Below are 144,179 nucleotides of genomic sequence, written 5' to 3'. Positions count from 1 at the left end.
AATTAAAAACTGCAATTGACATCAAAAATCTAAACAAAAGTGTGTTCCAGATAAGGACTGAATAAGAACTGAGAACTGAAGTCCTTGGTTTTCAAAAGAAGGTTAGAAAAGTGCACATTTTCAGAACAAAATATCTTCAAAGAAACAATATTTTTATGACTTTTCATCTAGTTGCTTTGAATAGCTTAAATTGTTGCATTTCTTTCTAATGATCCTCCTGACATCTTGCATGGTGGTGTCGGGGAACTTCGCCTGGGCATAGGCTGTGAGTACAAAAACAAATATACAAACAAAACATTACTTATTGGTAAATTTCTTTACTATCCACATCTAACACACATGTCAAACAGCCATAAAATAATGTTTTTTCACGTATATGTTTGGAACTTAAATATAATCTATAATATACAGAAACTGCAAAGAAGAAAGATGTTGTTAACAAAGTTCAATTCAGCTTATTTATATAGCGCCAATTCAAAAGGGAAGTTATCTCAAGGCACTTTACAAAGACAATTCAATCATATCATACAGACAAATTGTTAAATATTTTTTATCTCCTGATAGCATTCAGTGATGGACTTTGTAGTATTCACTCCTCCAGAAAGTCCAGAATACCATTTTTACACAGATTCTGAAACTAGTGCCTCTCAAGTGCAGACTCAGGGTCAATCAGAATATCTGAAATTGGTAAGGCCCTATAGTCACACAATATTATAGGTAAGTCAAAATGGTTTAGCACTTGTTGACATAAATACTGTCAAACACGTTTCTTCCTTTTTAATAGCAGCAGGTGTCCTTTCATGCTTGCTCAGTATGAGGGATTGCTGCAAAGCCATGGACAATGCAGACGACTCCATGTGGCTCTACGCTTCTTCAGGAGTGATGCTGCTTTTAGAGACTTTGATGCAATCAAATGGTTCCCTTATTTAGGAATTTTTTTTACCAATCTGTATAATCTGACCCAATCTGTATAATCTGATTGATTTTTTAAAAGTACCTTGAGATGACATGTTTCATGAATTGCCGCTATATAAATAAAATAAAATTGAATTGAGTGTGATGTGCTTTGATCCCTCATAAGTCTCCATCAAAAATGGCCCTTGTTTGGTTTAAAATATGGCGCACACACTTTCTCGATTGTAGCATCAGTAAATAACTGATATGCCTCATGGCCTCTTAAAGAAAGAAAAATGTGCATTTACCTGAAATGCTTAAGCTTTGTAAAACAGAAAAGGCCAGGATGGAATGAACACACTGTGAAACAGCCTACTGTAACTCTACTGGCATTAAAACTAATATTAACTGAATTAATATATAATCACCAATATTACAGAACACCAAACATTACAGTCATTTGCTCATAAAAGAAGGAGAAAACAGCACGTATTAATTTTTTTTAAGGATGGTTTTTATCCTAAATTAAATGCACTTACCAAGTAAAGCGTCAAGTTTTGTGTTGTCCAGTTGTAGCTTCGACTCCACATTTTTGTGAGCTCCTGACTGCCTCCCAGTCAAACTTCAGTTGGCCAGTGTTTCTCTACCATAGACGAGCACCGCCAGATCCCCAATGTACAGTGCTGAACTTGTAGTACGCACTGAGTATAATAAACCATGTGGACAGTTAATAAACCGGAAAATTGTAAACCAAACACTTTCATATATGTGTCAGGAACATATAGTATCCATGAATTTTGAGGTAAATACCATATCATTATGGTCAGGCACAACTTGGGGAGAGATGGGTAGAGAAACTGGTGGCTCTACAGATGTTGTTGACAATGGTTGTTGATTGGGGATTCTTTTAACCACATCTTTCAGCTGTGTCATCACTGCTGGAAGCTCTAAAAACAAATGAAAACAAGGGAGGAAACAAGGAAACAAAAGCTTAGTGTCATTTGTATTGATACCATTTTAGAAAATTGAATTGGTCATTTGTGTAATGAAGAGTGGGATAAAGGCTGGGGTGATTAATGGGGCTTTCAGAAAGGAAGCAACGTTCACACCGCTGTGCAGTGTGAACCTTTGACTTAGTGATGGGTCGGGCAACACCGATGCGTTGGCGCATGTGTCGGTCTCACAGAGCGAAACCTGTGTCGACGTGTGTATCGCTACGGAAAAGTCACGTGACCGAAACAGTTCCTGTATCGGTCACGTGACCGATGTTTCGAACTGATTGACAAGCCTTTATAACGAAGCGCATCTGCCAAAACAATCTTGCGTGTTTTGCGAATATAAAATTCATCAAAAATTATGGAGCTTCCTCAAGCAAAAAGAAAGGTTTCTGCTGTGTGGAACCACTTTGATGTCATTTCGGAAAATAAGGTATTTGTTTTAATTTCCTTGTTTCATCCTGTTCCTCTCAGAGTTTCCACTTGATTTTCTGAGTAGAAATTAATTTCAAAGTGACCTTTAGTTTACTGTTCGTGTTATTTTCTGCAGGTTAAATGTCGCAATTACTCAACAGAGCTTGCATATTTAAATAACAGCACCTCCTCAATGCTGAGGCATTATAGGGCCAAGCATGAGAGTGAAATCCATGATACACCCATGATGAACTCAGGTATACAGGTATACAACTTACTGACTTTGTTTTATTGATAATTCTGAATAATTTACACTTTCTCATTTTTAACCATCAAGCTTCCAGGAAGCAGATGCTTGATGAGGCTGTGCTTAATTTCATTGTAAAGGACCGCCAGCCCCTCGCTGTTGTGGAGAATGAAGGGTTCAGGGAGCTGGTTCAGCTCCTTGAGCCCTCATATGTTTTGCCAACCAGAAAGGTTTGTGTGGAAATTATCTAAAGTGGTAGTTTATTCATCAAATTTATTTTAAATATATTGATTTTCTTCTGGTTTGACTTGGTGTGGTTTTCAGACCATCAAACAACTGTTGGCCAAAAAGTACGAGGAGGAACGGGAACGAGTGTAAATGGAAGTACAGCAGGCTGCGGACAGAATGTGCCTCAATAGTTGGAAGCTCAAATGAGCCCCAGCCGGGAACATCTTCACAACAGCTGTCTGCCCCCACTCCAGGCATGATATTGAGCATCATTTCTTTGTTGTTTGTAAATCATGTACTAAAATACTTTTTTTTTTTTTTAAGATGACCTTTGGGAACATTTTGATCTCGAAGTGGGGAGGCAGACCAAAAGTGCTACAGCTGATGCCATCCTTGAGGTGCAGAGATACATGGTAGAGGGCAATATTGCGAGGTCCCAGGATCCTCTTGTATATTGGAAAAACCAAAGGACGGTTTATCCAAACCTCTTCTGCCTGGCCTTAAAATTTTTGTGCACTCCAGCTTCATCTGTGCCGTGTGAGCGGGTGTTTTCCACAGCTGGAGAACTAATATCAAAAAAGCGCAACAGACTGAATTTCAAAACGTTGCAACAACTTATTTTTTTGAATAAAAAATACCAGTGAACAAGCATCTTCATTTACTACATGTTTACTTAGAGATTATTACATTATGATGCAGGTTCTCATTATTCATTGACTGTGTCTAAAATATCAAATATGTTTTAATAATAATACAATGCATCATACAATGAATTGCATCATATTAGTGTATATAATAGGTCATCAAATCAGTGTCAGTTGACTGTCAACTAGGTTGCCTGTAGGGATTTTTAATGTCCAGCAGGTGTCAGTATTCAGTGACACAGTATCGACACAGTATCAATACAGTTTGGTAATGTGTCGAAACGTTTCATGACGCCTCATCAACCCATCACTAGTACCAACATCACTTACAAAAGAATAATATCAGAAGACTCAATAAGAGCTTTAAGAAACGATTTACAATCACAGAACTGGAAAGTGCTGTATGAAGAAAAAAATATTGATAAGGCTTTTGAGATATTTATCAAAATATTTAAAGCATTTTATAATAAAAACTGTCCAACTGTACCTTGTAATTACAGGCAAAAAAACCCAAATATAAGCCATGGATTACTAAAGGATTACAAAATGCATGTAAGAAAAAGAATAATCTATACAAACAATTTATAAAATATAAAACGATTGAAGCAGAGCAAAAATATAAAACGTATAAAAATAAATTAACTATTATTATGAGAAAATTTAAAAAAAGATTATTATTCTAAAATATTAGAAAATAATAAACAAAACATTAAAGGGATATGGAAAACTTTACACAGCTTAATAAGAAAGAATTCTTCTAACACTACTCACCCCAACTATATTACTTATAATGACAAAAACCTGAATGAAACAGTTGAGATAGTAAATGGATTTAATGAATATTTTGTAAATGTAGGGCCTAAGTTAGCAGAACAAATTGTTGGGATCTGGAGATCTGCCACCTGTCTCCAGCAGAGAGCACTGTGGGCTTCGTGAGCTGGAGTCGTCAGCACACCTGAGGATCATCAGCTCATCAGAAGACCTCCCTTCATAAGCAGCAGTCAGACCTTCCTTCGACGCCGCAGTGTTGACCAAGTTTGGTTAGCGAACCTGAGCCTCCGATAACTTAGTGGAAACTTGTAGACTCTTGAGAGAAACAAGCGTTCTAATCTGCCTCTGTCTTCTTTGCTCACAGGAAAACCTGACCGACGTCTGAAGCTCTGGATGAGCTTAATCAGAAAGCCTGCCTGCCTGTCCAAGTAAGCCAAACCTGAAGATCTCAATCTGGATTCCTCCATCAGCTCTCAGAGAAGAGCTAGGAAACAAACCCAAGTCTGAAAACTCTCCAGCTCGAAGCTAGACGCTGCTGCTGCTGAACTCTCTGCTTTCCCACTGTCTCTGGACCCAACCGGTTCCCCCTCTCAAAGGATCTGTCAGAACCTCTTCAAGGTATATTCAGAATTCAACTCTCTCATCAAGCCATCAAACTGCAAAGCTAATCAAACTCTCATCTCTCCAGATAAGAAGTGAAACCAGTCCCGGACCTGCACCTGAACCAGTCTTTATATACTCTGTGTGTTTCTCATAATAAACATTGTTAAACTTTTATTCAGTCTCCAGTAGTGTTCTGCGTGTGGGTTAAGTCCTTTAAGCCCATCATGACAGAACACTGCGGCCAAACACAAAACCCAGCAGAGCACCTCCGGAGGAGGCTTGAGGAACAGGATGCCCAAATCCAAGGACAAGCTCAAACCCTTCGTGAGTTAAATGCTTATGTTGAACATCAGAATCAGATTTTACAAGGATACGCTGGCTATATGAGAACCGCTAACACCGCACCAGCAGTGCTTCCTGTTTCCGAACAACGTCCGCCTCAAAGGTCAGAGACGATCTGAAAACAGTTTTTCATGCACCTTTTCTGAATTTTTGACTGAATTTTCTCAAGTTTTTAACCAGGATTCAGATCAAACAATTGATTCTCGAGCCTTGCTTAATCTGAAACAGGGTAATCTGACGGTGGCAGAGTTCTCCATCGACTTCCGGGTTAAAGCCGCTGCTTCCGGCTGGAACGAATGCGCGCTTAAAAGTGCTTTTTTCAAGGCTTTAAACGATAACATCAAGGATGAACTAGCCACAATTGACGAGTCAACTAGTTTGGAAGATCTAATTCGATTAACCATAAGATTGGATAACAGACTCCGAATCAGAAATAACTCTAGGCAAAGAAACCTAGTAATGTCTGCTTCCGCTCCTGCATCTAACCACACTCCTGTTTCTGTTAGATTCCCAGAGTCCAGTACCAGACCAAGAGCTAAGAATCAGCCCCCCCCAGTTCCTGCTCAGATCATTCAATTTTCCTCTTCAGCTGCAGAAGGAGCGGAGCTTGAACCCATGCAGATTGGGCATACAAGACTGTCACCTGAAGAGAGACAACGGAGATTCAAGGGGAATCTTTGCCTGTACTGTGGTGAGCCTGGACACTTTATTGCTTCCTGCCCGGTTAAATCAAAAGCCGGGGTTCGTCAGAGGATGTGAGGAGTCTGACGGACTATCTAAAGACTGATAAATCTCCTCACTTACTGTTACCTGCAACCCTGTTTGTCTCTAACCAGACTCTAACTTTATCAGCCTTCATTGATTCTGGTTGCGAGAAGAACCTCATAGATTCGGATCTGGTCCAGCAACTGAGGATTCAAACTGTCCCCTTGGAAAGGCCCCTCAGAGTTGCTGCTATTGATGGAAAGAGACTACACCAAGTCACTCATCAGACTCAGCCATTAGAGCTTCTCATCTCTGGAAACCATCGCGAGACTCTAACTTTTTTTGTTTTTCCCTCAGCGTGTTCTTCCCTGGTGCTCGGATTCGAGTGGTTGGAACGTCACAATTCCCACATCAACTGGGTTGAACGCCACATTGAGTCTTGGTCTACTTCCTGTCACAAGTCATGCCTTCGTTCTGCAGCTCCTGCTGTTCAGTCCCCTGGAGGTATGGGGGAGATGGATTCTCCTAATCACGATCATGATCTGGCACCAGTCTTCAGTAAGGTCAGTGCGACGTCTCTTCCACCCCACAAACCATATGACTGTGCCATAGACTTTTACCAGGAGCTCCTCTTCCCAGCAGTAGATTATTTAACATCTCCAAACCTGAACGTGAAACAATGGAGAAATACATAAATGTGTCTCTAGCTGCTGGTATTATCAGACCATCTTCATCTCCTCTCGTTGCTGGGTTTTTTTTCGTGGGAAAAAAGGACGGTTCCCTTCGACCCTGTATTGACTACAGAGGACTGAATCAGATAACCGTCAAAAATAAGTATCCACTACCACTACTGGCATCAGCTTTAGAACCAGTTCAAGGAGCTACTGTGTTCACCAAGCTTGATTTAAGAAACACCTACCATCTCCTTAGGATAAGAGAAGGAGATGAATGGAAAACAGCCTTTAAGACCCCCAATGGCGAATTTGAGTATTTGGTCATGCCTTTTGGTCTTACTAACGCTCCTGCCTTTTTCCAAGCCCTTGTCAATGACGTCCTCAGAGATTTTCTAAATGTTTTTGTTTTTGTTTACATCGATGACATTCTGATCTATTCCAGGAACCTCTCTGATCACAAGAAACACATCCGCCTGGTCCTTCAGAGGCTGCTCGAAAACAAGCTCTTCGTTAAGGCTGAGAAATGTTAATTTCACCAACCATCTGTTACATTTATTGGGTTTGTGCTTGAAGGCGTGCAGGTGAAGAAATCAGAAGAGAAAATAAAGGCAGTTCTGGATTGGCCAACTCCTGAAAACCGTAAGCAGCTTCAAAGGTTCCTGGGATTTGCTAATTTCTACAGACGCTTCATTAGAAATTATAGCCAAACTGCTCTACCCCTCACAGCCTTGACTTCGGTGAAGAAGACCTTCCAATGGACACCTGAGGCTGAAACAGCAATTAAAAAACGTAAGACTCTTTTTTCCAGTGCACCCATCCTAGTCCAGCCTGATCCCTCTAAGCAGTTCATCCTAGAGGTGGATGCATCTGACTCCGGTGTTGGAGCAGTTCTTTCACAACAATCTGATTCTGACCAAAAAACTCACCCCTGTGCATTTTTTTTATGCAGACTCTCCCCGGCTGAGCAAAATTATGATGTCGGGGACAGAGAACTACTGGCCATTAAACTCGCCTTGGAAGAATGGAGACACTGGCTCGAAGGTGCCGAGCATCCAGTATTAGCTTGGACTGATCACAAGAACCTGGCATATCTTCAATCAGCCAAGAGATCCAATCCTCGTCACTCCAGATGGTCTCTGTTTTTCTCCCGCTTCAATCTTATCATCTCCTACAGACCCGGTTCCAAGAATGTCAAATCTGATTCTCTCTCTCGTCTGTACTCCTCTGATCGACCTGAAACACCTGAGCCTGTTCTTCCCTCTTCATGTACGGTTGGAGTCGTTTCCTGGGAGATCACCGATCTCATCAACTTAGCCCTGGCCTCTGAACCTGACCCAGGAAACGGTCCTCCAAACAAAACATATGTTCCTTCCTCAGTGAGATCCCGCCTCATCCAGTGGATGCACACATCCAAATTCTCAGCTCATCCTGGTGTGAGCAGAACAATTGCTCTTATCACACGTCGTTTTTGGTGGCCGTCCGTTTACAAAGACGTGAAGGAGTACGTGCTGGCCTGTCCCATCTGCGCCAGAAACAAATCCACCCATCAACCACCCTCTGGACTGCTACGTCCTCTACCTGTTCCAACCCGCCCATGGTCCCACATAGCTGTGGATTTTGTTACCGGTCTTCCCATATCCAGAGATATGTCCACCATTCTCACCATTGTTGACCGTTTTTCCAAAGCCTGCCATCTGATTCCCCTCAGGAAGTTACCTACAGCATTCCAGACAGCCCAGCTTCTAGTAAAACATGTCTTCCGGCTCCACGGCATACCCCAAGAAATTCTCTCCGATCGTGGTCCCCAGTTCATCTCTCAGGTCTGGAAAGCTTTCTGTGCAGCTCTCAATTGCAAGGTCTCCCTCGCTTCAGGTTATCATCCTCAAACCAATGGGCAGACGGAGAGGATGAACCAGCAGCTTGAGTCCACTCTCCGCTGTTTGACATTAAATAACCCTACTGACTGGAGTCAGTTTCTGACTTGGATCGAATACGCCCATAACACGCAAAAATCTGCTGAAACGGTCTGTCTCCTTTTCAGGTGTCTTTAGGTTACCAACCCCCACTCTTTCCTGCAGACGTGAGGGAGATATCAGTCAGGTCTGTTCACCATCACATCCGCCGCTGTCACCGAACCTGGAACGAGACCATCACCGCTCTCAACCATTCTTCTGCCACTAACAAGAGGTTTGCTGACTCTAGGCGTCGCCCTGCTACCGACTATACCCCTGGGCAAGAGGTATGGTTATCCACCAGAGACATTCCATTGAAATCTATGTCAAGAAAACTTTTCCCAAGGTTCATCGGTCCGTTCAAGATAGCCCAGATAATCAATCCATCTGCTGTCCGCCTGCACCTGCCATCATCTCTTCGCATCCACCCTACCCTCCACATCTCACAAATCAAACCTGTTATCACCAGTCCACTTTGCCCGCCATCCGACTCCCCTCCACCCGCCCTGGACATTGACGGCCATCCGGCCTACACAGTCCGCCGGATCGTGGACTCCCGTCGGCGAGGTCGCGGTTGGCAGTACCTCGTCGACTGGGAGGGCTACGGTCCGGAGGACCGCACCTGGGTTCCTGGTTCATTCATCCTCGATCCATCCCTCATCGAGGACTACGAGAGGTCCCTCCCTTCCACGTCTTCTGGACCGCCAAGAGGCGGTCGTTGAGAGGGGGGTACTGTTGGGATCTGGAGATCTGCCACCTGTCTCCAGCAGAGAGCGCTGTGGGCTTCCTGAGCTGGAGTCCTCAGCACACCTGAGGATCAGCGGCTCATCAGAAGACCTCCCTTCATAAGCAGCAGTCAGACCTTCCTTCGACGCCGCAGTGTTGACTAAGTTTGGTTAGCGAACCTGAGCCTCCGATATCTTAGTGGAAACTTGTAGACTCTTGAGAGAAACAAGCGTTCTAATCTGCCTCTGTCTTCTTTGCTCACAGGAAAACCCGACCGACGTCTGAAGCTCTGGATGAGCTTAATCAGAAAGCCTGCCTGCCTGCCCAAGTAAGCCAAACCTGAAGATCTCAATCTGGATTCCTCCATCAGCTCTCAGAGAAAAGCTAGGAAACAAACCCAAGTCTGAAAACTCTCCAGCTCGAAGCTAGACGCTTCTGCTGCTGAACTCTCTGCTTTCCCACTGTCTCTGGACCCAACCGGTTCCCCCTCTCAAAGGATCTGTCAGAACCTCTTCAAGGTATATTCAGAATTCAACTCTCTCATCAAGCCATCAAACTGCAAAGCTAATCAAACTCTCATCTCTCCAGATAAGAAGTGAAACCAGTCCCGGACCTGCACCTGAACCAGTCTTTATATACTCTGTGTTTCTCATAATACACATTGTTAAACTTTTATTCAGACTCCAGTAGTGTTCTGCGTGTGGGTTAAGTCCTTTAAGCCCATCATGACACAAATAAATAAATCAAATCCACTGGATGTGGACACACTGGAAATTTGTACTAAACAAAATGCATCATCTATGTACCTGAAACCAGTACATAAAATAGAAATTAAGGACATAGTTAATCAATGCAACAATAAAAAATCAATGGACTGGAATGAAATTAGCATTTCAATTTGCAAAAATACTAGAAAAAGTGTTTAGTAAAAGGTTAGATAATTTCATTGAAAAACAAAACATTTTGACAGATTGCCAATATGAAAACCGATCCACTTCAATGGCACTGATGGCATTAACAGAAGAAATTACAGACAATATGGATAAAAAGAAATTTGCAATTGGTGTATTTCTGGATCTCAAAAAAGCTTTTGATACCATCAATCATGACATGTTAATAAAAAAACTGGAAAGGTTTGGAATTAGAGGGGTGGCATTAAACTGGCTTAGGAGCTACATTGGAGAAAGGAAACAATTTGTAGAAATAGATGGTCAGAAATCAGATCTACTAAAAATAACTTGTGGAGTTCCGCAGGGATCAGTTTTGGGACCCAAACTGTTCAATCTGTATATAAACGACATAGTTAAAATATCAAACATTATAAAGTACATTCTATTTGCTGATGATACAAGTATCTTCTGTACTGGAGAAAACCTTCAACTACTTTCAGAATTGGTCAACACAGAAATGGAAAAATTACAGCATTGGCTCAAAAACAATAAATTATCAGTAAATTTAGATAAAACCAAATTCATGATATTCGGAAACAATAAAGCACAGGAAAATAAACCAATTAAAATATCATTTGAAAGTGTTGATTTAGAACAAGTACATGAAATAAAATTCTTGGCTGTCATATTAGACAATAGGTTTAGCTGGAAACCTCAGATCAGACTAGTAAAATCTAAAATAGCCAAAAGTGTTGCTGTTATAAGAAGAATTAGTTTCGTCCTGGACTGCAAGTCTTTGTTTATTCTGTACAGCACTCTCATTGTACCACATTTAACATATTGTGTGAAAGTTTGGGGGAATACATACAAAACAAATTTACAGCCATTATACGTTTTACAAAAGAAATCAATCCGAATACTACATAAAGTGGGATACTGGGAACACACAAACCAGTTATTTATCAAATCAAATATACTGAAATTCTGGGACCTGGTAATATTTAGAACTTCACAATTCATGTTTAAGGTCCAAAATCAAAAACTTCCACACAATATACAGGAAATGTTTGGTGACAGAGATGGGGGTTATGATCTAAGAGGTGAAGGATACTTTAAAAAACAACACTTTAGAACAACCAGGAAGAGTTTTTGTTTATCTGTGTGTGGAGTAAATGTCTGGAATAGATTGAATGACGAGTTTAAAAAAATTAAAAATGCAAACCAATTTAATAAACTGATTAAAACCGAGCTCATTTCAAAATACACTATATAAGATGACTGTTTAATAGACTATAATGTAATTGATGACATAAAGAGAACTTAAAATAATTGTACATGGCTAAACATCATGTGGAATGGAAAGTGTTTTTTGTTTTTTTGATGTTTTGACATTTAATTGAGGATAAATTGACAAGTAGGAAAGGGGCAGGACATTATAAGATGTATCTTCTACCTGCTCCTTTTCGAACAGAAAATATAAAATTTACACGTTTCAAAATAATTAGTTTTATATTTTCATTCTTAAGTTTTTTTCATTCACATTTTATTTTCTTTCTTGATTGTTTTTACTGTCTGTTCGAAATAAATAAAAAAAATAAATAAAAAAATAACGTTCCTGGCACTGGAGCTGCTGATTGCAATCAGCGCACCTGTTCTACTCCACCCTACCTGCTTAAAGGCTCCATCCCTCCAGCCTCCAGTGCCAGAACGTCTCTTGCCTAACGGTGAGAACTCCCAGCCAAATCTGTACGTCCATCTGCCTGTCTGAACATCGACCTGTTTTTGCCCCTGTTTTTGAGCCAGCCTGACCCCTTTCTGGATTTTTGTCTGCCTGCCTGTGCCCTGCTCATCAGCCTCAGTGATCTGGACTGACTACCCGTGTTTCTGACCCAGCCTGTCTGTGAGTAACGGAGATTGCCTGCCCTTTGAACTGTCTGTGCTTTTTGGATTTTGGAACTGGATCTGACCTTGGAACCTCCCCTGGATTCTCCCTTGGATACCTCAGCTGGATTAACGGACCCCCCCTCGTCAAGACCCGGACCGAACCTGGACAAAGAACCTTGGATTACCCCAGCACGGACTCTGTCCTTTCCTGAAACCAGACTGTGCCTAACCGAGTCTTCCCGTGGCCAGGTTAGTGACCAAGCTCCTTACTTACACATCTGTCTGCCTCCACTGGTCACTAACCACCACTCTGTCTGTAGGAGCTGCCAGTCGCTGATCCTGACCGCACTTCCAGGGAGTCCGTGCCACCCTCTAACTTTAATAAAGACTGTTAAAGTTTCACTGACCTGTTTGCGGGTTGTGTTTGGGTCCATCCTAATTCATTTCACTACTTTCTATTTTCTAATGTTAGACACAATGTGAATGGCTAACTTAGTCAGTCAGACTAATGTTACGCTACATACTATACTATGGGATACATTGGCATATATATGGATTTTCTTGGTTAGTACATCCATTGACCGTGAAATTACCTGTGAATTGTCTTCCCACAGCAGGCAAACAGCTTGTTTTGGCAGCCAAATGCTACACACGTAAGCATTTTTACTGCGCATCTCCGTCGGAGACGGGAGTACCAATATGGCGGACGGTGGCTTCATTTTTTTCCGACTATCAGCAATCCAGTGAATAAATACAGATCAGTGTGTTAAATATGAAGCTCACTAGAGTGAAACGCGCTGCATTGGCAATTTGTGCAATTTTGTGCTGAAAGCCCTAAAAAGAAAAGGCGACGACATATTTGGACAAAGACATGGCTGAGCAAACGTGGCTACTACAGTCTGTTAATTTTACAGAAAGGATTCCATTTCACTCACACCCCCGCCATGCTTCTGTGCTTCTGTGCTGAAAGAAGGAGAAGAATCCTTGTTTGCACACTGACCCCACAACCACCTTACGACAACCTACCGGATTTCAAACATGTTTGATTTTCTCCTGACCTTAGACAAGATGTCTATGTGGGAGATAAAATATATCAATAGAGTTCTTATCAAGTCATCTTAAAGTTCAAAATTCAAAATGATCAGAGCAGAACGGTTGCTCTGACCATGGTTTGATCTGAGAACCTGAAGGAATGAGTTAGGGATTCATTAATTTAAGGGAAGGCTTGGCTATGCTGGTCCAGAATGTAAAATTCACACTTTAATTTGAATAAGAAGCAAGCTATAAGCTCACAAATGTTAAAATAGCCATGTGAGAACATCTGTGTACAGTTAGGCTTTGGAGCAACTAAAGGTCATTGAGATCATTTTGAATCACAAGAATTTGTGCATTGTTAATGTGAATTTAAAGCTGTGGAAAAAAGTCCCACCTCTATTAATTGTAGAGTAGAAGAACACAAATTATGTTCAGTGAGTCAAATTTAAAGACCTATTGCATTCTCAGTTTTGCTCCAATTGATCCAAAACTGTTGTTGCAAATAAAATTCAAACACTTGTATGAAAATCTTTGCATCTTATTTTTCCTTAACACAACTACTAATCAGTGAATGCAACTGGTAAAAACTGCTTCCATGAGAAGTAAACTCAACTTTACAAGTAACACTTTTTCACTTTTGCTACAACTGCAATGCTGGAGAAGAGCAAATATGATCTGTGACTGTGTGTAGTAAACAAAGATAAACAGCAGAGGGCACTATATTCCATCAACTGGCACCGAACAGGGAATCAATATTTGGCCTACTGCCATTGAACAAGATAAACATTAAAGGAATAGTACACCCAAAACATGATTAGCCTTCATTTTCTACTGACCCCCATGCTGAACAACACTCTGGAGTACTTTTTTGATATCTCAAATGCATCTGGAGATCTGGGAGGCTTCTTACTGTCTGCTGACATTCAAATAATGGAGGTCTATGGCGCCCGAGGCAGAAAGGTGCATAAAAGTCCACAGAAACGTGTCAATATTCCTCCATACTGCTCGTCCAATGTATTCCAAGTGTCCTAAGTGGGTAGCGTCCATAATTTACTCGAAACGAAGTCATTTAGAATGTTTTTAGAGCATAAACAGTAGTGTATAGGATTTCCTAAAAGCGCGCACCTGCGAGTTCATGAGTCTACGGAAACCGCGGCAGACCAAACCAGATAAAAGTGCGCATTCAGCGTCTGCTCTGCCGATAATGCAAGCATAGAAGAAGAAATGTGCTGTTTACCTGTGCAAAGAAAGAAACAAAAGAAAAATGTCTGAGGACTTCAGTGTTGAGGAAGAGCATTATCGGCAGAGCAGACGCTGAATGTGCACTTTCATCTGGTTTGGTCTGCCGCGGTTTCGTCCGTAGACTCATGAACTCGCAGACCGTTCGTTCATATAAACATACCACAAAATTTGAATTCATGTTTTCTTTATTTGGTTTAATTGAATAAAGATTGTCCGCCATCAATCTGCATTAGTTTATGCTGACCTGTGTAGATATTAATATGGCTCTATTATAGGTTTACTTGCTCAGTAAATCACTCTGCATTGTCTGGCATTGCAGCAATCTCTCTTTTGTGGCAACAATGACTCTAGATATTTATGATTGTCAGTTTACATCTTTTAGAAGGACTAAAAAAGATGCTAAAATTGCATCTGTAGTTGAGTTTCTGATTTTGAAAATCCCTTTGCATGTGTTAAACATTAACATTTCCACATTCTCCATCCATTATAGCAGTTAATTCATTAGTATATGATGCATATTGATGAAGGCAAACAGGCACACGCTGCCTGCTTAATTGCAAATCCCTTTCCACCTTCTCTGAAGATCCAATCTGCGTGTACAAAATACGTTTGTACCTGTTTTAACAGGTGCAAAACTTATGAAGATCAGGGCCTATGTCTAAAAACCCAATCAAATTAGTAAAAAAAAAAAAAATCTGTCAGATTTATCTTGGCATTTGAACCAGAGAGAATAAGGCAAGGCTGCATTATGTTCATTTTTTAACCCCAGGGCACGAATAATTAAAATCGCAAACGTTACATAAAATTTAATCTGATTGTTAGCGTGTGGGAAAATTCTGCTTATTTCATGTTTCACAACTTCAGAACTCGAATTCACCCTAATCATTAAGTTGTTTTTTGGAAAACATCTTATCAGCTTCTGCTTCCTTCCAGCATATCATTAGAATCGTATTTCTTGTCTGATTATTAATGCCTGTGGTGATTCTCTGTGAATTTGTAACACTAAAGTGCTCCTGCAAACAATAAAATTCACAAAATAGTGAATTTTAAATGATGATTTCTCCAGTGAATTTCCATTTCTTCCAACTTCTATGTTAAGCCAACATCCATAATTTTCCTTAAAAACTCAAAGGAAGGTTCTAGTTAAGATTTCAAGTCTTGTTAGTTCTGCTGCTCCAATATACCCGGTTGGGACCTGTGCTAACTTTGGGGTTGATAAATATAGTTGATATATAATTGATAAAGTAAGCAGGACATACATTCCATTAGAGAATGCCAAAGCACATCACCAGGAGTGAGCACCTGATTCAAAGGAGTGCAGCACCTCCTCAGCTGCCATCGAGTGCTGCAGAAGCCTGATTTAAGTCAGGCCTGTAGCAACTGAGAGAAACATGAGGAGCCACAAGTATAACTAATTTCCAAATGCATATCAATGTAATCTAACAGGTTCTCCCTCATCTGCTGTATAGGCCACCAGTCAATGTAGGAACATTTAGCTACACAGCAAATACAGAATCGATGACCTCTGCTGTTTTGGACCACTTAGTAGAATCGTGTGAAACAGACCGTGTGAATAAGAAGTTTCTGGGAAGATAAGAGCCAGCGGAAGAACACACACATTTTCTTATCAGCTTATCAGAAAGGCTATGAGTAGATTAAAATATTAGTTTAATATATTTTTTAACAACACATTGCATGCTTTATGATTATTCCCATTAATCTGACTCTGATAGGGGATGCCTATGTGCAGCATCATGGAGCAAGAAGTAAAGAGACCTAAGGTGCTCACGGTGGATCTCATTCATCCCTGAAGCCTTACCACTGCAAAGTTTTTCACCACCTCAGTGAGTTCTGCCTGGGTGATGAACAAGTCAGAACAAGTGAGAATCCAAGCACCTGGACTTAAAGTATTCCTTACATTATTCAACAATTCCTTACATTATTCATTGTTAGCACAGCACCTCTGGAGGAGCTGGACGGTTTAACAGAATCATTTTGAGGCCAACCGATCTTTCTTCATGGTTTCTTTTTCCAAGATGCAACTAGAAAGTTCATGATTAACCTCCAGCCTAGGGTGTCCTGGTGCCAAGTGCACCGATGGACATCCCTAAGCTTGAACATGATGTTCAGTATGGACAATACAGGACTTACACATACACTATATTGCCAAAAGTATTTGCTCACCCATCCAAATTATTGGAATCAGGTGTTCCAATCACTTCCATGGCCACAGGTGTATAAATTCAAGCACCTAGGCATGCAGACTGTTTTTACAAACATTTGTGAAAGAATGGGTCGCTCTCAGGAGCTCAGTGAATTCCAGCGTGGAACTGTGATAGGATGCCACCTGTGCAACAAATCCAGTCGTGAAATTTCCTCGCTCCTAAATATTCCACAGTCAACTGTCAGCTGTATTATAAGAAAATGGAAGTGTTTGGGAACGACAGCAACTCAGCCACGAAGAGGTAGGCCACGTAAACTGACGGAGCGGGGTCAGCGGATGCTGACGCGCATAGTGCGAAGAGGTCGCCAACTTTCTGCAGAGTCAATCACTACAGACCTCCAAACTTCATGTGGCCTTCAGATTAGCTCAAGAACAGTGCGCAGAGAGCTTCATGGAATGGGTTTCCATGGTCGAGCAGCTGCATCCAAGCCATACATCACCAAGTGCAATGCAAAGCGTCGGATGCGGTGGTGTAAAGCACGCCGCCACTGGACTCTAGAGCAGTGGAGACGCGTTCTCTGGAGTGACGAATCGCGCTTCTCCATCTGGCAATCTGATGGACGGGTCTGGGTTTGGCGGTTGCCAGGAGAACGGTACTTGTCTGACTGCATTGTGCCAAGTGTAAAGTTTGGTGGAGGGGGGATTATGGTGTGAGGTTGTTTTTCAGGAGCTGGGCTTGGCCCCTTAGTTCCAGTGAAAGGAACTCTGAATGCTTCAGCATACCAAGACATTTTGGACAATTCCATGCTCCCAACTTTGTGGGAACAGTTTGGAGCTGGCCCCTTCCTCTTCCAACATGACTGTGCACCAGTGCACAAAGCAAGGTCCATAAAGACATGGATGACAGAGTCTGGTGTGGATGAACTTGACTGGCCTGCACAGAGTCCTGACCTCAACCCGATAGAACACCTTTGGGATGAATTAGAGCGGAGACTGAGAGCCAGGCCTTCTCGTCCAACATCAGTGTGCGACCTCACAAATGCGCTTCTGGAAGAATGGTCAAAAATTCCCATAAACACACTCCTAAACCTTGTGGACAGCCTTCCCAGAAGAGTTGAAGCTGTTCTAGCTGCAAAGGGTGGACCGACGTCATATTGAACCCTATGGATTAGGAACGGGATGTCACTTAAGCTCATATGTGAGTCAAGGCAGGTGAGCAAATACTTTTGGCAATATAGTGTAAGTCCAAAAAGAAAGACTCGGGTTCTGGGCTATAGCCCCTTTCCTTCCCATCACATCCCTCACTTGCTATTTACCAAAAGGACAGTAGAATGATGGAATCACTGGAAGGGGCTATATTATGCACCACCACAAGGGACGCTAAGAAGGCCTGGGACTGTGTACCATTGATCATCATCCTAAAGGGCATTTGAACCACTCTTTATTTGACCAGTCATTCAGAGCCTATTTGTCTTGGGAGACCCTCTGAGGGGTAATTTAGTCCCGATGAGATAACTAAGGGTATCGAATGAGCATTGAGACCTCTTCATCATGTTGAGGGGATTGCTTACAATGCCTGCCAAAAACAGTTGTGCTTGAAAATTTACATACCTTCTAATTAAAGAAAATGCTAAATTCACACTAGTAATTCAAATAAGCCACAACACTGAAACAAATGATAAATACAAAATTTCTAAATGATAATTCAGTAAAATAAAATTTTGTTTTTATATATTTTTTAAAGGTTATACTAAAAATCGTCCCAGACAAATTAAAATACCTTACCCCGAACATTTATTTATATATACTTATGTATTTGTAAATATCTTCAAAACCATTCTATGCAAACATGATTTCCTTTTTTTTTTCATTTAGTATCACTTTTGTCAATTATGATTTATTTTACTGGCAGCTGATTTTTTTCAGTTCTTAATAGAAGGGTACTGGTAGATAAACTTTTAAGCAAAACTGTATGTCACATCTTAGTATGAATCAAGATAATGAAGATTTACAATCATTGCATTATCACTTGACTCACAGTTTGAAGAAAGCATTTTGTTGTCATAATCGTTACACTCTTTGAGTCACGATCAAATAAATGCAACACAGAGCTTTATTATGCAGTATGTTAATAATGGCAATTGTATACAGTGGCAGAGACATATTTGATTCATACAATTATGTTCTTCATAGCAAATAAAATTACAAAAAAGAAATATGAAATGTTTCCTTTTTTCTTAAGATGCCCTTGATGTCATGGAAAGCAGTTGTCTCTGAAGCATAAGTATATTAAAAGACAGTAGCTTTAAATGGATTCACTTCCTGTGTTTAGCTTTTTTTAAAGGTGTTAACAGGACAGAATCATCGACTGCAGTTAGGATTAAAAGTGATCAGGTTTCAGAGTGGTCAAAGTGTACAGGTAAGTCATCGCGGCAGACCACAACTATAATTCTATTAGTATGAAGGGTGCCCTTATAATCACACCTATGTTTCATTTCATTTTCATTTTTTAAAGTACAAACAACAACTCTAAATCTATTTTTACTAAATGTCTTTCCATTTTTTTGGCCTTTACAAATGGATTTGACCTTCTTTGGAGCAGCAAGAATAAACGTGTTTATCTGCTTACACCTATTGTCACTGTCATAAATCCCTTTCTGATTCATCTCAGCTGTACATTTTTTTTCCGTCATTTTTTTATCTATATGCTGTCTTTTAAACTTCTGATAAGATGTTTCTTCATTATTCTCATTTATAGACACAGAGGCGCTGGCCTGCAGAGGCAGCAAAAGGACAAGCAAGCAAAATGGCAGGATCTTCATAATCATCTGTTGAAGGGATAAAGAAGAGAGTTATTTATTAGTTTGTGAAAGGAGTTTTAGAAAAAAGAATTGAATAGAGGGTGCTTTGGTCAGAGTATCAAAGCTAAGAATAAAGGGAAACTAATAATGCATATTATTGTGGCCAAGGTGTCAAATAATCGTGGTAAACACAAAAATTAAACTAACAATACCCGTTGGTCGCCTTTTCGGTATTGTTAGTTTGTGTGGATTCTGTTGCTCCAGTTCCAGGCTTTTAAGGGTCTTTTAATGTGGAAATAAGGACATAATTATCCTGGACTCGAGGTGTCTCTGTTTTATTAGTTTTACTGAGTTTTTATTTTTTAAAGAAAACAATTTTATTATATTTTTAGCCTCTTTTTAAGAAACTATTTATGGAAAATAAAAGCTCTGTATTCAAACCTGATCTGTTCTCTGTTCCCTGGGTTTTGATTCACTAGCTCCCTCTAATTGTTAAGGGACCTATTGTACCAACATGGTGCTTACACACTGTGGTATGATCTGATGTCTTTGTTTGTTGGTTTTCTGTAAGTTTTTCCAGTGTTCCCGACTGCTTAAAACATAGTGACCAGCAGCTGATTTGAATGTGTCGCTCTGAACCTAATGACACCTATGGCAAAGTTTTCCTTTAAAACGTATAGGGAAGAACATGCACAACTATATCTGAATATAAAAACAAAATTTTGTTAGAATTTTCATGAAAAGGTTCTTGTCCGAATACTTTAAGAAGGCCCTGTATAAACAAAGATAGGATTGATTATTTTCACTATATATTGATTAATGGTTTCATCAACAGACATATTTCTTCTAATGGTCTTGGCTAAAGGTTGCTGGTGATCATCTTTTTTTTTGTGTTCACCACTTACTGTCTTGCTTGCTCTTTCTAAACATTGATGTTAATTAAAAGAAGTCAGGAGCAAACATGTCAAATGCAAACATTTGAAGAAGGGTACACCTACCTTTTCTTGTTCTACACCAAAATCAGTTACCGGTTTCACTGCTCTGCAATAATACCAGTATAGGATGTTCAGAAGTTGCAACCCTGCACCTGGAAAGTCTAGAGGAGAAAGAGTATCAGGACTAAAGTGGAAGTCTTAAGGGATTTCTAGAGCATGTAATGGTCAGAAATGTAAACAGATACATATGATACCTGAATAACACATCGGACCACAATAGAAACCCATAACAGGTTTTGATACAGTCTGAATTTGCTTTGGCTCTGTTGATCCTGTGCACCACTATCAGTACAACAGTAGTTCTCTTTTTAAAAGGCATAATTTACCTGAACAAAAGGGAGTGAAGAACCTTCCTCAAATGATCCGGAGCTAAAAGAAGAGGATGTTGAGCCTGTAAGATTTCTGAAGCTAGGTGTGCATCAGCAATCAGAAATGTCCCAAAGTGGGCCTCTTTTCAGTTTATATTACTTTTAGAAGAGGAGTTTCTGAATACCGCCCCCCCATACACACACCCACAAACGCACACACACAGCTTTTTTTTCATGACATATGGAAACATTTCATTGCATCTATTTCATATGGCCTAACCAAGACCTTTACTCTTACCCTATTACCAACATATACCTAACCTAAACTAAATTCACACCTTAGTCCTAAACCTACCCCCAACTTCACCACTTGAATGTCCCCATATGTGAAGAAAAAGTTGAGAGAAAATGTTTTGTTATAGAATTAATAAAAGATCGACTGACATTTAGAACATGATTTCCAATGGAAAAAAAAGCTCTCCCAAAGATATATTTTTACTCTCAAAAAAGGCTTTTTGCAGTCAAAGTGAAAACTTTTTCTCTCAAAAATATAGATAGAACTTCATTGACTTTATTGATCTCACAATGGACAAATTCACTTGATTTAATAATTAACTTAGTCAGACATCCAAAAATACAAAGAACCAAAAAAAAAAACAGAAAACATCAGGGAAAATTCACAGAGAGGAGGAAGCAACTAACAATAACAACGAACCAGGACTGAGTGACTGCAGAGGTGGGGTAAATAAGGGGAACAGAACAAAGGGTGGGCTAATGAGCTGAACGAGAGGGTTGCCTCCCTCCACATACATGGGTATAGAAGGTCCGTTGGATAGTCGAATCTCGGATTCAGGATGAGCAGTGTGGTATTTGCCCTGGACTTGGAACACTGGCTCAGCTCTATACGCTCAGCAGGATTCTGGAGGGTGCATGGGAGTTTGCCCAACCAGTCTACATGTGTTTTGTGGATCTGGAGAAGGCATTCGACCGTGTCCCTCAGGGGGTCCTGTCAGGGGTACTTCGGGAGTATGGAGTACCGGGCCCTTTAATAGGGGCTGTTAGGTCTCTGTATGACCAGTGTCAGAGCCTGGTCCGCATTGCCGGCAGTAAGTTGGACTCGTTTCCGTTGAGGTTTGGACCATAAAGAATACATTATGAACAGTTTAGTTTGTGCCTTCAACTCGTTGCCCTTTGTCATCGATTCTGTTCATAACTTTTATGGACAGAATTTCTAGGGACAGCCAAGGTGTAGAGGGGATCTGTCTTGGTGGCCTTAGGATTGCATCTCTGTTATTCGCAGATGATGTGATTCTGTTGGCTTCATCAGGGCGTGATCTACAGCTCTCACTGGAGCGGTTCACAGCCGAGCGGATCAGTGCCTCAAAATCCGAGACCATAGATCATAGACCGTAGATATTTATGATTGAAGCCTGACTAACATGGAAAGCTGCCCACATAGAGAAGATAAAAGCCTTCTGAGAGGAGTTGTCATTCGGAGCTCATTTGGCCATAATGACAAGAAAAATATTTGCAAAAGTCAGGGGAATTTTAGTTTTTTAAATATTAGAATGAGAAAATCATAAAGCATGGTGGTGGAGGCATCTGACTACAGGTCCATGTAGCTCCCACTGGTTATGGTTGATTGGACAAAGTAGATAAAATGAACAAAATCTCAAACATTTCCAAACTACATAAACTGATCACTCAGACTGTTCTTCATAGAAACACACCACAACATTTGAATTCATGTTTTCTTTATTTGTTCTGTAAAAGTTCAAAAAAATTCAAAAAATATCCACTGGACTTGGTTTCCAAGATTTAAAGACTTTTCGCCACCTCTCCAGTAAGCTTTCTCAATTCAAATGACTAGATCCGCAGTGAGTAGAGTCTTATATAGAAAAGGTCCTGTATTGCTTGGAAACATGCAAATGGTAACCGATGAGTGGGTCGTTTGGTTCCATTGTTAGCCTGTAATATCTAAAACCTGTTTATGATTCTGAATGTCTGTCGTTAAAGGGGGGGATTGTCGTTAAAGAGGGGGGATTGTCTCCTGTAATACCTGAAACCTGTCTATGATTGTTAAGGGTCGCTTGTTAAGGAGGTGTTGTTCACCGGCTGGAGCGGGTTTTCTTTATTTGGTTTGATTGTATAAAGATTGTCGGCCATCAATCTGCATTAGTTTGTGCTCACCATTGTAGATGTTTCTTCTTTATTAATATGGCTCTATTATAGGTTTACATGCTCAATAAATCACTCTGCATTGTCTGGCATTGCAGCAATCTCTCTTTTGTGGCAACAATGACTGTAGATATTTATGAGTGTCAGTTTACATCTTTTAGAAGGACTAAAAAAGATGCTAAAATTGCATCTGTAGTTGAGTTTTTGATTTTGAAATTCCCTTTGCATGTGGTAAACATTAACATTTCCACATTCTCCATCCATTATAGCAGTTAATTCATTAGTATATGATGCATATTAATGAAGGCAAACAGGCACACGCTGTCTGCTTAATTGCAAATCCCTTTCCACCTATCCTGAAGATCCAATCTGTGTGTACAAAATACGTTTGTACCTGTTTTAACAGGTGCAAAACTTATGAAGATCAGGGCTTGGGTCTAAAAACCCAATCAAATTGCTAAAAAAAAAAAAATCTGTCAGATTTATCTTGGCATTTGAATCAGAGAGAAGAAGGCAAAGCTGCATTTTCTTCATTTGTTAACCCCAGGGCACGAATAATTAAAATCATAAACTTTAATCTGATTGTTAGTATGTAGGAAAATTCTGCTTATTTCATGTTTCACAACTTCAGAACTCGAATTCACCCTAATCATTACCGGTAAGTTGTTTTTTTGGAAAACATCTTATCAGCTTTTGCTTCCTTCCAGCGTATCATTAGAATCGTATTTCTTGTCTGATTATTAATGCCTGTGGTGATTCTCTGTGAATTTGTAACACTAAAGTGCTCCTGCAAACAATAAAATTCACAAAATACTGAATTTTAAATGATGATTTCTCCAGTGAATTTCCATTTCTTCCAACTTCTATGTTAAGCCAACATCCATAATTTTCCTTAAAAACTCAAAGGAAGGTTCTAGTTAAGATTTCATGTTATACAGGTGCTCATCTGTCTTGTTAGTTCTGCTGCTCCAATATACCCGGTTGGGACCTGTGCTAACTTTGGGGTTGATAAATATAGTTGATATATAATTGATAAAGTAAGCAGGACATACATTCCTTTAGAGAATGCCAAAGCACATCACCAGGAGTGAGCACCTGATTCAAAGGAGTGCAGCACCTCCTCAGCTGCCATCGAGTGCTGCAGAAGCCTGATTTAAGTCAGGCCTGTAGCAACTGAGAGAAACATGAGGAGCCACAAGTATAACTAATTTCCAAATGCATATCAATGTAATCTAACAGGTTCTCCCTCATCTGCTGTATAGGCCACCAGTCAATGTAGGAACATTTAGCTACAGATTGTCAGGAGATACAGAATCAACGACCTCTGCTGTTTTGGACCACTTAGTAGAATCGTGTGAAACAGACCGTGTGAATAAGAAGTTTCTGGGAAGATAAGAGCCAGCGGAAGAACACACACATTTTCTTATCAGCTTATCAGAAAGGCTATGAGTAGATTAAAATATTAGTTTGATATATTTTTAACAACACATTGCATGCTTTATGATTATTTCCATTAATCTGACTCTGATAGGGGATGCCTATGTGCAGCATCATGGAGCAAGAGGTAAAGAGACCTAAGGTGCTCACGGTGGATCTCATTCATCCCTGAAGCCTTACCACTGGGAACTTTTTGACCTCCTCAGTGAGTTCTGCCTGGGTGATTAACAAGTCAGAACAAGTCCGATTCCAAGCACCTGGACTTAAAGTATTCCTTATACCATTCAACAATTCCTTACAGTATTCAGTTTTCCTATTGAAAAGTGTGTTAGCACAGCACCTCTGGAGGTGCTGGACGGTTTAACAGAATAATTTTGAGGTCATGGTTTCTTTCACCAAGATGCAACTACAAAGTCCATCATTAACCTCCAGCCTAGGGTGTCCTGGTGCCAAGTGCACCAATGGACATCCCTAAGCTTGAACATGGTGTGTATGGACAATACAGGACTTGCACATAAGTCCAAAAAAGAAAGACAACTCGGGTTCTGGGCTATAGGTCCTTTCCTCCCCATCTCATCCTTCACCTGTTAAATCTCAAAAGGACAGCAGAATGATGGAATCACTGGAAGGGGCTATATTATGCACCACCACAAGGGACGCTAAGAAGGCCTGGGACTGTGTACCACTGATCATCATCATAAAGAGCATTTGAACAACTCTTTCTTTGACCAGTCATTCGGAGCCTATTTGTCTTGGGAGACCCTACGAGGGGCAATTTAGCCCCGATGAGATAACTAAGGGTATCGTATGAGCATTGAGACCTCTTCATCATGTTGAGGGGATTGCTTACAATGCCTGCCAAAAACAGTTGTGCTTGAAAGTTTAAATACCTTCTAATTAAAGAAAATGCTAAATTCACACTAGTAATTCAAATAAGCCACAACACTGAAACAAATGATAAATACAAAATTTCTAAATGATAATTCAGTAACATAAAATTTTGTTTTTATATATTTTTTAAAGGTTATACTAAAAATCGGCCCAGACAAATGAAAATACCTTACCCCGAACATTTATTAATATATACTTATGTATTGATGAAGGCAAACAGGCACACGCTGTCTGCTTAATTGCAAATCCCTTTCCACCTATCCTGAAGATCCAATCTGTGTGTACAAAATACGTTTGTACCTGTTTTAACAGGTGCAAAACTTATGAAGATCAGGGCTTGGGTCTAAAAACCCAATCAAATTGCTAAAACTGTCAGATTTATCTTGGCATTTGAATCAGAGAGAAGAAGGCAAAGCTGCATTTTGTTCATTTTTTAACCCCAGGGTATGAATGATTAAAATTGCAAACGTTACATTAACTTTAATCTGATTGTTAGCGTGAGGGAAAATTCTGCTTGTTTCATGTTTCACAACTTCAGATCTCGAATTCACCCTAATCATTAAGTTGTTTTTTTGGAAAACATCTTATCAGCTTCTGCTTCCTTCCAGCGTATCATTAGAATCGTATTTCTTGTCTGATTATTAATGCCTGTGGTGATTCTCTGTGAATTTGTAACACTAAAGTGCTCCTGCAAACAATAAAATTCACAAAATACTGAATTTTAAATGATGATTTCTCCAGTGAATTTCCATTTCTTCCAACTTCTATATTAAGACAGCATCCATAATTTTCCTTAAAAACTCAAAGGAAGGTTTTAGTTAAGATTTCAAGTTATACAGACGCTCGCCTGTCTTGTTAGTTCTGCTGCTCCAATATACCCGGTTGGGACCTGTGCTAATGTTGGGGTTTATAAATATAGTTGTGATATAATTGATAAAGTAAGCAGGACATACATTCCTTTAGAGAATGCCAAAGCACATCACCAGGAGTGAGCACCTGATTCAAAGGAGTGCAGCACCTCCTTAGCTGCCATCGAGTGCTGCAGAAGCCTGATTTAAGTCAGGCCTGTAGCAACTGAGAGAAACATGAGGAGCCACAAGTGTAACTAATTTCCAAATGCATATCAGTGTAATCTAACAGGTTCTCCCTCATCTGCTGTATAGGCCACCAGTCAATGTAGCCTTACCACTGCAAAGGTTTTGACCACCTCAGTGAGTTCTGCCTGGGTGATGAACAAGTCAGAACAAGTCAGATTCCAAGTACCTGGACTCAAAGTTTTCCTTATACTATTCAACAATTCCTTACATTATTCAGTTTTCCTATTGAAAAGTGTGTTAGCACAGCACCTCTGGAGGAGCTGGATGGGTTAACAGAATAATTTTGAGGTTAACCGATAGTCTTTCTTCATGGTTTCTTTTTCCAAGATACAACTACAAAGTTCATCATTAACCTCCAGCCTAGGGTGTCCTGGTGCCAAGTGCACCGATGGACATCCCTAAGCTTGAACACGGTGTTCAGTATGGACAATAAAGGACTTACACATAAGTCCAAAAAAGAAAGACAACTCGAGTTCCGGGCTATAGCTCCTTTCCTGCCCATCACATCCCTCACCAGCTATTTTCCAAAAGGACAGTAGAATGATGGAATCACTGGAAGGGGCTATATTATGCACCACCACAAGGGACGCTAAGAAGGCCTGGGACTGTGTACCATTGATCATCATCATAAAGAGCATTTGAACAACTCTTTATTTGACCAGTCATTCGGAGCCTTCACCACGATGAGGGCTACCCATTGTATTAGTTTGGCTAGCTAATCTGAATCGTTCAATTCCATTTCGAGAGCGAGATCATCTGTGGTAGTAGCACTAGACATCTTCCAGGCATGTGAGGAAAACTAGCAGCAGTTCAGCAGACAGGATGAATGAATTGTAGCCGGCATGCGGATGACGTCATTCACACTCCGCTCTGTTTTAAAAAAATATAAATATAAAAAATATAACCACGGATGTCTGGGGGACAGTGATTCGCCTACATGTTATGAATGCTGGCGTACCATAAAGAATAAATTGTGAACAGTTTAATTTGTGCCTTCAACTCATTGACCATAGGAAGACGTTACTTGGATATTACCTAACTGAATATCTTCAGAACAGCTCCAAATGACACAAAACTCATATGGGAAAGTGGAACATAATGTAATAACGTAAAATCAAGGGCCCAATGTAAAAAAAACGGCATTCCCTTTAAGTCTGAAGGGTATGCATACCTCTGAGAGGCACTGTAAAGACCCCCTATGGACTAGTTTTGTTCACCTTTTTCTTCTCTCTTCCTGATGAGATCAAATTGCCAATTTTTATACATGGTTAAATGGTTTCTTTCACTATGTTTTTTGAACCTTTCTTGTTTTTCTCTATTACTTCCTACTTTTATGAAAAATCATAAAAATGTGCCATGATAGAAAATCTATACATTCTTAATTCACTTTTACTGATATTGTATTTAAATTGGAATGTTTTGCTTGTTCTCACCTGAATTTTATGTAATAAAAAAAGGGGCCAAAAAAGGACTTATTTAATATATGTATTATTATGCTTTAAACCAAACTGTCACATCTGTTTTATTAAATAAAAACTATTTCTGGAACACCCACTATCTCTATTAGGATCTTCTCTTTTCTGATTAGAAATAGTTGAGAAATCCAATTATCCTCTCAACTATTTAGAATGAATGTGAAGATTTTGCGTCGCCACATCAACGGTGATCACAGAATGGACCCCGGAGTCAAAACCTTCATTTCAAAACGTTGTGGGGATTCCTGAACTGATAGTAGTCCTTTTTAAAGAGGTTTAGTGAAATAGAAACCCTTCTTGGCTATTTTACAATATAACTGTTGATTCTTTGTCATCTTATTTAGAACTGCATCTTTTTCAATAGTTTCATATTTTCTGAGATGGGGTTAAAAAAAATGGCAACAGATAAAGTAATTAAAAAAGGTGCAGAGAAGACGTCAGAATTCAAGTCATAAAACTGACGATAAATAAAGAGTAATATTATAAATAGTAAAATTTCATGTTTTTATATATATATATATTTCATCTGATTTGCACTTTTTTATTGCTCAACAAGCTGCAGTTTTTGTGTTGCACACTTGTTGTGATAGGAGTGTGTCAATTTTTATGTCAGGATATTGTTTTCTTAGACATGGGATTTTCTTTTGCTGCAGAGTCGATTTATATTTTGTTTTATTTCATTTATTACAACGTTTGTCCACCAGAGGGAGCCAAGATACACAAAAATGCAGGCTGTAGTTTGACAGGCTTTATTATGAAAAAATAAAAAAAGTGTAAATCCCTTCATTGTCCCACAATGTGGAAATTCACTCTCTGCATTTAACCCATCCCCTTGGGGAGCAGTGTGGGTCTTGCTCAGGGACCCAGAGTGTAGCCCTTGGGCACCGAACCGGGTAATTTCAGCCTTATCTAACCTGCTCTAACCACTAGGCCAACACTCCCCTAAGACATTTAAAAGGATATAATTACATTTTCTTATTTCAGAAACATCAAGCAGGTTCTTGAGTGCAGCTTTTCTTGCAAATCAAGAAACGGAAGAGATACTAAAATAAACAACATGCTAAAGAAATAACTCAGTCTGTTTTATTACTTTATGCTTATTTGGTTTCTACTCAAATATTCTCTTAGATAAATTACAAAAAAAACAAAACAAGCTTGACCTAAAAGTGAGAGCTGTGAGCATCAACCATAAGAGTAAAATGAAACGGTAAGTTGCAGTAGATATATAATAAAGAAAAAGGTAGGAATAAATTGTAACATTTAACTTTAAGAAAGTTCAAAGATTTTTCCAACTGATATCAAGAACTGTTAGTGGTCAGATAACCAAACTCAAGCAAGACATGATTTGCATGATTTCCTTCCTCCGTTTGTGCATATATGAGGCTCAGACCACGTGGGATAAAAGTTTGAAATAGGCTAAACGTAAGAATAAAGCTAAGAAGATAAATAATAACAGCCCCCAAAAGCAGCACAGTGTTGTTTGAGCAGTAGTTCAGTCTGATATGCTGAAGACCCAAGAAACTGTTGGTTCCTGGTTCAAGCCCCTCAGATGTTTATCAGTCTGAGCAAGGAACATTTTGAAATGCTTTTTGTTATGTATCAGTTTCACTTAATCTTCCATAACTTAAAAACAAATAATAATAATTCTTCCGCTTATTCAGGGCCGGGTTGCCGAGGCAACAGTCTAAGCAAAGATGGCTAGACTTCCTAATCCATAAACAGCTCCTCCAGCTGCTCTCTGTAGGGACCCCGAGGCAACACCAGGCCAGCCCAGAAACATAGTCCCTCCAGCATGTTCTGGGCCTTCCACAGGCCTCCTCCCAATAGGAGAAGCCTGTAACACCTCCAAGTTGGACTCCAGAGGCACCCAGGGGGAATCCAGAATAGATGCCTGAGCCACGTCAGCTGAGCTCCTCACCCGATCTTGAAGGGTGCACCCAGCCACCCTGCAAAGGAAAGTTATTTCCATTAATTATTATTATTAAACTAATTTTTGTCTGTTAGTTTAGATTTTCAAAATGAAATTTTGAATACATAGGGCAGGAATTTCCCTTTTTATTATCTCTATGTCACATTGAGCTAATGCAAATAACACAAGAAGCCTTTCTAAGTATGTAGAATTGTCTCTCTAAAATTCCTGGACATAATTTGCAAAAGGCTCATATTTTTGCAGCCAAAAAGTTTTTTCATTGGTCTGTTGCAGTTTTAGAAACTAAATTTGGGGTTTTCTAAGATAATTATAAAATTAAGAAATGTGCATCTTTGTTTGTAATGATTTTTCTATTAATGCCCTTCATTTGTTTGAAACGAGTTTGATGAACATTACTTTTGTTTACATTGTGTTACCAAGAATTATTTATTATTATCTTTGTTGGATCCCAACTCAGTTACTTTTTGCAACAATAAATCTGTCCACTAGAGGTAGCAAAGCTACTTCCACAAAGATACATTCAGTGGTTTAACCAACTCTATTAAAACACTTATAAAGAAAAATATAAATCTCTGTTACACTTAAATGTTCCTCTTATGTTAGGAGTATCAAAAAGTTTATTGTCTTCAATTATGAATTAATAGGAAGATAAGCTACGAAAAAATACTACAGCAAGGAAAATGCTAAGTTAAAACCTCTTCTGCTTTAATACTTAATGGTTATTTATTTCCCACTGAAGTATTTGTTGTTAAGTAAATTACAAACAACAAAACATTTCCAAACCTAACCTTACGGTTAGATCTGTGAGAAAAGGTATTAAAAAAAAACACAGAGTTACAATAAAAATGTTGGCCAAAATTTGATATATATGACCTGTTACTTAACAAATCTTTTGCTTCATGGTTTATATGCTCAGATTTTCAATGGGTCAAGTATATATTTTTAAAACTTTCTGGTCATTTATTAGTTTTGCTTAAGTTTTGCTTAATCTTCCGTCAATTAAAAATTTGGTTCAATATAAACTTCAGATGAAATTACTTCAAAGGCAGTTCAGAGATCATGACTAAAATATTTATCAGTTGTTGTAGTAGAATTTGTTGTTAATGATAGCTCAAGCTATCCACTTAGTGGTCATAAAGCTGAAGGTTGTGGGATTGCGACCAATAATAAATTTTTCTATTTAAACAAGCCTAACCTTAACCCTTTCAGGAAAATGGAAGGAAGCCAATGTGAAAAAGAAAGGCCAGTAGAACCATCATCCCTATCAGTGACTTGACTGGGTTGGAGAGAACACACAGCAAAAGCTTTAAAAGAAAAATCAAGTCCAGTTTTCATTCGTTTGTCAGTTTTCTAAGTTTTGGAGCTGTCCATGGTCCTGAAATGCGGACCAGTGCCCATCTTTTTCCTTCCTATGCCACTGCTTTGGATTTCATGCCTGGGGTAGTCACTGCCTAGGACATTTCTGCATGGAGGGTTTGGAAAAGGTTTTATAACCTGTGATCACAACTCTACTGGAAATGTATGTACATCCACCAATAATCAAACCAGAAATGGTAAGCAAACGTGCAGGAAAAATAACAAAGTACTTACTTAAAACTACTTACTTAACTCTACACAAATATCAGATCATAATGTTTAAAGGGAACATTAAACACAACATCCAAAGACCTAAGTTAGTCAGAGGGGAACTCATTCACCCCTGAAGCCTTGGCACCGTAGAGTTTTTGAGCGCCTCAGTGGCTTCAGTCTGGGTGAGGAACAAGTCAGACTCCGAGCACCTGATCTCAAAGTATTCCTTACAAACTTCAACAATGTCCTCAGTTAAGGTTAGCAGCTCCTTGTCATACTGAAAACAGTCATAGCACAGCACCTCTGGAGGTGCTGGATGGTTCACCAGAATCATTTTGAGGCCAAATGATAGTCTTTCTCCATGGCTTCTCCAAACTCCTCTCAGACTCTTGGTATTTGCCTTTATAATCTCCCAGGAAGAAACATGCTCAGCCTTAATGGTACCTGCTCACTGCCTGAGACTCCTTCTTCAGCTTGATATTGTCTGCTACTGTTTTTGGGGGTTGTCACAACGAGAGGCTCTGCAGACCTTATGGCCACAGCGGTTGTCAGAGAATAAGGCTCAGTGAGGCTAAATGTCTTCAGCCTCCCCCGGAATCTGAGAGAAGCTTTCCGAGAGATGGGAGTTGGATACTTCCTGGACCAAGGGCTCCACCAGATAGTCCCTACAGAGCCTAACTTCTCACTTTTGGGCCTGCTGAGTCTGTCCAGCTTCCGTCCAGCTTCGTCCAGCATGTCTAAATCACTTGCATAGAGGTCAAATAAAGAAACACAACTTGAGTACAGAGCTGTAGGTCCCTTCCACCCCATCACATCCCAGTAATTTCCAAACAGGAACATTTAAATCCCACAGTAAAATGATGGAATGAGTGGAAGCGGCGCTATCCAGCCCCCCATAAAAGATGCTAACAATGTCATGATCTGGCCTGTTTGCTCCCCCCTAATTAGTAATTCCTCTCACCTGCCCTCTTCCTTCCCTGCCTCAATTATAAATTATTCCTCTCACCTGTTTCCTCTGGTTTATATTCAGTTCAGCCTGAGCATTCAGGGCCAGATCATTGCTTGTCTTTCTGTCAGTCTTTCTGTTCAGTTTTTATTTGGTTCATGTCCTGGATCCTAGCAGCCAGTGGAAAGAGGGTTTTAGTGTTTGTCTCGTCTCCTGATCGTCCACTGTTCCTCCCCCACTGGCTCATTATGGGGGGAGGTTAAGTTTTTATCAAAGTAAGCCTGGCTCCAGGGAGGAGACCAGTTTAAAGTCCAGCTTCAAGTTCCGGTTCCTACGTCCTGTCTCGGCTACCCTCTTCCACTGTGCCTGCTCATCTGCACCTGATCCTGTCTGCTCCTGTGCGTGACCACCTGGTCATGCTTCTGGTCCAAGTCAGATTCTGAACCCTCCTGGAAGCCTGTGGATGCCTGGAAGTCTGGATCCTGCCACCTGTCCCTGTTCCTGCCTGATCTGGACCCTGCCTGTTTCTGTCTGTTCCTGTCTGTTCTGGATCCCTCACCAGGATCAGCTTCCAGCATCACCTCTGGGACTGCAGCACTGGGGACACTCGTGGTCTGGACTGTTAAACGAGGTAAGTGACCAACACAGTTAATCTTCTATCAGTTTATCGTGGTCACTTACCTGTGTTTCTCCCCCAGAGGGTCTGAGATTGGGCGGTGCCCCACCCCCCCACCTGCAGTGTCCGGGAGCCACAGCTCCGCTTTTGTTTTTATTGAATAAACGTTTGAACTTTCCTACTGACTGTCTCTCCTTGAATACTGGGTCCATCTGTCCTCAATTAATGACACAGTTTGAAGAAAGCATTTTGTTGTCATAATCGTTACACTCTTTGAGTCACGATCAAATAAATGCAACACAGATCTTTATTATGCAGTATGTTAATAATGGCAATTGTATACAGTGGCAGAGACATATTTGATTCATACAATTATGTTCTTCATAGCAAATAAAATAAAAAAAAAGAAATATGAAATGTTTCCTTTTTTCTTAAGATGCACTTGATGTCATGGAAAGGAGTTGTCTCTGAAGCATAAGTATATTAAAAGACAGTAGCTTTAAAAGATTCAATTCCTATGTTCAGCTTTTTTAAAGGTGTTAAAAGGAAAGAATCATCGACTGCAGTTAGGATTAAAACTGATCAGGTTTCGGGCGGAAGCGTTCAAAGTGTACAGGTAAGTGATCGCGGCAGACCACATCTATAATTCTATCAGTATGAAGGGTGCCCTTAAAATCACACATAGGTTTCGTATTTCGGCCCGTTAAACGACAAACAACAACGCTAAATCTATTTTTACTAGATATCATTACATCTCTCTTACTCCCTTGGCCTTGACAAATGGATTTCACGTCTCTTGCAGCAGCAAGAATAAACGTGTTTGTCTTCTTACAGCTGCTGTCATAGCTGTAAATCCTCTTCTGATTCATTACAGCTGTACATTCATCTGCTGTCATATTGTTATCTATATGCTGCCTTTGGAACTTCTCATAGGGTGTTTCTCTGTCATTTCCCGATTCAGGTGTGCTGGTTTCATTCATGGACTGAGAGGCAGTGGCCTGCAAAGGCAGCAAAAAGACAAGCAGGCAAAACGGAAGGATCTTCATTCTAATATGGTGAAGGGAAAGACAAAAGAGTTTTTTGTTAGTTTATGAAATGACTTTTAGAAAAGGATTTAGTAGAAGGTGCTCTGGTCAGATGATCAAAAATAAGTGTAAAAGGAAACAAATAACGCATATCACTCTGGCCGAGGTGTCAAGCTGTTTCAAACGAATCATGTAAAGGAAAAAAGAGTATAAAACAAAAATTAAACTAATATAAACCACAAAACTAATAAAAATGGCAAAATCTAACAAGAGGCAAAAACAACTTCAAGTTGACAAAATTTGCAAATTATCCCCAGTGGAGCTTATACCACTACGGGAAGACTGTTGCTTCAAAAGTTTTCTCCATGATCTATGTCTGAGGTGTCACAAAGTAGTGAGTCACTTTTTCAAAATGAGTTGCAAGCAGTTAGCTTAATGGTGTTGCTCCAGACCTAAGAGGCCCTCTTGTCCCAGGTCACGATTATGTTGAATTCTTCTGTCTTCTATCTCCACCTGTTTCTTTTTTGACATTTATGTCCTCTCTCTTTCACCTGTTGTCCCTTTCTGTGTTTCATTGTGGATATTGATATCTGGTCAGAGTGTTACTAATCGGTTTGTCTTTTTATTCCACCTCTTTTTTCTTCTATTGCAAACTTTGCTTGTTTGTATGCTATTCTTCCCACTTATATTTTGTGCATTGTGGAATGTTCTTAAGCCCATATTTTTTGGTTTCCTGTAAGTTTGTTACCAACAGTCTGAAACTTCCTCATAGACCAGCAACTGATTTTAACATGGCCCCCTGAACCGAACCCTAGTGATACCTGGGACAAAGTTTACCCTCAAAACATGTCAGGCAGGAACATCCGCAGCTATATCTGAATATAAAAACCGATTTTTGTTAGAATTTCTTTAACTAAAAATCCTCTAGGTTGAATATTTTAAAAAGGCACTGAATTAACAAAGATAGGACTGATTGTTTTTCCTATATACTGATTAATGGTTTCATCAACAGACCATTTTTTTTTAAATAACATAGTCAATGTTTCTTTCTTTGTTCATATCCTGCAGCTGATTGGTGGTGATTTAATGATGTAAAAAAAAAAGCTACAGAAAGTAAAACTGATAATTTAAAGCAGCACTGCTTAACTTTTAAACCACATTTTACCTTAGTTTAAGTATATCTAAATAAGCTCTTGCTTGCTCTTTCTAAATGTTGATTTGAATTATAAGACATCAGCAGTAAATGAGTCAAATGCAAACATTTGAAGATCGGTACACCTACCTTTTTTCTTTTCTCCAACAAAAACAGTAAACTGGTTGTGCTGCTGTGCGATAACACCAGTATAGGATGTTCAGAAGATGAAAATCTGCACCTGGAGCTGGAGTATCTAGAGTAGGTTTCAGAAAGCATATCAGGAATAAAGAAGAAGTGTCATTTTTCTTTTAGAGCATCTAATGTCTAGAAGTATAAACAATTACAATATATATATGATTCCTGAATGACAGTAATAGAAACCCATAAAATGTTATGATACAGTCTGAATTTGCTCTTAGCACTACTGTCCAAGACTCTTTGTGTGAGGACACAACTCAAATGTGCCATGATATCAAATCGTCTTTATTTTTTTTTCATTTAATTTTAGCACCCGCTGATTAATACATAAAAACTACCTTACCTGAATCAACTTGAGTGAAGCACCTTCCCCAAATGATCAGGAGCCAAAAGAAGAAGAGGGTGTTCAGCCTGCAAGGTTTTTAAGCGACGACAGCAATCAGAAATGTCCCAAAGTGGGCCTCTTCTCTGCTTATATTACCTTTAGAGGAGGAGTTTCTGGATGCAGAACGACTGGAGCTAAAATATTTTTACTGAATCAAAAAAAAAAAAAAAAACTGACCAATGTTCTGAGATAGTAAACCTGAAACAAGCATGGGTAGCCACAAACAAAAGCTGCTAAAATTGTTCCCACACATAGTGAGAACAGAAGTGAGAAAAGGAAATTCCAAACCACATTTAAAAAGAAAACTTTTAGGTAGTTTAAATAGTTGTTGTTTTTTTTTTTTTTTTTTTTTTTTTTGCTTTTATATAACCATCACTGCTTCCAACTGTGATTAAATTACTTCTGTGATCTATTTCTCCTGTTTTTAAATTTGACATCCTATATACATTTTTTCTGGGGGGGTTTTCGGCCAATGCATGAATCTGCATGCTTACTTTTGCCTTTCGCTTCTTGATGGCTCACCTGAAGTTCCTCACTGAGGGGTAATAAACTTGTTCCTATTCTAGAATCTTTTGAATATAAATATTATCAGCCAAATGACTTCCACTATTCTTATAAAGGAGTAACACTAGAAAAATGTTGAAATCTAGAAATAACTAAAAATTTCTTAAATTAAGTGTATTTACCCTTAATTTGAGTAGGTAAATGAGATAGTTTGCCAATGGAATAAGTGTTTTTACTCTTAAAATAAGATTATTAGATAATATGCACTTGAAATAAGACCATGCAATTGTGTTTTCGTATTATTAGTGTAAACTGTCTTGTTCCATTGGCAAGATGTCTATTTTACCTCTTCAATCCAAGAACAAATGCACTTATTTTAAGAAAAATGACTTATCTAGATTTGGATTTTTTCCAGTGAAAGAGCCAATAGCTGAAAACTTTGTAATTAATACAAAATGCAAACACAAATTTATTAAAGTTGCATCTTTATGATTGAGTACACCTGCTCTTAAACTGATATATATTGGTGAGGTTTCTCATTAGCAGTGTGGACAAATGACTCAAACAGAGAGGACACCAAAGCCACAAATGGAAGAAAAGCTACATTTGCATGACCTAAAAGACTATCAAAGGTCATTGGATGCTCTGCACCATTAAGAGGTGTTAGTGGTCTGTCATCTGAATACAGGTAATTTGACCTGATTGATGTCAAAGTAGTTGCAAAGTAGTTTTTAACTTATTCTCAAACTTCATAAAAACATTTTTAAAACAGTTCAATTCAATTCAGTTTATTTATATAGCGCCAATTCACAACACGTCATCTCAAGGCACTTTGTTTGTAATGATTTTTTTCTAATAATGCCCTTCATTTGTTTGAAATGAGTTTGATGAACCTTACTTTTGTTTATCTTTTTTGGCTACCAACTCAGTTACTTTCTGCATCCATAAATCTGGGCTGCTCAGTGACGCAGTGGGTAGCACTGCTGCCTTGCAGCAAGAAGGTTCTGGGTTAAATTCCCGGCCCGTGGTCTTCCTGCATGGAGTTTGTATGTTATCCCTGAGTATGCGTGGGTATGCGTGGTCAGTATGCGTGGTACTCCGGCTACCTCCCACAGTCCAAAAACATGACTGTTAGGTTAATTGGCTTCCCTAGATTCTCCTTGTGTGTGAGTTTGTGTTAATGGTTGTATGTCTTGTTTGTCTCTGTGTTGCCCTGCGATGGACTGGCAACCTGTCCACGGTGTACCCCGCCTCTCGCCCATTGACAGCTGGAGATAGGCACCAGCACCCCTCGCAACCCCAATTGGGACAAGTGCGTAAGATAATAGATGGAAATCTGTCCACTTGAGGTAGCAAAGCTACTTCCACAAAGATGCATTCAGTGGTTTAACCAAATCTCTTAAAACACATATAAAGAGAAATATAAATCTCTGTTACAGTTGAATTTTCCTCTTATGTTAGGAGTATCAAATAGCTTATTGACTTCAATTATGAATTAATATGAAGATAAGCAACCAAATAAATACTAAAGCAAAGAAAATGCTAAGTTAATACTTCTTCTGCTTTAATACTTAAGGTAATTTGTTTCCCACTCAAATATTAGTTTTTAAGTAAATTACAAACAACAAAACATTTCCACACCTAACCTTAAGGTTAGATCTGTGAGAAAAAAGTATAATAAAAAAAAAACACTGAGTTGCAATAGAAATGTTGGCCAAATTTTGATATATATGACCTGTTACATAACAAATCTTTTTCTTCATGGTTTATATGCTCAGATTTACAATGGGTCAAGTATATATTTTCTAGAAGTTTCTGGCCATTTATTAGTTTTGCTTAATCTCCCATCAATTAAAAATTTGGTTCAATATAAACTTCAGAGGAAATTTCCATTTTATGAGGCTGGCAGTTCAGAGATCATGACTAAAAGATTTAACAGTTATTGTAGTAGAAGTTGTTTTGTATGATAGCTCAGGTTATTCACTTAGTGATCATAAAGCTGAAGGTTGTGTGATTGCGACCAATAATCCTATTTTCTATTTAAACAAGCCTAACCTTAACCCTTTCAGGGAAATGGAAGGAACCCAATGTGAAAGATAAAGGCCAGTAGACCCATCATCCCTATCAATGACTTGACTGGGTTGGACAGAACACATGGCAAAAGCTTTAAAAGAAAATCAAGCCCAGTTTTCATCTGTTTGTCAGTTTTCTAAGTTTTGGAGCTGTCCATGGTTCTGAAATACGGACTAATACCCATCTTCTTCATTCCTATGCCACTGATTTGAATTTCATGCCTGGGGTAGTCACTGCCTAGGACATTTCTGCATGGAGTGTTTGGAACAGGTTTTCTAACCTGTGATCACAACTCTACTGGAAATGTATGTACATCCTCCAATAATCAAACCAGAAATGGTTACCAAACGTGCAGGAAAAATAAGAAACTAATTACTTAAAACTACTTACGTAACTCTACACAAAGATCAGATCACAATGTTTAAAAGAAATGTTAACCACAACATCCAAAGACCTAAGGTACCCAGAGTGGAACTCATTCACCCCTGAAGCCCTTGCACTGTGGAGTTTTTGAGCGCCTCAGTGGCTTCAGCCTGGGTGAGGAACAAGTCAGACTCTGAGCACCTGATCTGAAAGTATTCCTTACAAACTTCAACAGTGTCCTCAGTTAAGGTCAGCAGCTCCTTGTTATAGTGAAAACTGTCATAGCACAGGACCTCTGGAGGTGCTGGACGGTTCGCCAGAATCATTTTGAGGCCAAATGATAGTCTTTCTCCATGGCTTCTCCAAACTCCTCTCAGACTCTTGGTATTTGCCTTTATAATCTCCCAGGAAAAAACATGCTCAGCCTTAACGGTACCTGCTCACTGACTGAGACTCCTTCTTCAGCTTGATGTTGTCTGCTACTGTGTTTGGGGGTTGTTACAACGAGAGGCTCTGCAGACCTTATGGTCACAGCGGTTGTCAGAGAATAAGGCTCAGTGAGGCTAAATATCCACAGCTTCCCCTGGAATCTGACAGTTTTCCAAGAGATGGGAGTTGGATACTTCCTCGACCAAGGGCTCCACCAGATAGTCCCTACAAAGCCTAACGACTCACTTTGGGCCTGCTGAGTCTGTCCAGCTTCTGTCCAACTTCTTCCAGCATGTCTAAATCACTTGCACCGAGGTCCAATAAAGAAACACAACTCGAGTTCAGAGCTGTAGGCCCCTTCCTCCCCACCATATCCCAGTCATTTCCAAAAGGAACATTTAAATCCCACATTAGAATGATGGAATGAGTGGAAGGGGCACTGTCCAGCCCCCCATCAAGGATGCTAACAATGCCTGTGACTATACCACTGATCAGCATCTTAAAGGGCATCTGAACCACTCTTTAGTTGATCAGTCATCCAGAGACTGTTTGTCTTTGGAGACCGTGTGAGGGGCGTTTTACCCCCGACAAGATAACCTAGGGTAACATATGAGCATTGAAACTCTTCAATGAGGGGATTGCTTACATCTTTGCCAGATATGTCACATCCTTGTACGAATCACAGTACTGGATAGTTACAATCATTGCATTATCACCCAACACAGAGTTTGAAGAAAGCATTTATTGTCATGATCATTATTGTCATTGAGTCATGATCAAATAAGCACAACACAGATCTTTATAAAGCAGAATGTTTATCACGGAAATTTTATTCAGTGACAAATACATATTTGGTTCATGCAATTGTTTTACAAAGCCAACAAAATAACAAAAACTATACAAATTTGTTTCCTTGTTTAAGATACAGCTGATGTCATGGAAAATAAAATATATCAAAATATGGTTGCTTTGAAAAGTTTCACTTCCTGTAATAAAGTTTTTTTTTCCATGATAATCTGAAGCATCAGTAAAGTCATCACAAAAAGCAAACATAAGGTCAAATGAAACCTTGTTCTCACAAAAGTCAAATCGACGTGAGTGAAGCACCTTCCCCAAATGATCAGGAGTCAAAAGAAGAGGATGTATTTTTAAAGCGATGACAGCAATCAGAAATGTCCCAAGGTGGGCCTCTTCAAAGCTTCTATTACCTTTAGAGGACAAATTTCTAGATGCAGAAAGACTGGAGCTAAATATCTTTACTGAATCATAAAACTGTGCAACGTTAGCCACAAACAGAAGGTGCTAAATTGTTCTCCCACAGAGTGTGAATAGAAGCGAGAAAAGGAAGCTCCAACCCACATTTAAAAAGAAAACTTATGGGTCACTTAAATAGTCATATTTTTTTGTTTGTTTGTTTGTTTTTGCTTTTTATAACATCATTGCTACCAACTGTGATTAAATCACCTCTGCAATCAATTTCTCTTGTTTTAAAATTGACATAATATGCACTTTTTTCCATTTTGTGCTTTTTGTTTGCTTGTTTGTTTGTTTTGTTTTTTGCCAATGCATGAATCTGCATGCTTACTGTTGCCTTTCATTTCTTAATGGCTCACCTGAATTTCCTCACCGAGGGATAATAAAGTATGTTTCTATATTAGACGGTCTTTTGAATATAAATATTATCAGCCAAGTTACTTCCAATGTTCTTATAAAGGAGTAAAGAGCCTGTTTATAATGCTTTAATATTTTTACACCTGTAGTTTCACAAATTTTGTAGTTTATAAACATCAATAGCTGCATACTTTATAATTAGAGAAAATGCAAACACAAATTTGCTAAAGTTACATCTTTATAACTGAGTACACCTGCTCTTTAACTGATATATATTGGTGAGATTTCTAATGAACAGTGTGGACAAATGACTCAAACAGCGAGGACACCAAAGCCACAAATGGAAGAAAAGCCACATTTGCATCACCTAAAAGACTGTCAAAGGTCATTGGATGCTCAGCAACAATACGAGGTGTTAGTGGTCTGTTATCTAAAAGTTTTTTTTACTTAATTGATAATTTGCAAAGTAGTTGCAAATTAGTTGAAATAATTCTCAAACTTCATAAAAACATGAATTAAACAGCTTTATCATCCATTTGCCCTCAAAAACTCACATTTTTCTCCACACTGACTGAAGGGCTCATTAGATGTTAATCATGACAGAGATTTGACCCCTTATATATGATCCAATGCCTGTGCCAACTGAATTCCCCCATTGAGGGATAATAAAGGATTTATTCTGCTCAGTTTTCATTGAGAAAATTTTTTTGTTACAAATGATGCAAGTTCTTTAATTCTTATAAAGGATTCCACTGTCTGTTTGTATGTCTTGCAATGTATTCTTAAAGCTGCAGTTTTACAAATTTTGTTGTCTGCTAACACTAAAAGCAGCATACATCATGATCAGACAAATCCCAGTACTAATTTATAGAAGATCTGTCTTTATGATTTCGTACATCTGCCATTAAAAATACTTGTAGTGGTGAGTTTTTTCAGAAGCAGAATGGACAAAGAGACAAAGAGAACCACAAAGCCTCAAAGCCACAAATGCAAAATAAGCTATCAATGCATTTTTTGCAAAGATTGTGCAAGGACACCGTTACTGCATTTGGATGTAATAAATGCTTAAACTCAGTTTTAGGGTCTCTAATTTAAAGCAAATGTCATGTTGCTGTTCAGATCATATTTATGAATATAAAGAAACATTTTCCTCCTGCGTACATGAAAAACTGTCGTAAATCTGTTTGTTTAGGCAATATTAATAATAATTTCTTTACTATGGCATTATGAGGATAAAATATTAGGGGTCCATTACTACTTGGAAATATTTGACTTAATTGAGTCTCTGCAAAGCAGTTTCCAAATTATTCTCAAGCCTCAATAAAAATAAATAAATAAAATCACACTAATTGTCATCTCAATACCAAAAAGCCAGCAGCTTCTCTTAAGCCTCGTTGCTATTTAGTTTCCTCCCCTCTGCCAGTTGCTCTGTCTGACCTTTTAACCTTAAACCTGTCATTTTCAAACGGGGTACCAGTGCCCTCTAGTGGTACAAAGGGAAGGCTGTTAGTTCAAAGGTGAAATGTTGATACTCTAGAAATTTGTTTAATTAAAAAAGTTTAATTTTATAATGGTGAAATTTACTATGCTTTCAAAAAATGTAATTTATTTTGATTTAATAATTATTTATGTGCTACAGCGTCTTAAGGTGCTATCAGTCAATTAACACAGAGGTACTGTTGCTAACTTTAGACTATTTAGATTTTTTTTGCACCAGACTTTTGCAAATACAGATTCTATTTAGGGGTAAACAGGAGACACTGGTTTTCTTGAATTATTTATATTTTCCCTTAAAGTGTTTCAGAATTGTTCAGCACAGAGATCTTAAGGGAAACAAATAGATATTCAGTAAAAAAAACGATCAAAAGTATTAGAAAATTAGTAAATATGAGAACATTTTATACATTTCTTCCAACATAGTTAATAGATGATCGGGTGTGCTTCCGCAAACCAAAACACTCAATATTTTCAGCAACTCTTCCAGAAGCTTCTTTGGTTGTGGAAAGGAAAAAATATCCAAATAATATTGTCTAAATGTTTGTGTTTTAACTAAAATCAATAAGGCAATAAGGCATCTGAATCATTTTACATTATGTTTGGCAAAACATCAACTTTTACTTTATCATTAAAATCTTACTTCTCATCTCATTGGTAAAGCTTGTCACCTTTGTCTGAACATTTGTAACTCTGGAAAAGCTCCTTTGCAAATATGAGTTTAACAAACAAGTGAATCCAAACAGGCCCAAGTGAAGATTTCTACACTTAGGGGCTCATTTTCCTTGTAGGTTCTGCTGCTTTAATATTTACTAGTAGGGAATTGCACCTACTTTAGTATTGATAAGTCAGAATGAACAGGATAAATATTCCCTTTAGGAATGTCTTGGGATTCTCCAGAATAAACTGATAGAATAGGATTTGTTGTGTCTCTCCTAATGTGGGATAAGTGGAAAACATTGAATGGATGGAAAACACAGATGAAACAGGCCAGTAGATGTGGCCCCCCGAGATCATTGTGGTCTTTTGAAGCTTCATAGTCAGTCGGCCACAGAAGAAGTCATTCAGACTTTGGGAATTGTATTTCTAAATTAAATGAAAATATAATTTTACAATATCCGATTATGACCTCTGACAAGCAGCAGTAGGGTAATTTGTCTTGTTACACCATGTAGGCAAGATATTGTCCAACAATAACTCTGATTTAAAAAGGGTTTGAAACAAGACACGGGATATATGTAGTCAGCAGCACTACACTGTTTGAAAAGCCCTTTCCCCAAACTCTTCAATAGGCTCGGCTTATACATTATAGCTAATCAATACAGCTAATCATTACACTACACTCAATCATTCACCCATTCATGCAGACGTTCATGGTCGCAAGCTACTGCTTATATCTGAATTTTCTCTTTAACTCAATCTCTGAACTTCTGTAAAAGTAAAAAAAAAAAAATCCACTAGACTTGGTTTCCAAGATTTGAAGACGTTTCGCCACCTCTCCAGGAAGCTTTCTCAATTCAAATGTCTGGATCCTTTCTCAATTCTCTCTCAATTGAGAAAGCTTCCTGGAGAGGTGGCGAAACATCTTCAAATCTTGGAAACCAAGTCCAGTGGATTTATTTTTACTTTTACGTAATGACTATGACCTGGATGACTGGGAATCTTCATCAGCAATCTCTGAACTCCACATTCACAGCCACATTAATACATTCCCAATTTAAAGTTACCAACTGACATCAAAGTGCAGTTATCCAAATGTCTGTTCCATGTGTTTGTTCACTCCTAACCAGTTCAGGTGAAAGGTCAGACATTTATAGGAGTCGATTTCACAAGTAGATTAGACTCACGTGAAAAAAAAAAGCATAATTTCTGCAGTTGTTGGCTTGAGACACTGAGGAAACATCCACATAGGGCCGAATAAATCTCCCACACAGGAAAGTATGAGTGTAAGGCCCAATTCCAATTTGGCCCCTAAACACTTCCCTTAATCACAAACCCTGTTTGCCATGCCCAAATTAAGAAAAAGAAAAAAAGATATCACTAGCGAAAGGGAAAGGAAGGTCATCTTTGAAAAGATGACTCTAGAAATGTAATTTTTAAGAAAGGGGCAAATGTTTGATTTCTTGTCAACTTGCGCCACAGAGCTACGGCCATGCTGCCATAGCAACGGCTGCTTTACTTTTCTGATGGGGGGAAGAGTTCGTCCCATTCTCATTTATAAATCCCCATCTTCAATCAAGGCGCCCTCCACAGCTGTAAGTCTGACTTTATTGGAAGGAAGGAGTTTATGTTGATCATTGTCAGAGTACCAAAATGTTTGACAAATGTACCAAAAAACTTTAAATAAATTTAGCTGCTTCTGAAACATCAATTCTGCAACAAAATCAGAACTCTAAAGTCTGCCTTTGTTTTAGTTAATGTGTGTTAAGGGTGACAAGACCAGAACAGACCCTTTTATAATAATATTTTAATGACATATATTTAAAAATAAATAAGAGTACATTTGAGACAGGGACTCAGGAGCAGCATGGTGGACAGAGAAAAAATTAAACATACAATTAAAATTAGAAAAACAAACAGGACATAGCCGAAATAGCTGTGTACAAACAACTGCACACAGCAAGAAAAGTGGACAGGAACAAGGAATAAAACAGGCATGGTAACAAAAGGATCCTGTAAAGAATAATGAAAATAATGGAGCTTAGAAACTGAGGCAGTAAAAATGACAAGCAAATCACAAAATCTAATAAGAGGTAATGAGGAAAGACTGAGGCTGAAGGAAAAGCAGAGCACAGTAGGAACTCATAGAAAACCAAGAGAGTGTTTGATGGAAATACATCTAAACATCCAGAGAACACTAGACGGAAGCAAAAACATCACAACGGAAAAATACAATAGAAATGGAAACACCAATCAATAATTAGCTTAAGGAAATACAGGTGCTGGTCATAAAATTAGAATATCATGAAAAAGTAGATTGATTTCAGTAATTCCATTTAAAAAGTGAAACTTGTATATTATATTCATACATTACATACAAACTCATATATTTCAGATGTTTATTTTGTTTAATTTTGATGATTACAAATGACAACAAATGAAAATCTCAAATTCATCATATCAGAAAATTAGAATATTGTGAAAAGGTTCAAAATTGATGGCCCCTGGTGCCACACTCTAATCAGCTAATTAACTCAAACCACCTGCAAAAGCCTTTAAATGGGCTTTCAGTCTAGTTCTATAGGCTACACAATCATGGGGAAGACTGCTGACTTGACAGTTGTCCAAAAGACGACCATCGACACCTTGCACAAGGAGGGCAAGACACAAAAGGTCATCGCTAAAGAGGCTGGCTGTTCACAGAGCTCAGTGTCCAAGCACATTAATAGAGAGGCGAAGGGAAGGAAAAGATGTGGTCGAAAAAAGTGTACAAGCAAGAGAGATAACCGCACCCTGGAGAGGATTGTGAAACAAAACCCATTCAAAAATGTGGGGGAGATTCACAAAGAGTGGACTGCAGCTGGAGTGAGTGCTTCAAGAACCACCACACACAGACGTATGAAAGACATGGGTTTCTGCTGTCGCATTCCTTGTGTCAAGCCACTCTTGAACCACAGACAGCGTCAGAAGCGTCTTGCCTGGGCTAAAGAGAAACAGGACTGGACTGCTGGTGAGTGGTCCAAAGTCATGTTCTCTGATGAAAGTAAATTTTGCATTTCCTTTGGAAATCAAGGTCCCAGAGTCTGGAGGAAAAGAAGAGAGGCACTTCATCCACGTTGCTTGAAGTCCAGTGTAAAGTTTCCACAGTCAGTGATGGTTTGGGGTGCCATGTCATCTGCTGGTGTTGGTCCATTGTGTTTTCTGAGGTCCAGGGTCAACGCAGCCACATACCAGGAAGTTTTAGAGCACTTCATGCTTCCTGCAGCTGACCAACTTTTTGGAGATGCAGATTTAATTTTCCAACAGGACTTGGCACCTGCACACAGTGCCAAAGCTACCAGTACCTGGTTGAAGGACCATGGTATCCCTGTTCTTAATTGGCCAGCAAACTCTCCTGACCTTAACCCCATAGAAAATCTATGGGGTATTGTGAAGAAGAAGATGCAATACACCAGACCCAACAATTCAGAAGAGCTAAAAGCCACTATTAGAGCAACCTGGGCTATCATAACACCTGAGCAGTGCCACAGACTGATCGACTCCATGCCACGCCGCATTGCTGCAGTAATACAGGCCAAAGGAGGCCCAACTAAATACTGAGTGCTGTACATGCTCATACTTTTCATGTTCATACTTTTCAGTTGGCCAACATTTCTATAAATCCTTTGTTTTTATTGGTCTTCAGTAATATTCTAATTTTCTGATATGATGAATTTGAGATTTTCATTTGTTGTCATTTGTAATCATCAAAATTAAACAAAATAAACATCTGAAATATATGAGTTTGTATGTAATGTATGAATATAATATACAAGTTTCACTTTTTAAATGGAATTACTGAAATCAATCTACTTTTTCATGATATTCTAATTTTATGACCAGCACCTGTACATTTAGGGAAGAAAAACCTAAACAACAAATCAACAGCAGCAATAATTAATTAAATAATTAAAATACACCAAATAAAAATACAACCTAAACACCTCAGGATTTTGTCATCTGACTACAGACTATAAAGACAACAAATATACTTATTCCCTGATCTTTTCCATATTCTATAATGTTAGAATATGGAAGGTGGAGATGAACTGCTCTTACCACAGCTTCAGGCTGTGGCAAACAGGTTCCTTTGAAAGTAGGTCTAACATCTGAATAAAGGTTGCCGTTTTCCAAATGTCATTTTAATCAGATAAATTAGTTTTATTGAAAGGCACTGTGGTTGAAGCTATAGTTTCTAGGATCAAAACATAAAATATAAAACACTTTTCTGCATCTTAGTTAAAAATAAATACCACATTAGGCTATTTATACTTTTAGCTAATTCTTAGAACAACCAATGGTTAAAATGTCATGGAACAGGACGGTTGGACCTAGTATTCAAGGTGAGACAGCCAGTAGGAAAGTTCAAAACATTAAAATAAAAACAGAACAGAAGGGCGCTGCTGTGGATCCGCGGCGGATGCAGAATGGGGACGGGGCACCGCCCAATCACTGACACTCTTAGGAGGAAAGAGGCAAAGGTAAGTGACCACAATAATCTGACAGAAGATGATAACCTGAGTGAGTCATTTACCTGGTTTCACATTTCAGTCCATCTCCCCAGAAAGGTGTGCTCCAGCATGGGCAGAATCCCATGGGTCAGCATGGGCTGACAACCAGACGTGGTGTTTAATGATTCTATAAGGTTTAGTCATCCCCCACCAATGTACAACTTTCATATTCAAAACAGAAACTCCCAGAAAAGGGAGATTGTACATCAGGAGGGATCAAGGGAACTGTATTGGGGGGAAAGTTAGGATGATTCTAGGGGCCCTTGACTGAGGAGGGGGGCAAAAGAAGAAAAGATTGGTCCCGCTATATTTTTCAAATATAAAAATAAAATCCAGCAGTAAAATAGATAATTTTTATGTTTTCCCTAATTTTTCAACAGTAAACAATGAAACAAAGCATGAATTTCTTGATACCCCCCCCCCCCCCCCCCCCCCCCCCCCCTGTGAAATTGCAATAAATGGTTTGGTGCTCAGGTCCTGCAATGCATCAGGTCTCCTTGTCTGTCACCCACAGTTTGCTCATACCGGGGCTTAAACGCTACGCTCATGTCATTTGACAGAGTGATAACAAAAGAAACAAATTAACAAGAAGATGTGTGAATAAGCAACAGTGTGCTAAAAATGTCCACAGCTGAAAAAAGCGCCCCAATGTGGGGGATCAAAAAGGAAGGAGAAAGAGAAGAGAGGGAGAAGGCATCCAACACTGAGACCCAGTATTTTCCCCCCAACCTCTCGGTTTTTTTATAGAAATGTTTTTTTAACTAAATAGCTCAAATTAATGATAGGTTATTAACCCGTTGAGTTAAATAAGATAGCTATCTGCTGGATACAACTATTTACCCAGCACATCATTAATGATGTGCTGGGTGCTGTCTGAAACGGGGAATGATTGCAAGTTTTTTATTCTTGCGTTTCGTTTTTAGTTTTCAAGAAAAAATAAACAAGGATTAAGCCATCATTTATTGAGCCTATTGTGTGTCTGTAAATATTAAAGAGGCACAAAGATTTGGATCGGATTCTTCTTGGGGTCTTTCATGGGGTCCCAAATTCCTGGTGGCCCCCCTGCCTGGAGGTAGCCTACTTTGCTCAGTGATATCATATCCTACATACACGTGGGTGTTGGTTTCATAAGGTTTATGCTAAAAAAAAAAAAAATTGAAAAAGTAATTCTCCCTAAATTTGATGTTTTCCAAACATATTAGCATTATCATTTTTTTTAACCTTGGAAATGCCAGGATCTGCACTGAATTTTCCATTTCCATCTGATAACTTATATTTGAAATATTAAATCAAACGTTATCAGTTGCGTAGCATTTTTTAATAAAATATTTTTTTGCTCTTAGTTGAGTTATTTCTGGGATGTCAACTTATTATTTCTACTTCATTAACAATTTCATTATTTCTACTCTCACTAGAATAAAGTCATTGGGTGATCTACATGCCTCTTTGTTTATGACCTTTTTTCAAAATGATACTGTTAGATATTAGAGAATAAGAGATGAGCCATATGAACAGAGTGTAAATTTACTGGATAGCTTGACACAATGGGCCTCATGCACCAATACTTTGGTATTCTTGTCATAACCATGTTTTTATTTATTCCCTGCCATGTGCTTCTACGAGTGCACCACATTTGTTCTTAACTTCAGTAAAAGTTTTCTAAAATAATCCTTTTAAACCTGATGCAGCCCACCTGTCCACCAATCCGTAAGTAATTATGGATTCCTGGGATATGTAGATCTGCATAATTACCACCCCAATATTACCTTGGCTTCGACTTCCCACTCTGGTCAGCAGGTGTTCATACATAAGGGCATTGGAGACAAAGAACAACTCTAATTGTTTGGAGATCAAAGTTCTACTGATTGAGAGCTGAGCAGCAGAATTAAGGGACCAGTAAATGCCAAACAGTTGGAAATAAATCGAAAGTAAGCTGTTAATGCGGTGGCTGCATTGTAACAAAAGTTATAGAATAAAGAAATAAAATCATCTCTCGTTTGCCTCAGTTAGTTTAAATAGTTGTGTCATGATGGGTCTAATATCTCTTGCCCACCTGCAGAAACACACAGAGAGATTGTAAAAGTTAGAATGTTCATTTGGAGTTAAGCAAAAAAACAGAAACCAGGTTAACACAGCTTGGTGGGACCTGCAGCCAGGAATCCATAATGAAAGAGAGAAAGGTAAGATCACAGTTGGTGGGGAAAATGCAGAAGACTAATGCTCTGTTCTTACTTGAATGAGCTGCCAGAATTAGAGGGTGGTACATGGTTCCAGGTAAGTTTATGGTAGCACAGAGGAGCAGCATAGCAGAATGTCAACTGGAGACTGATGTGGTCTGAGCTCAGAGCAGAGGAGTTATGGAACTCTCTGCGTCTTGAAAAGATTTTTTCCAGGGCTGGAAGGACTTGAACAATCCCAGAGGATCTGAAGGTTTCCTGCCAGAGATTCACAAGAAACAAAAAGGTAAGAGCATGAATTAACTTGAAAAGTTCAGAGAATAACTCAGCAAACCTAGGCTAGAGTACCCAAAACAGTCAAACACCCTGGCAAAGAGGTGATGACATTCAGCTGCTCATATAGTCCTCAGGTGATGATGATTTGTTGCAGGTGTAGGTAGTTGAAACGTGTAGCGTAGGCAAGCCCTCCAAGACAGAGTAACCAAAGGGCACCTTCAGGCATACAAATGGTGGACCTGAAAAGGAAAACAAACTAACCCCACATACTGGAACCCAATAAGTTGGCCATGTGTTGATTTGCACTCATGCCATATTAAACTTTTTGATGTTGGATTAGACTAATCTTTAAGGCCTCTAAAGAACAGGTGCATTTAAACAGAGATACAGTTGGACATAAATTAATTATGTTTATTATCTAGGTGATATCTTAATTATCTAATTTGCATTGAATTATATTTAGAGGTAATCCGAGGGGGTGAATCTAAATTCAGATTGCAAATTTGCAATGTGTTTGTAAAAACTTATTAAAACCACATAGCATTTCTCTTCCACATTAAAGGTATGCTGTGTTGGGTTGGTGAATGCCATAAAATTCCAATAATGATAATAATTAAACTTTGAGAAAGTGATGTTACAAAATATGATAAAGTTGAAAACACGAAAATAATCTTGCAAGCAAAGGTGTGAAGTGACAAAATACTTCATTACCTTACTTTAGAAATTTTGGCAATCTATACTGTGAGTAAAAATTTTTTTTATTCCTTACATTTTTTTCATTATCTCTACTTTCTACTCTTAACATTTAAAAAATAGTTATGTTAGTTTTAGTTTCTTTCAGCCATTAATTTCTTTGAGGTTGGACTCGGTACGGCACCAACTTGTTGCTCCCCATATAATAAAATAAACAGTTTATCTAGATGATGCAAAGTTTATTTTACACCGTTACCATTAGTTATAAAACTAAGAAAAGTATAAGGAAATCATCCAGAATTGTAGAACAAATTTCAATGAATAGGGTAGTGCAGTAACCAGTAGGAAGTCCAAAGCATGTCCTTAATATTTTTTCCTAGATTACTTTTACTTTTGTACTTTAAGTAGTTTACACTTTTACTAAAGTAAGAGTAAATAACTTAAGTTGATACTATAAGTGTTTTTAAACAGTAGGATTTATACTTCTTCTTGAGTAATAAACACTAATACTTTTGACACCTTTGCTTTTTAGACCTGACTATAGTTCTACTTATCTGTCTCTGTTTTTTTTTTTTTATAAGCACAGGTTGTATGAGGTACATGTTCAAAAAGGAGTTTAGTTGAATTCAAATTTCACAATACCTACAACCCTCTAAGTTGAGAGTTTAACTTTTCTCACAGATGGAAGTTTCTTGCTTTCAGTGCTTGGTAAGTTGGGGCAAGCTGGCTGGGTTTTCATTTGATATTTTCTAAAAACAAAAACACACACACTAATTGACATTTAAATTTTATATTAAATATGGTATGAAGTGTTAAGGCTGTTGAGACTATCAATAAATATAAACTGATTCTCACAAAAGTGTCACACAGAAGAGAGTCCCTCATTAAGCACCACCATCATTTAAAAGAAGTATGGCTACTATAAGAGTCTCAAAAACAGCCTTAGGACTGTAGAGAAACACAGTCATTGCAATTGTCTACAACTGGATAAACATAGAGCAGTTGTAAACTTTGCAAAAGCTAACACCATGTTGTACAGGATCTGGACCCAGAATTCACACCAGCCTGGGGAACCGGCTTACAGTAGATGTCGGCGAGCTGGTCCAGTGCTGGGACCCAACTAGGTCCCGGCTTTTGGGGGAAACTGTTGGGTGGCCAAAAGGCAGGCAGGCACTCCGTTCAGGGTTTTCCAGGGGCGTTATCAGAGAGGTCCAGGTCGGTACACAAAGGGCCGGATTTATCAAGATCCAATTTTGCGTGCAGTAATTTGCACTCGCAAACTGGAATTTTGAGCAAGGGGCTGAACCATGGTTTGCGGGTGATTTAACAAGAGTGATTGCGTAACTGGTGGCAGGTGCAAAACTGTTGGAGACGCCCTATTTAAATGATGGTTTTGCGCGTTTTGTGGTTTGCGGCAAAGTAGCTTGTAGTTTGTACAAACTAGTGCATTAAGAAATTTAAATCTTACAGTGACACCCCCTCCAAAAAATATATATATATATATATATATATATATATATATATATATATATATATATATATATATATATATATATATATATATATATATATATATATATATATATTGTTTTTTTTTTTTTTTTTTTTTTTTATTTATTTTATTATTTTTTTTTTTAGGGTGTCAGGGCGACATGGCATTTAGAACGACAGACAGCACTTCTGAAAAACTAGATTGGGAGATCCAATGTTTTGTGATATCTGGTATTGCGTGGGTCCTCCTTGTGGCTGGCTCCAAAACCATTCGGAGTTCCCCCAACAGCTCCAAAATGGCAATGCTGGATAAACGATATGTTTTGATGATCATTTCCTCGTTCATTCCAAAAATATTCAGTCGGAGTGAAAAAATGCGTTCTCTGCGTCTCCTTGCTTCATTTCGATGTCTCCTTCTTGCGAGTTGGGAGTGAGACTGTGTTGCAATAACCGCTGCCATGTATGCGCAATTACGCATACAGACCATTTGCACCTTCTTTTGAAACTTGTTAGATATATAGTCAGATACCGTTAGCAAAATTGCTTTCAGGTTTGATAAATCACTTTGCGAGTGCTAAATTAATATATTTACATGTTCTCCTCCTACAAGACGCACTTTTGCGTGTAAACGCCCCATATTGCATATTCATTGCAGAAAAAGTACTAAATGGATAAGAGGCGCTATTTAGCACGTTTTAAAGACCAAATCCTTTTACCACGCTGTTGATAGATCAGTTTGTACATTTTTTAGCGTGCGCAGTGAAATAGCTCACGTTTTTATACACGCAAACCTTTGATAGATCCGGCCCAAAGAGGCAGATTTCCAGCAGCAGTACAGGTAGGGTGATCCAAGAGATGAGGTATAGTACAGGTCCAGAACTGATAACAGGCAGGCTAAGACATTTCACACAGGTCAAGGGGAATCCAGTAATCACAGACACGCAGGGTCAGTTTAATGGGAAGGCTACACTGGGTCAGCCTGGTAGGCATGTCCAAGGACAGAATCAGATCAGGCAACAGACAGCCAATCTGAATGAGAAGTGCGGGAATGCTTGTGTGGCTGGTTTGAGACAATCTGGCACTGGCAGCTGATCTGCATGGGAGTTACTGTATATGAGGTAAAAACAGGTGAAACCAGTAAGAGCTGATTGCAGTAGAACAGGTGTGCTGAATGGTGGATCAGATCAGCAACAGAGCCAAGACTGTCACACCGCATCTTGTCGGCAGTCAGCCGGCTCGAACCAACCTTGTCTTCTCCACATAAACTGAACTTTAAGACCAGGTTAGTGACTCACATTTATAATCATCCTCCACCAAATTGACATGGTCACTAACCAGTGTTCTCTTCCTGCAGAGGTTCCTGCCTTAGACGCCCTAGCTGTTCACTGGTGATCCATTTCTCTAAATAAACTTTTTTTCAGGATAATTAAATGTCTGTCTGCCTTGAATACTGGGTCCTTCATTTTGACCTTTTAAAATTTCTGCAAAGCAATTTTTCAACTTGTCCAGCATCTTTGAAAATGCCATCTTTACTTTGCCCTCCAAGGAGTCTGCACATTCTTTCCACTGCTGCACTATATCAGACAATCAAGAGTCATTTCTATTTATTGTATTTGTGTAATTAAACCCTTTAAATTAATTTATAGATGGTAGATGACGGTGTGTGCTTTTTCACACTAATATTTTAACCAAATTCACTGGAACTTTTTTTTTTTTAATCCATTTATTATTCTATTTCAGCAGGTGCAAAACAATAAAAACTTAAATACTGTGGAATGCATCTTTCAACCTCTTGGAAAAGGTTTTTAATGGCTTATGATAGAAGCTATCCGATCTTTAAAAGCCTCTTTAGATCAAGCTTTATGTTACATGGCTGAATCAGATCCAAGCTATGTTGTGGTCTGACTTGTCCATGACAGTTATGATTAGTGAAAAAGAGAAATATATGAAAAGTTATGCTTTTCAGAAAAGCCAATATCTTAAACTTTCATTAATTAGGCTTTAGTGATAAAAAATTTGTTGAAATGTATAATGTAACAGCCACCAAAGATCAACCTGGAGATTAAATTCTATAATGTTGTTTATTGTCAAGATTTTTTCCATCAAATTAATTCATTTTCAACAGTAACAGGTTCAAGAAAATGTATTGCATGAATGAAAAAAACAGTAGAAATGTTACAGATTTCAGTTGCTGCTTGTACAGGAAGTATACTCTGCATGTAGCGAAATGAGCAAAACAAATAGGAATATTAGATGTACTCCTATGGGGTAACATAGTGATATGGAATTTTATCTTTATCACAAAGAACTTTAACTTTGGGTTCTTTACCAGATGAACCCTGATAAGTGCAAGAAGGGCCACTTTTTCTTTCACACACTATAGTAACCAGATCTGCATTTTCTATTGTTCCATGATACTTTGTACATATTTCTTTTAGTTTCCCATTAGGATCTATGAAGAAGGTGTTAGTTTTTTTGCAACTTGTACCCTGATTGATCTTTTGCATATTTTTATCACAATCTCCAGTTTCCATATCACTAACAACATGCTTGTCGAAGAAGTTCAGAGCCTCACAGATCTCCATTGCTGAGAGAATTAGAAGCAGAACAGCAACAACCAGAATCTTCATGGTTACCTGTTAAAAGAGAGATCCTTTTACAAAAAAGCAAGAGCAGCTTAAGTGATACAACTGCAGTGAACAAAGTACAGCAAAATAAATTCTACCTGTTTGACTAGTTATAGAGTAACTTGTTTATTGAATATATATATGGTGTTATTTTTTTAACTCATCTAATATAATTAAATATTAAATGAGCTAGATTAAGTCTAATAATGTGTAACTTTAAAACAACAACTCTAAAAAGTGATGTCTAGGAAGATTGCAATAGCGAATCAAAAAAGAAAGAAAAATCTAAAAGATTAAGTCAGCTTTAAAATGGGCATTAAGAACTTGGAAATAGTTCTTGATGTGAGGAAGCAATATTGCATACTTTTAAATCCAATCAACTCCGATCTTATGCGTTCATTTTGTAAAAAAAAGGAAGGATAAGAGAATATTATCTTAATTATGTAACATTAAATCTTTGAACTTTTTTTTCTTTTTGCATTACAATAAGCATGTGTATTTGTCTTTGGTATGAATAACATATTTTGCAAACATTGCAGTCTTGTTTATACATGTAGGCCTACAGTTGTTACATTCCTCTCAAAATCATCAAGAGGAAATTGTGTGCAACTTTTGTATTTTTAATGTCTATTCACTAGATTTGATGGTGTTTTTTAAATTGTTTTTACATGTCTTTGTTTTCTGTGTTTTTCTTTCTCATTCTCCAAAATAAATATTTCTAATATCAAACTTTTTTACATTCTCACATTTAAAAATCGCTGATTTGGTCACTGAAGTCAATACCTGCTTCACAAACAGGGGTTACAGTCCCCCTAAAATAAAGTCAATTGCTTTAGTTTGCTTTTTTTTCCTTTTTGTTTTTATATTTTACACTGAAAATGCCAAGAATAAAACATGGTTTCAGCAGTGGGCTGCACAGCGGTGCAGCTTTTAGCACATTTGCCTTGAAACAAGGAGTTCCTGGGTTTGATTCCTGGCCTAGGCTTGTGTGGGTTTTCCTTCACCATACATTTTCTGTTTAAGAATGGTGAGGATGGGGGCCACATCATTATATTTCATCTTCAAGACCTTTACCTTCTTACAATACAATGGAAAACTTTGACGCATGCAATGGAATTTTCCCTATATAAAAAATAAATCATAATTTTTCTTGAAAGATGCTAACTTTAACCTTCACAACTGTTGTAAGAAAGTATCTTCTGAAAACATGCAGTGAGCTTGGGAGTTGAACTTGAGTTCATCAAGCTAATTTGTAATAATAATAGCCCATACCAGCGTCCTGCCTCCACGTTTCTTGCATCTGATATGAAACAGAGCTCTTTGACAATCACTGATACAAACACAATCTTATCCATCCAGTAGGTTAGCTCATGCTTCTTTAGGACCACCTTTGCACAAGCTATTGATCAAAGGTGGCCCTGTTTCAGCGTCCTTTACCTTTGCAGTGTCTCTGAACACCTTGTATTTCTGGGCTCTCCAGTTAGGTTGCAGGTCTGGAATATGACAGAATCGGAGGATAATGGGTTTGTTGTAGCTTCACATTTTATTCTTCTCCAATCTGCAGAAGTTAATCTGTGTCTTTCTTCCTCAACATTTATCTTGCCACCCTGCTCATCATTATCATTCATGAAGGAAAACCTGTGGATGGTTCTGTGAGCACACCCCAATATCTTTACAATATCAATAGTGATGGATCTCTATTAAAGTCTTTCAACCATTGTAGACTTTTCAAAAATACATAAATGTCTTTTCTGGCAAAATTTACCAAAGGAAATAAGCTGCGAGATAAGTGTACACAACCTGATATAAAGTTATCTCTTTAGGCTCCACCCTACCTCGATCCTCTGAAGGCCAGATTCAAAGGCTGAATACATTGTTGTGAAAGTTAACAGAAGATTATCCATCCATCTTTCCATCTTCCTCCCCTTATCCGGGGTCAGGTCACGGGGGCAGCAAGTTAAGAAGGGAGGCCCAGACTTCCCTCTCCCCAGCCACTTCTTCTAGCCCCTCAGGAGGAACCCCAAGGCGTTCCCAGGCCAACCGAGAAACATAGTTTCTCCAGCGTGTCCTGGGTCTTCACCTGGGTCTTCCCCGAGGCCAGCGGGACGTGCCCGGAACACCTCACCAGGGAGGCGTCCAGGAGGCATCTTAACCACATGCCCGAGCCACCTCAACTGGCTCCTCTCAACGTGGAGGAGCAGCGGCTCTACTCCGAGTCCCTCCCGGATGACCGAGCTTCTCACCCTATCTCTAAGGGAGAGCCCAGCCACCCTACGGAGGAAACCCATTTCGGCCGCATGTATCCACGATCTCGTTCTTTCGGTCATGACCCAGAGTTCATGCCCATAGATGAGGATAGGAATGTAGATCGACCGGTAAATCGAGAGCTTCGGACCAGACTCTGACACTGGTCATACAGGGACCTGACAGCCCATATCAAAGGGCCCGGCACCCTGTACTCCCGGAGTACCCCCTACAGGGCCCCCCGAGGTACACGGTCGAATGCCTTCTCCAAGTCCACAAAGCACATGTAGACTGGTTGGGTGAACTTCCATGCACCCTCCAGGACCCTGCTGAGGGTGTAGAGCTGGTCCAGTGTTCCACGGCCAGGACGAAAACCACACTGCTCTTCCTGAATCCGAGGTTCGACTATCCGATGAACCCTCTCTCTAGAATATTTTCCTGCTTTTTGTGTCAACACTCATGGTTGCTAGGCGACAGTGCGGAAGGCTGAACCTGTTTGAATTCACAGCCAAACTCTTTTGATCTCCTTAATTTCACGGACCTCAAAGGATCCAGTCCAGGTAGACCGTGTCCAGGTAGACAAGAATAGCCTTTTTTTTTTTTTTTATTAAGACGACCCACAGGAACCAAGATTGGGTGAAAATAATTGCTAAACGTTAATGAGGCAGGAATCAAACCTGCGTCTACTAAGTTTAGAAATAACTGTCCATACTTGGGTTAAACTCTTAACCCTCGCTCAACTTAAAGCTACAGTGTGTAATAATTACAGGGATATACAGTCAGAAATGTAATATATTATACATAACTATGTTATTTTATCATCATCTACGAGCTCAGCCTCCTAACCTTAATATTTGCGTTGCCTTAGAATTCGTTATTTATAATTACATAGGAGCGGGTCTCGCAGCCATGGAGGCAGACATCTTTGCGCTACGGCAGCGCAGAGCCAACAAACTAGTGATTGCGAGATCGCCAAAATGTCACAACGATGTAGAAAAAATAACGGGTATATTTATTATCTTAAGTCTACATGAAATCTATACCCTATACAGACTAATGAAATACTATCTGTAAAATTATCTATGTAAACAAACCTCATCACTTGAGAAGGTAGGTGATGCGGACGTCGTGGAAGACATTTTGTCCCGTAACGCTCGCCGTACTGTTGGGGGGGAGAAGCGGTGGGGGGGAGATGTTCATGTTGCTGCAGTCTGCAGTCTGACCGCTAGATGTTGCTAAAAGTTACACACTGTTGCTTTAAGTGGAACTCTGGTGTTTCGGCTCACACTGCTGGTGAAGATTCTCAATCAACCAGATCATAGTCATTCCAAAAAAGTTTAAAAAGTTTTTAAAAAACAAACAAACTGGACTTTTTTTTTCCAAGTTAGAAAGAAGTTTCGCCTCCAATCCAGGAAGCTTTTTCAATTCGAATTGCCTGGATTAGCATTGAGATTTATAGCTTTATAGGGTAGCCTAACAAAGCCTTGTTATGGCTTTGAAAGCATGCAAATTGAACGAAAAAAACAGGTCCACTCCTTATTAATAGGGAGTTGAGGTTGTTATTGGCCTGCAATACCCAAAACTGGCCTATGCCTCTGAAAAGGGAGTCATTAGGGTCATTGTTGGCCTGCCTGACCAGGCAGGATGTTTTGGTCCCCTGCATGGCGATGGGGGTTCAGATGACAGGAAGGAATCAACTCTATCGCAGCGTTGTAGACTTTTGAGAGCTAGAACCTGAGACATCTACTTTTACACATAACTTTCTGAGTTGTATTCCCTTTTACTGTTTTTAATCGTAAAACAAACCAAGGATTAGTAAGCACTTGTAGATATCAGATAGTTTATTACCTTTGACCTTGATTGCTTACGTCGGTCGGTCGGTCGGTCGGTCGGTCGGTCGGTCGGTCGGTCGCCACTTTCAGAAAAGAAGGGAATATGATAAATATGTTTGTTTTTGTTTTGTTTTTGGGGAGGGATTAAAAGTTACTTAATATTCATCCAATAAAGAACAATATGAAAACATGCATAAAATGAAGGACAATTTTACTTTGTAAAATCCCATAACACATAATTATTAAATTTTAACCTAGATTTAAAAGGGATGTGTTATTTGATAGCAGAATAAATATTTATAATGCATGGTTAAAATCACAGGGGTGTGTTGCAGGTTGATAATTTCATGAAAGAAAGAACATGAAACAGTTGGTCAGTTGTTTGTTGTTATGTATAGTCAGATCAAGGAGGATAGACATTAGTTAAGCTAGGCTATTGTTTAAAACATATAGCATCAATTTGTGTAAATTTGCTTTATTTTTTTACACTAAAGCTATTACACTGGTTGAATGTATTGTAACCTAGTTTAAGGATAACAGGGAAACAGGTGTAAAAGGCAGAAGAGGAAGTCTTAGAGCATGCAAACTTGTGGTCTGATCTTTAAAGGTTTGAAAAAGTTAGATAGTTGTATTTTATTTCTATACAAAAGAGATTGGGAAAATTAACTCTGCTTCAGTTATTCTTTCCCTTTCGGACACAGCAACCACAAGTCTGTGTCATGAAGGATTAAACTTGCACTTAACCAATAGAAACCCCCACTTGGACCTGTAATACTTCTATAAATCATTAGTTGTTAAACATTGAAGTCCAATATAATAAAAAATTAAATTCCCTACATTTCTGTCTGATGGACATTTAACTCCTATTTAGGAACTAAATTGTTTTGATACACAATAAGTATCTTTATATTTTAACAAACTTTCTGAGGCTATAAACTCAATGCAATGAATTAATTTCTGGTAACAGATTTAAGGTTGAACATCAATACAAGTGAATTATTATAAACAAAGCAACATGTTGCCAGACATCATCTTTAAATTTTATTTGAGATAACTTTATGTTCAGTGTAATTTCTCAATTAAGCCTAATTGCACATAAAAAGCCCAAAGCTCCATTACCACCACATTCAAGAAAAAGTTTAGTCTTTGTGTGAGCCTGTCCTTTGTACCTACTGTACAGTCAAGGCTGGAAACATCAAGTGTGCAGTCAACAGCTTTGAAAATTTAGTCACTTGGTTTTGTCCTTTTGCCTTCAATACCCTGACAGATGTTTACAATTGCCTCCCCATAAGTAACAATAAAGGTATATGAATATTAGCACAAATTCCTTTCTCCATTGACCATTTCATTCATCTTTGCAGTGCAGTCTTTTGGCTCCCTTGGATCTGCCAGATATAATTGCTCAGCTTGAGAAAGCCATGCAAAAGGAGAGCAGCATTGACAAAAATCCAAAAAATACAAATTGGCAAAAATCCAAAGAGGGTCTTCATATTTCTGACAAATTATTATAATAATTATAATAATATAAATTATATAATATAAATGAATAACATAATTTTTAAAAGTAAAATAGACTTCATTATTTTCTAGAAAAGATTGATTCGCATATTGAAGTTCATCAAAAAGATATTACCCTACAGAATTATTACCTGGATGAAGCGATGCAACAGTGATCCACGGACACCTGGTCTGTCTGACGCAGCAGTTACTGAGGATCTTCTGGGATTTTCGGAGATCGTCTGTAGCTGTTGCTGCACTGGAATGGACATATATATAGTGTCAAGGGGGCAGGATAAGACTTAATCTATTACATTTGCCTAGAGATACAACCTTACAGGTGCTGGTCATAAAATTAGAATATCATGAAAAAGTAGATTGATTTCAGTAATTCCATTTAAAAAGTGAAACTTGTATATTATATTCATACATTACATACAAACTCATATATTTCAGATGTTTATTTTGTTTAATTTTGATGATTACAAATGACAACAAATGAAAATCTCAAATTCATCATATCAGAAAATTAGAATATTACTGAAGACCAATAAAAACAAAGTATTTATAGAAATGTTGGCCAACTGAAAAGTATGAACATGAAAAGTATGAGCATGTACAGCACTCAGTATTTAGTTGGGCCTCCTTTGGCCTGTATTACTGCAGCAATGCGGCGTGGCATGGAGTCGATCAGTCTGTGGCACTGCTCAGGTGTTATGATAGCCCAGGTTGCTCTAATAGTGGCTTTTAGCTCTTCTGAATTGTTGGGTCTGGTGTATTGCATCTTCTTCTTCACAATACCCCATAGATTTTCTATGGGGTTAAGGTCAGGAGAGTTTGCTGGCCAATTAAGAACAGGGATACCATGGTCCTTCAACCAGGTACTGGTAGCTTTGGCACTGTGTGCAGGTGCCAAGTCCTGTTGGAAAATGAAATCTGCATCTCCAAAAAGTTGGTCAGCTGCAGGAAGCATGACGTGCTCTAAAACTTCCTGGTATGTGGCTGCGTTGACCCTGGACCTCAGAAAACACAATGGACCAACACCAGCAGATGACATGGCACCCCAAACCATCACTGACTGTGGAAACTTTACACTGGACTTCAAGCAACGTGGATGAAGTGCCTCTCTTCTTTTCCTCCAGACTCTGGGACCTTGATTTCCAAAGGAAATGCAAAATTTACTTTCATCAGAGAACATGACTTTGGACCACTCACCAGCAGTCCAGTCCTGTTTCTCTTTAGCCCAGGCAAGACGCTTCTGACGCTGTCTGTGGTTCAAGAGTGGCTTGACACAAGGAATGCGACAGCAGAAACCCATGTCTTTCATACGTCTGTGTGTGGTGGTTCTTGAAGCACTCACTCCAGCTGCAGTCCACTCTTTGTGAATCTCCCCCACATTTTTGAATGGGTTTTGTTTCACAATCCTCTCCAGGGTGCGGTTATCTCTCTTGCTTGTACACTTTTTTCGACCACATCTTTTCCTTCCCTTCGCCTCTCTATTAATGTGCTTGGACACTGAGCTCTGTGAACAGCCAGCCTCTTTAGCGATGACCTTTTGTGTCTTGCCCTCCTTGTGCAAGGTGTCGATGGTCGTCTTTTGGACAACTGTCAAGTCAGCAGTCTTCCCCATGATTGTGTAGCCTATAGAACTAGACTGAAAGACCATTTAAAGGCTTTTGCAGGTGGTTTGAGTTAATTAGCTGATTAGAGTGTGGCACCAGGGGCCATCAATTTTGAACCTTTTCACAATATTCAAATTTTCTGATATGATGAATTTGAGATTTTCATTTGTTGTCATTTGTAATCATCAAAATTAAACAAAATAAACATCTGAAATATATGAGTTTGTATGTAATGTATGAATATAATATACAAGTTTCACTTTTTAAATGGAATTACTGAAATCAATCTACTTTTTCATGATATTCTAATTTTATGACCAGCACCTGTATTTGAACAGAAATCTGATAAAAGCTCAGTGTAAAATGTTAAATATGCAAGTTAGGGAAGTTGGCAGCAAATAGATAATTTGGGGAAAAACCCTCATGTAGTTTAAATATTGTCCTAAAATGCACTGAATGAAGGCTCACACCACTTTCATTCAGTTGGTATCAATGGCGTAACGACACAACAATAAGCCTGTAAGCAACATTATCATTGCTAACACATTTTACGTAACGGTTATGGTTTTAATCTACACTCTGGATTACCCATGAGTCTTATTGTAAAAAAATAAAATACTCAAAAACATTGTTCTTTGAAGATCTTTATTGCGGTTTGAAACTTATAAAAGTGTATTTTTTACCAACCGCCTAATGAACTACACAGTTATTAACACAGTAATTAAAGGTACCACTGTCTGCTTTGCTATTGTTGTCATGTTTAAACGGCTCACCATCCTGTTGAAATCTGCCATCTGTTGGGGTATAAATAAGGTTTGGTCAGTCAACCCAGTATTAGGCGAGTTTAAGGGAATTTTTTTCGCACCATTATATCTGCAAAGAGACATGCTAGTCCACAATTGCATAAGGGGCCTACCAGGTGTCAGTGACAGGAACTCCAAAGAGTTTGGGGGCCCCTAAGCAACTGCAGTCTCTGCTTACTGATAGTTACCCCATTGGTTGCTATGCATTTTTGGTCTTTAACATACAACTCTGGGATAAGAAATCTAAAAAATAAAAAATAACAATAAAAAAAAAGCTTCTAAATGAGTCCATTCATCAGCTTTAGGAGACAGCTGTGGTGTTAACTCATTTTACACCATGTTTCAGGTTAAATTCAGTTTTTTGTACAACAATCAAGGTTAGCTTAATTTAAAGACTGATCAGTAACACAGGGTCTGATGCTGCATACGATTTTGTTATTGTTAATTTATATTGAAGGTTTTAAATTACACGTGATGGGGTAGCGTGGTTTCCCTATACAGGAGGTGGTTTTATCATGTCTCAGCACCTTTGCGTGCAGCACTTTATGTTAGGGACCTTTTTTAGTAGGTAAAAAAGCATATCTGACTGATTTACATAGTGTTTTATTCAAAGCATCTCCTGCAGAGAAATGACATTACTTGAGTTTATCGTTTTTACTGATATACCCTTTGCATAAACTGTCCTGCTGTCTTTCAATGCAAATTATGATTAGAGTCTATGAAGATGTGACACAGCAGCTATAGTTTGAGTTCATAGTAAGTAAGTTTGAGTTTGTAGTAAGGTCATAGTTTTAAAAGTTGTCCACCCATTCTCTGAATCATCATGTGCAAGCACAGCATTTGTTAAATGCTGTAGATTTTAGGCATGAGCTTGCATGAGTTTGAAACTATTCTCATAAAGTCACCTTTAAAGCCTTTTAAGCTATAACATTTATTAATGCAAAATGCAAATGCAATATAGTAAGATAACAGTAATATAAAGTGTGAAATCCATCCCAAATAGATAAAAAATTACCCTAATATATATCAAGTTGATCTTTTCTGTTTCTTTGTGAAAAATTATAAAAACTATATGAGCAAGGATTAGGTCTATTATAAATATTCAAAAAGTCAAAGAAGATAGAAATGTAACTGAAAAAGATTTTCTCCTACTGCTTCCGCTCATCCTTTTCATAAAAACTAAAATTAGTGACTAAATGTATGCACTTATGTACTTATCCAAGTACATTAGACTTTAGCCAAAGTCACAGAATTACAAAAAGGCATAATAACCAAGTAACTTAGAGTTATTGTACCCAGGGACACGTTGACACGTGACAACAGGAAACCCATAACGTTTTGATTGCAAAGTAACTACTCCAGCCACTGACCCAATAGTACTGTTCATTTTATGAAATACTACAAAATACTTTAAAATGATCAGTACTGTTGATAGAAATATATCAGTTTTAAAGTATGATATGAGTTGTGCAAAAGATAAAATGAGATTATAGGCCATTTAATGTCAGGTGCATTAGAGGTAAAGCAAAATAGCCATTGCTCATTCTTCACATCTTAGATTTTTTGTTCTGAATACTTAGAGAACTTTGGTCGGGAGACAAAAATGTGACAAAAAATATTTGGTGCTTTAGAACACAGTTGGTAGGAGTCTAATCACATCATAATGAAACCTAGCAATGAGGTATTTAATGATTCGACATATAATTAGATCATTAAGCTTTCCATTGAAGGGATTATAGATAAAAATCCAGCATTCAGAAATAATTCTTTTCCATTTGGGGATTTATTTCCACATGGGGTGTGGCGGCCTATTGGTTAGGGCATAGAGCCTCGAATCCTGAGGTTCGTAGTTTGAGCCACACTCCCCACAGACTGCCACTTTGAGCAAGACCCTTAACCCCGATTGCTCCCCCGGATCTCCATGATGGCAGCCCATTGCTTCCTAAGGGTATGGGTTAAATGAAGAGGTAAATTTCTCCAATGTGAGATCAATAAAGTCCAATGATTTTTTTTATTTTTTTTTGTAAATACGGTACTAAGATAAACATGGCTCTGCGATTAAATACATAGTTTCTGAAATAACTAACATCACCTAACTAAAAACTAAAAAAAACATTTGTGTAAGTCATTGACTATATAATCAATATATATGAGAAATTATTCATATTACATGACAACAAAGGAACTCTAAACATCAATTGATACAGTTAACGTGAACCTTGTGATATTACATGCAGCAACAGCGCCCTCTGCTGTTTTCACGAAGGAAATGCTTTAATGAGTAACAAATGAGTTAAACATCTTAATGTATAATAAAGCGAGATTGGGTTGATGAGGCCAATGTTTGTATAAATGTGTTAAATGGAAAGATAACTGGGGACCTTTACTGTAACTCACCTCACAGAGGAAAGTGACTGACCCTCAGGGCTTGGCTAGTCACATCAACTGATTGGGATGACATGGGTTGGATTTTTTATAACCTGACCTTAACTCTGACTGTAGATTCCTTGATAACCTTGAGCTCAAGGGAGCCTGAGTTATGTAGCAGAACAAGGATCAGAGGTACACAGACAATTCCAAATGTGAATGCCTCAGAAAAAAAAGGCTAAATGAAGGTTTTAATTGCGATCTATCCAAAGCACAGCCTGAAATCCAATTTAAATGCATGAATTAAAATACATGACTCTAAAGAGTCAAAAAGCAAGAATTTCTTTTGAGACGAAAAGTTCAGAATTTTAAAGTAATTTATTTTGCCATAAAACAAGCATTCATGAGAATTTTTTTTACTGTCTAAATATTATCTGAGATGAGTCAAAGCCTAGCAAAATGTTCAAACTTCATTTCTATAATTATAAATATTAGTTGTAAATATTTCCTTTCACATACAGTTTTTTATAGTTTATCTGCAAAGAAAAGCAGAGAGGAAGGAAGTTTTGTAATACAATTTATATGCTCAGATCATCATTAAAGTCCTCAGCTACACCTACAACCCGAGCCTCAGCCTGGAAGTGGTCCCCACTCTGTGGAAGACCTCTTGTGTGTAGCGTTTCCAAAAACACCACACGCCAAGGAACCAGCCCACTTTAGACCAGTGTTGCGCCATAATCCATGATAATAGTTTTGGACATTGAAAACCAATGTCCAGGTTTCATCTTAACATGATCACCGGAGAAGAGGAAGCAGTTTTTGCTCATAAAAGAGCTACGAGACCTCTCTTCTCTGCTACCCACAATTCAGCCATCTTGCTTCTCAGGACTTCCACAGGTAGTCTTGAGGAGCAAGCACCTTGGATTTCTATCTCTTTCCGTGAAGCTGCCCGGGGTTTTGCATTGGAAGAGGACACCACCATAGAGACCCAGGCTTAAGAGCCAGATCTCCAGAATGAACAAGGCTAAGTCATGATGACCCTGAGTTTCATAACTTACAGAGCAATGCACTGGAGGTGAAAGCCACCTAAAGAAGCTGTTCCCTAGGTACGAGACAAGTGGGACAAAGGACAACCCCCCACCCCCACCTGCTCTGAGCTTGCCCTGCTAAGCTGGAGGAAATTTTAACCTTCCAAAATGGACATGGACAAAGCTTGCAGGTCTGGCACAGATTCTAGTTGAACAATATATCTTTTGACGATTGTGATCATTTCATGCGCTTTCTGATGAGTAAAGACAAAGCTAACAGGATGGACTGCATGCTGCACTACAGTAATATGTTTTAAACTGTTGTTGAAACTTAGGGTTCAAAAACTGATAGAAGGTTAGCGTTCATGTATTTTCTCATATGTTCATTACATTATGATTACCAAATCAGGACCTAAAGTCATTTAATGGAATCTTCATGTCTATTTGCTGCCAGCTATTTCAAAGAAGCTACTGAATCATTTAACTAAAGGTTATTGGTTCTCGATTGAGCGAATTATTTAAAAAAACATTTGGCCAAAAAATGTTTTATTCACCTCATGGATTTGCATTGTGAATTGGTCTAAAAACATTCCAATTTATCTAAATTAGTGAAAAGCTAATTTGACCACATCCCAAATTTTTCCAGATAAACTTAGGTTTTCAAACACAAAATCCACCTTAAACTGTAATAGGGTTTTCAACCATGTTTCCCCTTCCTCTTTGTATATAGTAATTTAGTTTCACTAGTTTGAGTAAAGAGTTTTTAAAGCTACAGTGTGTAATTTTCAGCGACATCTAACGTCCAGACTGCAGACCGCAGCAACGTGAACATCTCCCCCCCACCGCTTCTCCCCCCCAACAGTACGGCAAGCGTTCTGGGACAAAATGTCTTCCACAACACCGCATCACCTACCTTCTCAAATGATGAGGTTTGTTTACATAGATAATTTTACAGATAGTATTTCATTAGTCTGTGTAGGGTATAGATTTCAGTACCGTCTCAGTTCAACTTGCCGTAGTTACTTTCGAGCGTAATGGGCGATTTCGCAATCGCTAGTTTGTTGGCTCTGCGCTGCCGTAGCGCAAAGATGTCTGCCTCCATGGCTGCGAGACCCGCTCCTATGTAATTATAAATAACGAATTCTAAGGCAACGCAAATATTAAGGTTAAGAGGCTGAGCTCGTAGATGATGATAAATAACATAGTTATGTATAATATATAACATTTCTGACTGTATATCCCTGTAATTATTACACACTGTAGCTTTAAATGAAATATTTTTGACTGCGAGTTGAATGACTTTGTTTATAAACTGTTAGATATTTAATTTATTCCATGTATGTGCAGAATTATCTGTTCGACCGTGATTTGAGCTTGATTCACACTTTCATGTGTTGTTCTAACACACAGCTAATAAGGCGTGTGATCATAAACAATATATGACAAGCTGAATAAAATCTGATTAAATAACACATTTGCCACCCCTACCAGGTTGGGCAATAAACATCTCAAAGTATCACACCAGTCACCCTGAGCTCCCACCTGATGAACAACATGGAGCGCCTCATTCTAGCCCACCTGTGCCCCGTGGTGAGCCCCACCCTGGACCTACAGCAGTTTGCTTACCGACGTGAGGATGCCATCATTTACCTGCTGCAGCGGGCGCTTACCCACCTGGAAACCACGAACAACGCGGTGAGAGTCAGGTTCTTTGATTTTTCCAGCACTTTCAACACCATGAGACCAGAGCTGCTGAGAGAGAAGCTACAGGATGCTGGGGTTGACGACATCTTGTTGCCTGGAGCATCAACTACCTCACCGCACGCCCTCAGTATGTGCAACGTTATGGTTGTCAGTCAGAGATTGGCAGTCTGCAGTGCTGTATATATAAATATCCTTCCATATAAATATCTGTGTAAACCACCTGTGCAATAACCCAGTATAATGATCCTACTATAAAAGAATTTCTTTTTTAAAAGCTGTCATATGTGGACGCACTGTATATACTGTATATATTGCATGCACCTTTTTCTTCCTTTGGCAGCTTCGTCTTTGACCATTTGAGCTGATGTCACAATTTCTCCACTGTGAGATCAATAAAGTCAAATCAATCAAACCGTTGCTTTAAAAGCTTTGCTGATTTACTGAAAGCCTCTTACTGTTAACAATGGGGGTTGCTTAAGGACCCAAATGCAGAGATGAGTGAAGCAGAGATGAGTTGTTTAGGCAGACATCCAAAAATGCAAAGAACCAAAAAAAAAAAAACAGAAAACATCAGAAAACTGATGGGGAACCAGCGAGGAGGAAGCAACTAACAACAACAACAAGGAACCAGCACTGAGTAATTGCAGAGGAGGTGTACTGTATATAATGGGAACAGAACAAAGAATGGGCTAATGAGATGAATATGGAGCCGGTGTGAGTGGTACTAACTAGAGCAGGGGTGGGCAGCTCCAGTCCTTGCAGGCCGTTTTCCTGCAACATTTAGATTAATCCTTGGTACACACCTGAATCAAATGATTGATTGACCTCCCCAGTATGCAATCAATTTCTCCAGAGTCCTTTTAATTATCTATTTACTTGATTCAGGTGCGTTAAGTCGTCAAGGACATATCTAAAAGTTGCAGGATACAGGCCTCCAGGACTGGAGTTGCCCATCCCTGACCTAGAGGGAAGCAAAGGGGAGCAACAGAGAATAACTAAAGACTGCTTGAAGATAATGAAAAATAAACCAAAGAACAAAACAGAATAACTAATAACTGAAAACTAAAAACACAGAGTCACAAAAGGGGAGAATCACAACACTTACATGAAATAAATGTTAGATTGGTTTTATTTATGGCAATTATTCAGGGTTCTAGTTTCCATTTAAACTAAAAAGGTTTGATCAGCTCAATGTCAGTAGGTAATTTAGTTTTGCGAGATTGTCTTTATTTTCAGAGGTAGGTGAATTTAAATTCATCACTTCGGCCCTGATGAGAAAGAGTCAGTCAGGTTCATATAGCCATAAGACCTTCATTAAACATAAAAAAAATTCCACCACATGTTAAAGAATGAATAATGAGGAAGGGTAAAAAGCGATTTCATTGCCTTGAGATATTTTTCAGATTTCGTGCGATGCAAGAAAATAGATCTGTTTAGGGGGGATTTCAAGCAAATATAAAGATGCAAAAACCTTTGTGTTGGTGCTGCACCCATATGCTAAAACTCTATAATTTGATACTTTGCTAAAGTAACTTTTTATTCAATTTCAGTATTCAGCATTCAACTCACAATTACTATCAGTTACAATGATCTAGTTAACCTGAAATAAACATTCATCTGTCTTTAAATGTTTGTTTTTATGTGTGCTTTTTTACTTCCTGTTCAGGCTAAGTATAAACAGAGATGACACCTCTGCTTGTCTTGGAAGCATTTCTCTTTTCTGTAGAACTTCTCAGAAAAGCTGTGAAGTGTTTTTGGTCAGTGGGTAATAAAATTGAACTAAATACATCTCTGAATATTGAGGAAGGGTGGAGAGGGATTTCATTGTTTTGACACATTTTTCCAATTTAATGCGACGCATCTCAAGTAAGGTGAAACGACAGGGGGAAAAATCTGTTTAGGGGGGATTTCAAGCAATTATAACCATGCAAAAACCTACATGTTGCTACAGCGCCCAAATGCTAAAACTCCCTATATGCTGATATTTTGCTAAAGTGACTTGTGATTAATTTTCAGTATTCAGATTTGAACTCACAATTACTATCAGTTACAATGATCTAGTTCACCTGAAATAAAGATCTATCCATCCATCTATCAATCCTCATATCTTTGTCTTCATGTGTGCTTTTTTACTTCCTGTTCATATAAACTGAGATAACACCTCTGCTTGTCTTGAAAGCATTTCTCATTTCTGCATGACTTCTCAGAAAAGCTGTGAGGTCTGTTAGGTTGCAGATATGTTTGCATGCTTTGAGATATTTGCTGTTTTACTGGTTCTCTACAGCTAACAAAGTGTTTGTTTTTAAAATTATGTTTTTTCATATATTTATTATGCACTGAATATGTTGCACCAGACATTTAACTTAAGGTTCATAGTTAAGTCGACATCAGAAAAGGGGAGCTAGAGCCTGCAGCATCTTTAAATAAATTTACATTTCTTCAAACTCATCTTTCAAATGTGATAATTTGCAACGTTTTCAATATGTACCACTAGACAACTTCTTTTTTTTGTACAACTGCTTTCAAAATAAGACACACTGTATTCGTCTTTTAGCAAAAGACCTTATACAGTATGTTACTTGACATTAATTTTGTTATTGGGGATAACTGTTCCCCAACAACGATAGTTATTTTGTTATTCTTTTACCTACTCCTTTTGAGTGTTACAAAAATGTCTTAACAGCTCAATGTAAATCTTGCTTGTCTTGTTGCTCGGAGAAATTGAAATAACATTTTTTTTTTTATCTGGACTTCATCTCCACTAAAAACAACCATTAAATCAGTCCTTGTTTCTTCTATGTCATTTAATGCAGATTTTTTTGGTTATATTTTCAACCTTAAATTTTTTGACTACTTTCATCATTTTATAACATATTTTATTTTGGGAAGCTCGGAGTTATAAAGTGCTTTTTGAATAAATAAATGATAATGAGGAATAAGTAACCAATCGCTGTTACTTAAGCTAATTATGCAATGTTATGAGTTGGACATTTCTTAATATGGTATTAAACAGAAAACTTTGGGTGTAGAAAGGTTAGCAGGGAAACTCCTCCTTCAGTTTGTTATTTATTAAAGGACATCTTAATAGAGAGGAAGTAGAAGTTGGGGTAACTTCACAAAAATAACAGAAATCTTCTGTCAGTTCCTGCCAAGTTGAACTCTCAGCTTTATTTCTGTAGTGGTAAGTAAAGATATTTTTTTTTTACATGGAAGTCTCAAATGTTGCCTGATGTCTTTTAAGTCGACAACCTAAAATATAAGATAAAATCGTCAAAATAAATTAAAAGTTACGACTCAAGCTTTTTAATTATAAAAAGAACAGAAGCAGATCAGAAATGTTTACTCAAGTGTAGGAGCTAAATACACAGTTTGCAAGTTATGCACACGTTTTTAAATCCTGTTGTGTTTACAGAGCACCGCTATTGGAGAAGCAGTTAACAACCGCATTCGAGAAAGGAAAGCAGTAAGTGTTCTAACTGGGAAATGCAAAACTCTTCTGGTGATATATATATATAAATTCAATTTATTTTGCAAAAATAAATTAATATGGTAAAAAAGACATACATCAGCTCCTTGTCATTATTATTGCAACTTCCATTCAGTCTGAACAAATCAAATCACTGATTGTCATTTCAGCAAAATGAAGTATTTGCATTTTAAACTTATTTTATTAGAATTTATAACATATTTCTTCTTATGTAGCAAAACCCCATATATTGTGTTTTAAAGGTAGAATTGTAAAAGTATACCGGTAACTACAATCCTATGTTTGAAACTAGTTTTAAATATAAGCCAAAATGTCTAAATTGATTATATTTACCGGAGCAAATTAATACCTCTTTTCATGTTTCTCTTATTCCAGCAGCAATGACCTCCTTCCCTTTATGCCTGTTTGTCTGCCTGATGATGGTCCAGGTCATTGTCGCTCCTGACCCAGAAGAACGCTATGCAGTGTTTCTTAAACAGCATGTTATTCAAGACATGAATAAGGACGACTGCTTAAAAGTGATAAAGAAAAGAAGAATAACAGATGGCAACGAACTTAAAGAAAAGAACTCATTTATCATTGCCACAGAAGATGAGGTCAAAGCCATTTGTAAGGACATTTCAGAAAAAACAAATCCCAGACACGAAAAAACACGAAGTAAAAAAAAATTCAAGGTTATTGTGTGTACGCTAAAAGGCGAGGAGTATGAGGGCATCTTGCATGATTACCAAACACTTGAAGTAAAATGTGATAAAAATTTACCTGTGCATTTTTACACACAGTTTCATTCCGGACAATAATTCCACTCCTCAAATATCTGAGAAAGCAGATATTATTCTATAATTTATGCCACAATACATCATATCCCTGTGGGCATTGTTATGATCCTTAAGCTTGATTAGTTTTCCTGACTTGGTACGCTTATCTGTTTCATTGCTTTTAAATCCCAAAAAAAAAAAAAAAAAAAAAAGATTTTTAACACAAATTTATTCAATAAAGACTTGAAAAACATCTCAGATTTGTTGTGTTAATATGTGTTTTATTCTACAGGTTGAGCACATATTTAAATCAGGCTTAATTTTTCAAAATGTATTATTTAATGATTTATGTAATTGTTTTAGATCCCCCTAAAGAGATTTATTTAGTTTCAGTTTAAAGGTTCCCAACATTCATCACATCAAAACAGAAAAATGTATCTAATTTAACTCTCATTATTATATTTAGCAAATTCCAATAATCCTGGTAAATCTAAAGCTGCTGAGCACGGTACAAATATTTCAATATTAGTGTTGAAAAAAAAAAAAAAAGGTTAAACAGAGTTATTCTAGTAATCTGATTCCCCACTAGCTGCATATAAATTTTTTTCATTCATATTTCTTGGTGTAAAAGTTTTTACTGACAGTGTGACTCAACATTCTTCTAGCAACCCTGCGACTGGACTGGTTTTGTTCCCATTTTCTTCATTAACTTATTGATACAATAACAGCGTCAGTAAAACATTAGGTATGTTGCTAATTAATCACTATTAATACACTAATTGCTTAGATCACAATGACAAATACTATGCATTAATGTTAAAGCCATATATTTAGGCATGATTTTCATTTAATGCAGCAGAAAACGTGCTTGAATAGAATTAAGATATCTTTCTGCTGGATACACTATAGTTATCTCAGTCATACTGTCCTCTCAATAATAACTTGGTAAACTTTTCTTGAAAAAACAAGTTAGACAAGAAGTGAAAGAGATATGCTTCTGCTTGGACATAGGTATACAGGTGCTGGTCATAAAATTAGAATATCATGAAAAAGTAGATTGATTTCAGTAATTCCATTTAAAAAGTGAAACTTATATATTATATTCATACATTACATACAAACTCATATATTTCAGATGTTTATTTTGTTTAATTTTGATGATTACAAATGACAACAAATGAAAATCTCAAATTCATCATATCAGAAAATTAGAATATTGTGAAAAGGTTCAAAATTGATGGCCCCTGGTGCCACACTCTAATCAGCTAATTAACTCAAACCACCTGCAAAAGCCTTTAAATGGTCTTTCAGTCTAGTTCTATAGGCTACACAATCATGGGGAAGACTGCTGACTTGACAGTTGTCCAAAAGACGACCATCGACACCTTGCACAAGGAGGGCAAGACACAAAAGGTCATCGCTAAAGATGCTGGCTGTTCACAGAGCTCAGTGTCCAAGCACATTAATAGAGAGGCGAAGGGAAGGAAAAGATGTGGTCGAAAAAAGTGTACAAGCAAGAGAGATAACCGCACCCTGGAGAGGATTGTGAAACAAAACCCATTCAAAAATGTGGGGGAGATTCACAAAGAGTGGACTGCAGCTGGAGTGAGTGTTTCAAGAACCACCACACACAGACGTATGAAAGACATGGGTTTCTGCTGTCGCATTCCTTGTGTCAAGCCACTCTTGAACCACAGACAGCGTCAGAAGCGTCTTGCCTGGGCTAAAGAGAAACAGGACTGGACTGCTGGTTAGTGGTCCAAAGTCATGTTCTCTGATGAAAGTAAATTTTGCATTTCCTTTGGAAATCAAGGTCCCAGAGTCTGGAGGAAAAGAAGAGAGGCACTTCATCCACGTTGCTTGAAGTCCAGTGTAAAGTTTCCACAGTCAGTGATGGTTTGGGGTGCCATGTCATCTGCTGGTGTTGGTCCATTGTGTTTTCTGAGGTCCAGGGTCAACGCAGCCACATACCAGGAAGTTTTAGAGCACTTCATGCTTCCTGCAGCTGACCAACTTTTTGGAGATGCAGATTTCATTTTCCAACAGGACTTGGCACCTGCACACAGTGCCAAAGCTACCAGTACCTGGTTGAAGGACCATGGTATCCCTGTTCTTAATTGGCCAGCAAACTCTCCTGACCTTAACCCCATAGAAAATCTATGGGGTATTGTGAAGAAGAAGATGCAATACACCAGACCCAACAATTCAGAAGAGCTAAAAGCCACTATTAGAGCAACCTGGGCTATCATAACACCTGAGCAGTGCCACAGACTGATCGACTCCATGCCACGCCGCATTGCTGCAGTAATACAGGCCAAAGGAGGCCCAACTAAATACTGAGTGCTGTACATGCTCATACTTTTCATGTTCATACTTTTCAGTTGGCCAACATTTCTATAAATACTTTGTTTTTATTGGTCTTCAGTAATATTCTAATTTTCTGATATGATGAATTTGAGATTTTCATTTGTTGTCATTTGTAATCATCAAAATTAAACAAAATAAACATCTGAAATATATGAGTTTGTATGTAATGTATGAATATAATATACAAGTTTCACTTTTTAAATGGAATTACTGAAATCAATCTACTTTTTCATGATATTCTAATTTTATGACCAGCACCTGTATGTTCCAACTTCTATGTTGAGGAAACATACATTATTGAAAAGTCCAAAGCAGATCAAAGCATAGACTTCTACAACCATGAAAATGCTCATCTGCCTTGTTGCCTGCTGCTCCAATATCCCTGGTAGGGAAGCGTGCAGCGTTTGTGGTTGATAAAACGGAAAGCAGAGGATATATATCCCATTTAGGAAAACTTTTTGATTCTCCAGAATAAGCAGAGCTTCATAGCCAGCTTAAAAAAAAAAATTAATATCTATCCATCCATCCATTTGAAATTTTTAGCATTTGTCTGGATTTGTTATTCCACGCTGGACAGATTCCAATAGCATCTGGTTTGATACCAGCAATGTAATAGTCAAACTACCAGTAAAAGCAAGACCCAAAAATAAAAAAGTTAAAGAATAAATTTTTATGCTTTTAAAAAAATAAAAGCTAATTTCTCCATATGTTCTTTTGCTTATCTGTCAAATACTGCTTACTAGATTTTTCATTACAGAACATTATTAGAAATCAGTTTATTTCCATTATTTTAGCTATGATGCTAAAACAATAAATCTAATAGAAATAAACCTAAATGTGTTTCAATTTTTAATTAAATCACAGAAATGCTGCAACTTCAGAATTATATTCTGCACTAAAAATCACCTGTACTAAGCTCAATATTTTAGAAATGGCTTTACACTAAAAATAAAAATGATTAAATAGACTAACATCTCATTTAAGCAAATACATTGATAAGCAGTTAGCTCTTATTTTATCCAAATTCTAAGGATCTATTTAAAAAAAAAAAATGAATTTGAAACAGAAAAAAATAAAGAAAAATGTTAATAAAAAAAAGTTAAATCTAGAATATATAAAACACAGACTGTCAAAAGAACAACTTTATTTTTTACCATTCCAAAATGCAAAGATCTCAAAACCCCAACAATCTTGATCATGTGATCTTCACAACATTTGTGCTCTGTACAAGTGTATGCATTATTCATGTGCACAAACAGTAGATGCAGTTACTCTTTTCAACCATTACTGTTGCATCCTCACTTTCATCTTGGAAGTAGTGATACTTTTTTCTTTTAGTGAACAAACACTCTACATTGCATCTAAACAACATTTCACTATATAATTAAATAAATAAGCACTTCTTAATATTGAGATATAAGTAAATAAGTGCCCTAACACTCAAGATATTTCGCCTTTTTGAAGGCAAGAAAGCAGACATGTTGGTAGCCAGTACCTTCTGACAGCGGACTGGTCCTGCACAGGCTGAGGGGGAATGGACTGGCCTGTATCTACATTTGGACCAGTCCGTGGAGGCTTTTTGATTTCCGATGCGCACAACAGAAATGGAGGAATCAGCACAGACCTATCAATCTGATCTTGCAGGACATCAACATCTAGTTGAGGATTACAGCTGGGTTCTTGTTGAGACGGGACATTTTCTGGAGTCCCAGGGCAACAAGTCTGACTGATGTCGCTGGTCTGAAGACGTGATGGATTCAGAGGAGAGAAACCGTCATAAGTGGAGCTGCAGAAATAGGGGTTTTATTAATAACATTTACTACATTTAGACCCAAATTATGCAAGAGACATCTTTAAAAATTCATAGATGTAAAGGTTTTTATTATTGGTATAATCTTTGTTTTAAATGAGCAGTCAGGTCAGGATATCCTACTATTTTATGGCTAATTTCCACCTAAAATGGTTGATTGAAACTAAATCGAATCCAAATTGATTCCATATTCCTGGAGGAGGTTTGGCCTGTCTAAAAGGCCTGTTGAAGTGAGAAATAGTGTAGTGGTGAGACCTATAGAGCTGTCTGAGCGCTTCAGAGAGACAACTGGAGAAGCTAAAAAGTAGGGAGCAAGTTAAAGGCTTTTAAATGTCTGCCGATATTGTCAACGTCTCATTCTATAAGCAAACTCACCCTAAAAGCAGGGGTCTCCAAAACCCCCACAATGTTTTTTGTCCATCATCACTAAAGTTTGACAGAAAAAACATGGACTAAGACTATGTCTTCTGGACACCAGAAGAGCAGACATGTTTTCCCATAAATGAAACACCAGGTTGCAGATAAATAACCTCATACAAAGGTGGGAGTGTCATCATTAGGGGATGCTTTCCTGCAGCAGGACCTGGGGAGCGTACCGGCAAGAAATACATCACGGCTTTGACAGTGTATTAGAATCTGTTTAAGGGCAAAACCCGAGAATGCATCATTAACAAATAACAGAGGCAGACCTGGATCCTGCTACATAAGGGACCCTAAAGACACAAATACACCTTTGATTGTCAGAGAGTGGCAGACGGCTAAAGGAATAGTCTCACTGAAGGGATGCAACACTGACTATTTGTCTAAAGGGCATCAAACTCTTTACCAATAATCCATGTTTTTGTCAATATTGCTTAAATGACCAATAAAAATTGATTCATTTTTGTTATTGAAGTTCAGTTTATGGAAATGTTATATTGAGAGATAAATTGCATCTCGTGTAGAGTCAACATATTCCCTGAGGTTTTTCGGTTTTTCATAGACAGGTCAAAGTAAGTGATTTACCTGCTGAATGATGTGCGAAGGGAAGAGGATGACGAAGAGGAAAAATATCCCGGTTGATGATTGAGTTTTTGTGGACTCTCCATGACGACATAATCCTCCTGAGATAACTCCGATAAGCTGCGGCTGACTGTCGGGGACATGATCACATACCCGAGGCCGCCTTCTTTCTCAACTGACCCCCAGCTCTGCATTGTGCAGCTTTTGGGTTCCGGCTCTGGGCTCTGCTGCTGCCTAGAAGGGCTGAGGTTTGAGCTGAAGCTCTGAGGGGATTCAGACTTGATGTCTTCTGGTTCCTGAGGTCCTCTGGGATGTTGCACAGGGCTGGATTGGTTCTCGGGGCACCTATATTGCAGAACCAGAGGTTTAAGAGATCTCACATTAGCCGGCTTGTCTCTCTGTTTGGGTCTGCAGCGTTTTGAGGCCACAACAGCCGGCTGCTGATTATAAAGGGAGGTCGGTGATCTGCTGAAGTCTGGAAGAGCTCGTAGGGCTTGTACAGCCTCCCGAACTGCGTCGTGAATCTGTTGGGCCACAGCTGGGTCTCCTAAACAATTTTTTAAAAAGAAGCTGAAGCACCAAGTTTATTTTAAAGATATGCATTTTTAATGCCTATATACCTCCGTGTCTTGCCTCCATCCAGATCTCTCCAGGGCCGTGAGGCGCCAACCTGCCAAGCTCCAAATAGAAAAAGCCATCAAGGTGTCCGAAGCGGCGAACACTTAGCAAAGGTATCGTCACTGATGGCAAGTCATTGTTAGAGCCCAGTCGGACAAAAACGAGTGTTGATGGCGTAAGGCATAGTCGGTTCTCCCCTGTGAACGGTTTGGAAGAGCCCAAACCTCTGGGCTTCACCATGACGGACCAAACCTTAGACAAAGAAGCAAAAGCCGGATGATGCAGCAGTAAACCAAGGGGAGACGTTCATGTGACCAAGAATCTGTCAAACTATGGTAGAAATGGTGGGTTTCAGTTGTTTAAATATCAGGTAATTTTGAAGGGATTTCAAATTTTTTATACATGAAAATGTTGCAAGTTGGAGCAAATGACAAAGCCAATTATTTTTTATGTAATTTTTTTGGAAGAAAACTCAATAAAGTGTTAAAGTTCACAGATAATTCAGACCTTTCATGTCAAAATGCATACAAACCAGTCTTCTCAACTAGTTAGCAGAGCTTTCAACTTTAGACATACGATATAGACTGAAGTTAGGAACATATGATTATTGGATGTAAAAACAGATCGATATAAGGAGAGATTGATGGAACAATCAGTGGATGATTGAAAGAAAAACTGATTGCTGGAAGGGTCTGCAAACTTGAAAATCTAAAGAACCTTGTTGCCCCATGTTAGACTTAGATTTATTTTGTCATTTGGTATACACAAGTGTAAATGAAAAGAAATTTCGTTTAAAACAGCTCTAGCTCTATCAATTTCATTTTTTAATTACAGCCTTGAAAATAGCAATAAATACATTTTTAAAAAATGGTAATATAAACATATGACTGTATATATACAGTTCTAACTTTGTTTTTTTGTCTCACTAAAAGACATATGTTGCGCTTATTTTTTAAATGTCTGATATAGGAACCCTGTTGCCATTTAAATCGACCAATAGTTTTTTTTCTAGCTTTTAATATTCAATTCTATTCAGTTTATTTATGTAGCACTAATTCACAACACATGTCAACTCAAGACACTTTACAGTTCACCAGAACTTACAAATTGATTTAAAGTTTTATTCTAAGTAAAACCAGTTGATTGCATCGACTCATTTAGTCAAATACAATAATCAAATCATAAATCATATTTCTAAAAAGATAAAGAGTGGATTTTTTTCATCATTAACACATGATGTAAAAACAAAATTCTAGCTAATAAGAAATTTAAATCTTTTTTTTTTTTTTTTTTTTTACATCCTTCTGTTCTATATATTTAACCAAATAGTCTTTAAAAAAATCTGTTATGCTACATTAAATGCTTCAGGCCACTATCAAGAGCCATTAAAGAAGTCTCAAGGAGCCCCTTTTGGCTCCAGAGCACGCAGGTTGCAGACCCCTAGATTGGTGGATTGATGGGTGGATTAGAAGATAAGTAAATAACTGACAGATAAACAGGTGCAACTTTCCATGCATGTTCCCCATACCTATCCAAACCTGAAACATCCCCAAATCCAGACGTTTAAACTCTGAAGAACTGTTTTTATCTCAACTATTCTCAATGAAAAACTTAGTCCCACCTCCTTAAAGAAAGCTGCTGGCGGCAGAGTGCAGTATCCATCATCCTCTTCCTCAAAACCATCTTCATGCTCCTCATCCTTCTGCTGTCCCTCCATTAGGTTCTTTATGGCCACATACCAATCATCTTGTTGCTGCTGCTCCTCCATCACCAGCACCAAGGTCTGGTCCTTGTCGTACAGTGCCACCGTGTGGCCTTTACGGGAACTCCCACTCCGACTCACACCAAGACAGCATGGCAGGTAAATGACCCTTTGAAGAGGGAATTTAATTAGTTTTATTTTAAATTGTAGAAGGTTTACCAGAATAACGCCTGCTAGCTAATCAGATTAAGTCTTTTCTACCAACCCTTGCTTGTTGGCTCCAAACAGAGAGGCCCTTCCTGTAGACTTCACTGCGGTGAATTTCTCCTGGTTCTTGTACCACTCAAGTCTGCTGGGACCGATGTGACTTCCAGTTCTCAGCGCAAAATATCTTCTGTGGCTCCGCTCCAGCTTCCCCAGGTATCCTTCTTTCACTACGTCACTCTGAGGCCCCAAAGAGGCCATTAAAGCACCGGCTAGGGGCACTAGAGACATGGGGGTCTGACTGGCACAGAACAGCTCCTCATAGAAACCAGATGAAGGCAGTTCATTTAACTGCAAACTAGGATGACTGTCCAAGGAGTCTTCATCCTCTTCCTGCTCTGTGTGGCGATTCCTCAGGTGGAAGTGTTGACGATATTCGCCAGAGTGAGCAAAGCTGCAGCGGCGGGATGACCGAGGAGTCGAAGGCCCTACAAGCTCCCTTTTGGAGGAACCATCATGACCTTCTGCCATTCTGTTGTAGTAATCTTTATAATCTGCAAAATGAACACAGAGAAATACTAAAACTAGATAAGGTTGAAGAGTCAAAGAGAAAAGGTCCTCCAATTTCTTTTTTTTCCCCTGTCATTTTTGGTTTATTGATTTAAAAAAAAAAAAAAAAAAACACTAGAGGCTTTTTAATTTTAGTCACATAACAATTAAGAAGATTTTTTCTGGTTTTTCTTCCATGAAACTTCCAGCTAGCATGTAGATCTAGACATGCAAGTAGAAGGAAGCACTTTTCCAAATAAAGGTTAGAGTAAATTCATGTAACAATGGACATTGGACAAGCAAGCTTTCAAGGGAATTAAAAAAACGAAACCCTGGAATGAAACATCTACCTAGTTGTGGTTAGTGCAAAGAAATTTTGAAATAAAATTGTAATATTGGTTGAATATATTCGCAATTTTTAATTTTTCCAAAATTGTTCAGCCCTGATCAGGACATCCTTTTAAATCAAAGATTGTCGACTGGTAGAAGCCTGGATTTTAACTTGGTCCTTTGACTTTGAAATGAAAAAAAAGAAAACTAGAAAAATTAATCACTTAAACCTACTTTGCTTCAATTCACCTTAATTTCAAGATTAATACCACTTTGGAATTAGTATGTATGTTTAGATAGATCCACTTTTTTTTTTTAACAAAAAATTGAAAACAAATTAATCCTGTTCTCTTTATTTAGACAGTGTTAGATTTTGGTTTTTAAAAAAAAAAAGAAGAAAAATTAAGATGTGTTATTTGTGTATGCTAAAACATTTACAGAGGTTTTTTTTAGCATATGCCAGGTTAAAATAGAATCTTAACATAAAAGTGCAACTTTCCATGCATGTTCCCCATACCTCTCCAAACCTGAAACATCCCCAAATCCAGACATTTAAACTCTGAAGGACTGTTTTTATCTGAACTATTCTATATGAAAAACTTATTATAAGCTTTGATTTTTTACTTTGAAGAAAAAATGTTTGATAGAAGATAGTAACTTGACTAATTTTATTTAGATATGTTAAAGTTTAGATGTAAATTATGAGGTTTTTATGAGACTGGACGTCATTCTGATCCCTTTGGGGTTAATTACTTTACCTGGCAATGATAATACTACGCCTGATATTTCTGCAATCGTAGCAGTCTAAAATAACAAGGGCATAATAAATAAAGGTAAATCTATAGAAATAATGAGGCATTTTTTTAGTTTTGTCATAAATTTTAAAAATTCTTCAGGGACTTTATAATGAAAAAAATCTTTTTTTTTTTAATTTGTAGAAAATATAGTTAGTTTTAGTATATTTGGAAAAATAATAATTATAAAAAGAGGTGTCTAGTTTCTTACTTTCAGCTGTATGACTAGTTAGGCATCATTAGTTTAATTGTTTTATTTACTTCACTACCCACTTTTATCATTTTATCTTTAGGCATACTTGCTTTTATCCTGCTTTTTTCTTCTTCTATTATATTGTTTGCTATTTCTGTTGCTATAAATAAACTTGCCTTTGTAGAAATAAAGGAGACTTGCATCTCCATCACATTATTAAGGCTTTTCCTGTAGCATTTCCTTTAAATTAGAAGTTTAAAAGTTTGTTTTTCATGCTTTTATGCATACAACCCAGGATAAGAAAACCAGTTCAAAGGTTTGGTTGCAGGTTTCAAAAGGTTCCCATTTCCCTCATATTTTACATAACACAAATGTTTTAGTATTATAACTAAACTGATACGATTTTAAACTTTTCTACCTCACTTTTTTTTTTCTTTTTTGTTTTTGTACATTCCAACAAAATTTTTTTTGTGTTGGAGGTCCCTGAATAGGTTGATTATGAAATAAAAAAATAATTAAATGCAATTATATTTATAAATCGTGCAGACATAGAGCGATAACAACTGTCTGTAAAAGAGAAAAAGGAAAATGCTTGAGAAACTTTAGTTTGGTGCTCCAACTTCTGTCATTTCCCTTAATCAGTAAAACTTCTACCAAGCTGTTTCCAAAATCACCAGCAGCCAAAAAGTTTTAACAGGTGAGCAAAAACATACCTGAAAGTGACAGAAGTCAACATTACATCAAAAAAAAAAAAAAGGGTTTTGAAATAGTCTTTCTCTCACAAACGCCGTAAAAATTAAAGCAACGCGCTATTTTCAAACTAATTCTTAGGAATGATGCAGTTTGTGCGCCTCGCATGTGCAATCCGTGCCAATCACCGTGTGGCCTTCAGGAGCGCCTCGTAAACACAACAACTTAGTAAGAAATTATACTTGTAGGGGAAAATCCCTTATTTAAACGGTTAGAAACAAATTGAAATAAACCCTTCCTCTCTCGATTGTAGTACGTCTCAAACCTTTTACCTTTAAAGTTTAAGTATTAACATATTTAAAGGTAAATAGAATAACTTTTCAACAGAATATTAATGGTGAAGCGTTATTTCTTTAAATAAGGCAAAAATACCGGAAGTAATTTATGTGTAAGGGCATTGTTTTAAATAAGTTGAAATAGTTTGCTTAATCAGGAGTTTGATTATTACTCAGAAGTTTAAATTTACACATTTCAGGTTAGGAAAATGTTTTTAAATGTCCACAGAATTTGAAACCTGGAGCAGATAATTACATGTATTACTAACTAAAACCTTAAAATCCAACGTTAGGGCTACTACATTGATATAAACACAGGTGATAGCCACATTTTTAGAAAAAAATGTATTTTAAGAAAATGTGACTTTATTACATTGCCTAATGGCATTACCCCCGACTTTATTTGGCCCACTAATTACATTTTTAATAAAATATAGACCCAATCAGCTGATCACATGACAGTTATTGTATTTAAGCTTCTGTTCTGTTCTGTTCATCCAAACTGGACTTTAACCTTTGACTTGAAGTGATTGTTTGATTCATCGGTGTGAGGGAAATTCTTGAAAATACTTTGTGCTTCTTAGCAGCTGAGAATCCCTTAAACACATTGAACATCTGTATTGTTGATGCATTTTTTCCAGTAGGATGAAAAAACAGGCCCCAGATCTCAATCCAACAGAGCACCTTAGGGATTCGATGGAAAAGGAAAATCCAATCGTAGATTTAATGTTTGCAAATCTGCAGGATGTGAGTGCCACAAAGAATGAAGGCTGTTCTTAAAGCTATAGTGGATGATTCTCTAGAATGTTTTGAAAAGACCCACCCCCTCCACTTAAAAAAATATATATATATCATGCACAACCCTGTACCCGCTCCCGAGAAGGAGGTAAATGAACCCAAACCAAACTGAATGCAAAGCAAAGCAAAAAAAAAAAAGAAAAGAAAAGAAAAGAAAAAAAACTAATAAAGCTTTTTCTTATTTGTTTTTATCAGGAAAAACCTGTGTATGGTTTACCCAGGAAAGCCGATAAAAGAATCTACTTTTGTTTGTCCAAATGAAAAGTTTTTGCTTATCATGTCTGTTGCCTCAGCACATCACTGACTATTTTAACTGCTTTCCTGTATGAAGTAATCAACCAAAGGGTGGAGACATCCTGGGATGCATAATCAACAACTAATGCAATGATTTACAATACGTTATCTTGTAATACTTTCAGGAAAATAAGAAACAGAAGGGGCAAAATAATTATATTTGATGTTTGCTAGTTAAGGGCAGGAGCAGGTGATACGAGAGAGGGGTTACTAAGGGCTTTAGGGGGTAAAGCTATAAGCTGGGAAATAAGAAAATCTGAAATCCAAACTGTTCTAAATATAATTTTAATGAGAAGCTTCACATTATGTATCTCTTTTGCATGTCCAGTGACTGAATCTGGCCTTTCTATAGTTTTCTCTTTGAGCATATTCTGCAGTATCTAACAGCCCTTCTTACTCTATGTGAAGCACAATCCAGTGCTGAACAGCTTCTCTGTCCCTGATAATGAAACGCACCCCCACAGCATGATGCTTCCACCTTTATGTTTCACCACAGAGATGGTCTATTTCAAGGGCATCTAACTTGTTAGTTTTTCACATTGAGCAAAATGTTACATTTCAGTTTCATCTGACTAAAGCACCTTCCATGTGTTCACTAAATTATGCACTTCTTTGTTTGAATAAAATCACTTTATGATTTAAATGTTTTTTTTTTAACATGCTACATTTTGCAGAGCATCTTTCAACTATTAAGTCCATTTTGACATGAAATCTTATTAAATGAAAATGGTGAAAACAGACAAAGGAAGTGGGGTCAGAACCATTACAGCAACTCTTATGAAATAAGTGCAACAGTGCATGAAGAGGGTTACATTTCTGCGCGTTTCAACATTAACAACAACAGCCTGTCCCGGGTTATACGGGAGATATTCATTCTAATCCTGGTTCCCACCATGGCTCTCCTTCCCAGTGTCATTTTGCAGGTGTTCAGCTGGAATGGGCTTATTCTCCTCCTGCAGTTGGTGAGGAATGGACTGGCGGCCATTGTTGGAGTCTGGACGGTGAGGCTGCTGGCTCGTCACGTTTGGTACACTCATAGATTGGGCCGCTTCAACAAGCCACAGACACATTCGTGGCTGATAGGTCACCTTGGCCAGGTAAGGTCTAAATGTAGCTTTAGTTGCATGCTTTTATTTTCAAATCTGCAGCTAACACAAATATATTGACACCTCAGATGCAGAGCTCAGAAGAGGGTCTCCAACAGGTGGATGAATTGGTGCAGACCTACAAGCACTCCTGCTGCTGGTTCCTCGGACCTTTCTATCACCTGGTCAGAGTCTTCCATCCCAACTACGTGAAGCCCCTTCTGATGGCCTCTGGTAGGTACAAAAAAAGTGAGATTATTTCCCAAGGTTTCAAAACAAACACTGATACTCTTGTTCCGTCGCACCTTCGCTGAAGCCAACATCACGGTGAAGGATGAGTTGATCTACGGCCATCTGCGTCCATGGCTGGGTGAGGCAGATCATTTTGGTTATTCTTTTTCTGTTTTGTAGGCCACTTAATTTGCAACTCTTAATTTAGTTCAACCTGCTGCTTTTTGACACAGGAAACAGTTTGTTGATTAGCAGCAAAGACGAATGGTTTCGCAAGAGGCGGCTGTTGACTCCAGCTTTTCATTTCGACATCCTTAAAAACTACATTGTGACATTTAACTCCTCGACTAACACCATGCTGGTAAGGAAACTCGCTTTTGCATGAAACTACTCAAAAAATATGTCTGATTTTGAATTTCCATGATCTTTGGTGACTCTTCGAATAGCTGCAGTAATCATTTCTCCATAACATCTACATGTAGTTGTTAGAAAATCTTCAGGACAAATTACATTTGCAGAAAATAAAAAAGGTGTAGTGGAGGATGTTCTTTTTCCGGGTGGAGCTCCTAATTGTCAATCATTCTGGTGATATTTTTACATTTATATGCTCATCGCCATTTTCACTTACCAGCAGTGAGTCTGACATAGTGGAAAAATTGCAAATCTTCTTTTGTAAAGTAAGCTTGTATGAGTGATGCAAAAAGCAACTTTTAAACAGAGCGTGCACAAGGAGAAATGGGCTTGTGCACGCTGTCACACACGCTTAATAGGCGTACCCTCTCGGGAGCCGATACAGGTTTGTGCATTTTGTTTTTAAAGTGAAGAGGGTGGAGCTTTTTAAAAATTTGTGAAAATCCTCCACTATACTTTCAAAGTAAAACACCCCTAACTGGTTTAGAAACTTAAAAAGTCATTGAGAAGAATAGTTATGTGTTTTTTGTTTGTTTTTTGAGTTGTTTTTTGAGTTGTTAAAAAAAGAATCAAAAATTTAATTAAGTGTTTTATGTCAGTTTACAGTTTGTTTCAGAAACAATAATCTCATATTTACATATCTGCATGTTCACCTGATGAGATCAATTTATTAGTAGCCTAGACTCGAGTGGAGTGGCTTTGACTACTGCTGAGTGGGACAACTGTGAGAGGACTCGGCAGCATGTGATTGGACAATGGAGGGCTTTTTATTATTTAGTTGTTTTTGCATACAAAACACAAGGACCAACAGATAACATCACCCCAGTGATATGTACTAATTGAAAAAAAAAAAAAAAAATGCCATCCCTGTCTGTCATCCCCTTTGTTTAATGCACCAGTATTACCCATATTATGATACTGCCACCATCATGCTCAAAAATTAGTGCAAAGTTCTTAGGTCTAAAGCCTCCACTAGATGCCTTCCAACAATTTCCTCCACATTTGGCCCAAACGGGTTGAGTTCCTCTTGTCTGGCCATAAAACTTTCTTCCTGAGGGTATCAGGTTCATCCATGTGGGAAGCTGCTATAACCCAACATGCTAGAAGGAGTCACTTTTGGAGCAGAGGGTTTTTCTTAGTCTGCTTTCTATGTGCCCTTACTTGAATCAGTATAAAAGATCACAATTTGAACTTTTGAAGAAAAAAAATGTTTTTTGTATTTTATTCTCTTTGTTTGTTTTGTCACATTTTAATATCAGCGTACAAACTTCCCCATTTCTGCAACAAAAAGACCACTACTAATTATGGGATACATTAGAAAAGCATTTAACGTTCAAAACTCTGATGCCTTCTCCATGTCCCCTTATTTAATGTCCAGAATAAATGGCAGCGGCTGGTGGCAGAAGGGACAACCAACATAGAATTGTTTGACCATGTCACTCTGATGACACTGGACAGCTTATTAAAGTGCGCCTTCAGCTACCAGAGCAACTGTCAGGAGTAAGCACTATTTTGATTAAAACTTCCTGTTTCTGCTCTTTATTTAGACTCTAAATAAGCACATCTGTTTTTATTTTTAGGTCCAGCAGTGAGTATGTTTCTGCCATTGTAGAGCTCAGCGACCTGGTGATAGATCGGCGCTTTCGCATTTTACACCACTGGGACTGTATCTACTGGAAAACTCAGCAAGGAAAGAGATTTAAACAAGCATTAGGTGTGGTACAGAGGTAATTTCACAATTTCATGTGTGCTTTTATGATTTATATCAGTTTGATGTACATTTTCCTTCAAATTATACAGCTGAAATTCTATTTACAGTATTTATTTAAAAAAAAATTATATGCTAAAATAGCTAAAGATCACCACAATCTATTACAATATCTACTATATCTTATCACTAATATTCAATTCTATATTTCCTTATGTATTTTAAGTTTATATGGGCACAAAATGTTGTAAATCTTGCAGGTTCACCAGGGATGTTGTGCAGAAGCGCCGTGCTCTTATTGCCCAGCAGGGGGAGACAGAGACACAAACGAACGCAGCCCCACAGAAAAAGAAAGATTTCGTGGACATCATACTTCTGTCAAAGGTGAGCTGCATTGTCATAAAAAAAAAAAAATAATGATGATAATAATACGTGGATTTGTTTTATATTAATACAGGATGAAGACGGACAAGGACTCACAGATGAGGAAATACAGGCCGAAGCCAACACGTTCATGTTTGCAGGTACGTTGGCTACACAGCGCCATCTGTGGTCAAACGTGTGAACTACAAAAACAAAGCCTCAGCAGCCTAAATCACCATGAAATAAAATAAGATTAGATCATATTTCTTTAATAAAAAATTAGGAAATTTAAATGTTCTCTCCTTATTTTTTCTGGATCCTCATCATAAAGCTGAAGTTTTCCAAAGAAAGCAGGAGAATTAAACACAGACATTGATTGTTATTAATGCAGAAGCTTAAAAAAAGCTTATAAAATCAGCTGCATGGCTGTTCAGTTCTCAACATTGTTGACTTGCATGGTAGGAAGAAAGTCCTTGATCTGATTCCCAGCTTAGGTTTTTTTTTACCTTGCATGCATTTTGCATGTTCTCCATGAACAAACATGGATACACTCCAGGTACTCCCTCTTCTTCTGACAGTCTACAACTATGACTGTTTGGTTTATTGGCAACTCTAACTTGCACTCAGGATGGATTCCATAATGAACCTAGAGATATAAGCACAACTAATTTAGCAAAATGTAGTTCCTGTTAAATTGGTTAAAGAAAATAAACAAAAAAATAACCAACTGAAGGTTATGGTTGCAAAATTGACATTTTTTTCTTATTTTCTTCAGTCAAAATAAAAAGTTCTTTCTCTAAAACAGAGTTTAAACCTTAACTTTCTGATTCGGAGGATTTGTTATCAGAAATTAAACACTCAGAGGAGCTAAAAAGGAGCTAAAAAGACTCATTGCTAAACAGATTTCTAGGGGGGAAAAAGGATTGTTCTTCAATTGTTTATGCTGGTCTAAATTCAATTAGTCTTCTTTTTCTCCCCGCAGGACATGATACGACAGCAAGTGCGATATGCTGGACGCTCTACAATTTAGCTCGACATCCACACTATCAGGAAAAATGCAGGCAGGAAGTTATGGAGCTGATGGATGGACGGAACGGGGATGAAATAGAGTGGTTAGAAAATGCACACAGTAAACATCCAGCTGATCTAATTGTTTTTTTTTAGAGGGGATTAGTTTAAAAAAGCTTTATGAAGAGCAAGAAGCACAGCAGACAGATCAGGGAGAAAGTTTTTGAGATGCTTTAAGGCATTCTCCAAATTTTAAAACGTCTCATGAAGAACTTTTAATTCTATCATCTGAAAAGAGCAGAAGATTCAAAGTTAGGAAGATGTTTTTCTTCAGCAGGGGTAGAGAAGCAGTTTATGAATGACAAATAGATGAAGGTAAATAAATAAAACCTTCTAGATTAGAAAGATGTGAAACTAGGGCATAATTCAGGGGGTATACATGTTTTTCTAAGACATTATTATCATTTTTAGGAATGTTTGTATTGATTTACTTTTTCTCTTAAAGGGAAGATCTGTCCAACCTTTCTTTTACCACCATGTGCATCAAAGAAAGCCTCAGACTCCACCCTCCAGTCCAGGCTGTAACGAGGAAATACACCCAGGACATGACACTGCCAGGAGATCTAACGGTACCAGAGGGTGAGATGCTGGGAGCTTTTTACAACCTCTGCTCAATTTGAACAAGTTAGTAAATAAGACATGATTTATAACTGTCTTTGTTTGTTGGTTTTTTGCCTTAAAGGTGTAATCTGTTTGGTTAGCCTTTATGGGACACACCACAACCCTGAAGTTTGGAGTAACCCACATGTAAGACATTCTAAAAATATATACAATATATACAAAAAAAATTCTTGTTCTCTAATTTGATTTATAAATATATGCTTTAAAGGAGTTTGATCCTCTGCGTTTTGACCCAGCCAACATAAAGAGTCACTCTTCTCATGGCTTCATCCCCTTCTCCTCAGGCCCCAGGTTTGTTTTTCTCACTTAAAAAAAAGAAGATGCAGAATAACTGAATATATAAATCGTATCAATTTCCGTTCACAGGAACTGCATTGGGCAGAAATTCGCCATGGCTGAGCTTCGAGTCGTCTTAGCTTTAACCCTGCTGAAGTTTCGTCTGACCTTGGGTGTTAACCCTGAATGCAGTAGCAGCTCGGGGACAGTGCGACGTCTCCCCCAACTTGTCCTGCGTGCGGAAGGAGGCCTGTGGATGCAGCTGGAACCTCTGAAGGAATCATGTTTTAGGGAACCTCCAAACAAATGAGCTATATACATTTTTTTTTTTTTTTTGTCTCATTGAAACACATAGATACGATGTAAGATTGCTCATTTGACTTTAGCCAAATGCTCTGCTTCAGTTTAATTCTAGGCTAAAAAATATGTTTGTAATTGTGAATGCAAGATTTACATTAAAAATATATATATTTATATACATATATATACATATATATTTATTTATATATGTATATATATACATATACATGATCACTGCTTCAAATATTTTAAAAGGGAAATGCTTGTTTTAATAAATAAAGGATCAAGAAAGTCATTTGTAAAGATTTGTATTAATCAACAAAATAATACATTAACCAAATAATCATCATTGCATTTAATCGGGCCAAGATTTAATAAATGATAATAAAAGATAAGTCAGCTTGACATCAATGTCAAGAAAGTTATTTGCAAAGATTTGTTTTAATCAACGAATTAAATGGACAACTTACATTAAAAAATATATTTTTGCATCACATTAATTAATGTACATTTTCAAATGATCATCTTTGCATTTAATTGGGCCAAGTTTAATAAATATATTGATATAATTTAAAAACATTCTATTTTGCCCTCTTTTATCTTCTTTTTTGCAAAGCAAGTCAACCTCCTCCGTCTTTATCTATTTTATATTAACTACTTACATAAATAGTTATTTAACATTTTTATTTCTATTTCTTTGTCTGCTTATGAACGTCGATAATTCACATACGACGTTGACGTCAGACCTGACTGCATTACCAATCTTTGAACACTAGATGGCGGAAAAATGCCTTCTGTGATAAAAAAAAAAAATAATCTATGTTCGACCATCCTTAATCATGTTTTAACGGGAAAATAAACCTTTTTTGTAACGTTAAAACAGGCGTCGTCGAGTTTTTATTTGACAATAGGTCTGCTTCACATCAATGCATTTATATTTCATACATATATCCTGTAGGCGGGACTTCGAGCCTTCTCATAGGCAACTCCCTTTTTTCCTAGTTTCACTTTACTGAGTCTCCAAACGGCCATTTGCATCGCGTCTCTCCATAAAAACCGTGCAGTAGGGTGTTAACTGTAAATTAAAATGCTTTTTAACATTTTTTGTAATGTAGCATGACATGTTGCTTTGGATCGTAGACGGCACTTGAACACTTCCTCGTTTTTAACCCTCAAAAACTAACGCCATGACCTCCTTCTCTCCAATCCAAACTCTTTTGGCCCCTGGGTTGCTTGTCCTTTTCCTGTCCGTCCGTCTGGATGCAGGTGAGTTCAGATCCCCTCCTAGTGTGCAGTTAACATTGTTGCATGTTATAGAATACAATTCTAAAAAAAAATTGATAAATAAATAAACAAAATGGAGAAAACGTGGTGAAGCAAATAAGAGGAAATGGTTGCCTATTAAAGTTGAAATGCCAAAGTGATTATAGGATAGGATAGAGGGAAAATCCTTATAGGGAGTTTTTAAATTCATTTTAAAAAGCTGTAGCTAAAGGAATCAGGATCCATGAAAATTATATTTAATTTAACAGGGAGAAAAAATATAGTAGGCAGAGGGTTTGATGTCCTGGATTACTATTCCACCACCACTATTGACCTCTTTCTGACTTTAGTGCTTCTACATACTAGGATAACAGTCATAATTCTGTAAATATTATTTTCTTCCATTTATACTGACTTATCACCAATGGTGTAACTATCCGGTAGCAGAGACTGCAGTTGCTTAGGGGCCCCTGGCCTCTTAGGGGCCCCTTCACTGACACCTGGCGGACCCCTACGCAATTATGGACTAGGAAGTCTCTTTGCAGATGTAATGGTGCGAAAAATTCCTATTAAACCCACCTGAGGCTAGATTGACTGACCGGACCATGTTTATACTCCCACACATGGCAGATTTTAACATGATGATGAGCCGTTTAAACACAACACCAATAGAAAAGGCTGTTGTACTTCATATGGGGCCCACCCAGATAATGTTGCTTACGGGCCTCGGGAAGTAAAATGTTTGTGTCAAGGTCAAAGGAAGTCCAACACAATGGCCAAATGAATCATTAGGATGTAGAGTTTGAATGTAATCCCTGTGTGTCTGAGATCTACTTTCCAGCTCATTCTCAGGGGTGCAAGATGGAAGGCACTATGAAGGATCCTGATCAGATCCCTGATCGGCCTTAACTGCCACCTGATGGTGGGTTCTGATCCAGTGAGGTTATAGTGGAAGTGTCTGGCAGAGTTTTTCCACTGGAGAACCTTTAGCTATAGAGACAACTAACATCACCATTTTAAACACAAACACAGCTCTCTCAAGGGGAATATGACACTATATGGGGGCAGGTTGGACACAAGTGTTTAGGCAACTAGCTGTTCCTTTTAATGGAAGCTCTAAATATTGTGGAACTAAACAAGAACTTTATTCTGATATTGACAGTTTTTATTTTCTCATTTTCAGAGATTTATTTTATTTTTTTAAATTAACAGTAAAGTAAGAGCAATCATTTATTCTTGTTGAAGTGTGACAGGTAAAAAAAGACTGTACTCTTGTCCATTTTCAGATCACAGTGTATGCAACAGAGCTAACATGGAGAAGGTTGTTGAGGTCAGATTAGACCAGAACTGGACAAGTAGGTGCAGGAAAGCTGGTTGGAGCTGATGGGGAAAATGGATTGAGATTAAGACACTATAGGAGCCAAAGTGGACTGAATGATATTTTTATTTGTAAGAGGCTCATATTTACTTTTATTGTGTTTATATGTTCAGTTTTATTCAGCCGAGAGCCTGATTTCAGTAAAAGGTACAATTATTTTTTGCTGTTTTATTCGATATATTATAATATAAGTATAAGGAAAGGTTTTATTTAGACTTGTATTAGTATATTATTGTTTTTTCTGCCTTTTTTAATAGGCCTGCGTTCTGTCCTCACAGGTTTTTTCGGCAGCGTTTGTATTTCCGGGTCAGTGCGCCGGAAGTAAAGAATAGCCACGGAGGCTAACAGTTTTTGTACCGTAGCTGTAGCCGTTTTTATAAGTTTATTAAGGCATTATCAGCCGACTAAGGATTGTTTTCTACCGTGAATTAACCTTGGATCACTCCTGTAACGGAACAGCCCTGTGGAACTAAATAAATGTTCGTCTAACGTTCTTTACAACGGAGTACTGTGGAGTTATTCACGGCTAACAACTAGCCGCTACGGCGCGAGTAGCATCAACAACGTCTCCTTTACCTTCGGCCCTCACATTAGTACAAAAACTAAGCTTCAAAAGGATTCTACACGGACCACACGGACTACTGGAAGGAAAGAAAACCAGTTTGTGAGTAACGAAAATAAACTAGGCGGACGTTAAGGCCGGTTACAGCTGTGGTAAGGCTGCCGGTTTCCTGTGCTAACAACTGCTAACTGTAGACGGCGCTAAGCTAGCGCTAGCTAGCTAGCTTGGCTTTTGTGAGTGACTGTGAAGGCTGTGAAGGATCAGTCGGACTTTCTGTGAGTTGTGGCCATTATTAGGCCAGCAATGGGCTTTCAGTGACTGTTATTATTACCACATACAATTAATATGAGCCAAACAGAAAAATCAAACACAGCGTTGGAGTTTACTGAACCTAGACAGGTTAAGATGACAGGAAAGGCCCTAGAAGAGAAAATTCGGGCTGCCATAAATAAAAGGAAAGCTAAGCTAAGCCAGCTGACAAGCAAAATGAACAATATTATTCAGCTAATGGATGATGGAGATGACAGCAATTTGTCAGTTATTCAGAATACTCTGATGGCTGAATTCAACAAGCTGCTGGGAGAATTTTGTGAGCTAAACATCTCAGTTCAGGCTCTATTGAGTGAGACATCGGGTGATCGGTTAAAGGCTGATCAGGATGGATGGTTTACACCCAAGGCAGACATGTTTTACAACTTCACTCTTAAGACTGAGACGTGGATGAGTGAAGTGCAACAGCGTATTGCTGAGGCTGAAAGAGCCAACGAAGAAGTTGCACCTGAAGACAGTGCATCTGTCACTACTGTAAAGATAAATAAAGGAGTTAAAACACCATCCTCAATCCTTTCCAGAGCTTCGTCATCAGCATCATCAGCTCGACTGAAAGCTGAATTAGAGAGAGCCGAGCTACAAGCTCAAGCTTCTGCTTTAAAACAGAAAAGACTTTTAGATGAACAAGAGGCTAAGCTAAAGGCAGATAGAGAAGAGCTACAAATCCAGACTGCTTTAGCTGCCTCAAATGCCAAGTTCAGAGTACTAGATGAGCTAGAGGGTCTGCGAACTTCATCTAGAGTGAGCCAGGAAGATGGAATGAACCTCTATTTAAAGAAAGCACAGCCTACTCTTCCTGCTGCGGTTAAAACAGAGCCCCCTAGCAACATCACCTACCGTACTCCTGCTAACGTCATTCAAAGAGAACAGGAGACTCCGCAACGAGAACCGACACAAGCCATCGTGGACTTTCTAGTGAAACAACAGAACCTCACTACACTACCTCCTCAAAAAATTCCTATATTCCGAGGGGACCCTCTGGAGTACAGGCTATTTATCAGAGCCTTCGAACATGGAGTGGAGGATAAGACAGATAATGACAAAGATCGGCTGTACTTCATGGAGCAGTATACAGATGGACAGCCCAGAGAGCTAATAAGAAGTTGTCTCCACATGGAACCAACACGTGGTTACCGCAAAGCGAAGAAGCTCTTAAAGGAGCATTATGGAAATGGATATAAGGTTTCTATGGCTTACATTGACAAGGCACTGAACTGGCCGGCCATAAAGCCGGATGATGGAGAGGGGCTTCACTCTTTTGGCCTCTTCCTCACTGGATGCCTCAATGCTATGGATGACTTGGAGTATATGGAAGAGCTCGACAGCGTGTCCAACATGCGAGCTATTGCTGCCAAGCTTCCATATAAGCACAGAGAAAGATGGAGGAGCAAAGCCTACGCTCTTCTAGAAAATGAACAGTGCAGAGCCAAGTTCAGCGACCTTGTAGACTTTGTTAACCTGCTAGCCAAAGAAGCCTTGCACCCTATTTTTGGCCACATCACTGATGGAAATAGGGGCCAAGATAAGGCTCACAAGGATGAGAGGTCTATTAGAAGGATTGGTGTTCGAAGAAGCTTTACTACTGCGACTACAGGAGTTACAAACCTAGCAGAGACTAAGACCCAGGCTAAGGGGAGCTCTTTCAGCGCTTTCACCAACCCCTGCCTCTTCTGCCAAGGAGAACAGCACACCATGGAGAACTGTAAGAGAATGAGAAGGTCCCTTCACATTGAGAAAATAGACTTTCTGAAGAAGCATGGACTATGTTTTAGTTGTCTGAAACAGGGACATATGGCTAAGGCCTCCAATGAAAGGATGAGCTGTCAAATATGCAAGCTCTTTCACCCAACAGTTCTGCATATGAAGAGCAAAGATCACAAAACATCTGGTGAAGTAAAGCCTAAGAAAGACTCATCTCATGATGCAACTAAAGAAACACATCTCAAGGTTGAGGCTACAGAAGAGGTCAGTTCAGTAGTCAGCGGATGTATCAGTGCAGAGACTAGTACCTGCAGAGCTACTGGGGCCGGCAATACGAATGGCATTCTACCTATCGTCCCAGTCCACGTTAAGGCCAAGAAAGGTAACAAGGTTATTGCTACTTATGCTTTCCTTGACCCAGGTAGCAACGTTACCTTCTGCACTGAAAGACTGATGGCCTCGCTGAACATCACCGGCAGAAAGGCCAGTATCCTGCTGAAAACTATGGGAGGTGAGCAGATCGTGACCAGCCAGGTGGTGTCTGGCTTGGAAATCAGCTGCATGGATAATGATGAATATCTGGAGCTGCCCAACGTCTACTCCCAGAAGGAGATTCCCGCTCATAAGCAGAACATCCCACTCCAAGAGGAGGTGAATAAGTGGCCTCATCTCAGGCAAGTAAAGATTCCAAAGATCCACGCAGAAGTTGGCCTCCTCATCGGAACGGATGTGCCCAAGGCTATGGAGCCATGGCATGTGATACCCAGCGTGGAAGATGGGCCGTATGCGGTGAAAACACGACTGGGCTGGATCGTTAACGGGCCCCTCCGAGGAAGCAGTGGCGGTGAAACTACAACCGGACTCATACAGGTCACCTCCAACCGCACAACAGTGGTCACCCTGGATGAGCTGTGGAGTCAGCAGTTTAGGAACGACTTCCCAGAGTGCCAAGATGAGAGACTGGCGATGTCTAGGGAGGACATCCAGTTTCTGGAGATGGTTTCTCAGTCAGCTAGACTTACAGAGGGTCACTACAGCATCGGTTTGCCACTGAGGAACGCAGCTCTCAGAATGCCGAACAACAGAAAGGTTGCTGAACAGCGTGCTCTCAACTTAAAGAAGAAGTTCAAAAAGAACCCTCAGTTCCAGGCAGATTACTCTGCATTCGTGGAAGATTGGATTGAAAAGGACTGTGCTGTCAGGGTTCCTAAAGAGGACCTCTGTCGCAGTGATGGTAAGATTTGGTACCTGCCCCATCATGGCGTATATCACGCCAGGAAGAATAAGATCCGTGTGGTGTTCGACTGTGGGGCATCGTACCAAGGAACCACTTTGAACGACCAGCTGCTGCAGGGACCTTATCTCACAAGTTCTCTACTTGGTGTCATCACAAGATTCAGGCAGGAGGAGGTAGCTGTCACCGCGGACGTGGAGGCCATGTTCCACCAAGTCAGGGTTCCGGACGAGGATGCTGACCTCCTTCGGTTTCTCTGGTGGCCCTCAGGTGACATTGACCAGGACCTCGCAGAGTATAGAATGAGGGTGCACATATTCGGCGCTACCTCCTCGCCGAGTTGTGCCACTTTCGCTCTGCAGAAGTGTGCACAAGACCACAGAGAACAGTACAGCTCCGCGGGAGTCAACACCGTGCTGCGCAACTTCTACGTCGACGACTGCCTAAAATCAGTTCGCTCTGAAGAAGAAGCAGTTTCCCTGTGTAACGAGCTGAGAGAAATCCTGGCCTTAGGAGGATTTCGGCTCACAAAGTGGATTAGCAATAGCCGCTCTGTGCTGTCTGCTATCCCTGTGAAGGAAAGAGCCGAGGAGCTAAGGGACCTGAATCTCGACCTTGATAAGCTCCCAGTCGAGCGAGCCTTGGGAGTCCGTTGGTGCATGGAGAGCGACAGCTTCAAGTTCAAGATTGTCTTGCAAGCAAGACCACCCACCAGAAGAGGCATCCTCTCCGTTGTTGGCTCGATCTACGATCCACTGGGCATCCTAGCTCCAGTGGTCTTGAATGCAAAAAGGATCCTCCAAGAGCTCTGTCGCCTCAAGCTGGGATGGGATGACAGCATCCCTGAACACCTTGCTCAACAGTGGACTAGTTGGATGGAGGACCTTCACCTGCTGGAGGATTTCGGAGTGGCTCGATGTTTCAAGCCTGAGGGTTTTGGCGATGCTACATTCAGTCAGCTGCATCATTTCGCAGATGCTAGCCAGGAGGGCTTCGGAACAGTGAGCTATCTGCTACTGAAGAAAAACGACAGGCTGCATGTTGCCTTCGTTATGGCTAAAGCCAGAGTGGCGCCGCTCAAGCCCCTCACCATCCCGCGCATGGAGCTTGCAGCGGCCACCCTAGCTGCACGTATGGACTGTACCTTGAGATCAGAGATAGAGCTTCATCTACAGGATTCTGTGTTTTGGTCTGACAGCACCACAGTGCTCAAATACATTAGAAACAGAACTAGCAGGTTTCGTACCTTCGTCGCCAATAGAGTTGAGACCATCCTGGAGCTGTCGGAAGAAAGGCAATGGCGATATGTTAATACGGCGCAGAATCCTGCTGACTTTGCATCTAGAGGACTAAGCATGGAGTCTTTCCTGCGTTGCAGGACATGGATACAGGGGCCGGACTTCCTTACCAAACCTGAAGGAGAATGGCCACAAAACCCTGAAAACTCTGGGGATCTAAGTATTGAGGACCCAGAAGTGAAAAAGGCTGTGGTCTACACTACATCAGCCAAAGAACAACTGGACACAGTTCAGCAGCTCCTAGAGTACTACTCAACTTGGGATCGCCTGAGAAGAGCGGTCAGTTGGATGCTGAAGCTGAAATACATGCTGCTGATTCTGTGCCGCAAGAGAAAGGAGTTGAGTGCCACACTCGCGCACTCTGAGGTTCAGAGGGAGATGAGAACCTTCAAGGCAAATCTACCAAAGACCAATCTTTCGGTGGAAAATGTGAAAGAAGCTGAGATGGAGATCGTTCGCTTCTGTCAGCGGCTAAAGTACTGTGACGAAATATCCGCTCTTCAGAAGGGAGATGGCGTTAAGTTGAGCAGTCACATCTGCAGACTCAAACCTGTGCTGCAGGATGGAGTCCTCAGGGTAGGAGGAAGGCTCAGCAGATCGGCGATGCCAGAAGAGGCCATGCATCCTGCCATCCTACCTAAGGACTCTCCTGTAACAGAACTTATTCTCAGGGATATTCATGAGAGGGTGGGTCATAGCGGGCGCAACCATGTGCTATCCGAACTGCGAACTAAGTACTGGATCCCTGGCGCTTATGCAGCCATAAGAAGAGTCCTCTCTAGATGTGTCACTTGTCGACGCTCGCATGGCACCGCAGGGCAACAGCAGATGGCGGACTTGCCCCGGGACAGAGTGCTCCCGGATGAACCCCCTTTCACCAACACCGGGGTTGACTACTTCGGTCCATTCGAGGTTAAGCGGGGCCGAAGTGTTGTGAAGAGGTGGGGTGTTATTTTCACCTGTTTAGCCATCCGTGCTGTCCACATCGAGGTGGCATCATCTTTGGACACAGACTCTTTCATCCATGCTCTTCGGCGCTTCCTAGCAAGGAGAGGCCAGGTGAAGATCCTACGCTCGGACAACGGTACCAATTTCGTTGGTGCGGAGAAGGAGTTAAGGAGAGCTATTGATCAGTGGAATAGCTCCAAGATTGAAAGCAGTCTACGTCAGCGGGGAGTCCAATGGATTTTCAATCCCCCTACCGGTTCTCATCACGGTGGGATTTGGGAACGGATGATCCGGTCCATCAGGAATATCCTCAGCTCCACATTAAAGCTCCAGTCCCTGGACGAAGAAGGCCTGCACACCCTCCTGTGTGAGGCAGAAGCCATTATAAACAGTCGACCTATAACCAGAGTTTCGAACGACCCGTCGGACCTGGAAGCGTTAACCCCCAACCATCTCTTGCTCCTCAAGACAAGGCCTTCACTTCCTCCAGGCCTCTTCGTGAAGGACGAGCTCTACTCCCGTAAGAGGTGGAAACAGGTCCAGTATATGGCAGACATATTCTGGAAACGATGGGCAAGAGAATATCTACCTCAGCTACAAGAGCGACAGAAGTGGACTGGTGTGTCTCGCAACTTCGCAGAAGGGGATGTTGTCCTTATCGTTGATGATTCTGCCCCCCGGAATTCCTGGGTCCTGGGCAGGATCATCGAGGTGGTTCCTGACAAGGCTGGGCTGGTTCGTCGAGTTCGCGTCAGGACGAAGACATCTATCCTAGATAGACCTATCACTAAGGTCTGTCTTCTCCAAGAAGCTCCATGAGGCGGTGGTAAAGACCGTCCTCCTACGGTGCGCCATGTGCTGGTAACCTCTGGCGCCAGGGCTAATTTGCCCAGAATAAGAGACATTTTCTAGTTGACTTGAATGTTTGGTTTAGTTGGCTCCTTGTGTGTGAATTTGTGTAATTGTCTCTATTTAGAAGAGAAATTAGGGGCCGGTATATAGGAGCCAAAGTGGACTGAATGATATTTTTATTTGTAAGAGGCTCATATTTACTTTTATTGTGTTTATATGTTCAGTTTTATTCAGCCGAGAGCCTGATTTCAGTAAAAGGTACAATTATTTTTTGCTGTTTTATTCGATATATTATAATATAAGTATAAGGAAAGGTTTTATTTAGACTTGTATTAGTATATTATTGTTTTTTCTGCCTTTTTTAATAGGCCTGCGTTCTGTCCTCACAGGTTTTTTCGGCAGCGTTTGTATTTCCGGGTCAGTGCGCCGGAAGTAAAGAATAGCCACGGAGGCTAACAGTTTTTGTACCGTAGCTGTAGCCGTTTTTATAAGTTTATTAAGGCATTATCAGCCGACTAAGGATTGTTTTCTACCGTGAATTAACCTTGGATCACTCCTGTAACGGAACAGCCCTGTGGAACTAAATAAATGTTCGTCTAACGTTCTTTACAACGGAGTACTGTGGAGTTATTCACGGCTAACAACTAGCCGCTACGGCGCGAGTAGCATCAACAACGTCTCCTTTACCTTCGGCCCTCACAGACACAAAGAATCAGGGGAAAAAATTAATTAAAGCAGGGGAGTCAAAGTGGTTCTAAAAAGGGTTGTGTGGCTGCAGGTTTTCTTTCCAACCAAGCAATAGCACAACAGACTCCAGTCATCTCTTCAAGTGAGTCAAATCTGAACATGACTTGCAGCCACACGGCCCTTTCTGGAGCCACTTTGGCTACGTCCACACTGCAGGCCTTGATGCCCATTTCTGATTTTTTGGTGAAATCCGATTTTTTTTTTTTTTTTGCGTTGCTGTTCACATTTCCTTATATATGCAACTTGTATGTGATCTCCTGTATGAACTGTAGTCATACAACACAAGTGTCCAGCATGCCCAGTAGAGGACGCAATGATGTCACAGGCCAGCGTGCTTCTTGTTTATGGAATTAAGCATGGATGTAGTGCCGGAGCACATCTAGCAATCTTTTCCAACCATATAAACACAATCTTTTCAAGATGGTTAAACATAAATACTGCTCTCCACATCATCGTCCGCCATGGTTGTTGTGTTTCTTGCCGCTTCTTCATAGCATGACCTAGAATAGTGGCCTTTGTCAGGTATTACTGGCATTCAGTTCGGATGAATGACACCTGGCCGTTCAGACACAGGTCGCCTTTAAAATGATCAGATTCGTATCGGATTCAGGACCACATAGCCAAGTGGCCTGGGTCGCATTGGAAAAAATTGGATCGGTGTTGTTCAGACAGTCATGAAAAGATCAGATCCAGGTCGCATATGGGCCAAAAAATTGGATTTTGGTCACTTCAGGCTGCAGTGTGAACGTAGCCTTTGACACTCCTGAGTAGGGCTGGGCGATATGGAAAAAATACTATATCACGATATGGATTATTTTATATCACGATAACGATGTATATCACGATATACCACAACTGATGTTGCATTTTATGTTTTCATAGTCCGTCAGATGGACAGGGTTGAAAAAAATCTTTCATCGCCTATTTTTTACCCATCATCTTGTTTCCTAATATGAGAATCCCAACCCCAAACCAAGAACACCAGTTATGCAATTTGCGGCCATGACAGTGAACAGTATAGAATCTTGGCTATTGCGCTGCAGTAATTAATCATTTAATATTCATTTGTTATTGACATTTTATAAAATTCCAAGGCCAGTTTTTTCTCTTGTCTTTCACTTACCTTGTTTTCCACTAGGAGCCGCCTCGCCTATTTAAGAAGAAATGTGTCTGCACTGGTAATACATTAATTAAAATGCCCACATGTTCTACTGGATAGGAGTGTCAGTGTAGTTAAAAATGTGATCCATCATACGACCTGTACCACAATTATGCGTGTTTCAGTTGTTCTCTTTATTTTTCAGCAGTCACAAGAGAAACGTGCTGCACAGTTTAAAAACATGGAACACAACAGTACTATACAACAAACTATAACAAACAGTACACACTAATACACACAGTATGATTTACTCTGAAGGGGAAAAAGTGAATGCTACAGCACCTTTGTGTGTAAACACAACACTCACAGGTGCAGTAGCCTTCACTTTTCCCCCCTTCAGAATAAATTATAATATCAGTGAGGTCCAGTAATGGATGTGTATGCTGTAAAAGCACACAGTTCATTGGTGTAAGCATATTAGTAAAACCAATAATAGTAAAACTAGCGAACGTACAAAAGTGCATAGCAATGTCAGGCTCATACCTTGGGCGAGCATCACTCCGGTGTGGTCCTCAGGAAAGTACACGGTCTGTAGACACCGAGCGCGGAGGGTCCAGTCCGTGATAAGGATGGTGAGACTCATATAAGGCTGTGTTGCTCTACTCATCCACATGTCCGTAGTCAACGCATAATGCGTCGTCGCACCACTGCGTACCTCTCTCTCCACTTCAGCCCGACAACTAGCATATAAGCCAGGCAGCTCCGCTTTAACGGTAAAATCTTCTTGGGTGTCCATCATTCATTTTTTTTCAAGCCAGAAAGAAATTTCACGGGCTCTCTCCATCAGTAATGTCGCAAACGTATGGTGCAAAGCCGCGTGACGTAAAGCGGTGTAGTGTCGCAAAACCACGTTCTCTACACATTATCTTTTTATTCTCTTTTTTTTTTGTTATATACACTTAGAGTTTGCATAGCAAAAACGCAAAATGTTATATTAACAGAATATATTAAAATGTATATTAGCAGTAATAATAATAATAAAGAAGTTTATCACGATAGAAAAAATAGAGGAGAAAGGTCACGATAGACATGTTTCTCTCGTCCTCACGATATATATCGCCATATCGCCCAGCTCTACTCCTGAGTTAGAGGTTGTAAAAGACTTGAGACTGGCGCTTCTTGGAACACCTTAAGACTTAGAACTACAGCTACAATAGGGTAGTTTACATATCAAAGCATATCATCGTGCAAAGTAGGGCTGCAACTAATGATTATTTTGCAAATTAATGAATCTGTTGATTTTTATTTCAAGAGTTATAATCGAACTTCCTTAAAGAAGATTGTTAATGAAGTTAAGCCATGGGAAACAAAAACTTTTCCACTTGAGTTCTGGATAGAGCATACTGACCGTGGAAAATTTTTTATTTTTCTAAAATGCAGAGTGTGTGTATATATTTAATATATATAAGTGAGATGCTCTGTCAGCATGTTTTAGAGTCTTTACACTCCAGTTAACGATTAATAGATTAATATATTAGTTGAAGATTATTTCAATAATCTAATATCATCAGCCCTAGTGCGAACCTTAATCAATGGTTTCATCAAAGTTCAGAAATCCATTTGAGAATAAGTTGCAGGACTTAAAAACTGGTCTTCGCATGTGCTCTCCATCATATCCGACAAAGCTGGATGTATTTTTCCAGATTTTTTAGATATGTGTAGCTTGTAACACACTGCTCCCCCTCCCCAACATATTGCTAAGTAAAATTAGTTAGCTGTCTGACAGAAAGCTGCTGCAATAGTCTTTTGCCTATGAGTTTGAGAAATTTGGCTGTTTGGAAATTCATAGAAACAATTACCTAGCATTAAAAAGATCAGTTTATGTCTGGTTTTCTTTTTTGTTGTTGTAACAATGCTTCTTGCTATTAGCCTTTTATTTTCTCTTGATAAGAAATTTTCATTTTACATTTGAGCAGCAGAGCAGCACATTAATAGAAGCATAGTAATTAAATTCAATAGCTTTAGATAAAAAAAAAACAAAAAACAAAACAAAAAACAAACAAAAAAAAAAGGATCTCCAAGGCTTTCATATTCAAGTGTTTGATTCGGGTATGAAATGTTCTCCAGTTGAAATCTGTAGCAGATTTCATTTCTGGTCCTCAGATTTCTGCCTTCTTCCATTTAGCCTGTCAATTGCCAGTTTATTTAAGAATGTGCATGGAGCAAGAGAAAATCACTACAATCTGGACAGTATGTCCTGATGACATTGATTTTAAGGAAACAAAGACAAAACTGCTCAAGAGATGAATGTTTTAAGTCAATCTTGACCTCAACCCAACTGAACGATGTTGGTATTAATTGGAGCAAATTCAAGACAAGGAATTGTCCATAAACATCGATTTTGGACAAATGAGGATCTGAATAAAGGTGCTCTGAAATGTAATCGCTCCTAAAGCTTGTGGATAAGCTTCATCGGTGACGATAACCCCAACAGATTAGGATTTCCCACAAATTCAAGAGTGTGAAACAGTTGCAAAAAAAAGAAGAATAAAAACAAGGGGTTGATACTTTTACAAGGTTCCTGTAGAAAGTTAGTCTTCAGTGATGCTGCAAAAACTGGAAACAATATTTCTTGTTTCAAGGACCTTAACTCTAGCCCCAGAGAGCAGGATTAGAAGAAAGATCCTATCAATAAAGCTCATATAAATGTAAACGTGATCTTTGATGAAAAAGAAAAAAAAGCTGTTTTATCTTCATTAATCCTGGAACACTTCTAAAGTAAAACAACTTTAACAAGTAAAAAAAAAAATGGGTTAAATAAGTCAAGAGACCAAATAGATACATTTCTAGAGATATGAAATTAAACTTTTTAAAACAGTATTTTTGTTGTTTTTTAGCTACAGAAGAAACAATCTATGCAAAGATTGGAGATAAGGTTACTCTCGAACCAAAAGCCAGTACTGTGACGGCTGAAATCCAAACCATCACCTGGAAAGTTGGGCAGGATCTTGCTGCTGAACTGGAAAACGGACAACTCGAATTTTATCGGGAATTTAAAGGTAAACGAGGAGGTGCTGTTTAGTTTTGTTAACTTCTGGTGAAATGAGAGATGATGTTCTTTATTATGTTTTACTTCTAGGTAGGAGTGACTTGAACAACCAGACGGGAGATTTCACAATCACAAACCTGCAATATGGAGACGGCAATGTTTACAGGGTCGAGATAAACGGCAATCCTGGTGATCACTCCATTCGCCTTCAAGTCCTCTGTAAGTCAACAACACTGGCTCTGGATTTCGCATCTTTTTTTTTCTTTCTTTTTTTTATTTATGTGTTTATTTGAACAGGGACAGTGCACATAATAAACATTTCAGTAAATGAGCCAGTGTTAGCTAAGTAGCTAATTTTCAACTGTAGTCTAAAAAACAAGACCCTAATTGATTCTTATCTTTCTCTGACACCAGCTCCAGTTCCTGTCCCTACCATTCATTCAACGTGTCATCAAGACTCAAACTCCTGTACCCTAACCTGTGAGGGAAACACAACCAGAGCGGAACCAGTGAACTACGTGTGGATGAAGAAAGATGGAAGTGAAGTTAACACGGGAAGAGAATATATGATCACGGTATTATTTCCAGTTATTCTGTGGGAGATGGGTTAAGAAAATATGTAAACCCCAAATGATACCAATTGTCAAAAGCACTGAATCACCTCCCATTTAATGCAGCTATAACACCCCTAACCCTTCTGAGGAGGTTGTCCGAAGTGTATAAATGAAGATATTGGCCCTTATTGTTTTTTTTTTCTCATTAAAGCATTTCTAAGTTCAGATGCAGATTTTTTTTAGCTAGGTTGTGTCCGAAAGTCCACCCTAGACCCTAAATCCCTCAATCAAAATATAGAGCAGTGACTATATTGCGGACTTTATAGTGAACTCGGTTATCTGACCGTTCGGACAGATGATCACTACTTTTCGCTCCCTGTTGTTCACGTAACCCCTCCTCCACTGTGCGGTGCCATCTTTATCAGTCGCCTCTGTCGCGTAGCAACAGCCGGACGCTGTGACAACAAATCACATGATAGTTTGTGAGGAGACCTCTCTGTGCAAAGCATTCCAGGATATATCTGCTTGTCCACTGACCATGGATGATCACTACTTTTCAAGGTGCATTGTGGAAAATTTCCACACCACTATTTTTTCATCTTCTAGAAGTTCAGACGCTCATCTAACATGCTGTAACCACTATATAGTGCCCTATATAGTGATTAGGGCAGACATTCAGGAACAGCTCTAGACTTGCATTCTTACCCCGAAATCCCACATACTCTGTCAGCGCTCCGCCCCGCTGCGCTCCAGACCGCCTGCTCAAAGCAAAGCATACATCCTCCGCTGTGGCTCCAGTCCGTTCCGCTCTGAGTTTCTTGGAGATCGTAGAGAGCATGCGCAAGATGAACCAGGGTTTCCGCGGATCATTAAAAATAATATATATTTTTTTTTTTATCAAGGCCTTAATTGGCACTAAAATTATTTAAATATGTTTATCGAAGTATTTATAATTCTTTAATTGCATGGAACTGATCATAAAGCCGTATGTTTGTAAAGGAAGCTCGAGGCGGAGAAAAAGCTAGAGGATATATATATACTAGGGATGCACGATATAATCGGCCCCCTATCGGTATCGGCCTTTATCGGCCTTAAAACTGAATATCGGACATCGGCCACCCCACCGATATTTAACCCGATATTTGATCAGCTTCTGAGTTTCTAAAGTCTAAAAAAAGGAATAAATAAATACTTCTTCCTCAAAAACTTCTTTTTTACAGACTTAAAAACTTCTAAAGATGAGGGAAAAAATATTGATACATTAAAATATCACAATATCTTCATATGCTGATATATTGCCATTTAAAAACACCATATCAATCTCTTTTACTAATGAAATATTGCTATATGTCATCGTTATGCTACGAAATCCCCCGAAAATTCACGAAAGTTTGCCATATTTTTATATGTTGATATATTGACACGGTATCCATCTGTTTTACTAACAAAATCTCACAAGAATTTGCAAAATATCACGAGAGTTTGTAACAGAACGATGAAATTTCACGAGATTTTGAAAGTAAAATAGATCGATACCGCGTTTTTAAAAATCAATTTGATATCGGCATATGAAAATATATTTGAGTATGTTATTTTTCAAAGTGTCAGAAATGGATAACAAAAGTGCTATTTTCAATGACTACTTATTTTTGTCCAGCTTTAACATCGGTATCGATATCGGTTATCGGCTACATGAGTTTTAAAATATCGGCATATCGGATATCGGCCAAAATCCCAATATCGTGCATCCCTAATATATACGTATATGTGTGTGTTTACATACATACAGGAGTCATGGAACTGTGCTTACAGCTCCTTCATATTTCATGTACACTAATAACTTGTGTACATGCTACTTGTTGATGGCATTAAAATTATTTCTAATAGCATTAAAATAGCATTAAATCAGAGTCACTTATTCCTGTATGAACCCTGTGAGCGCTTAATTTAATATGACATATTAAAAAAATCCCACCATCATCCAGCATATGTTCAGTTTCTGCCCAAATATATATATATATATTTTTGTAGATTTTTGTAACGGGGATAAGGATAATTCAAAACTGCTTTATTTGAATGAACTATGTTTGTTCTCTACTCCCAAACTCAGCATCTCTTTTCATTCCTGTAATAAGAAGTTTGTTTTGAATGGATTTGATTAAACTTTAAGTCCCTCGGTATAAAATAAATATTTTGATGGAGATGAGAAATCTGCGTCCTGGTTGCGGAATAACCAATAGTTTGGATCCAATCATTAAAATAAACGGTGTTAGTTTTTTGTTTTTTTTTAATATATAAGAATTGTGCTATAATTTCTAGTCACCGTTCTGTTGCTACTATATTTTAATTTGACGAACCGGAATTTCTCGATGTTCTTTTTCCTGTTCGGTGCGATTGCAATTGCGGATCTTGACCTGACCGGACCGGAGCGGAGCATAAAATAGCTCGGGTCCGTAATTTGTCGGTGACGGACGGAGAAGACGTACGTGGACGGAGATGTGCGGAGGAGTAGCAGTGGATGTGGAACAGCTCTCATTGATTTCCATGAAAGACAAGCGTATGACGGAGTATGTGGAATCTGGGGGTTAGACTTAAACAGACTTGGATTTAGACAAAACTTTGTCATTTTGTATACACCGAGTGTATACAAAACCAAATTTAGTTGCTTACAGCTTACAACTGGGAAATGAACGTTACCATTTATAAAGTGCAGAAGTAATCATCATGAAACCAGGGCATTAAATATGCTGCAAAATGCGGTATAATATTGAGTTGTGACATATTTAGAAGGATCATTAATGTTTCAACCACGTTGGTGGTGCAAAATAATGTATGATGTAGAGCAGTGTGCGAAATACCTGTCAATATTTGGGGGGGGTCCCCATCTCCCGATTGTTGTGCAATATCGATCAACACTTTTTCAATATGCAATAGGCCTATAACATTACAATGTCAAAGTCAGCTTTAATGTCAATTCTTTACATTCACCAGACATACAAGGACTCGAGAGGACGTTTCTCATTCACCAACAGTGAAACAGATAAAGTGCACGGGCACAACAGATAAGATCAGTTCCTAATACTAAAATTTAAACATTCAATTTCACAATAAAATATAAAATGTACAATAATATAAAATAAACAATACTTATGCTAGTGCAAAAGGCAGATGGTAATGGCAGCAGAAAAAATATTATTATTATTACCAATAATGTAAGATATATTTGTAACAGTTACAAATATATCTTACATAATCTGGGGTGGGGTGGGGGTGGGGGGGCAAGAGCCTGAACAGACAGTCAGTCTATTACATTGTAACACACACACTCACAAAGACTGTCTGTCTCTCTCTCTCTCTCTCTCTGTCTGTCTCTCTCTTTCACACACAGACGCATGCACCCACATATACAATCACTCTCCAACTCCAAGGCTAGGCTGCTTCACTAAGACCACAACCAAACACAAGGCCTACATACAGGACAATTTATAAAATAGCTTCTTACCTTAAGTTAGAACTGACCCAAGATGCCTCGGCTCGACTTCCTCTGGTTGCCGTCCTGGTTTCCAGGAAGACGAGAGGCGATGTCCTGCTTTAATCCAGATTCTGACAAATGGAACTGGGTCAAATTTGTCCAGAGGAGGTCCGTTGAGGTCCACAAACAGGAGTGAAGACATGCTGTCTTCACGCAACCTGTTGCGCGTCTGGTTACCCGTGTTATTAAGTGCGGAAAAGCTCATGGCTAATTTGCATACGCGAACAGGATTGGCTGGCTCCACTTGGCAAAACAATTAAACATATTTGTGAATAATGTTTTGAATTTTAAATATTGGACATGTTGAGCCTAAAAATATTTTAGTGATCATTGGTGACAAAAAAAATTAATTTTTATTTTTTTGACACAATTTTAGACCCCCTTTAAATTTTGCTTTTGAGGCTTTCAGGTGGTCTCATGGGTTAATCGGGGGGGGGGGGTCGACCCCCGCCCACACCCCCCCCCCCCCCCACACACACACACACACCCACCCCCCCCCGGACCACCCCATATTTCGCACACTGATGTAGAGTCCTGTTTAGAGTTTAACAGTTCAACAATCTGCTGGCAGTGAGGAAAAACAGTTGGAGAACCTGCTGAATGCTGCAGCGGATGCTGCAAAGCCTCTTCAAGAGGGCAGCAGGGAGAACAGTCCATAGTCGAGGTGTGAGGGGTCATTGATGATGTTAAGGGCTTGGGACATGCAGCGCTGGGATGAGATGCCTATAACAGAGGGAAGAGGATCCCTGGTTATCCTCTCTTCTCATGTTCTTCCAGTCTGAGACGCTGCAGCCTCCACACCACACAGTGAGACAGCTGGTCAGAACGCTCTCTATGGTGCTTCTGTGGAAGATGCTGAGGATGGGCGAAGGCAGTTGGGCTCTCCTCACCCTCCGCAGGAAGTCAATGCACTTCTGTGGCCTTTTAACCAGTGAGGCGGTGTTCATAGTCCAGCTGAGGTTGTCTGTCATGTGCACCCCCAGTAATTTTGGTGATACTGATCACTTTAACTCTGGGATTTTTGAATGCCCTTAGATGATGCTTCCATTCCTAACCGCTTTCATTTTATTTTATGCCTCTGTGGCAATCGAAATGTGTGAAGCATTAAATGATTTGGAGGGTGTAATATTTCTGGCAATAAGTACATCATTCTTATTTGTCTTCCAAGAGGCTGAACAGCTGTAAAGTCTATTGAATGTTTTAGCTTTTTTTTTTGTTTGTCTGTTTTTTTAATCTCTTTTCCATTTTGCTGATACTGTTTTTTGTTTGTTGTTTTTTTTTTTGTCCCTGAAGGAGAAAGATTTGGGTGTCAAAGAGTATTTCTGTAAGATGAAGAATGAAGTCAGTCAGGAAAGCAGCCAACCCTTCCTCAACCCTTTGACTCGTGAGTTATCTCTCTTAGACGTTTTGTCTGTGATCAGTTCTCTTTTTTTTTTTTTTTTTCTTTTTTTTTATCCTTAGCAAATTTTATTTTTATTTTTTTGTTTGATGTTTATGATGATCTGTGAGTTTGTTAAACCCTAATATTACCTGCCTGTTATGTGTTTAACGAACATCTTCCCAAGTTGTTTATCTAATTAGCAGAGTTCTTCTGTCAAGATATACAATTATCATGTTTATTATGTACATAGAAGAGATTTGGAAATGATAGAATAAAGACAGATTGGATAAGTACAGGGTTATTTCATAATACTCATCCATAAAAGCCAGGCTCCGACATCACATTCTGACTTGACTTGTACAATGTGTAGCTGTAGCTGCAATTAAGGAGGTGTCACCCAAAGGACGCCTCCCTTTCTTAATGTCACTAATTCAAGACAAGATCAACAGGTTCAATCAGTTTTGCAGCTAACATAAACAGACCAAGCAATCAACAACAGAGTTAATTGAATAACTGTGGCCATACATCAATAGACGCTGTATTTTAATGGTATTTAATATAAAAAACAAAAAGGGGAAATATTGTTGGCATCAGTAAAACGGAAATGGGATGGTAGGCCATTGTTGATCAATTAAATATGTCTAATTTTACATCATACGCAAGATTCGTATCAAATTGACAACATTTTATAATGAGAATTTTAATGATTTAAGTGAATATTTTTGCTTAGTTTTAGTACTATAAACTGCTTTTAATAAAGATTTAGTCAGATTTAAGTTAGCAAGTATCTTGCTTGGACTAAAAAAAAGACAAAATATTGCAATCCATGAAATTAACACTAACATTTAACTCTCTTAGTAACAAGGGGTGAACAACGGGGGGAAAAAACTTTTGTGTTTAAATAACTATATACATATTAATGGAAATAAGGCTGCAAAAAAATAAATAAATAAGGAAAGCAACAAAGACTGATGGAACGTTGCCATACTGATAATAATGTGCAGGCCTATGATGATGGAGTACTGAGGTCCTATTAAGGCATTAAAATAAACTCCTCTTGAAAAATGGTTATGTTCATTTATATATTTGCTAAGTGAAATGTATGAAATTCATTTTGTGGTATCTACCTTTATAACTTGTTTCCATTTTGAATATCAGCAAGTCTTAAATAGTTTTGAAATTTTCCTTTTATAAATTTTTATTAAGTTTTGAGTTCTTGTTTTTAATTCTTTTTCATATGTATTTTTTAGCTAATGTAGTTTTTTCCTTATTTTGAAAATTCTTCGTTTCAGTTTAGTTCTCATTAGCTTTAGTTTTGAATCATATACGATTTAAGATACCTTGAACAAGATGGTGAAATAAAATATAATAGCAGGAATAAAATCCCATATTAAGAGGGAGCGCTGCTTCAACACAAGTTACCTGATTATCGTACCTGCCATCTGCTGATATAATACAGTACAAAGGAAAAACGACCGGAAACTAAACCTCTTATCAATGCATTTTAATAAAGACATAAAGAAAAATGAAGCACATTGTCTCTTGAAAGTCAGGTAAGGGCATTTTACAGGTAATTATTTTATTGTAGTTTTATATTTTTCCAGTATAATGATGCAGATGAAGCAAAATTGCACAGATAAATACCCAAAGGGCATGATTTATGTTATTGTACAACTATAAACCAACGAGGAATAATATTATGACTACTGACATCAGAGTGAGTTAAACAAAAGGGCAAAAAGTTTTTTGTTTTTTTTAAGAGTACTTAATTTCTGTTATAGAGCATGTATAATCTAATGTCCTTTTTTTTATTTTTTTTAAAAACAGCTCCTCCAAAGAGTCAAGAAAGTGGCCCAAGGATTTCCGCAGGACTCACGGTCTTCGTCATCCTCTTAGCACTTGTTTTGCTGTTGGGGATCTTACACAGAGTGAAAACGGGTAATGAGTTCATCCATTGACGTAATTTCGCGTAATTTTCATTTTGGTCTTCAGTCTAAGTTATTATCCTACTTTCCCCCTCTTTTTGCAGGAGAGTGCTTCTACAACAAATGTAAGCAACAATAAGACAATTCATTTAAATAATTTCAATAAAAAAAAAAAAAAAATTTTTGCCATAGATTGTTATCTATTACATTGCATTTGGCTTCTATGATGTGAATAATTTTCCCTTGTAAAGGGATTTTTTTTTCTTTTTTATTGTTTGGATAAATGTTTATTTGCCTATAGATAAACTTTGTTTCTTTACCAAACTTTCTGCAGCATCATATCCTTGGGAAGCTGGTAAGTAGTTGACAAAATCCATATTCCTCCCTTCTCTTTTATTTAGGGTCGAAATTTGCCTTGATTTTATACTTCACTTTGAAATACACTGGTTATATACTTTTTTTTTTTTTTTTTTTTTCAGATTTCTGGAGGAATACTAAGGGACAGCGTAAGTCTCAGCCTTCATTTTGTGCTACTTTTCTAACCTGTGGATGTAAAGGTTTTATTTAGAACTTGTATTTTTATTCGTAGAACCACAAGCAGCTGCTGAAGAAGCAAACGGAGCCACCCATCATCCACTTAAAGAGAATACGGATGGTAAGATATAGATGCATTTTATTTATAAGAAAATGTTTTTTTTATTGTATTTATAATTATTATCTACTATTTTAATCCTTCAATTCCAGTTAACTCAAATAGAAAGTATTACATGATTGATGTTCGGACACATTTGTCGGTTTAAGGTCTTTCAGTTCCTTAAAGTTTGATTCAACCAACAGTAGAACTAATTTAATATATTTTTACTCAAGTAAAAATAAAAAGTTACCTCTGATTAGAATTACTCAAAAGAAAAAAAGAAATCAGTAAGAAGGCCACACAAGTAGTAACTAATAGTATTTGATCACTTCTTATCGTGCAAACACTTTATTATTGAAGTCAAAATTTTAAATAATTATTGCAAATGCAAAATAAATTTGAAAATAAGAAACTCAGGCTAAAGAAATACTTCTCTGAATCGAATTTTAACAACAAAAAAACTCCTATGAAACCAATACTAACAGTATGTAATATACTGTATAATAAAGCAGGGTAAACCACCTTCCAATAACATTTTATTCTTTTTTTTATTGTATATTACCTTGAACTCTGTATCTCATAAAATACTTAGCAGTTATAAGTAAGATTAAGAAACGCTTGTTTTCAGAAAGGAATAGTGATTTTAGCACGTTGGTGCATTTCAGTGTATAATGTGCTTTTTCTTCATTCGGACAAGATATTTATGAAAGAGGTGGACTAGCGATACGCCATTAAAATGTTGCTGGAGTAAAACAATTCAATTCAGTTCATTTATATAGCGCCAATTCACAACACATGTCATCTCAAGGCACTTTACAGAGACAATTTAACCAGAACATTCAGTCAGATTAGTTCAAGGTTTTCTATTTAAGGGAAACCAGCTCATTGCATCGACTCATTGACTCAAAGGCAATCCCTCACACCAAGCATGCATATAGCGACAGTGGAGAGGAAAACTCCAGCAGAAACAGGATCAGTGTGAGCGGCCATCTGCAGAGGCCGACTGGGGTTCAAGGAGACAGAAGCAGACACAGAAAAAGAGGAAGAGATGCAAAAGTCAACTGTAAACCAGCTCCACAGGTGGCAACATCCAGGAAACCCCAGTGATGGGACTAACGGCGTTGAAAGTAACGGCGTTACTAACGCCGTTACCTTGTTTTAGTAACGAGTAATCTAACTAATTACTTTGACTGTAACTTTAACGCAGTTACCATTGCAGACACGCCGTTACTGCGCGTTACTCAGGTCGCACAATGAACCTTTTTTCATGATAGGACTCGTGCGCAGCTGCGTGAAGCTGACACCCCACCCACGTCAAAAAACTCTGCAAATAGACTGAATGGTTAGTGCAACGTTAGTGCAGATTTGTGCAGAAAAAAATATTGTTTGTGCTACTTTTGTTTAAGAGATATTAAAGATAATTTTTTAGGTCATCCAGAGGTGCGCGCCTTGTCATGAGAGAGGGGAGGATGAGAATGGCTGATGTATAGAGAGATTCCGTCTGTCAGTTGTGTAAGTGGGTGTTTCTGCTGGCGGCTGTTAACGTACAGCACACACAGAGAGATGGAGAGTGAGGATGAATCCAGCAGCAAAACAGCTTTTTCCTGATGGAAATACCGGTGTTACGTCGAGCTGCGTTTCCCCATCAGATACGGTTTCCCCTGCATCTCCGCACGGCGCAGGCGGCACGAGTCACCGCGCAAGCGACCGGAAACGCGCATGCTCGCTAAAGGCGCGCAACAGTCGCCCTGTGCTCGCGCCACAGGAGAACTATGGAGAGCGTGAACGATCAAATGATTAACCTGATAACAGCCAGAAATGATAGCCTATATGGAGAAAGGGAGATGGATGGATGGATGGATGGATGGATGGATGGATGGATGGATGGATGGATGGATGGATGGATGGATGGATGGATGGATGGATACTCTGCCTTTTCAACCTACTGTATTTTTTATTTTAAACATTTGATGGCCTTTGTGGCAGGGATGGAAATCCATATTTTATGTCACACACAGAGTATACATCTAGATAGATAGATAGATAGATAGATAGATAGATAGATAGATAGATAGATAGATAGATAGATGTTGCAGTATCTATAACAACCCAAACACACAGGATTTCAGAATTAGACATCCCCAGTCATTAATTTCACCAGATCTGAATGCCCTGTTAAAAAACTTCACATGGCGTTCCCCCCTGATGTCATTTACGTTGAGTTGCAATAAATGCAAAACTCTCTGCAGGTTCTTGTCTTTGTCGTCCGCTCTATTCAGCTGGCTTTGGAAACACACGGCGAGAAGGTGGGGGCTGGGTGGTGAGGTTTACGGGGGCGAGAAACGCAAAAGTAACGCAATAGTTACTTTTATTAGTAACTAGTTACTTTTATTGTGGAGTAACTCAGTTAGTAACTCAGTTACTTTTTGGGAGAAGTAACTAGTAACTATAACTAATTACTTTTTCAAAGTAACGTGCCCAACACTGGGAAACCCACAGCCAGGCAGATGAGCTCCCAGCCAGCTCCCTTGTCGAAGAATGAGAGAGAGCACATACAGTTAGTCACAGTCAGAGAACAAGGACTACACTGAAAAACAGGCAGAGGTTGAACATCTATAAACAGATGTGTTGATAGCAGCAGTATAGCTGATATTTCTCTCCAGGATGGTGTCACAGCCAAACAGACCAGATGAAACTACTGTAAGAAAAAGCAGAGAGAGCATAAAATTAGAGATTGAACTAACAAATTCTGCAGAATGGGAGAATAGAGAGAGAACGATGAAAAAGGATCCCTATGTCCTCCAGCAGTCTAATCCTTTAGCAGCATAACCACAGAGATAGCTTAGGATAACCAGAGCCACTCTTAATTATTAGCAAGTAATTGTGATTAGTTACTAGTTAGAGGCTGGAATATCTCATAGGAAAAAACTGTTTCAGCTGTGTTGAACATCTTAACAGCATCTGGGCTCCCCATAATTTGAAAATAGGAGATGTGGGTTCAAAACGGTTCCATTGTTACTTCAAGGAGTTAGGGGGAAATGTAGAAGGTCAACCCCCCTAATGCTTTGAATTTTACAGAAATACAGCTTAGAGGTTGTCATGCTTTGGTCTATGACACCAAAATAGAACTTTTTGACCTGAAAACTAAGGATCGCGTCACGGACACTAGGAACTACTTACGTGTCTAACATCTGTTTCCTTGGAGCATGGAGGTGTCAGCATTATGCTGTGGGGATACTTTTTTGACCAGTCCTTATAGATGGTGTAGGATCACCAATATCCTGATGAGCCTCAGGATACATCTCACCTTTCTTCTGAAAAAGTTAGTAAGTCAAAAGTAGCTTTTGGACTTTAATGCAACCGAAGATCCGTGGAGAAACTAAAGTGGCTGATGTTGCCTGTCTAACCGGACTGAACTTGAGAGGATCTGCAGTAAACAAACTGAAGAGAGAAAAAAAGACAACCGTATTTTCACGACTATAAGGCGCTCTTAAACGTCTTTTTTTTCCCTCAAAATGTGCGGTGCGCCCTATGGTGCAGTGCGCCCTTTGTGTGTTGTAACTGTGACTTTTGAGACCACCTCATTGAGGAGATGATGAAAGAGTGGCTGAATGTAAGGAGACCAGGTGTTTTTTTTTTTCCACCCCTCACCATCGCTGTTAATCTGTAACTCCATGCGTGCCCATCTCACAGCTGATGTGAAAAACATGGGGAAACAAATGAATGCTGTGCTTGCTGTTCAACCGCTCGACATCGGTGTGAACCGGACCCAGCAGGTGCAGCAGAAGCAGCGAGTTTACATGCAAAGTCAATGGTTGACGCGCGTATAGGTGCAGCAAAAGGTCCTGCAGCGCGTTTTGGTGCAGCACGTCGGGAGCGTTTAAGCATCTGAAGCGCCGCCAACGCGCTGCTGCTGCTCAGATGGAAAAATTGAAGTTTTGCTGCTGGACGCGCCGCATCAACCAATCAGAGAAGCAGATCTGGGAGCTGACAGCGAGACAGACACAGCGCTCTGATGACATATGATATTAGATGAAAAAGGCTGGATAGATGCGTGGCTGAGGCAGGTGTATCTGAGAAGACTAGGTGGTTTTTTCCACGCATCACCATCGCTGCGTGCCCATCTCACAGCCGATGTGAAAAAAAGGTGAATCAAATGAACGCTGTGCTCGCCGTTATCCCGGGGGTCTGACAAAGGAGCTTCCACCGCTCGACATCGGTTTGAAGCGGCCGTTCAAAGTAAGGCTGCGAGCGGCGGGGGAGCGATGGATGACAGACTGAGACCACAGTTTCATGATAAATGGAAGGCAGCGCCGTGCAAGTTACGCCACAGTTTGCGGATGGATTGTAGATGCTTGGACTAACGTGTCTGCTGGCTCTGTTGTTCAAGCTTTTGCAAAAGCAGGCATTATTTCTGAGGAGCTGCGCTGCACGGAAAGTGACTCTGACAGCGAAGAAGGGGAAACTGGCATGTCTGATTTAGCGCAGCTGTTTAATTCAGAAACAGAGGATGAGGACTTTGAGGGGTTTGATTAATACTTTGTAATAAATACTTGAATAAAGCACAATCATACTCAGTTTTGCTCCCGCTGTATTTTTCTACCTGAAAACTTAATTCAACAGCAGGCTCTGGGCCGCGGCGCATCCGGACTCACCTCGGCAGGTGTTTTTTCATCTAAATCTTTCTAAGTGAGAAAGTCCACCTGAAAATTTAATCATTGCAGTCAGCTCATCCAGATTATTATCCTGCCAATGATTTAAGTTAATTTATGCGTCAATAAACGAAGAAGAAGGGGAAACTGGCATGTCGGATTTAGCGCAGCTGTTTAATTCAGAAACAGAGGATGATGACTTTGATGGGTTTGATTAATACTTTGTAATAAATACTTGAATAAAGCACAATCATACTCAGTTTTGCTCCCGCTCTATTTTTCTACCTGAAAACTTAATTCAACAGCAGGCTCTGGGCCGCGGCGCATCCGGACTCACCTCGGCAGGTGTTTTTTCATCTAAATAATCTAAATCTTTTTAAGTGAGAAAGTCCACTTGAAAATTTAATCATTGCAGTCAGTTCATCCAGATTATTATCCTATGTTTTAAGTTAATGTATGCGTCAATAAACGAAGAAGAAGGGGAAACTGGCATGTCGGATTTAGCGCAGCTGTTTAATTCAGAAACAGAGGATGAGGACTTTGATGGGTTTGATTAATACTTTGTAATAAATACTTGAATAAAGCACAATCATACTCAGTTTTGCTCCCGCTCTATTTTTCTACCTGAAAACTTAATTCAACAGCAGGCTCTGGGCCGCGGCGCATCCGGACTCACCTCGGCAGGTGTTTTTTCATCTAAATAATCTAAATCTTTTTAAGTGAGAAAGTCCACCTGAAAATTTAATCATTGCAGTCAGTTCATCCAGATTATTATCCTGCCTATGTTTTAAGTTAATTTATGCGTCAATAAATTGTATCAGAGGAGTAATCACAGCCCTGTGTCATCAGCGATGTGTCTCTCATGGCCAGCTCCCAGGTTTTAATAATACTTTGTAATAAATACACCTTGCAGCTTTATTTGCTGTGATCAGTGGGAATAAAGTAGTTTTAATATGTTTTTAAGTGGGAAAATCCACCTGAGAGGACATGTACCTGTATATAAAAAACGCGCCCTATAGTCCGGTGCGCCTTATGTGTGTGTTAAATACAGAAATGGGACACATAACTGAGAGTGCGCCTTTTAGTCCGGTGCGCCTTATGGTCGTGAAAATACGGAAAGTTTTGCTGAAAGCAAAGATGAGAACATCTTTTCATTTTATTTTCTTAATGGGCTATTTTTGTAGATTTTATTTTAAAGGAGAATCTAAGTTTAGAGACGTAAAAAATATCACACTGTTGAGAAAGTAAAGGGACGCCAACACTTTCTAGATACTCTATATACATATAAATACATTGCAAACAAAGATTTATCTTAAAAGTTAACTTGTTCATTTAGATGTTTGTATTAAAGCTAATAAAAAAAAAGAAAAGTTCAGGTTCTCATAACATTTTAACGTCAGGGAAAAATCTGGTTCTGGTAGCTTATGTAGAGCACAAAGGGCAGAGTTAAAGCAAGATGCCATTAAAGACATAAATACGACAGACAATATAAAAAGTGTATATAGTACAAAAGAGCATAAAAAAAGGAATGTAGTGGAATATGTTGCTTTAGATATAAAAATATCTGCACAGTAGTTGACTTGGATCATTGCACAGTGAGAAAAGAATATTGCATGAGTGACAGTAGGTAATGTTTTTGCACAAGATGTCCAAGGAGGGCGGTGCTGACCCTTGACCCTCTTCCTATCACCTCCTCCCTCCCCAAGTGAGGAGTTGTGCAGCTTGATGGCTTGAGGAACAAAGGAGTTCAGCAGTCTGTTGGTCCTGCATTTGGGGAGGAGCAATCTCCCACTGATCAGGCTCCTCTGAGTGGGGAAGACAATGTTTATATTACATGAGACTAAAGATATTTATACTTTAAATGCAATAATGATGCTTTATCATGAGGATGACATTTTTAGCACTTATTGACTCCCTAAACTAGCAGGGTAAGCCACCCAAGATCACTGCAAAAGAAGCTGTATCCAAGAGTATTTATTAGACAGTTTGTAGAAGGAAAAAAAAATGTACACAAGCAATGGGGCCTCTTAAATTAGAGATGGCTTTAAAAAGATTGTAGGTGGAGAACAAGGACTGGAATACTGTTTCCTCTTTTGGATCCTATTTGGTAATAAAGGTTCCAGAGTCTAGCAGAAGAGCTGGGGGGACGTCTTTTTTAGCGGTTTTTTTCCCAGACACATTTCTCTAAAATAGTATGATTGGACTTTTAAAACAGATTAACCTATTGATGATATTCTAATTTGATAGCTTAAATCCAGTCAGCAGCATTTATTTTAGCATTGAAGCTATATTGAACCCATATTAACTTTAGTATGTTTTTTTGCTTTTTTTGCAGAAACGTCTTTCGGAAATGAATAAAAGAAAAGGCAAGCCAACTATGGACCAAATGTTGGCCTCATCAGCAGAAGTCTCACTGCAACAAGTATTTCAAAAGGATGTTCAGAGAAAGAATTTATTTGAAAAGTGTCTGTTTTTTAATGACACTAAGGAAGCTTTTTCCAAGTTTTCTATTTTTTTGTGAAATTTTCTGATGGCACTGAAAGCGGCAAAACTGCCTGAGAAGAAGGAACCAAGAAATTATCCTGTGCATGTTGCATTGGATGTTTTCAACTTTGGCAAATGAGAGAGGTTTGGCAAAGGAGAGAGGTTTATTTAAAGGAGGAAGTAAGAGAGAAGACCTCTGATCTTAAGGTTTTGTTCCTGCCAAACTACTCCTAAAACAATTCCTGGAAGCCCGGTAAAAGTGAGCTTTCCTATAACTGACAGCAACATCCACCGATGGTTAATCCGAGACTGTTTCTCTTGGCCATTAACCAGTGTCAGAGGAACTGAGCTAATGGAAGAGGAATAAAGGAAGGGTATTTTGCGGTATGTCAACTGACTGACAAGGCTTTTTAGAAAACTGCTCACTAGATTTAGTTTTTTGCTAGAGAATAGATTTAATGTTTGCATGAATTACAGCAGGTCATCTAGGTCAACAATTTGCAAGAATCCACCACTTCTGCCTCGTCAGTTAAAAGACTATTTCCTCAAAATCTGACGGATCATTAACAAATATGGACAAATGTCTATGCCTGTGTTTTTATGTTGTTTAGCAGTTTTAGCGTCTCATTAATGAATCAGGAATTGGTTTTAACTGAGGTCTGCGGAGCATCAGATGTGCTGGTTTGTTTTGTCACTTTCTGGACGAATTGTTGATGAGCTGCAAGAGTAACTTTTCGGCTCTAAACAAATCGTGTGTAAATATTGCCGATGTTGGGGTAAATGTTTCTTTCGTTTACTTATTTTCTATCTGTATGTACTTTTTTTCCTTTTTTTAATAACTGACATTTGTCTACTTGAAATGGAAGTTTGGAATATTTTTGTGAGAATGCCATGATGTGCCAGGAGATTATCCATTTGTTTTATGAAGTTTCAAGAGATTGGTTTATTTAAACTAAAAAGCTGCCCCAACTGCTTCTTTTTGTGCTACAGTATATTAAACACAGCTACAACATCCAAGTTTTAATTTTGCTTGCGGAATTTTCTTTTTTTGCCACTAGAGGGCAGCAAACGTTTATCCAAAGTGATATATTTTTTTCTTGTTTTAAATTAAGCCCTTTTCAAAGACTTTTTAGGGCCATGTTCAGTCCAAATGAATGGAATCTAAATATTTTAATTTAAAAAAAATCCTTTTTTTTTTAAATATCAGATCAAAAGCAGTTTGCTTATCTTCTAGAGCTATATCACGTCTTTTTATTCAGCTGTACAAACAGCTCCGGTACAGAACTAACCCCATGCTGGGAAATGTGAACAAAAAAAAAAATAATAATCAAAGAACTTTTTTTTTTTTTTTATAACATTTAAACCAATACAGCTGAGTAAACAAAAGCCAGAACTTTGGGAAAAAAAAAAAAAAAAGTGCTTTGCCTGACATACGCTTCCAAGTTTCATTTCCTTAAAATAACAACCACAAAAAAAGGTATTTTAGTGAGAATTAATGCAACAAACCAATGCACCTCTAAAGGTTTTAGGTTACTTTAAAATAAATCAAAAATAATTTCCAGGATAAAGTTTAGAATCCCTTTGCTTTACTTTCATTTTATCCTAACATATACATACTTTAAAAATAATAAATAAATACAGACTTTCTTATATTCAATAAGGAGACCAAATGTATCAATTTATCCACTACTTCATTTTATTTTTGAATAAAAAACACTATTTCCTGTCATACAGCATATTTCAGCAATGATTTAAATCAGAATAAAATACAGTGTGCACATTATATAAGTAACGGTACCCTAAAAAAAAACTGTTATTGGAAAATATGAAACTTCAGCTACATTTCCTGTGGAGGAATTAAACGTCCCCTTGTAAGATTAGGTAACACTACATTCCTATGAATTTCAAAGTAAAAGCAGCCATTCTTTTTCTTAGATCTTTAACTTTGGTGAAAACCCAACTTTTTAAGGGAATATCTTGAGTAGCAATGATTTCTCCTAAAAAAACTAAACAAAATGGAGCTTATTCCAATGCATCAAATACAAATTAATACAAGATTAAAAAAATTAACCACTGAATAAAAACCTGCAGTTTCTAGTCACATTTTTTATCATTGAGGATCTCATTTTATCACAAAATACAATTCAGTTAATAAAAACAGTGATGTTATTTCTAATCGGATCTTATCTAAAGGCAGTTGTAACGTGTACAATGGGAGTGCTCCGGTAGAAATAATTAATACTTGAAACCTGATAAGCTGTGAGTTCACTATTTTATTTATGGTGTCGTAGTGCAAAAAGGCTTCACACAGCAGAAGATGAGGCACTTCTATGATTAAGGCTCAGAAATCACTGATTGGTTCTGCTCGGAGTTCACCAGCTGCTGCCTTTACGTTCAGGCACTTTTCCCGTTAGATAGAGGTTCTGCTTCGGGGGTTTGTGGCACAGGGCTGAGTTCTGTTGGCGGCCCTCTGGCTGAGGCGAGCCGCTCCCTCTGCTGGTTCCTGAAGTGACGGATGAGGACGACGGCAGCGCTGACGGTGTACAGCACGGTGAGCAGGCAGAAGTAAATGAAGTAGACTAAGAACTGGAAAAAAAATGGGTGGGGGGAAGTTATCCAAGAGTTTTTGCAGAAGTTTGGGCATCTTTATAAAAACCCTGCATAGGAATCAAATACTTTAACCGAAAGGAAGTTTCCCAGTTGTTCAGCTTCTACTTCAGTTTTTGTACATAAAGAAAGCACAATAACTTTTATTTATCTTTGTTAAAATATCCCAATGCAAAATCTCTTTATTAATTTTCAAAAGTTGAGCATCTACACTCCAGTATTTATAAAATTGAGTGAATTTAGCCTTAATTTGAGCAGGTAAAGATGATTTACCAATGGAATGAGATAAGATAATTGGATAATGTGCACTTGAAATAAGACAATTCAATTTGTTTTTTTGTCTTATTTTAAATGTAAATTGTCTTGTTCCATTGGCAAAGTCTCACCAATTAAAAAGAAGCACTTATTAAAAAAGACACTATAGATTTCATTTAGATTTCATTTTTTTGCAGTTAGGGCTGAAATCCTTAAAACAACTAGGGCTGAACCAATCCGATTAATCGATAAGTGAAATAATTGTCATCTAATTTAATAATCGATTAATCGTTAACTGGAGTACAGAGATTCTAAAACATGCTTATAGCTGACAGGGCAACCAATTGGAGCTTTAATTATACAAAGTTTCTAAAAAATATATTTGAACGTTTTGCATTTAAGATTTAAAAAAAAACTTCATGTGTCAATATGGTCTTTTCAGAACTCCTCAAGTGGAAAAGTTTGAGTTTCACCTGGTTTAATTTTGTAAAAAGTCTTCTTTATTGGGCTATCTGATTAATCGATTAATTGAAAAAAGAATCGACAGATTAATCGTAAAATAATCATTAGTTGAAGCCCTAAATACAACCTCCTAGATATTTGGTGCTGAACTAGCTGAAACATAGACACCTCTTTAAAGCTTCTTGGACAAAATTAAAGAAATATTCAAAATGTGGTTGAAAATTTCACCTGAGCGTATATGTCTAGTCCCAGCCCCCTCTTGTCTGAAAATATCAAGTTGATGATGCTCTTCAGTATCGTCGCTAAGAAGGTGTTGATGCCGAACACCAGAGCACACAGCTCCTTGGTGAGCGATGATGCGATCTGGAAACTGCAGGACAAACAGCTCTTCAGAATCAGCAGTTTATCATATACTTGGAGAGTAAACACTAGAGGGCGCTAAAAGTTTAATTCCTTTACAAAAGAACAACCTGTTCAGTTTAGACAGATTAGTTAATAAATTGGATTGCCGTATTTCTGGAGTTTAAGTGTTCTGATCCGAGATTCTTTGAATTGACAATAACTGGTTTCTAATGTACTTACGTAGCGATAGGCACCAGGAACTGGTAGAAGCCTCTGAAGAGGATGTAACAAGCATAACAGACCCAAATGTTTTGCGTGTTGCCCATAAGCAGCAGCAAGCAAGCCTGCAGGGCCGTGATAACACAGATGACCAGCTCCGACCAGATGTTCCACCGGATTTTAGCGTAGCCCGCCGCAAAGGAGGTGGCTGCACCTGCAGAGAGAGAAAAGGCCTAAGCTGGTCAGCAAAAAAAAAAAATCTAAATTGATCCTAACAGGGAACACATCTCCTCCTTTAAGTTAAATTAAGATGTTCAATCTGGGTGTCAAACTAGTGCTCAGACATTTCATCCCAGCGCTGCGTGTCCCGAGCCCGTAATCTTCGGTGTCCCCTCACACCCCCACCACGGACTGTTCTCCCTGCTGCCTTCGGGGAAGAGGCTTTGCAGCATCCGCTGCAAGACCAGCAGGTTCTGCAACAGCTGCCATCAGAACTGTTCAACTCTAAACTGGACTCTGCATCACACTCGCAACATTATTCCGTACCACCAACGTGGCTGAAACTTTTATAATCCTTTTAAATATGACACAACTATGTTCCACTGCATTTTGCACCATATTTATTTTCCACTGCACTGAAACTTTCCATATTAATGCCTTTTTCACTATTATTTTGATTATTTAAACTGGTTTTCCTTTTCTCCTACTCTGTTTACATGATGATCACTACAGCACATTTTAATGGTAATGTTCTTTTTACTGTTTTAAGTAACATAATTTAGTTTTTTTTTACAACCAGTGTATAAAAAATGACATTAAAGATTGTCTAAGTCTAAGAAATCAATCAGTGCTTGTGGAACAAGGACATCTGGTCCTCCGTTATCGCTTAGCTTACATCACATTTCCTTTTGTAAAGACACTTAACTGCTTCCATGTGACCTTTATCAGTTTACTACCTTTGGGCTTTACAGCTAACTTAAAGTACAGAGAGAGATGTCATTTGGTAAGAACAGGAAGCAGAGAAATTGGTTTTCTTCTGAGCTCCAAGAGAGTCAGATTAATGGGTTTGGAGGCTACCCTAATGAGAGTCTGAGGAGGTTTTAATTGTCTGATCTTTTCCTCCCTATTCAAGACAGAAAGATCTGTTACAACCATATTTATAATCAGCTGTTTTTAATGGTTTGTTTGTGTTCTTCTGACTTTTGCATGTGATTTCCCTTTAGTTTAATTCCAGAGGTTACACGGCCTCGAAGAAAGCTCTAAGTGGGCTAAAGTATCAATCAGGGGAAGAGTTGAAAAAGACTGATCAATGACTGGGGGGGCATGTTACCGATCCTATAGAACTGATCAAAGAGGAGGAAATACGGATCCCATCAGAACCAAAGTCGTTGGGACTATGTGCGTAGTATACATGATATAGACCATGGGTTCTCTTGAATCTCTACTATAGCTCAATATTTAATTGAATTTTCATAATAGAATGACGGTAAAATACCAAAAAAAAATGTTCAAATCTACTTTTCTTGTCATTTGCTTGAAAATTATGCATTCAGTCCTTATTTTTTTTTTTTTTTTGACATCAAATAATATCCTATGGAGGAAAATCTGTGCTTCATTTTCATGAAACATTTCATGATTTTTCCTCATTAGAAGGCTAAAAATACAATTGGCTGTTTAAAATGGAAACATATTTCCCATAGCAGCTATTTAACAAAAATAATAATGTTGTGTTTAATGAAAAGGCGAAAATCAGTCAACAAAGCTTTAAAGGGGTCATAGAATAATTATATAGTGTATTTGGTGCTGGTCCTTAAAGGGGAATTTAGTTTTTTTTTTTACATTGGGCCCTTGATTTTACGTTATTACATCATGATCTACTCACCCATATGAGTTTTGTGTCATTTGGAGCCGTTCTGTTAGATATTCGTTTAGGTTATATCCAGGTACCGTCTTCCTATGGGCAACGACTTCAAAGCACAAACTGAACTGTTCATAATTTATTCTTTATGGTACGCTAGCATTCATAACATGTAGGCGAATCACTGTCCCCCAGACATCCACGGTTATATTTTTTTTAATTTATATGTTTTAAAAACAAAGCGGAGCGTGTATTTTGTCATCCGCGAGCCAGCTACCATTCATTCATCCTGTCCGCTGAACTGCTGCTAGTTTTCCTCACATGCCTGGAAGATGTCTAGTGCTACTGCCATAGATGATCTCGCTCTCGAAATGGAACTGAATGATTCAGATTAGCTAGCTGTATGAATAGAAGGGGTACAGTGCAGCTGAATATGGCCCAGGCTGCCTGTTACGATTCCAGTGCGCATGCGCAGATGACGTCACACACGGCGCTTTGTTTTTAAAACATATAAATATAAAAAATATAACTGCAGATGTCTGGAGGAGAGGGATTTGCCAACATGTTATGAATGCTGGTGTACCATCAAGAATAAATTATGAACAGTTGTGTTCATAACAGTCATCTACCCAAAGGTAGACGTTACTTGGATATAACCTAACGGAATATCTTCAGATCTGCTCCAAATGACACAAAACTCATATGGGTGAGTAGAACATGGTGTAATAAGGTAAAATCAAGGGCCCAATGTAAAAAAAAAACGAAATTCCCCTTTAAGTTCTCTGAATAGGGTGTGTAACATTATTTGGGCTGAAAATGGCATATTTGCTGTTCTATGAGCCCTAATGCAAGCCTGGTTAAAAGCCCTAGAATGAAACAACAGGTTTACTTCCTTTTATGGTATGTTCTTGAATATTTAGATCAGCTGTGCGCTGATTGGTTTGTTTACAACAAGTGAAGCTGGCGAGCAAAGACTCATTATAGCAACAAGCACTCACTCACTGAAACATTAAATTGTTGATATGGTAGGGTGACCATATCAACAATTTAATGTTGATATGGTCACCCTTTTTCCCAGACATGTTCTTCTTTTCATGCCTAAAAAAATGTCCGGGGAGAATTTCAAAATCGTCCAGGATTTTGGTCGACTACAGTGCAGCAGAACTGAGCCGTGACGGTGGGCTGGTCTGGGTTGGGGACAGGGCAACCGAAACCGACCCGGTGACGGTAAACGCAGCCCGTGCTTCCTCCCGCACGGTAAGGCAGGCGGGGGGAAGCATACCGTCACCTGGTAGGGTTCAGTCGGGTTCGTTCCCAGACGAGCCCCAGAGATCACGGCTTGGTTCGAATGGTCCAGTCAGCGGCCCAGTAGCCACCCCCAAAACATAAAAATCTGGTCACCATAGATATGCTAGGCAGATTTCTAGCAGTTTAGCGACAGAATCATACTTGCAGCTTGCGGTTGTGATGGCCTTACGGTCGGACCAGCCCTTCGTTTCAGTAAAGGAAGTTTAGCACATCCTGCTTTGAACTGTCCAAGATTTTCAAAGCCATCTTCGGTAAAATGCTTAGAGCAAATGAACAGCTGAGCATCAAACTTTGCAGGGATCATCTGATACACAAAAATAATTCATGCCTGTTGAGTCTTCAGATCCTTGGGAAGACTGTGAAAATGTTCCCCTTTCTCCTTGCAGACTGGAACACTGCATTTATGCCAGTGAACCAGTGGGCTGGTCTGTATGTAAATTTCGGGGTGTGATAAAAGTACAGGCCAGAACCAAATAAGGCAACATCCCCAATTTGACATCAATTCGGTCCTTCGTTTCACTTCGCCCATTTTATGGTGAAAGTTTATAATTGTGACATTTGCAGAGAAAGGAGGTGTCGATGGGGTTTGAACTTCTCTGTACGTCCATTTCACCCACTGAACTATCGTTAATCATCTATAACAATGTAAACACGGTTTTGCATTCTATGACCCCTTTAACATTTGCAGCTATACCAATCTTTAATTAGTCGCACTCAGGGCAAAATGGCGCTATGGATTTTAAGGTCAAACTGATTAGCTCCTGATGGACGTTCTGCTAAGGTAAAGTTTCTACTAAATTACAGTTGAGTTCAAAAAGATCTGCTCATTCTATATGTTCATTTATTAATAAGGAATTTTTGGTTTTAAAAAAACAATATTACTAGTTCAATATCTAAGAGCGTCACAATAAGTAATATGCAGATGACGCTGATATTTTTTTTGTGATAAATCCAAACAGCCAAGACAAAATGATTCAGTAAGAGATTAGATCCTAGAAAAAAGACTTACTCAGTAGTGTTGAAGCCGCCTCTATTGCCCCGTTGTAGGAGGCTGTGGAATACACTCTGTTCCACAGGATGTGGACGTAGAACAGCACCAGGTAATATCCTGTGGAGTTGAGGACCCACCACATGGACCAGAGCCTCAGGTTGGGCCTCCTCACCACGTTTCTCAACTCCAGCAGCATCTGGACAAAAACCGAATCTTTCCAACATGACGTCGAGGACAAACCTCCCGGTTTGGGGTTGATTTTATCCAGTTCTGACTGAGCTGCTTCCAGCTCCTTTGGCTCCTGGTTCTTCATCCGATTGAAAAACAGGGAGCGCTTCGGCCAGGGCAGGCAGAAGGAAAGCACCAATCCGAAGCTCACAAACCCCAAACAGATGGCATCCAGGGTGTAGTAGGAGACGTTGCCCACAGACCTGCAGAGCTGTCCCAGCACGGAGCTGGTGAAGACCCCCAGCAGGACGGAGGAGCGGGAGTAGCCCGCCACGCGCTGATAGAAGGCCGGGCTCACTAAGGAGAAGATGTAGGAGGAGTAGGCTACGCGGCAGGCCATGGTGATGCCGTAGAAGAACTCCATCAGCTGTATGTGAATCAGTGTGGTGCCCAGGAGCATGAGAAGCCAGATGACCACATGGCTGATGCCCTGGATGATCAGGACCGGCTTATAGCGCAGGAGATCCGTCAGCAGGAAGGCCGGCACCAACGACACCATGTAGGAGTACGTCAACACCGGAGTTATCTCATTGGTCACCTGGAAACATCGACACAAAAAAAATAACTCAAAAAACATGATAGAAAATGAATGTTTTCTCTCCTAACTATTTTTCAAACAGGGTCAAGTCAATAAATCATTCTAGTTTACACTATTTTAGCCTGAATGGACGCTTTTTTATCGCATTCTTACCGGAAAGTTACGATGGCCGATAGGTGCAAAGACACAGTATGAATCACATGTATGACCCAAAAAAAAATTAGGCGAAATGCTCATTACTTTGTGTTTGTAGCGTTTTTTCCGTTGGATTTGTTTTTCGTACTCGCTTGATTTGGAATTTGCATCGTAAAAAGTAAAAATTTAACTTTTTTTTTTTATCAAAATGTAATTAACATTCAGAAAACATTTAAATTGTATTGGAGGGAAAAGAGTAAAAAAAAAATATTAAATAAAAACAAGAGAAAACAAAAAACAGAACACCTTCTTTGGAAGTGTCTAGACAGATAAATAGCCATAAAACCCCCGCAATGTTTTGTTATAGCATCCTAAATTCTATTATGTTGCCTTTAAACTCAAGTTTACCTGCAATTTAAAAAAACAAGTACACCATGTTCCAGTTAGCGCGGGATAATTAATTGCATTTGCAATATAATCACAACAAAATTTTCAAATCGCAGAGACACTGATTTTTAATCATACTATATTCGACAAAAGTAAGACACTAAAGTTCTCCCTGATTGAACACTTGAAGTGGGTTTGTCGCCACTTAGGAAGGTAAAAAGAGTTGCAACAGATCCTCACAAGCAAGTAGAAGTAAACACTTTTTCACACAATGGTTAAAGTAAAGTCCCATAACAACAGATTCTGGGTAGGCAAGCTCTAAAAAACTGAAATTCTGGGATGAAACATCTACAAGTTTGGGGAAAATCTAAATAAAATCACAATTTTAATTAAAGATAATCACAATTTAGATTTTTGGCAAAATCGTTCAGTCTCATTTTAGGGGTTTCAGTAAATCTGTAACTCAATTTTTTAACTAATTTCAAAAAATAAGCTTAAAACAAATATTTCTATACTGATCAGGCTAAACTTAATGTGCAACAAAAAGCCTAAGAGTGTAAGTAAGCAAAGAACCTGTAGGAGTGAGCATGTATTTATAGTTGCCAATGCAGAAAAACACATTAAATAATTTTGAAAATGAATTAATTTAGATAAGAACACAGCTGACATTTATGGTTGTAATCATTATATTTATAGAGGTCTTAAACTCCTTCTAACAAGACGTTCTCTTTCTTGTAAGAAAAAAAAATAGTATAGACCAAACACATGAAAACAACTACAGAGGGATAAATGTTCCACTTTTTCTTCTTCTTTCTCTTTGTAATTAAAATCTGGATATTAAAATTTTAAATTTTGTCGAAAAGACAAGACAGTTCCAGTAAACCTGACAAATAACTCTGTCAAACTTCTGATTTTAAAAATTATTTGTCAGACTATTAGCTCTTTATTTAGAAATCTCTTTTAGCATCACTGCAGCCGATCGTTTGATTAACATCACAGATTTCAATTCAACTCTGAATTCATTCACAAATCAGCATACAGTGAGCCGGTTAGGTGGAATGTGAACTCTGACCCACAGTAAGATGGATCAGTGAACTCCCTGCAGCGAGCACATGCGTTTATCCCAGTAGTTTCACTTAGTTAGAGCATAACTGTATTGCTGTTAAAAAGAGACGGAAAGCCTTGTTTTTCTTTGAGTTGAAGCAAAGATAACTGACCAAGAAAGTTGACACATAACGGAAAATAGCTAACCTGCACTTCAGTGAAGTTTTTCTCCGAGCTCAACAAATTGGGTGTAATGAAGGCCTCCCCGGGCCTTATGGAAGACATGAAGCCGTAGAAGCACAAAAATATGACCGAGCACTTCAGCTTTTTGGCATCCTCTGCCGGTTCCTCGGCCGGAGCCGGGGCCGTGGCCGTTTCCGCGTCTCCGTGATCCTCAGCGTCTTCCGACGGGGGTGTTTTAAGATCCACATATTTCTCCCCATCTGATCCGTCCATTAGGTCGTCTGCTGCCATTGTGGCAGCTGGATGTCGGTCACCCAGGGATGAAGAGTGCAACTTTTTAGCTGTGTCAGATCAGCATGGGAAAAAAAAATAAAATAAAAAGAAGAAAAAAAAAATCCACTCTTAGGGGACTGATAGAACAATTTTTTAACACTGTTTGGTCCTCTGTGAGCCAATAGAGACTGAGCTACATGGAATGAACCATTTTACAGGGTGATGAAACGCTAGGTGGACTGCTAGCATGCCGTCGTTCACATGTAAGAGAAACTGTTGACCTTTGCTCTGTTCCACCGTGTGACATTGTTTGACAGCAAGCTATCCAGCAGCTGAGACTCAGGGCATTGTTAACCTGAAACAGAAAAGGGAAAAAAAAGTTTAGTTAGTTTGGCTAAATTGCACTTTCCTATATAAACAAAGGCATTAGGCTTGTTTTGGAATATTTTTTCCTTAAAATCTCACCAATTTTGATGATCGAGAAAAATATCTTGACAAAAACAGATCGGTTAAAACAAATATCCACACCAGAGAGACAGGAAAATGTCATTTGTTTTCTGCACATGTAACTCTAGAAGCTGCATTCAAATCGGCCAATTACATCACACACAAATAACTGTAAACAAACCATGAAATTGGGGATTATGAAATGCAAACTCTTGTTAGAGGGTTTTGCATTAAAAAAAAAAAGTTTGTCTGCTGTAACCTCTATGTAGTAAAAAAAAGAACAAGCAAAAAGAAGTACTACACTCACAAAAATATTTCACCCAATTATAAGTTATGTAATTTTATTACATAGCAAATACCCATTTAGTTTTTTAGCTAATTATGATACAAACCTATTAAATAAATCTTATGATACATATTCATTTGTATGATAAAGCTTATTTATTTCAAATGCATAATTGTCAGGCTTTTTTATTTAGAATTAATAAAGAATAATGACTTAATATTAATACAAATTAGTGTATTTATTTCAAATGCATAGTTTTAAATGCATAATATTCAGGTTGCCTATTTGCTGTTCCGTGCAATTCTGAACACATAAACCTCAAAGTTATTAATTTTCAATAAATAAGCTTATTATACAAATGATTAGGATCATGCAAGGTTTATTCAATAGGTTTGTGTGTTAAAATTATCTTTTAAAAAGTTAATAAAATAATAAAAAATTTTTATGTATTAAATTTACATAAATCTAAAAAAATCTGGGTGAAATATTTCTGTGATTCTATATCAGATACATCTGCTCGACATAGCAGAACAGCTTGGTTTGTACATTATCTTTATGTTAAAATTAAAAACCTAAGTGTAAGTTGTTAGGGATTTGTTTGACAGACCTACACAAAATAATCCAGGAAAATAACAAATGGGTTTCATGATTTTTTTTTTTAACAAATAAGAAATCTGAAAATTGCAAACTAATTCTGTTTATCCCTAAGGGGAAATTGGTGTTGGCAGTATCATGCTATGGGATGCTTTTCTTCAGAGGAAACCAGTCAGTATTAAATTGAGCTGTTGTTTTAAATGTAGAGCAGGGCTGAAACTAGAGACTATTTTACAAATCGATTAATCTGTCAATTATTTTTTTGATCAATCGATTAATAATCTAATAGCCAAATGTTCCTTAAAGAAGAATTTTAACTAAATTAAACCAGATGAAACTAAGATTTTCCACTTGAGGGGTTCTGGATAGAGCATATTGACAGACAAAAAGGTTGTTTATCTTAAATTAAAAATGATTATATATTGTTTTTACAATTTTTGATATAATTACTGCTCAAATTAGGTCGCTCTGTCAGCTTAAGGGCTCTATACTCCAGTTCACAATAAATCGATTACTAAATTAGTTGAAGATTATTTCAAATATCAATTAATCACAATTAAGCCGATTAATTGTTTCAGCTCTAATGCAGACCATCACATGAAAAAAAACGGTTGGCTGCTTAAAAAAAAAAAAAAAAAAGCAGGATTGAAGGTTTAGAGTCAAGCTTGATACAAAAGATTGGGATTAGGAATATTTTTGCATGAAAACAGGCCCAATATACTTTGTCAAATCTGACTGAGCTGGAGATTTTTTGCAAATTGTTTGCTAGAAAACAAATCAAATAACACCAAAACATGATTTGACTGATCTCATTCAAACGTTATTGTTGGCCTATCATGTCTAAACAAAATATATTTTAAGTAGTAGACATAATGTAAGGCGTTGCTTGTTCTAAATCGTGTTAAATTTGATTATTCCCTTTCTGCAATAGAAAGCACAAGACTATAAGAGCTTAATTGTAAGAAAGAACTTTGCATTATTTATTTATCATGTCTTATTAGTACGAATTTAAGGAAAACAACAAAGCAGTGCAGTGAAAAACAAGTTGTAACTGGGTCACTGATGTGTCGTTACAGCTGCAAAACGTTACACAAGTGTTAGCATGCTCACAGGCTGCTAGCTGGTAATGTGCTGCTAACACATGTGTTGTTTAAAACGAGGGTTTATTGTGTTAATTCGATGCCAAAGTAAATTGGCAACTCATTTACTGAATTACAGCTAATAGGCTAACAGGAGTGTCCGTTAAAAGCAACAGCTTTATCTGGACATTGCCAGCAGAAATGGTTAAAAACGCGTTTAAGGTAAAACGTGTAAACTCCACAAGACAGGATAAGGTTGACTTCATAATAAAAGCGCATTTTAGTAACTTTAGAGGGAACGATAAAAATATTTGATTATTATACTGTACCTAATGTGGTCCAGAAAGCTACAGCACGAGATGGACTGGACGGTGCCGCGGTGTTTTCTGGGAAATTGAGTTTTTTTCCCGCCAAACTAGAACTAGCCAGCGTTCCCAACTAGTCTGAACCTGTCTGAGGGGAGTTGTTTTCTGAGGAGCTACCGAGAGATTTTATTACAAAAACGAATGCAATACATTTTAAATTGGTTGTTAAATATGTAATATTTTGGTGTAAAGTACAAAGCTGGTAACTTTCTTTTATCAGTTTTTTTTTTACTTCCTCTTAGTTTTTTTAATAAGGGGTTCAGAGGGAGGTCATGTAGGACCTCTTCTGGTAGGCCACTCCTATTGCAAGTAGTTCCAAAGCATTTTATCTTGGTGCAACATGGTGCAAAAAGGCATTGATATAGATGTTCAGAGCATATTATATATATTATGCTCTGATATATATATATATATATATATATATATATATATATATATATATATATATATATATATATATATATATATATATATATATATATATATATATATATTGCAAATATGTAGTATTTTAGTATGGTTTGGTTTTATCAGTGTGATGCAGAGTCAGTGACTTGATTTTGAGTTTTCTCAACAGTTTAGCTGTCTGATGGCAGTGGAGATGAAGCTGTTGCAGAATTTGCTGGACCTACAGTAAATACTGCAAAGCCTCTACCCAGAGGGCAGCAGGGAGATGGTTGGATGGGTGGAATTCAGCACATTGTTACTAAAAAAATCTTCAGCTTCTTCTAGTTTATCCTAACCACTCTTATTGTGGGGAGCAGTTAGGGCATAGAGCTTGGAATCCTGAGGTTCTGAGTTTGAGCCCCACTCCCACAGACTGCCATTTGGGTCCCTGAGAAAGACCCTTAACCCCACAGTGCACCCCAGCCAGCCCAAAAAGGCATCCTCAGGAGGATGAGTTAAATGCAGAGGTAAATTTCTCCAATGTGAGATTAATAAAGTTTAATAATCATTATTATAGTTTAGGCATTGTACCTTTCTGGAAAAAATTATGACTGTTGCAGCAAAAATTAATAAAAGAAAGGAGAATCCTGCCAAGACAGATGAACATTCATTTTGCAGTGTTTTTTTTTTTTCAAGTAACACTTGAAGATTTGAATTTAACACTAATCTAAGTGCATTTGGTCACCACTCTGAATTAGTGTTTGTCATGATCGGTTCTCTAATGGAGACCCAAAGATGCAGAACACCACTGACGGACACAGGATGAAAAGTTTAACAAGTTTATTTGCACAATCACACTGAATATGCAGAAGGCTGGTTCGGGCCTGGATTCTGGTTTCACCGGAGTCTGCGTGAGAGACAACACAGTTAAGGACTGTTGACGGGGTTTGGTTTCCAATGAAGCACAGATAGTACCTTGAGGGTTCTTGAGGTTCTCTTTGGGAGAGTCACTGTTGGTTCTGGAGAAGGATTTAGTAGCAGAGTCCGTTAGCTGCTTCAGCGTCTCACGTCTAGTTTGAGCAGACCTTGGCATTGGTTTCCCAGCTCTAGCCCAGAGCTGCTTGGAGGTTGTCTGAGGATCTTCAGGGTTTGGCTCGGAGGGTCGGCTCGGCAGGTTAGCTCTTCCAGAGCTTTCACGGGGGAAGCACGAGTTTCCTAGAGGCACAGAAACAGAAGTTAGAATCCAACTAGGGATTAGAGTCATGGAGATAATCACTGAGATCAAGGCTGACTCTGCTGGAGAAAGATGGGATTTTCTCCAGCTCCCAACAGTACCCCCCCCTCAACGACCGCCCCTTGGCGGTCCGGAGGAAGTGGAAGGACAGGAACGCTCGTACTCCTCGATGAGAGCAGGGTCGAGGATGTACGAGCCTGGGACCCACTGACGATCCTCCGGTCCGTAGCCCTCCCAGTCGACGAGGTACTGCCATCCGCGACCTCGTCGACGGGAGTCTACTATGCGGCGGACCGTGAAGGCCGGATGGCCATCGACTTCCAGGGCGGGTGGTGGGGAGTCGGATGGCGGGCACAGAGGGCTCGAGGAAACAGGCTTGATCTGGGAGACGTGGAAGGTCGGGTGGATTCGGAGGGAAGGAGGAAGTTGGAGACGGACAGCTGATGGGTTGATTACACGTGAAATCTTGAAAGGACCTATGAATCTCGGGGAAAGTTTTCGAGACATCCCCTTGAGGGGCGTCTCTTGGCGTTAGCGAAACGCTTGACTGACTCAGATGACTGGTTGAGTGTGGCGATGGTCTCCCTCCAAATCCTCCGACAGCGACGGATGTGTTGGTTCACGGACAGCACCGATATCTCTCTCTCATCTGCGGGGAAAAGAGGTGGTTGATATCCGAGACTGACCTGGAATGGAGACTGTCCAGTGGATGCGGAACGGAGAGAGTTGTGGGCATATTCTATCCACGGAAGGTATTGGCTCCAATCCACAGGGTTATTTGAAGTTAGACAGCGGAGGGTGGATTCCAGATGCTGGTTCATACGCTCGGTCTGGCCATTCGTTTGAGGATGGTAACCTGAGGTGAAAGATGGTTTACAGCCGAGAGCAGAACAAAAAGCCTTCCATACCTGGGATATGAATTGGGGACCTCTGTCCGAGAGAATCTCCTGGGGAATGCCATGAAGCTGGAAAACATGTTTTATTAGAAGCTGGGCTGTCTGGAAGGCTGTGGGGAGTTTTCTCAGGGGAACTAGATGGCAAGACTTAGAGAAACGGTCGACAATGGTTAGTATGGTGGACATACCTCGGGAGACCGGTGACGAAATCAATGGCTATGTGGGACCATGGACGCGAGGGAACAGGTAGTGGTTGAAGGAGACCAGAAGGAGGTTGATGTGAGGCCTTGTTACGAGCACATGTGGGACAGGCCAACACATACTCTTTAACATCTCGATGGAGCGTAGGCCACCAGAAGCGCCTAGAGATTAGGGCGACAGTCCTACTCACTCCTGGATGAGCGGAGAATTTTGCGGCATGCATCCACTGGATCAGACGGGACCTGACAGAAGAAGGGACATATGTGCGATTAGACGGACCGGTACCTGGATCTGGTTCGGTGACTAGGGCTGAGTTGATTAGGTCCGTTATTTCCCAGTTGACCACTCCTACGGTGCATGAGGCTGGGAGAACAGGTTCAGGTGTCTCAGGATGATCGACGGAGTAGAGACGAGAGAGAAAATCGGGCTTCACGTTCTTGGATCCGGGTCTGTAGGTGATAATGAGATTAAATCGGGAGAAAAAGATGGACCACCTGGATTGGCGAGGGTTAGTCTGTTTGGTTGACTGGATGTGAGCTAGATTTTTGTGGTCAGTCCACACAAGGACCGGATGCTCAGCTCCCTCCAGCCAATGCCTCCATTCTTCCAACGCCAGTTTGATTGCCAGGAGCTCACGATCACCCACATCATAGTTTTGTTCAGCTGAGGAGAGCTTACGGGAAAAAAAAGGCACAAGGGTGTATTCTTTGATCTGAATCGAGTTTCTGAGAAAGAACAGCTCCAACACCGGAATCTGAAGCGTCCACCTCAAGGATGAATTGTTTTGAAGGATCAGGTTGAATTAATACAGGTGCTCTGGAAAACATGGATTTTAATTTCTCGAATGCAGCTTGGGCCTCGGGGGTCCACTGAAAAGTTCGTTTGGAAGACGTTAGTGAGGTTAATGGAAGGGCGGTTTGGCTATAGTTCCTTATGAACCGACGATAGAAGTTAGCAAAACCTAAAAACCTCTGTAGTTGCTTTCGATTCTCTGGAACTGGCCAGTCTAGGACTGCCTTGATCTTGTCCTCAGAAGGTTTTACCTGGCCGCCCTCGAGCACAAACCCCAGAAAGGTGACTGAAGACTGATGAAATTCGCATTTCTCGGCTTTCACGAACAGCTTATTCTCCAGTAGTCTCTGTAGAACGAGACGGACATGTCTCTTGTGTTCATGGAGATCCTTGGAATAAATGAGAATGTCATCAATGTAAACAAACACAAACACGTTGAGGAAATCTCTGAGAACATCATTAACAAGGGCTTGGAAACAGGCTGGGGCGTTAGTCAGACCAAAAGGCATCACCAGGTATTCAAATTGGCCCAAGGGTGTCTTAAAGGCAGTCTTCCATTCATCACCCTCTCGTATTCTGAGGAGGTGATAAGCGTTTCTTAAATCCAGCTTGGTAAAGACAGTTGCACCCTGCACTGGTTCAAAGGCTGAGGCGAGAAGAGGCAGTGGGTATTTGTTTTTAATTGTAATTTGGTTCAAACCTCGATAGTCAATGCATGGCCTCAGGGAACCATCCTTCTTGCCCACGAAGAAGAAACCGGCGCCCAGGGGAGAGGATGAAGGACGGATTATTCCAGCGGCCAATGATTCGTTGATGTATTTCTCCATAGTCTCTCTTTCTGGTTTGGAAATGTTATACAATCTGCTGCTTGGAAGAGGAGCACCAGGTAAAAGTTCTATGGCACAATCGTATGGTTTATGTGGAGGTAGGGACGTCGCACTGACCTTACTGAAGACGGGGGCTAAGTCGTGGTACTCAGAGGGAACTGAAGAAAGGTCAGGAGAGTCCATCTCCCCCCCACCTCTAGGAGGCCCCAACATCGGGGCAGCAGAACGAAGGCATGTTTCGTGGCACGTAGTAGACCATGATTCCAGGAGACGTTTGGTCCAGTTTATGTGAGGGTTATGCTTCTCCAACCACTCGAATCCGAGGACCAGGGGGGAACATGCAGAGGGAAACACAAAGAAGGTGATAGTTTCTAGGTGGTTACCTGACAAAAGTAGTTCGAGGGGCTGGGTTTGGTGGGTAACACCATGAAGTCTCTTTCCGTCTATGGCGGAGACAGTGAGAGGCTGAGACAGGGCAACGGTTTTAATCTGGAGCTGCTGGACGAGGTCTGAGTCGATTAGATTACGCTCACAGCCTGAGTCGATGAAGGCGGAGAAAGAGAGACTCTGGTTATTACAGAAAAGGGTGGCTGGCAGTAACAGTCGAGGAGATTTAATTGAATTTATATGGCCCGCCAGACTCCTCATATCCTCTGGCGGGCCCCGGCTTTTGATTTTGCAGGGCAGGAGGCGATAAAGTGACCACTCTCACCACAGTAGATACAAAGTTTTCCTAGAAAACGCCTCTGTCTCTCCTCAGGAGAGAGCCTAGTGTGTCCCACCTGCATAGGCTCATAATCCCTTTCGCCTGAATGAGAGGCCTGAACAGGCAATGATAGAGACTGGGGCTTAGATCTCTGTGTGGGCATCTGCTCTGTAGAGGGAGAGAGAACAGCCATGTTATGAGAGGCCGAGGAAAAGTTACCTTGCTTCTTAGAGCTGTTTCTGGCTCGAATTCTGTTATCTAATCTGATGGAGAGACGAATTAAATCTTCGAGGGAGGCTGGTTCATCGAGGGTAGCAAGTTCATCTTTGATTTGTTCATTTAAAGCCATGAAAAATGCTCCTTTTAGAGCGCTCTGGTTCCATCCGGAAGCTGCCGCCTTTACCCGGAAGTTAATTGAAAAATCTGCCACTGAAGAGTTACCTTGTTTAAGGTTGAAAAGAGCTCTGGAATCAATCGTTTGGTCTGTCTCCTGGTTAAAGACCTGGGAAAATTCCGCAATGAAGTCAGAAAAACGGCAATTTAAACCGTCGTCGATGGCAAATCTTGCCTGAGCCCATTCTAACGCTCTTCCTGTTAACTGAGAGAGAATGAACGTTATCTTCTTGTAATCTGTAGAAAAACAACCAGGAGAGTTCAGAAAAATCAGTCGGCACTGGAATAGGAATCCCTTACAATCTTTCATGTTGCCAGAGAATTTTTCTGGGAGACTAGGACGGAACTCTGATGACGTCACAGGTTGTGACCTCGGGGGAGGAACTGGACCCGGAAATGGTTGCTGTGCGGATGTAGCGTTAGCTCCATTCAGAAAGTTAGAGCAACTCTGTAGCATTTGGTTATGAGATCCAACAAGATGGTATAACTCACGAAGCGTTTGGGTTTGTCCTTGGAGAAGAGCTTCCTGCTCGTCCAAACGACGGGTGAGGTGATCTGCTGGGCCTTGAGTTTGGCCGCAGTGTTCTGTCATGATCGGTTCTCTAATGGAGACCCAAAGATGCAGAACACCACTGACGGACATAGGATGAAAAGTTTAACAAGTTTATTTGCACAATCACACTGAATATGCAGAAGGCTGGTTCGGGCCTGGATTCTGGTTTCACCGGAGTCTGCGTGAGAGACAACACAGTTAAGGACTGTTGACGGGGTTTGGTTTCCAATGAAGCACAGATAGTACCTTGAGGGTTCTTGAGGTTCTCTTTGGGAGAGTCACTGTTGGTTCTGGAGAAGGATTTAGTAGCAGAGTCCGTTAGCTGCTTCAGCGTCTCACGTCTAGTTTGAGCAGACCTTGGCATTGGTTTCCCAGCTCTAGCCCAGAGCTGCTTGGAGGTTGTCTGAGGATCTTCAGGGTTTGGCTCGGAGGGTCGGCTCGGCAGGTTAGCTCTTCCAGAGCTTTCACGGGGGAAGCACGAGTTTCCTAGAGGCACAGAAACAGAAGTTAGAATCCAACTAGGGATTAGAGTCATGGAGATAATCACTGAGATCAGGCTTTAGCGCTGACCAACTGGAACAACACTGCGGCGTTGAGGCAAGGTCTGAAGACAACTTATGTAGTGGATCCTCTGATGATCTTGATGAGCTGCACCTGTGCAGGAGGCTCCCTCAGAGGATCCACGGCGGACTCTGCTGGAGAAAGATGAGATTTTCTCCAGCTGCCAACAGTGTTAAATTAACTCATAGTGTATATCTTCATCCAGTTGTTGTTGTAATAACTCTAAAATAGTCAACGTACTTTGACACTGCGTATTGAACACTACAGAATTTACTGTTTAGTAGTTATGAAGTCAAAAACACTGTAACAAGTATGAATCCATTTTCCTGTTATGCAACCAGAGTATCGAACCTTTTTGGATATGTTATAGTCCCTAAATGAGTATGTTTTGTTTCCTTTATTGCTAGATTATTCCCCTTTGTTTGATATTGTCCTTTGATTCTTTTACTTATATCTTTGTTCAGTTTTTAGTATTATTAGGTTTTCCATCCTGAGCTTTTCACTGCATCCCTTCTTCCTCAGCTGCTCCATAATGTCTCCCATTTTAACACGCCTATTATTCTCCTCAGCAATTAATCACTTTTCCTTGTTGGATCTGCCTGAAAAAAAAAAAAAAAACATAATTTCTTCTAAACTCCCAGTTTTCTATTTGCCTTGTGCTTCATCTCCTAACCCTAAATTCTCTCAAAAGTGGGAAGGTTTTAAAATTATTCCTCATGAATATCGCTTTGGGGGTTATTTTCGTCACAAAAATCTGGAACTTTACGGTAATGCTCTCAATTAAACTCACTCTTCATGTATGAGGTTTCAAATACTTTTATTGGTTATGATCAAAATATTTAAATCTGTACGAAAAATACATTTTTCCCCTTTTGCAATAACACGCACACAATTTGCCACTTCTTAAAACAGAACAAAAAAGTAAAAACAAAAGAAAAGTAATACTATATTTTTCTTTAAACTTCAGGCTGTACATATGTTTGATGTTAATTACAATTTAATAGACTTAATAGTACTTTATTTGCTCAAATATTACAATTTGTGAAGAAGAAATGTATAGACAACAGAGTTGTGACACGAGAAGATTCAGTAGATGGCAGCAGCGTGTCATTAAATAAAAATAAAAAAGGAATACAAAAAGTATGACCTGAGGGTGAAATATCCTTTATATTATCTGGCTGTTTATTATTGCCTTCCAAAAAAAATACATTATTTAATCTTAAACTTAATTAAATTAATCTTATTTTGTGACAAATTTAGAGACTGTTCTAAATTTCTATAATCTCAGATGTAATTACTTTAGAGCTAAGCTATCAGAGCAATTCCAAAATAGTAAAAAAAAAAAAAAAATCCACTTTCTGCTTCCCCACCAGGAAGCTTTTTCAATTCAAAAGGTCAGAATTAGCGTGGAGTTTGAGGCTTTATAGAGTGGAGCAAAAACAAAGAAAACATGCAAATGGTACCGGAAGAATGGGTCTGCCCCTTAGGAATGGGCAGTCATTTTGGTTATTTGTTAGCCTGCAATACCCAATACTGGTCTATGTCTCTGAAAGGGGTTTGTTAGGGGGAATTGTTGGCCTGGATGAACAGGCGAGATGTTCTGCTCTCCTGAATGAGGTGGGGGTTGCAATGATAGCGGGAAGGAATCAACTCTATCACTGAGTTGTATGTTTTTCTTTCTTAACTTAGATGGCTTCCTTCACACCCCTCTCAAACCATCTGTCTTCTTTTTCTATCAGAGCAACAGATGTATTTTTTTTGCTTTTTTATTTTTTATGCTACAAACATATGAGTTTAGGTACTGAAATCATTAAATGAATGTTCCAGTTCCCCTTGAGGTCTGAGAAGTCGACCTGCTGGACTTAGACCCTGACAATCTCTCCGGTCTTAGTTTCTTCTGCATGAACAGCATCATTTTCTTCCTGAACTTTTCTCCCACGAAGGCATACAAGAAAGGGTTTATGGAGCTGTGTAGAAGAGCAATGGTGTTGGTAATGTTCAGAGCCAAGGTCACCGACCTCCTCATGCCACAGCCAAACGGTATCATGTCGGCTCTCATCAGCGTATCAATCATCATGGTTATGTGGTAAGGCCCCCAGCACAGCAGGAATGCAATCACCACGGCTATGATCACCCGCATGGCCCGGTGCTTCTGGAAACCACGAGTGTTCAGCAGCCTCACGACGGTGATGCTGTAACAGGCTATCATGACAGCCAGTGGGATCAGAAAGCCGAAGATGTGGCGAAACCCACCGGTGGCAAGCTTCCAACTGGTAATGCTCCCCACGTCAAAGCTTTCGGTACATATGAACCTTTCCGAGTCGTCGTTGAATTTGACAGCATCGTTAAAAAGAGCAGGCAGGGCGAGGGCCCAACCAAGAGCCCAGACCGCTGCACAGAGGATCCTGCTGCACTCCTTTTTTTTACTCCAGTGGCTCTCATTTGCGTGCACAATCACAAGATACCTATCAACGCTTATGCAGGCCAAAAAGATTATGCTGGTGTAGAAATTTGCTTCAATAATGAGGTTGAGGAACTTGCACATAAAGTCACCAAAGAGCCATCCCTTAACAAGAGCGACTGCAAAGAATGGGAGCGTCACGGCCATCAATCCATCTGCCACTGTCAGGTGAAACAAGTACACATCTGATGAGGTCAGAACCCGTCTGCTGGAGCTGATCACCCAACCCACCAGCAGATTTCCTGGGATGGCTAGTAAAAAGTTAGCTATGAGGATTAGAGAAGAAACCAGAGCTGCCGTAGGTTCTAGAGGTTTTGGAATACATTCGAATGTCTTTGGATTCAGGTCGAGTAGGTAGGTTTCATTGTAGTCAGAGAAGTCCCCTTCAAAGGTGTAGGTGATGGACATGGCTATGGGTGAGAAACAAAGTCAAATAAGTGCAGTTTTCATTTAAACTGAAAAAAATGGATACATCAGTTTCAGCGGGAAAATAAACTAATATTTGCTTAAAAGGTTTTAACATATTGAGGAAATATTCTAAATATAAAAAGATCAGACATACATCATATCCACTTGGTGTCATCATTAACTAAAAATTCAGATTAGTTACACCTAAAGGAGGAAGTATAAAACTGATCTAACAGGGGCCAAGCAGTGTTTAAAGCCAAGTACTATAGAGGTTAATGTGAATTTAAAATAGGATTTTATTGATGTTTACACTCTTTTTCTTCTCTAATAGTATAACTTTTATGAAACACCATTGGTGGTGTGCCTTCCTGCTAAAATAACGATCAGTGTTTGTGTTAATACCCACTTTATGCAAGCAATACATCAGTTTAAAGATCCAAAATAAGACATTTAATTAAAGAACATGATATTTATGACGGTGAATGTGTGATTTGCCTCGACCTCTATCGAGTAAGGTTTACAAAGTTCTTCCTTTTTTTTTTATACGGAAATAAAATAATAAAAATTAATACATTTCCTTCACAGTTTATAGATGTATCTTTTAAACTGGGACTTGAGTATCCTTCTAAATGCTTCTAACAATATTTTTCTGAAATTTTGGCCCATTCCTCCAGTCATAACTGGTATAGGTGGGCCACCTTGTTCACAGAACCTTTTCAGTTCTAATCAAAACAATGCTCTGAGGTCTGGATTATATTATAGCCACTCCAGAACATAGACGTGGTCTTTAAGCAAATCTGTATTTACTTTACTGATGTGCTTATGGTCGATTTGGAAGAACAATTTGCACCAATGTTAACTTCCTCACTGATGTCTTGAGATGTTTCCGGATTTCCACATAATGCTCTCTCCTCATGATGCTATCTATTTTGTAATGTGAACAATAGTCTGTATCTTTGAATAAATACCCTGATAAGATAATGCTTTAACATCATACTTAGAGTAGGGATGGCGTTAAAGGGCCTGTACTTCTCCTTATTTCTCTTCAGATTGCCTTAATTTTAGTTTCAGCAAGTTGTAGTGCAGGCTTTTGGAAATGAAAACCTTTATTCACAAGTACATCAGTGGATTACAAACTGTAACATGCCTAATTTCAGGTTTCAGGTTTATGGCTTATTGTTTACAGAATGGTTTCCTTTTACCAGATTTAGCAAGCTTTATTTACGTTTTACGGGGGGGGGGGTGTAATTCTTTATTTAGCTGGATGGATGTAATAACTGCCGTTTTCTTCATTGGCTGGACATTCCCATTGCTATTTATTCTTGCACTTGTTCAAGGATCTGAGATTATTCCAAAGAATTGATTTTGAGTGATGTTAATATTGAGTAAGAATATGCATCGACGGAGTGTGACTTTGTTTATGCTTTTGATTTAAGCCTAAAGTATGTTCTTAGGGTGAATTTGAATAAATGTGTTTATGTACGATTAGTTTGACTGTCAACCACATTAATTGAGTAAGAAAAATCAGATTCAGTGCAAGTTCATATTGAGAAATACTGGGTTGGTGATTTATACCTATCCCTTAAACTTACTATATTAAATTTGACTAATCTAGACATTAGTGTTTAAGAAGATAAACTGAATAAGGAGCTTACCTTGTCTTGTTGTCTTGATTGAAAACCCCAACATCCAAATTATTTTTTGCTAGTGTGGAAATTTCTCAAAGAATAATACAATATATGCTGGGTGGGGTTTTTTTGGCCCAATATCCTGTTATCTGTCAGTTACTACACATGACTGCGTCATCGCTTTTCACTTTTTTTTAATACCCCTCTAAAGTAACCTGCTTTTTAAAAAATAACATTAAAGTTGATTAATTGAAGAGTTGTTTTTTTTTTTTTTGTTTTTTAGAACAAACATTCAAGTGAGTATCAGGAAAACCTACGGTAAATCCCCAAAAAAAAAAAACTGTCCCCAAACCTGAAGGTTTTTTTTGTTTTGTTTTGTTGTGTTATTCCTTTTATAGTTTGGTTCCATTAAACCACATAGCTGTATGTTTCACCGGGGCCTCTAAAAGACTCTCTGGCTTTCATCCTAACTC

The 144,179-nt window shown here is 38.9% G+C and overlaps 5 protein-coding genes and 2 long non-coding RNA genes across 8 annotated transcripts; 3 read left to right on the top strand and 4 right to left on the bottom strand.

The window, feature by feature from the left end:
• Positions 1 to 34,960: 34,960 nt before the first annotated feature.
• LOC119792345 lies at positions 34,961 to 35,493 on the bottom strand. The gene is made up of 2 exons (XR_005281979.1): positions 35,355 to 35,493; positions 34,961 to 35,066 (listed from the first exon to the last, which is right to left on the bottom strand). It is a non-coding gene; the product is annotated as an uncharacterized LOC119792345 (long non-coding RNA).
• A 35,012-nt stretch (positions 35,494 to 70,505) lies between these two features.
• On the top strand, positions 70,506 to 71,880 carry LOC119792339. Its single transcript, XR_005281978.1, has 3 exons — positions 70,506 to 70,622; positions 70,854 to 70,904; positions 71,304 to 71,880. It is a non-coding gene; the product is annotated as an uncharacterized LOC119792339 (long non-coding RNA).
• Positions 71,881 to 75,427: 3,547 nt separating this feature from the next.
• LOC119792327 (insulin receptor substrate 1-like) lies at positions 75,428 to 79,920 on the bottom strand. Its single transcript, XM_038298924.1, has 5 exons — positions 79,451 to 79,920; positions 79,105 to 79,354; positions 77,486 to 77,735; positions 76,869 to 77,412; positions 75,428 to 75,839 (listed from the first exon to the last, which is right to left on the bottom strand). Exons 1-5 carry the CDS (start codon positions 79,918 to 79,920, stop codon positions 75,494 to 75,496), a joined length of 1,860 nt encoding a protein of 619 aa, XP_038154852.1. The 3' UTR covers positions 75,428 to 75,493.
• Positions 79,921 to 84,199: 4,279 nt separating this feature from the next.
• Positions 84,200 to 89,591, top strand: LOC119792316 (cytochrome P450 4F3). Of its 2 annotated transcripts, XM_038298913.1 has the most exons (14): positions 84,200 to 84,469; positions 84,547 to 84,691; positions 84,774 to 84,827; positions 84,922 to 85,049; positions 86,478 to 86,599; positions 86,680 to 86,826; positions 87,068 to 87,191; positions 87,265 to 87,331; positions 88,153 to 88,282; positions 88,684 to 88,817; positions 88,921 to 88,985; positions 89,068 to 89,150; positions 89,226 to 89,450; positions 89,482 to 89,591. In XM_038298913.1, the coding sequence occupies exons 1-13, from the start codon at positions 84,266 to 84,268 to the stop codon at positions 89,443 to 89,445; spliced, it is 1,623 nt and encodes a 540-aa protein (XP_038154841.1). In that variant the 5' UTR covers positions 84,200 to 84,265; the 3' UTR covers positions 89,446 to 89,450; positions 89,482 to 89,591. The 2 variants fall into 2 exon arrangements, with proteins under 2 accessions (XP_038154841.1, XP_038154842.1); XM_038298914.1 differs by lacking the exon at positions 89,482 to 89,591 and having other exon boundaries at positions 89,096 to 89,150; positions 89,226 to 89,302.
• An 843-nt stretch (positions 89,592 to 90,434) lies between these two features.
• Positions 90,435 to 120,082, top strand: LOC119792308. The gene is made up of 11 exons (XM_038298894.1): positions 90,435 to 90,701; positions 103,745 to 103,906; positions 103,987 to 104,115; positions 104,311 to 104,471; positions 109,276 to 109,366; positions 111,191 to 111,301; positions 111,393 to 111,413; positions 111,623 to 111,643; positions 111,768 to 111,794; positions 111,878 to 111,943; positions 118,910 to 120,082. The coding sequence occupies exons 1-11, from the start codon at positions 90,623 to 90,625 to the stop codon at positions 118,930 to 118,932; spliced, it is 891 nt and encodes a 296-aa protein (XP_038154822.1). The 5' UTR covers positions 90,435 to 90,622; the 3' UTR covers positions 118,933 to 120,082.
• A 650-nt stretch (positions 120,083 to 120,732) lies between these two features.
• slc19a1 (solute carrier family 19 member 1) lies at positions 120,733 to 132,765 on the bottom strand. Its single transcript, XM_038298905.1, has 6 exons — positions 132,624 to 132,765; positions 129,640 to 130,243; positions 127,119 to 127,866; positions 122,965 to 123,157; positions 122,611 to 122,752; positions 120,733 to 121,644 (listed from the first exon to the last, which is right to left on the bottom strand). The coding sequence occupies exons 2-6, from the start codon at positions 129,904 to 129,906 to the stop codon at positions 121,453 to 121,455; spliced, it is 1,542 nt and encodes a 513-aa protein (XP_038154833.1). The 5' UTR covers positions 129,907 to 130,243; positions 132,624 to 132,765; the 3' UTR covers positions 120,733 to 121,452.
• A 7,906-nt stretch (positions 132,766 to 140,671) lies between these two features.
• Positions 140,672 to 143,795, bottom strand: LOC119792337 (C-X-C chemokine receptor type 2-like). Its single transcript, XM_038298935.1, has 2 exons — positions 143,734 to 143,795; positions 140,672 to 142,080 (listed from the first exon to the last, which is right to left on the bottom strand). The coding sequence occupies exons 1-2, from the start codon at positions 143,765 to 143,767 to the stop codon at positions 141,020 to 141,022; spliced, it is 1,095 nt and encodes a 364-aa protein (XP_038154863.1). The 5' UTR covers positions 143,768 to 143,795; the 3' UTR covers positions 140,672 to 141,019.
• Positions 143,796 to 144,179: the final 384 nt, after the last annotated feature.

This window comes from Cyprinodon tularosa, unplaced genomic scaffold (assembly GCF_016077235.1).
Source record: "Cyprinodon tularosa strain WSP-4 unplaced genomic scaffold, ASM1607723v1 ctg417, whole genome shotgun sequence".
Taxonomy (NCBI): domain Eukaryota; kingdom Metazoa; phylum Chordata; class Actinopteri; order Cyprinodontiformes; family Cyprinodontidae; genus Cyprinodon; species Cyprinodon tularosa.
The sequence above is the reverse complement of the archived record's forward strand: the minus strand, read 5'-3'. Positions and strand labels throughout refer to the sequence as shown.

Excerpts from the sequence above, each read along its gene's own strand:
- LOC119792308 (XM_038298894.1), top strand. The coding sequence starts at position 90,623 with ATGACCTCCTTCTCTCCAATCCAAACTCTTTTGGCCCCTGGGTTGCTT. Across the intron at positions 90,702-103,744 it reads GTCCGTCCGTCTGGATGCAG|CTACAGAAGAAACAATCTAT; the intron begins GTGAGTTCAGAT and ends GTTGTTTTTTAG. Across the intron at positions 111,302-111,392 it reads CTTACACAGAGTGAAAACGG|GAGAGTGCTTCTACAACAAA; the intron begins GTAATGAGTTCA and ends CTCTTTTTGCAG.
- LOC119792327 (XM_038298924.1), bottom strand. The coding sequence starts at position 79,920 with ATGGCAGAAGGTCATGATGGTTCCTCCAAAAGGGAGCTTGTAGGGCCT. Across the intron at positions 79,355-79,450 it reads TTTGGAGCCAACAAGCAAGG|GGTCATTTACCTGCCATGCT; the intron begins GTTGGTAGAAAA and ends CCCTCTTCAAAG. Across the intron at positions 77,736-79,104 it reads CAGCAGCTTTCTTTAAGGAG|GTTTGGTCCGTCATGGTGAA; the intron begins GTGGGACTAAGT and ends TCTTTGTCTAAG.
- LOC119792337 (XM_038298935.1), bottom strand. The coding sequence starts at position 143,767 with ATGTTGGGGTTTTCAATCAAGACAACAAGACAAG. Across the intron at positions 142,081-143,733 it reads AATCAAGACAACAAGACAAG|CCATGTCCATCACCTACACC; the intron begins GTAAGCTCCTTA and ends TCTCACCCATAG.
- LOC119792316 (XM_038298913.1), top strand. The coding sequence starts at position 84,266 with ATGGCTCTCCTTCCCAGTGTCATTTTGCAGGTGTTCAGCTGGAATGGG. Across the intron at positions 84,470-84,546 it reads TGATAGGTCACCTTGGCCAG|ATGCAGAGCTCAGAAGAGGG; the intron begins GTAAGGTCTAAA and ends TTGACACCTCAG. Across the intron at positions 88,818-88,920 it reads AGATCTAACGGTACCAGAGG|GTGTAATCTGTTTGGTTAGC; the intron begins GTGAGATGCTGG and ends TTTGCCTTAAAG.
- slc19a1 (XM_038298905.1), bottom strand. The coding sequence starts at position 129,906 with ATGGCAGCAGACGACCTAATGGACGGATCAGATGGGGAGAAATATGTG. Across the intron at positions 127,867-129,639 it reads AAAACTTCACTGAAGTGCAG|GTGACCAATGAGATAACTCC; the intron begins GTTAGCTATTTT and ends CGATGTTTCCAG. Across the intron at positions 122,753-122,964 it reads TTCCTGGTGCCTATCGCTAC|TTTCCAGATCGCATCATCGC; the intron begins GTAAGTACATTA and ends TTTGTCCTGCAG.